The 134939-nt window shown below is 51.5% G+C and overlaps 11 protein-coding genes, 1 non-coding gene and 1 pseudogene across 27 annotated transcripts in view; 6 read left to right on the forward strand and 7 right to left on the reverse strand.

The window, feature by feature from the left end:
* Positions 1-777: 777 nt before the first annotated feature.
* TGM1 (transglutaminase 1) lies at positions 778-14021 on the reverse strand. Its single transcript, XM_006172828.3, has 15 exons — positions 13854-14021; positions 12820-13149; positions 12483-12671; positions 11254-11502; positions 10744-10862; positions 10530-10637; positions 9958-10132; positions 9446-9584; positions 9212-9315; positions 7060-7148; positions 6413-6566; positions 6032-6313; positions 5741-5901; positions 5239-5375; positions 778-1165 (listed from the first exon to the last, which is right to left on the reverse strand). Exons 1-15 carry the CDS (start codon positions 13876-13878, stop codon positions 940-942), a joined length of 2487 nt encoding a protein of 828 aa, XP_006172890.2. The 5' UTR covers positions 13879-14021; the 3' UTR covers positions 778-939.
* A 471-nt stretch (positions 14022-14492) lies between these two features.
* On the reverse strand, positions 14493-22217 carry RABGGTA (Rab geranylgeranyltransferase subunit alpha). Of its 2 annotated transcripts, none has more exons than XM_032481771.1 (17): positions 21983-22217; positions 21613-21667; positions 21327-21437; positions 20859-20983; positions 20485-20672; positions 20027-20230; positions 19636-19719; positions 19465-19547; positions 19274-19375; positions 19065-19170; positions 18918-18969; positions 18655-18743; positions 18425-18513; positions 18225-18341; positions 17499-17612; positions 17328-17397; positions 14493-15023 (listed from the first exon to the last, which is right to left on the reverse strand). In XM_032481771.1, exons 2-17 carry the CDS (start codon positions 21613-21615, stop codon positions 14728-14730), a joined length of 1833 nt encoding a protein of 610 aa, XP_032337662.1. In that variant the 5' UTR covers positions 21616-21667; positions 21983-22217; the 3' UTR covers positions 14493-14727. The 2 variants fall into 2 exon arrangements, with proteins under 2 accessions (XP_032337662.1, XP_032337663.1); XM_032481772.1 differs by lacking the exons at positions 14493-15023; positions 17328-17397 and adding exons at positions 16257-16486; positions 17150-17237 and having other exon boundaries at positions 21983-22198.
* Positions 22218-35055: 12838 nt separating this feature from the next.
* DHRS1 (dehydrogenase/reductase 1) lies at positions 35056-44932 on the reverse strand. Of its 6 annotated transcripts, none has more exons than XR_004320578.1 (10): positions 44688-44932; positions 44114-44287; positions 42811-42954; positions 42577-42656; positions 38389-38521; positions 37918-38064; positions 37313-37382; positions 36898-36978; positions 35371-35511; positions 35056-35261 (listed from the first exon to the last, which is right to left on the reverse strand). XR_004320578.1 is itself a non-coding variant. In XM_032481780.1 (9 exons), exons 2-9 carry the CDS (start codon positions 44261-44263, stop codon positions 36580-36582), a joined length of 942 nt encoding a protein of 313 aa, XP_032337671.1. In that variant the 5' UTR covers positions 44264-44287; positions 44692-44930; the 3' UTR covers positions 36338-36579. The 6 variants fall into 6 exon arrangements, 4 of the variants coding, with proteins under 4 accessions (XP_032337671.1, XP_006172892.1, XP_032337673.1 ...); XR_004320577.1 differs by having other exon boundaries at positions 35056-35264; XM_032481780.1 differs by lacking the exons at positions 35056-35261; positions 35371-35511 and adding an exon at positions 36338-36716 and having other exon boundaries at positions 44692-44930.
* A 20-nt stretch (positions 44933-44952) lies between these two features.
* NOP9 (NOP9 nucleolar protein) lies at positions 44953-50960 on the forward strand. 2 transcript variants are annotated; one of them, XM_006172831.3, is made up of 10 exons: positions 44955-45329; positions 45537-45986; positions 46930-47040; positions 47253-47394; positions 48084-48276; positions 48931-49071; positions 49476-49601; positions 49766-50002; positions 50224-50329; positions 50680-50960. In XM_006172831.3, exons 1-10 carry the CDS (start codon positions 45083-45085, stop codon positions 50835-50837), a joined length of 1911 nt encoding a protein of 636 aa, XP_006172893.1. In that variant the 5' UTR covers positions 44955-45082; the 3' UTR covers positions 50838-50960. The 2 variants fall into 2 exon arrangements, with proteins under 2 accessions (XP_014407672.1, XP_006172893.1); XM_014552186.2 differs by lacking the exon at positions 48931-49071 and having other exon boundaries at positions 44953-45329.
* CIDEB (cell death inducing DFFA like effector b) lies at positions 50926-56171 on the reverse strand. Of its 2 annotated transcripts, none has more exons than XM_014552314.2 (5): positions 56039-56171; positions 53119-53263; positions 52075-52224; positions 51651-51841; positions 50926-51486 (listed from the first exon to the last, which is right to left on the reverse strand). In XM_014552314.2, the coding sequence occupies exons 2-5, from the start codon at positions 53248-53250 to the stop codon at positions 51354-51356; spliced, it is 606 nt and encodes a 201-aa protein (XP_014407800.1). In that variant the 5' UTR covers positions 53251-53263; positions 56039-56171; the 3' UTR covers positions 50926-51353. The 2 variants fall into 2 exon arrangements, with proteins under 2 accessions (XP_014407800.1, XP_006172894.1); XM_006172832.3 differs by lacking the exon at positions 56039-56171 and adding an exon at positions 53536-53704.
* LTB4R2 (leukotriene B4 receptor 2) lies at positions 53130-57373 on the forward strand. 2 transcript variants are annotated; one of them, XM_032481778.1, is made up of 2 exons: positions 53130-53266; positions 56105-57373. In XM_032481778.1, the coding sequence occupies exon 2, from the start codon at positions 56141-56143 to the stop codon at positions 57203-57205; it is 1065 nt and encodes a 354-aa protein (XP_032337669.1). In that variant the 5' UTR covers positions 53130-53266; positions 56105-56140; the 3' UTR covers positions 57206-57373. The 2 variants fall into 2 exon arrangements, with proteins under 2 accessions (XP_032337669.1, XP_032337668.1); XM_032481777.1 differs by lacking the exon at positions 53130-53266 and adding an exon at positions 55557-55748.
* Positions 57374-57799: 426 nt separating this feature from the next.
* LTB4R (leukotriene B4 receptor) lies at positions 57800-63706 on the forward strand. 2 transcript variants are annotated; one of them, XM_032481776.1, is made up of 2 exons: positions 57800-61039; positions 61641-63706. In XM_032481776.1, the coding sequence occupies exon 2, from the start codon at positions 61650-61652 to the stop codon at positions 62718-62720; it is 1071 nt and encodes a 356-aa protein (XP_032337667.1). In that variant the 5' UTR covers positions 57800-61039; positions 61641-61649; the 3' UTR covers positions 62721-63706. The 2 variants fall into 2 exon arrangements, with proteins under 2 accessions (XP_032337667.1, XP_032337666.1); XM_032481775.1 differs by lacking the exon at positions 57800-61039 and having other exon boundaries at positions 61052-63706.
* An 896-nt stretch (positions 63707-64602) lies between these two features.
* On the reverse strand, positions 64603-79732 carry ADCY4 (adenylate cyclase 4). Of its 3 annotated transcripts, XM_014552155.2 has the most exons (26): positions 79588-79732; positions 79083-79271; positions 77603-77800; positions 77330-77491; positions 76552-76701; positions 75971-76119; positions 75783-75894; positions 74925-75052; positions 74610-74768; positions 74224-74356; positions 73856-74029; positions 71376-71419; positions 71154-71240; positions 70884-70953; positions 70478-70575; positions 69708-69792; positions 69463-69600; positions 68716-68826; positions 68279-68463; positions 67973-68057; positions 67370-67528; positions 65983-66129; positions 65582-65689; positions 65351-65465; positions 64906-65030; positions 64603-64822 (listed from the first exon to the last, which is right to left on the reverse strand). In XM_014552155.2, the coding sequence occupies exons 2-26, from the start codon at positions 79242-79244 to the stop codon at positions 64676-64678; spliced, it is 3231 nt and encodes a 1076-aa protein (XP_014407641.2). In that variant the 5' UTR covers positions 79245-79271; positions 79588-79732; the 3' UTR covers positions 64603-64675. The 3 variants fall into 3 exon arrangements, with proteins under 3 accessions (XP_014407641.2, XP_006172896.2, XP_032337660.1); XM_006172834.3 differs by lacking the exon at positions 79588-79732 and having other exon boundaries at positions 79083-79578; XM_032481769.1 differs by lacking the exons at positions 64603-64822; positions 64906-65030 and having other exon boundaries at positions 65037-65465.
* Positions 79733-80646: 914 nt separating this feature from the next.
* On the reverse strand, positions 80647-84723 carry RIPK3 (receptor interacting serine/threonine kinase 3). 2 transcript variants are annotated; one of them, XM_006172835.3, is made up of 10 exons: positions 84564-84723; positions 84139-84279; positions 83713-84022; positions 83101-83246; positions 82928-82974; positions 82530-82697; positions 82334-82419; positions 81750-82109; positions 81546-81606; positions 80647-80998 (listed from the first exon to the last, which is right to left on the reverse strand). In XM_006172835.3, exons 1-10 carry the CDS (start codon positions 84581-84583, stop codon positions 80808-80810), a joined length of 1530 nt encoding a protein of 509 aa, XP_006172897.2. In that variant the 5' UTR covers positions 84584-84723; the 3' UTR covers positions 80647-80807. The 2 variants fall into 2 exon arrangements, with proteins under 2 accessions (XP_006172897.2, XP_032337664.1); XM_032481773.1 differs by lacking the exon at positions 81546-81606.
* On the forward strand, positions 84698-97497 carry LOC102506570 (annotated as a pseudogene).
* A 7509-nt stretch (positions 97498-105006) lies between these two features.
* NFATC4 (nuclear factor of activated T cells 4) lies at positions 105007-114183 on the forward strand. Its single transcript, XM_014552340.2, has 10 exons — positions 105007-105260; positions 106361-107456; positions 108899-109061; positions 109649-109848; positions 110170-110342; positions 110804-110944; positions 111806-111861; positions 112110-112236; positions 112439-113020; positions 113762-114183. Exons 1-10 carry the CDS (start codon positions 105161-105163, stop codon positions 113827-113829), a joined length of 2706 nt encoding a protein of 901 aa, XP_014407826.2. The 5' UTR covers positions 105007-105160; the 3' UTR covers positions 113830-114183.
* Positions 114184-116934: 2751 nt separating this feature from the next.
* Positions 116935-117006, reverse strand: TRNAD-AUC. Its single transcript has one exon. It is a non-coding gene; the product is annotated as a tRNA-Asp (tRNA).
* Positions 117007-130796: 13790 nt separating this feature from the next.
* NYNRIN (NYN domain and retroviral integrase containing) overlaps positions 130797-134939 on the forward strand; it is a 20234-nt gene continuing 16091 nt past the window's right edge. Inside the window, exon 1 of one of the 3 annotated variants that reach the window (XM_006172847.3) lies at positions 130797-132676. In XM_006172847.3, coding sequence (XP_006172909.2) covers positions 132479-132676 — 198 coding nt within the window. In that variant the 5' untranslated portion in view covers positions 130797-132478. The remainder of the gene's footprint in view (positions 132677-134939) is intronic. The other 2 variants (XM_032481784.1, XM_032481785.1) reach the window with 2 other exon arrangements.

A 134939-nucleotide genomic window follows, 5' to 3' on the forward strand; every position in this document is an offset into this window, starting at 1 on the left:
AGCTCACCTGGGCAGCGTATAGCTGGATAAAAGAGCACTTGGGGCGAAGGCCTGAGTCACCCCGACACCCCCAGGTTGAGCAGAGGCAGAGGCACCAGCCCTGGAGACTGAGAAGGGCAGAGATGCAGGAGGACCAGGAGGGCGGCCGGGAAGCCAAGTCTATCATCCAGACTCTAAACATGATGTTTTCAAGGAATGGTCAGTGCTGTAGGAAAATGCTCACCGTGGGTTACATGGGGGAGAAAAGCAGCATGTGAAACACAACGTTAACAGTTACTGTCCGCACCTGGTGGTCATTGAGCATTATTGTTATTCTCATCTTTACAATTTTCTGTATTTTCTTAATTCTCAACACTGAACAGGTATGACTTTTGTAAAAATCCCCAGACAAGGATATTTGAAGATAAATACCAGAAAGTGGCTTTTGCTGCTCAGAGAGAACTCCAGCCTATTTCTACCTCAAACATGTGTCACAGGGGAATTTGGGTCCTTCCCTCCCACAGGGGGTGCCATGGAGGGGGCAGTCTCACTCAACCCCCGGGGACTTCAAAAGGGCTTTGGTCAGTAGAAGCACCCTGGGGTCAGGGAAGACTGGTCTGGTGAGCCCTGGAGGCCATCCTGACACCCCATCTCAAGAGCTGCTGAGCGGTACCATCACTGACCTGCCAGCCACACTTCTCACAACCAGTGGCACCAGAAGTGCCACATGCATCCCCAAGACAGGCCGTGGGGCCACACCCCTTGGCCTGGCATATGACAGACGGACAGAACAGCAGCTTCATTAAAAAAGTTTATTTGCATCTGTGCAAGAGAGGTCAGCTCCCCCTCTAGGTGAGGTCCTCCCTCCTGAGCCCCCGGGGAGCAGCTCTGCTGCGGTCCCCTGTCTTGAGGCAGTGTCCTTGCTCGTCTGACTCCAGTCCCATTGCTCCTGGCCCAGGGCTAAGCCCCACCTCGAGATGCCATAGGGATGGTCTCTCCTGAGTGACTGTCGCCTCCAGCGTCTGAGAAGCCCCCACCTCCAGCGGCCGGAGCCACGTCCACCTGGATGACCCCGTGCACTTGGGAGAGCTGTGGGCTGTCCAAGCTGGCGATGAGCTGACGGGGGCCTGGTCGCACTGGCACGAATGTCTGGCGCAGCGTCACTGTCTCGTGGCCCCCAATGTCCCTGTGGGCAGAGATAGGGTCATGGGCCTGGGGTGACTGGAGGTGGAGTCGGGAGGAAGGACTGATGGGGCAGCCAGGAAGGAAGGAGCAGAAGGTGGAGCCCTTCAGGCATCTCTGGGCTCAGCTGGAATTTCCACACCCACGACCTACCAACCTGGACACAGCCTGAACCCCAAGGCCGCCTCCACAAGGCCAGATCAGTGGCCACCCACCCAGCTGCCGAAGCTGGAAATCTCATTATCCAGGATTCCTCCCTCCTTGCTCTCACAAACATCTGGACAAAGACTGCGTGCGGCACTGCCTCCCCCTCCTCTCCATCGCCAACGCTCCTGCCCCAACCAGGTCATCCCATCCCCTGTAGGACTTCCAAGAACAAGGAAACTTCAAAATGAGACTTTGGGGCTTGACATGGTATTGCCAAATACTTTCAGGTTTGCCAAGAAAGAAAGTGGAAGAAAATTAAGTATCCTCTGCTACAATCATCATCTTTCAGGATGTTATCTCAAGGAAAAAAAAAAAGTAAAGTCCATCCCAAGAACAGGCAATTGGCATCTTTAGATTGATATACATGTGTGTGTGTGGGAGGGGGAGAAGCATACATGTGCTGGTGGACACACACACACGTGTGCGCACACTACAGTGTCTTTATTTTCTTCCTTCCCATGGATCTCTGAAAAGCTAGTCCCAGACCACCCCTCTGGGAACCACAATTTCACCAGCCTTCTAACCGGACTCCTTGCCTCCCATCTCATTTTTCCATTCTATTTTTCAACCACTCAGAGGTGAACTGAACCCTTCAAGGGCTTGGCCTCCTTGGTGCTTATGAGACAGATGAAACTGTAGCTCCCTAACCTGACACACAGGCTCACTCTGACTCACCCTGCCTGCCTGCCTGCCTGCCTGCCTGCCTGCCTGTGCGACCTCATTCCCCCACCACTCCCCTATCCACCAGTCCCACTGAACTCCCTTCCTTCCCTGAACTCACCTCCGTTTTCATGCTTTGCCCCTGGGCTGCCTCCTTAGCAAGGGCTCCCTGGAGTACCTCCTTCCCTCAGGAAAATTAATCTCGCCTTTCTCTGAGCTCCGCCAGCAGTCTGCATGTGCATTTATACCCTGGCTATGATTGCATTCATTTGCACCTGCTCACGCCTGTCAGCATCTGTTCTTTTCAGCCTCTGCCTGAAACCCTTACCTCTGACACCCTGCCCAATGGAGCCTGCACTGGGGACACCCTCAGAAGCCACAGTCTCTTGCAAACACCTCAGTCCTTCAAGGGACTGAGCTAACACCCCAACACTGAGGATGAGCTCTCCTTGGGGCAAAGCACATAGCTTGGAGCCTGCTTCCAAGGGGCATCCCTGGACCACTCTCTACCCCTTTCACCTCGGTTAGCTGTGTGGTTTAGGACAAGTTACTGGTCATCTCTGATCCTCACTTTCTGGTGTAAAGTGGAAGATGGTCTGGACGGTGCCTCCAAGCTCTGTGAAGAAGGGAAGCAGGGGAGGCAGGGAGATAGATAGACGTAGCTTACCGATTAAGTTACAGACTCAATTTCTAAACTTCCTGTCATAATATACTACTTGAAATTAAGTCTAAAACGTAACTGGTAGGCTATACTCTGCCTGCTTACCAATTTGTGTCTTTAATCTGTGTCCACTTTTCCATAGATACAAAGTTGAAGGTTGTTTAGTTTCAGACCAGGCTTCAAAAGTCTATTTAACCTGTACTCTAACTGAGCTGTACTATTTCAGAGCCTAGCCTTTATTTATAAGATTATTTCCAAGAGAAGTTTCTTTCCAGTTTCCAGCTAAGGATGTCAAGATCTCTCCCTACCCTGCTCTTCGTGTCCGGTGAGACCTTTGCCACACCCCAGTTTGGGAGTTTAAGCTGAGCACGTCATTTTCTAAGACTGGAAGCTGCCTGCAACAATGTACAGGTAATAAAACCAGCTCCCTGACAAGGACACCAGAACTCAGATGTCCACATTAGTATTGTACTTCAATTACAGACATGTTCAACCATGTTGAACATTTTTAAAAACCCCTCTCAGATTTTCTTTCAGAGCCATTTAAAACCACACACACATCACGTACACCCAGTCATGTACTCAGGCGGCACACATACTTGTCACCGTCCCTCTTTTACAGCCAAGTTTCATTTCTGACTGGAAAGGGCATTGTCATCCATCTTATTCACTTATCTTATTAATTAATGTTAGTTCTCAACGACCTGAGGCTGTTTCCCCAAAGTCACATCCACCCCCTTAAGGCCACCCTAAGACATTCTAGAGAATGTGACTCAGGCTCCAGGGGAAATTCCCGAGAAGGGTTTGGAGCAGGCTTCCAGCTTCCCCTGCTGATTGTTTGGTAGTGACAACAGCCATCTGGAGGAGTAGGTTCCGGAATGTTTATTAAGTGGCCAGTCACCAGGCGGGGTGGCACACCTTATGCTATAATGCAGTTCCATACCACAGCCTTTGATGTGCAAATGACAGCAAGGGAAACGCCCATCTTGGAATCTAATGTATCCAAACCAGCAGCTCGGGGACCTCCCCTCAGGACTCTCAATTGTCCTGGAGGCCCCTGCCTGGGCTCACAGCAGCTGAGATGCCACAGAACATCCAAGGAGGACATGCCTTGCGAAACCATCATCCAGCCCTCTTACCGGTGGGAAGACTGGGGCCTTACGTGGAGGGAGACTCACACAAGCCCCACAGCTGAAGAGAGGGGCCGGGTCTCCAGCACTCGGTATGGTGGTCCTTTCCTTACTCCCTGGCGGCGGCAAGAATCAAAGACCTGGTGGGGCTGCTGAGTTAGGGGAGTCCAGCTCTGGAGATCCCACAGGACAGGGGCACCTCCCTCTGTCATCTGGGAGACACCAGCAGGCGAGCTGCCTGGGAGTCTCAACCTCCACCCTCAAAGCTGCCAGAGACCCTTGTAGGCTGACATGAGGAGTGCGTTCCTTTGGGACACGTTACATCTTCCAGGGGAACAGGCTGGGACAAAGATCAGGATAGCAACCTTTCCAGCTTTGGCCTACTGGTGCAAGGGGTGGCCCCCAACAGGCAGAGGGTGCTGTGTGTGGGCAGAGGGATGGGCAGGGACCCTCTGCATCCCCCACCCAGCCCTCTACACGTGCCCTTGGGTTCCCTCGGGTGCTCTGTGTCGAACTCTGTCAAACAAAGAAAATGCTGACCCCTGTCCCCAGAGAGCTGATCTCAAAGTCAGCCTCTAGCCTTCTCTGCTCTCCCTCTGTGCTGTGCCCGCATGTGTAGGTCTGTGGGCACTTGCTGGGCACAGAGCCTTGCCTGACTTGGGACCAGGCCCAGGCAGGTTGGGTGAGCGCCCTCCCCTCCAGAGCTGCTGCTCAGCCCTCACGGCACTGCCCCAGCAACAAGCCTGAGAGCCTTTGCCCGGAGCTTACCATGGCGGGAGGGGCAGAGCCTGCCCCTTAGGAGCTGTGAGACCCTGTGAGCTGTGGCCACCAGCTGCCCCATCTGGAAAGGGGGGAACAGCTGCCAACAGAGTTGGCAACAACTGATGCTGTGCTGAGTACCATGCTAAGCACACTATCCTCTGACTCTCACAGTGACCCTCAGAGCCCAGCATTTTTGTTATCCCCACTTTACAGGTGAGAAAACTGAGGCATAGAAATCAGTCACTTGCCCCAGGGCACATGGCCAGTGAGTGGATAGAGCTGGGACTTGAAGCTAATCACATAATGATCTCTAATGTTCTTTAAAGGGTTCTTATGATCTCCAAATGAGCTAATATTCCTGAAAGTGCCTGCTCAACTCCTGAGTGCTGGGCAACACTAGTGACGAGTTGCTAGTGATTCCTATGTGAGGTTTTAGCTACCTAATGAGCCAGTGAGGCAGGGCGGGGACACCACACAGCACTGCCTGCAGCAAGTCTTCCTAAACACCAGCTGGACTGAACTGAGTCAGGAGGTGTTGCCAGCTGGCGCCAGGCTGCTTTGCTTACCACCCTGACCGAGAGAGGAAGCAAAGCTGAGACCCATGTAGCCCGGGAGGCGGGCAAGGGTGGTGGCAAGAACAGGATAGGATGGACTCACCCAACATTGAGGACCTTGGGTCTCTGCAACCCGGAGCCCTCGAGCCGGAAGACAACATTGGTAAGGGTGACAGGCAGGGGGTTCTTGAAGACAATCTGTACCTCGCACTCCTGGCCCACCACGGCTGCTCCCAATAACTGAGAAAAAAAGAAGTCCCCACCCCCACATCAGAGACCCTGGCCAGACTCAGAAGACTGGACACTCCACCAGAGAGGGAGAACTCCTTAGGACCAAGACCTCCCGGACCCCACATTTCTGCCCCTGAGAGAGGGTTCCCCCAAAGCCAGAGAGGAAATTCCAACCCACCCCCCAGCTGAAGCCACCACAGAATCAGGGATAGGAGATCTGAGTTTTACAGATGAGGAAACTGAAGCCCAAGAGCCCAGAGCCAGTCCCTGACCTCCTCCTGCCACTGCTCATCTGGCCAGCCCACTCCCAGCAGACTGCCCCGCCCGGCTCCCCTGGCTCTCTGATTTTCCCCGGCCCCAGCCAGCTGCACTACCGTGAGGGAGAGGTCCGGGGTGCGCAGACGGAAGGTGTGCTGCTTGGCCAGCACCTGCCCGTTCTCCTTGACGTGGCCTGAGACGTTGAGCAGCATGGCCCCCTGGTCCACGAGGTGGGGCCGGTACTCCTTGTAGGCCACGGGCATGGCCACGCGCTCCGCTGGGGAGGAAAGGCATGGCATCGCTGAGGCTGCATCCCCAGACACGGCCTCCCAGGGTTTCCATGTCCCCAGCCCCGAGGTGCCCAGCCACGGTGGGGTGGGGGTTAGGGCTCAAAAAGGAGCACTTACAGGCCCCTGGCGCCAGCACCACTTCCTTCTTGCTCTCCTTGAAGACGGACCCAGTGACGCCGGTGTAGAAGGTAACAGAGAGGTAGAGGTGCAGCTTCACAGTGCGGCGGCTGCTGCTGCGGTTGGTCAGCACCACACTGACCGTCAGGTCCTGGCCCATCACCGCGTCCTGTGCCTCCACCTGCACGGACACATCCTCGGCCGAGTCCCGGGAGGCGTACACATTGGGTTTGCTGCCATGGGCGGCCGCTGTCTCCACTGCCTTCCGCTCTGCATCTGAGCCTGGGGTTGAGGGTCAAGGGTGAGGTTACAGCTGGGTGGGTGAGCACTCAGCAGGAACGCTTGGTGTGGCCTGAGCTGGCCGGGTTGGGGAGACAGTACCTTCTGGGTGCTTATAGATGTGGGTGATGTCTTCCCGCATGTTGGAGCCAATGGCCTTGGTGATGATGAGTATGCCAATGGCCTTCTCCTCCACGTACACAATCTTGAAGCTGCCGTCATCCTGCCGCTGCCAGTAAACCTTGTCACTGTTCACCTGTTGGGGGAGCGTTGGGGGTGAGCCCGGAATGAGTGAGCCAGAGGGTCTGAGTGTGGGCCTGACCCCCAGCTGCCCTCCCCTGATCCTGGGAGCTGCAGGCAGGGCTAGATCCAAAGGTTGGGAGCTGCCTGGCAGAGTCAAAGTGGGAGACTTTCCAAGCTTGAGCCAGACAGGCCAGAGAGCAGGAAAAAGCTGGTCTGGGAGGCTCTGTGCCGTGCATTCTGCATTAATAACAGTAATCCCTTATGCTCATTCACTGACTTTATGACTTATAAAGCAGTTTCACTCCCATTATTTCTTTTGATCCTGAGTACAGGAAGTATGGCAGCCATTATTAACCCCCTTTTACAGATGGGGAAACTAAGTGACTTGCTCAAGGTCACACAGCTAGTCAGTCAGTGATGAAGGTGGGACCCGAGAACCCAGGACTGACACCAGTGCCCTGGTCTCCCCAGGCTGCCCACGAAGGCCCCTGGAGTGCAGCCCTCACCTCGGCAAAAATGAAGGGCGTGTCGTACTTCATGTAGACCAGGCCGTTCTTGATGGACTGCACGGAGCAGGGGCCACAGCAGAAGATGCCTAGGGGAGTGAGGGCATCATGGAGGTGAGAGAGCCAAGGAGACTGAGGGGGACCCTCAGATCCGGGGCCCCCCCAACCAGGCCCCATGCCCACTGCCCAGAGTCAGCCCCTACCCAGTCCAACTCAGGGAAGGCAAACAAAGGACAGCACAGTTCTATGTGGCCTCAGTCACTGGCTGGGATGGCGGGACAGGGACAACCATGGGGACAAGCCTGCCTTGTTAACCCAAATCACTGGCACACTTCCTCCACTGGCTGAAGCTGGATGCTGGCTGTCTGTGGCCCCCAGAGGTCAAGACCACCCCCTCATCCTACATCAAGACAAACCCAGAGTCCACAGTGGCTCTGCTGGCTGGCTGGGAGAGCAATGACCTCATGGTCACTGTTCTAGAAAGATCCAGAACCCCTTAGCTCTGCAGCCCCCTGTGTCCTCTCTGTGGGGAGGTGGGAGAAGGGGCTGGTGGGAAACAGAGTCTGTCCTCCTCGTGCTCAGGAGGGTTTTCTGGAGGAGACAGGCTGACAGGGAGGAGGCTTGGCAGGAGAGGACCCAGAACAGAAAATAAGGGCCATCCAACAAGAAAGAATTTGAGAAAACACCTCACACTACAGTCTCCTTTTACAAATGGGCAACAGGCTTGGCAAGGCAAAGCAGGTGCGAAGACCACACAAGGCAGTCAGATACAGAAAGGGTAGAAAGCGCTAACGTTTGCTGCACAGCTACTTTGTTCCAGCCCTGCTGCCAGTCTAATCTGACTTCTCATCGGAACTTCCCAACCATCCTACATGGAATATCATCTCATATTACAGATAAGGACACCAAAGCTCAAAGGTGCAGAGAATTTGTCTAAGGGGACATGTCTAAGAAGTGATCAGGCTAGACTCCAGCCCGGGTCTGGCTGGCCCAGAAACCCTGCATACTGCCCAGCCCACCACCTCCAAGAGCGGGGACCGGAACTCAGGTCTCCTGGTGCCCTGTGCCAGGCTGCTCCAGCTCTGCAGGCATCGCGGGGTTGCACAACTCAGGGGGTACCGTTCACAGAGATGATTAAGAGGGAGTGGTCTGGCCAGAGACCAGAGGAAGAATGTAGGCTAGGGGAGGGCCAGCTGACCCAGGGAGAGGGGAAGAGGTGGGGGGAGGGCGCAGGAGGGGCATGCCAGGCTGCCCGGGCCCTGAGTGTTAAGGTGGGAAGGGGATGAGGGAACCGTTAGAGAAGAGATGGTACAGGGGGTCTAATTTTTGCAGAAATGTGTATTGCGGAAAGGAGACTCCAAGTTATGTCATCAGTGATTGTTTCTTAGGGCCGCGCTGGGTTATAGAAGCTGTTTTCTCCCTTAAACCTATTTAACCCTGATTGTTTTCTATGCTGTAGCTGTAACTCATGGTGAGCAATGGAACAGACATGAGAGGAACTTGGTGAACGTGAGACTACGTGTCAAAAAGAGAAGGAGTCAGGAGCTGGGTTTGCTCTGCTGCTGACTTAATGCTCTGTGCATGAGAGAAAGTCCCAAACCCAGCTGATCTGCAGCATCACCAGGGGAACTTTCAAAAATACAGATTCCTGGAATCTCTTCCCAGAATGTATGATGTGTCAGGTCTGGGGTAGGATGCAGAAATTTCCTTAAAACAACACAAAACAGAAACCTCCTGAGAGAAAATGGGGAACTTTTATATTTTACGTTATACAATTCTATACAATTAGTCAATTAATTTTTTTTCCTTTTAAGCAGGTCTTCTAATAATGACTTAAAAAAATATATATATGTATCCTTCATTAATTATCTCCAGGACACGCAAATAAAAAAGTAAGCAGGAATAGTGTATTTCTAGAAGGAGGGAAACCTCTCACTGAATTTTCTTGAATCTTTGGATTTTTCAACCATCTAAGTATTGTAACCATTACAAATAAATAAAATTTAGGCAAAGAATTCTGCAGAAAAGTGAAAGTAATTGAAGGGCCACATGGTGATTGCCCCATCCAGGACACTGGGGTTTGTTACGAAGGCTGGGGAGAGGGGGAGGGGCCCCGACTGGGGTCCAGGAGCCAAGCAGGGCCCCGTCTCACCGCTGCTGGTCTCCTGGGGTGTGGCGTCCACAACCTGCCACCCGTCGAAGCCTGAGGGCAGATCTGGCCTCTTCATCCAACAGTCATTCCACACGTGGAAGTTCCTGGATGGGCGTGGATGGAGGGCTCCCTGAGCAGCCCACCCAGGGCCTCCCCAGCCTCCCCCCGGCGTCCAGGTCTCAGGTCATCGGTCCTCAGCAGGAACGGGCAGCTCAGCCCCAGCCCCAGCCTCACCAAACGGAATCATGGTTCAGGTGCTCGAGTGGCTTCATGTTCTCGTCAAAGTAGATGTCCATGGTGAGGGATGTGTCTGTGTCATGTGCGGAGTTGAAGTTGGTGACAGTGCGGGTGGCCAGGCCCAGGCAGCGTAGCACTGTGGGGGAGCCAGGGTTGGGGTTCAGGGCCTGGGACCAGGGCAGGGGTGGGGAGCAGGCGAGGCATCAGGTCAGGAATAATAGGGAGACAAGGGCAACTGGGGTTGCCAAGCTGGGTCAAGGGTCACAAGGGTCAGGAGGAAGCCAGGGTCACCTGCCTGGCCTTGTCCCTGCCTGTCCCTTCTCCCTCCTCTCCTTTAGGCCTCTCTTGGTCGTTAACACTAATTACTGATAATGAAGGCCTGCCTACCATCCACCCCCACCTGCCCCTGCACTGTAGCCACCACTAGGCTGGGCTCCTGAAGGTGGAGCTTGCCTTCCCTCCCTCCTTCTCAGAGGGCCCAGATCATTCCTGTCCCGTCCTCCCACTACCTGTGGTAGTCACACCGGCGAAGACCCAGCACTGGCCATAGGGGACAGAGTAGCCGGTACGTAGGTAGCTGAGTAGGATCTCCACACTGCCCACCCACGCCGATGGATTGGTGCCACGGGAGTAATCGCCAGACCAGTTCCCAATCAGGACCCCATTGTCATCCAAGGAGTTCACCTGCCCAGGACAGGATGGGATGAGGCAGAGTTGGGGGTGAGGCTCAGGACCCCCCCATGTGGGTCCCTGGAACCACCCCTCACTCCTAAATACTTCAGGATCCAGTGACAGCCTGAGCCCCGCCCACTCCTCCCAGAGTCTTCTGCCCCCCCACCCTGGTCTGACACAGGAATGTGAATGATGGGTGTGCCAAATTTTGGGTTTGGCCCTACATTCCACAAGAGCTGGGACAGGAGCCAGGAAGGACAGGGTGAGGGGCAGGCATGGGAGGGAAGAGGAGTGAGACCCCTTCCCACAATACCCTTGGCAAGGGCCGGGACAGGGCTGGGGTCCTGGAAGAATCAGAAAGGGAAGGGGACAGATACACAGTAGGGCTCAGAGATACAAGGGTGCTCACCATGGCAGAGATGACCCGGGAGACACTGACTGGGTCCCCACGGCCTCCATATGGCATGCCCCGCCGGTCCAGGATGTACAGGCAGGCATCCAGCACCCCATGGTCAAACTGGAGGGAGGAAGGGCAGAGGTGACCCCTAGGCCAGCACCCACTCCCCAGCCCCACCCCACCTGCCTCTAGTGCCCCTGGGTGCACAAGGCTTGGCCAGCTGTACCTGTCCGTAGTTCCATGTCCGCTCGCCAATCTGTGCTTCAGTCCCATAGTAAATTCTCCCAGACTCATTAAGCACGTACTCCTGCCGCCAGTCCTCATGGTCCACGTACACGATGTCCTCTGTGCCCCCAAAACATATATGCCTGGTCTCTCCAGACCCCTCCCTGGGTCTCACCTGCCCCTGGGTCAATTCTAAAGGACTCATGATCACTTAGGAAGAGCAGGGACGCCTCTGGCCTGACAGCACTGCTCCCAGGAAGGATGGAGCGAGCGTAACAGAAATGTGGGAGGATGGTGGCTATAACCAAGGCTCTTCACCAGGAAAGGTAAGGCTGTGTGACCTTGAGCTGGTCACCTTTCTACATTGGATCTAGGTCCCCTCACCTGGAAAATGGGAGGCTGGCTTCTCCTCAGGCCAAGTACCCAGGCACATAGCTGGATCCAAGGAAAGGAAACCCTGACCTGCCCTCCCCTCCTGTCCATGCCCTGCTCCTGACTCCATTCGGCTCACCTGGGCACCAGGGATTGAAGAGGATGTAGATTTCATTTCGGGGGTCAAAGGGCAACTGGAACTCGCCAGCCTCTGAGTGTGTGCGGACCGTGAATTGAAACTTGCCGATGATGGCGTTGGGGGAGGTGTGGACCCGTAGGTTCAGATTATTCCCGCTGGACTTCGTCACCTGGGCCTTCCAACCTCCACTGCTCCCCTTGCCCACTGGGATGATCACGTGGGTGCCCTTGCCCACTTCGGGGTTGTTTCCTGGAGCGGGGAAAGCACTGATTAGCTGGTGAGGCCTCTCCGAGGACAGGGAATGGAGACTTGGACTTCTCCCAACCCCACCCAGGATGTGTACGAGCCAGTGCGTGTAGTGTCCCTGAGTTGGGCCATCGCCTGGGCCAATCTCTGAGAGCAGCTGTCCCCACCCGATGCTTGCCCACATGTCAGGGCAGAGCTCCAGCCCAACATCCCAAACCTGTTCCCCTGACACTGAACTCAGAGGTGGGTAGAAGAGACCAGGTCACCGTCACCCTCTGCCTGCCTGTCCCAGCACCTGGGCTGGAGGAGCAGAGCCACCCTGGCTCAGTCCAGTTGCCCCTGGAAAGGGCAGTTCACATCCTGAAAGCCCACCCTGCCTGTTCCCTGGGGCAGTAGCTTCTAGAGCCCTGGGCATCCCTGCTGGAGGTGGTGGGGGTACCTGGGAAATTAGAGGCTGGGTGGGCAAGGCTAGGCCCTAATAAAAGGGTAAGAGGAGTCGCCCGCCCCCGGCAGCAGCATAATCACCAGCCTAGGTAGTCAATGGCCACCGAGCAATGCAGTGAGGGACGCACCTGCCCTGGGCCATGGGGACAGAGAGAGGGAGACAGAGTTGGACAGAGAGTAGAGCCACTCCCTGGGGAAGGAGGGCAGACCCAGAAAGGAGAAAGACACGCAGAGGCAGCAACACCCAAGGAGATGCTGTAGCAAACACCTAAAGAAAAAGTATTTTGAGACAGATGCCCCTGGAGGCTTGAAGAGGGCAAGTTTCGGAAAATGGGGATATCAAGACCCTCCCTGAGGCACCCCTGGGGACACACTTACATGCTCACACCTGCCTTATCTGGCAGAGCACAGAGTAGGGTAAGGGCGGAGCCTAAAGATGGCCCTTTGACCCTAATACCTGGGCTGGGAGCCTTGTTAGCAGTGCCCCCCACCCCACCCTGCTGAGGGCCTTCACCCCTCCCACTGCAGGTCCCACTGACCGATGAGCAGCTCCAGGGTGACACGATCGGAGGACTCATAGGGTCGAGACAGGAGGAGGACCATGTGGAAAACCTGCCCACGGCGGATAATCAGCTCATCGTACTCGAATTCATCCGTGTGGTGCTCTCGGCGGTTCTGGTCCGAACGTGAACTCAGGAGATCCACACCGGTCACCACCAGCATACCCTCTGCCAGGCCAGAGTTCTAGATCAGTGAAACCTCATGAGGAGTCCAGGCCCCCATCATTAGCCTCCCAGGCCCCAGAGATGCCAGAATGAGTCTCAGGCCCCATTAAGGCCTTCTGGCTCTCAGATCATGTGGACAGGCAGGCCTCACCTCGGATGGTGCCATCTCCAGCTGCATTCACAGCACTGCCCCGGGAGCCAGGCTGGCGGGAGTCTGTGCCCCGGGAGTCAGGTCTTCGACCCCCAGAGCTGGATCCTCGACCCCTGGAGCCAGACCCACGGTGCTCAGGCCCCCAGTCATCATCTGCTGCATTCCGGCATGAGCAGCAGGCACAGCAGCGAGCCCAGAAGGAACGGCCCCCTCGGCGTGAACGTCTGTCTGGCTCCGGCTCTGGCTCTGGCTCTGGAGAAGGTGTGATGGGGGGCTGCCAGAGGTTCCCGCCCCAGCGGCCCACATCCGAACGAGGACTGTCCATTGTGCCTGGAAAGCGCAGGGAGGGTCTCATCACCTGTTCAGACCTCCTTTACCTAGGATGCACCAGTCAGCTAACTCAGAAACTCTCCATCCAGAGAGCTGATTCAGTCCCAGCCTGATGACCGCGATGATATGATCTTGACCCTGAGAGTCCCTCAGATCTATCCAGACACCTTTCCCAAAGACTCCTCTCAGACTCACCTGAGAAACTTCCACATTATAGAGAAGAGTCTTCCCCGCTTACCATCACTTCCACCAAACCAGATGCCCAATCAAGAAACCTGTTCAAGGACCCATCCCAGGAAACGAATGGACGCTCGTCACAGCCTCAAGATCTAGTAGCACAGATCATCCCGGGCCTGCTCCCTCCACCTGCTGGCTCCTCCATCTAGAGGTCCAGAGCCAGCCACATCAAGGACCCATTTCTTAGCAGAGATCTCCCAACCAAGGCTCCTTGCAGAAGACAGGTGAGTAACATTGGTGACTTGGAGTCCTGGCATTCCCCACGTCGGGTCAAAGACCCAAGAGGAGCTGAGAGGAGGGGCGGGGTGCGGAGGTGCCAGGAGCCGGGCTTCAGGCCGTGGAGTCTCAGCGTTGGGGGCAGCCTCTCGGGCTGACAGACTAGAGCTGGCCCGCACCCCACCTTGCTGGGGCTGGGCCTCGGCGCGCGCGAGGCCCCCAGACCGCACCGCCCGGGCTCAGCACCTCACCTGATAGAGGTGTTGGCGACGGCATCTCTGAGTCCCGCGGCCGGGGTGGAACAGGTCGGGACTGATGGGAATGGGACAGACACCGCCGCAAGAGTGGAAGGTGTGGGGCGGGCCAGTAACTGGTTTATGAGGGGTAGGGCGGGGCCAAGCTGCTGGTAAGAAGGGGGAAGCGAGGTTGCTCCATCTCCCTCTGAGGGAGGAGGCCCAACCTCTGGGGGCAGTGTCTAGAGGTAGGGGCGGGAAATGAGGCTGGGCTGCACCCCTCTTTCCCCTTTCGAGGAATGAGGAACCGATTGGAGGCGGGGTGGGGCCTGGGCTCCGGAGAGGGCGGGGTCAGGGTCGGGGGTCTGTCACAGCTGAAGCTGGAAGGCCTGAGGGACCCCAAACCATGCTGATCCCTCCCAGACTGGCCTGGGTGGAGAAGCTCCGAGGACAATGGGGCAGGCTGCCCCATCCGCCCACACCCCTATCCAGCAGACCCTCTGTTCCCAAGTTCAGGCTGCTTGCTTCTGTCTCATTGGCCCCGGTTGCCAGGCTCTGGTGCAGCCCAGGCCAGGTTCAGCCCTGTGAAACTGCCCATGGGCCTGGTTCTGGGACTTGTCCTGCCGAGGGAGGTCCTGGGAACCCAAGCTACAGACTGGTGACATCAGCAGCCAGGCCCTCAGACTGGCTCCACCAGCCAGCCCCTGGCCTGCCGGCTCTTCCAGATCCTCCTACCCCACCACCCAGCTGTCCCTCATTCCTCTAGCTACTCCACAGTTCCCTGCATGAGTGAGCTGGCCCCCTGCTTCCTGTATCCCTCCAAGTTTGGGATTGGCCCGGGTGTGTGTGGGCAGGGATCAGAGTAGGAACAATCTCGTTTCCTACCTCCCACCTATGCTCTAATGCTCAGGTGGGAACTAAGACCACCTCCCCAGGCTGTAGAGTACCCGCTTCTCCGAGAGTCAGCTGGACTGCAGAGTTCTCCAACCTGCAATTCTTCCTGGGAATCCTGACCAATTGGCTCAGGGCACCAGCCCCGACTCCACCCTGACACTGGGAGAAACACTGGGGAGGCCATCAAGAGAACCCCAAGGCAGAGGAGGTCAGGCATCTTCAGGAAGGCTGGGACCCTGTTCTTGGTGACTCTTCTCTCCATCCCACTGTTGTCCCAGCTCTGCCCATCAGCCACTGAAGAGAAGACAGTGAAAACAGGGTTGGCAAGAGGACACAAGGAAGCTGACTGGAAGAGAGGCTGAGTTTGGTGATGCATCCAGCAGGAAGGTGCCTTGGGGAGTGGGGACAGAGGCTCCAGGACCTGGTAGGGAGCCCTCCACACCCTTGCTGACCCTTTCCAGTCCAGGTCTAAGCCCCAGACCCTTCCCCTACCTCCAACACACTCAGAAGATGCACTAGCGGAAATCAAAATCCCAGGCAGGTATGAGGCAGGTCAGCCAAAGGGTTTCATCTAGGGACTGTTTGTGTATCACTATGGATACAGGAAGGGGCAGGGCCCTGAGAGTCTGTATGTGTGTGAGCACACGTGGGCCCAGGCAGATTCTGAAGAAAGCAGGAAAATGCCTTGTCACACTCTCTCCCTCTTGTCTCCATCAGTCTTTCAAATTTACCCCTACCCAGCCAGGTTTGACTCAGTGCTCTCACCCCTTCACCCCTGAGCCACTCCCTTTTCCTCCCTCCAGGAGGCTTAAGTGCCTCAGGACTTTCCAAGAAGGACAAGGGGTGTGTGTGTGTGTGTGTGTGTGTGTGTGTGTGTGTGTGTGTCCGTCCCAGAAGCAAGAACGTGAGTCTGGAATCCCAGACTAAGGTGCAGAGACAGCTTTGGCCCCAGCACTCACGTCCAGCAACCTTGGGCGCGTCTCCACAGCCATTTCCTCATCAGTACAATGGATCTAGTCATCTCAGCCCGGAAAGCTTGTGAGGATCAAGTGGGATTAAGTATTTTCAAGGGTTCTTTCACCAGAGGAGGCGATTCACGGGGGACTAATAGTGTTGTTATAAGAGGGCGGAGTCAGGGCGCCCTGGCCCACTCCTCCTGGGAACAGCCTTCTCAGCTGTGGGGAAGGAGAGCCAGGGCAGAGAGGGCATCTGGAAGGGGTAGGGGTCACGGGAGAGACCTTTATGAGCCCTTCCAGTTGGACACGTTTATAGCTGCTCTGTAGCCCAGCTCCAACCAGAACCTGAACCCAACCTGATTCCAGCCTGAAACCTAGACTCAGCCAGCCCCAAACCAGAAGGTAGTCCCAAATCCAGTCCTTGTCCGGATTCTGCCCCAGACACTGAGGCTTTGGTTCTCCATGATAGGGAACAGCAGGATTAAGCATAAAATGAAAGTAGAGGGGGTCCAACACACCCTAACTCTCTCCCTTTCTTTTCCAGGTGGCAGTAGTAACAGTGGTGGCGGGAGCAGCTTAGCAGCCTTTGGGGGCCACTTCGTTGTTTATTCAGTTCCAATAAGTTAAAGGGCAAGGGTAGGGGCAGGGTGTCTTAGGTGAGGATGCTGCTAACTGAAGGCAGCAGCTCGGCCAGCTGCTCCGAGATGCCCGCTGCTTGGCACAGGGGGTTGCCCTGCAGGTTGAGGAGGACCAGCTTGGGGCAGGAGGCAAGAGGCTGGAGCACGGCAGGCTGCGGGAGGCCTTGGGCAGGAGTCAAGGAAAGCTCAGCGGGATCCCCCAGACCTGTCTGCTCCTGTACACCCATCACTGTTTTCCCTCAAGAACGGGGACTGGTGCCCGGCAGCCTGGTTGATGGGCACCTTGTCTGCTTCTCCGGAAGGTGTAAGGCTCTAGTCTGCAAACACTTGCCGCCGGGGCACCAGGCAGGAAGCACAGGAGGCCTGCTGGATGCAGTACCAGAAGGAGTAATGGAGACTCTGGTCAAGGGGGAAGCTAGCCTTGGCTGCAGAGGCACCCATGACTCAACGGCCAAGGGTTGCCAAGTGGAAATTAGACCAAAGGGTGCTTTAACTTTCAGTTTTTAATAAGAATCAGAATTCTAAATTTTTTTAAAATATGAAACTTCCCGATTTAAAAAAACACGATGTGGTACTCAAGAACATCTGCAGGCTGCCGGTTTGTGAACTCTGGTTGAGGAAGTCATTTACTTCCATCCTGCAAAACTCTCCTAGCCCAAGTCAACGCTAGCCCCATATAGCCCCAGGCTCTCCTCTCTCGTCAGTTTAGCCAGCCAGAGCCCCCTCCCCCGCCGAGGAGCACACCCACCCTGCTGGCTGCCTGTCCCTTCCTGGTGTGGCACCTCGCTCTACCTGCTGTCTGAAAGGCCCCCAAAAGGAAGGATACGGTTATTGCACAAAAAGAGCTCCTGCAGCCGGGGCAGGTTAGTGACACCATCCAGGGACTCGATAGCGTTATCATTGGCCTGCAGCACCTGGGGATCAGGAAGGGTAGGGAAGACAGGACAGGGCATGCAGCTTGGAATTGGTACAAGCAACTGGGGAACCCAGCATGATCAGCTTACAGTGCATGGAAGGGCTCCTGGGGTCAGGTGGGATGACAGAGGACAGGAAGGCAGGGGTCATCTGTTGGGGCTGAAAGGACCCAGACATCTCTTTGTAGGGTGAGTAGACTGCTGAGGTGAAGGAAGGGGAAAGGACCCCCCAGGGCACTGACAGAGGAGTGAGTGCGTTACCTCGAGGCAGCGCAGGGCTGCCAGGGCAGGGGGCAGGGCTCGGAGACGATTGTGCGACAGGTCGAGGTGAGTGACCAAGAGCAGCTGTTCCAGATGGCAGAGCATCGTCAGATCCTGAGGAGGCAGGAGGAGATACCCAGTGAGCCCTGGGAGAAAGTCCTCAGGCACTGCTTATCAGGCACTTGCCTGGCGTGCCCCACACAGGCCCTAGGGGACCCCAGCTGAGGAGAGGACGGAGCAGGTGGGAAGCTTACCTGACAACCCATGGCAGTACATGCTCTGAGGGATGTGAGTGCTGGGGCTGGGGTGGCCCGTGGAGTGGAGGGAGTGGGGCAGGTACAGGGGATAAAGGAGGGCGCTGGGATAAACACAGACATGGGCAGGAGTGGGCCTGGTGAATCTGAGGGATCGGTTTGGTAGGAATAAAGGTGGGCAGCAGGGACATGATAAAACTAATGTGTTGGGAAGATTGATTGGGGAAGATTGATTCAAAAATCTCTGGAAAACTATTCAGGCTTTAGATGATGCGGCCAGCTCCAGGGAGAGAAGCAAGGGAATGAGTGGAGGAAGAAATGTTCAGCGGGGCACCTGAGACTGAAGGCAAAGCTGAGGACATGATGCGACCCTCGGCTGAAGCCCAGGGAGCAGATAGAAAGGCCACCCAGATCAAAAGAAAGAGGGAGGGTAAGCCAGTGGGGTGAGGGAAGGTGCATGCGCAGTCCCTACCTTGTGACCCAGGTGCAGCACGCGCACCTCCGCATACTCCATCTTGAGCACACTGTTCTCCAGCAGGAACTTGCTGCGCAGGTCATCCAAGTACGCTGCCCGCATTGGGTCCACAGCCTGGCAGGGATTGGGCAGACAGGGAATGTGTGTCAGCTGCCCTCCGGGCCTCCCCCTTGCTGGCTCCCCCAGACCCTACTTGCCTTGAGGGTCTGGAAGTACTGCAGTGTCTCCTTCTCATACAGCAGGGGGTCCAGCGCCCGCATCAGCAAGATGATGGTGAGCAGGCACCCTGAGGAGAGAGCGAGAAAAGGATGGACTCTCTTGGATCTTTTTCTGCTCCCATCCTCTGGAGACCCTTTCTGATCTCCCCAAGGGGACCTCCTAGGAAGGGGCCTCCTGAGAAAAGCAGGAGCTAGGGGACGGGCCTCACATTTATTCTCAGGCTCCAGCTCCTGCAGCTCCTTACAGGATTCAAGCTCGGACTGTAGCACTGTGGACTTCTCCACCGACAGTTCACACCTGGGGGGGGGGCGGGGTGGGGGAGGGGATGATGCCCACAGTCCTAGGGTACTGGTCATCCCCAGTATCCAGTCTCAGACCACCTGCTCAAGCCCCCAGCCTCCCACCCCAGATGCCTGATGCCCAGAGTCCAGAGTCCCTCCCCCTGTCTGTAGGCTTCCATGTCACTGTCACCTGAAGAGCTGTTCATCTGTGGCCGAGTCCCGGCACCAGCACTCTTGGCGGCCTGAGAGAAAGAGTAGATGGTAGGAGGGGATGCCCATGAGAAGAACAGAGGGATGGGGGGCTGCTGCAAGGGGTGGAGGACGCAGGCTGTGTCACCTTTTAAGAGCACACACTCCTTCTGGGCATTGCCTGCTGTCCAAATGACACGAAATGTGTGTTGGGGCAACTGGTCATTGAGGGAGGCAGCGGGCAGGTCACAGAGCTGGAAGCATACGGTCAAGGAAATACCTGGCCTGCACCACTTTTCTGACTCCCCACCTCAGCCCTGCCCCAGCCCCCACTTTGCCCCACCAATCCTGGGATACCCAGACATGGCTAGGCTGGTTCCTGCCATCTGGGGTCCTCCATTCTACAGCCAGGGGTGACTCATCAACCATGAGCAGCAAGGTGTCTGTCCTGGAGCCCACCTGACAAAAGGGACAAAGGGAGACCCGTCACTCCAACAGCTCTGGGCCCACAGTCCATGATGCTCTCCAGCAAAAGCTGCAGGACTCACTAGGAGGGGCCGAGAGAAGGAGACAGTCAGACAGGCCTCGTCCCGGCTCACGTGCAGGCAGCGCAGGGCATCCTGGGGATCAGCTGGGGGGAGACACAGCCTCAGGTCTCCTTAAACAGTCTTCCATTCCTTCCAAGTCCTAATCACCCAGCCTCTTCCCCCAGTGCTCACCTCGTCCCAGGAGCCAGCGATGGTAGAACCAGGCACTCTGATCATTAGGGTCAGTGAAGAAGGCATTCTGCACCAGCTCCAGCTCTGCAGGGGACAAGGAGGCATGTGGCTGTGGTTAGGACCCTAGTGGGCTCCTGGCTGCCCCAACATCCCACCCTCTCCTCTGAGCACCTCCAGCCTTCAGTTTCACTTATGTACTGGCCTTGCACAGGGGCTGCATGTGTTAGTCTTATCTTCCCCATTGGACACTTGAGCTCTCCGCAGCCAGGGGCTGGATCTTATGCACCCTCAGAGCCAAGTATGTACTTGATAAACCCAAGTAGCAGATTCAGGAACAGGGCTAGGCATCAAGGCTGCAGAGCCCTCCCCAGCACCCCCTGGCCCTGTTTACCTTTGAGCAGCACATCCTCAGGGAGGCGCCCCTGGGGTCCAGAGTCTGGCTGGGGGTGCAGCTGGGGCAAGAGGCAGGAGCGGTAATGCCAGGAGGAGTAGTTGGAGAAGTTTCGGGTGATGAGGCTGTCAGTGAAGGCGAGCTCCTCTGCAGGGGGCACAGCTGCCTGTGCAGCTACAAATCGCCGGTAGTCCCAGCAGTGGACTAGGAGGGTGGGGAACACCACATTTCAGAAGCAGGGCAAGAGCTCCCTAGCTAGTACCCCTGGAGTTCCCTTGGAGATCCCAAGAAACACCTCTGTGCACTCCATGGAGGATGCATTTGGCTCCACCATCCCTTCTGCCATCAGCTCAGTGGGCTGGTCCTAGCCATCCCGCCCCACTCTGGGCCCTACTGACACCCTGTACCAGGGTGTGGGGCAGGTGAGCGTCGTAGGGACAAAATCTGCAGGCACGTACAGTTCCGTTCATCAACCTCGAGGAAGCGGGCACATAGCTCCAGCTCCCGGGTCCAGTTGGGTTCTGGCAGACGGCCCAGCAGCCAGCAGCGGTGGTGCCAAGTGCCGTAAGACTTGGGGTTCACCCTCAGACAGCTCTCCAGGAAGCCCAGTTCTGCCTTCACCAGAGCAGCCAACTCCTCGGGAGACCTGCACCCAGAGGGGAACGGGGGTCAGGGCCCTCCAACACCCAATCTCAGCTCACCCTGACTTTCTGCACCCAGCCCTCCACTATCTTCTGCCTATGCCCCTGGTTGCCTCATTCTTCCTCTACCCCTGGACCGAGGTAGGGCAGGGCCAGGGCCATCTTCCCTGGGCCCCTGAACCCCTACACACTTCTGGGCCTCCAGCCGCTGGAGCACCTCTCGTCGACAGTTCCAGAGGGTAGCAAAGTCAGGGTTGGCTCCCAGAATCTGGCTTGTCAGTTCCAGCACTGACTCATCCAGCTCTCCAGCCTGGCGCTGAGAAGACAGATAGCAGGGTCAAAGACGGTATCATTCTCCCACTACAGGGATAAGTAAATCTGTGAATGCCATATTATAAAATAGATACTATACAAAGCACTTTACAGGTTTACATGTATTCTCACAATAGCCCTATACAGTAAGTGCAATTATTAGTCCCATTTTACAGATGGGCAAACTGAGGCCCAAAGAGATTCAGTAATTTGCCCAAGGACATGCAGCTAGTAAATAATAGAACCCAGATACATATCCATACAGTCTGACTATAGTGCCCAGCTCTTGGCCTCAGTGCTACACTAAGGGGCCCACTGCAGGAAGGGGCTACCTCTGAGGGCCCCACCTTCCGGAAGACAGTCTGGGTGGCTGACTGGTATAGCTTCAGCTTCTGTTCCCGCTCTAGCCTCTTGGCTTCCGCTTGCTCTTCCGATGTCTTCACCTTCAGGCGTCCGTGCTACAGGGATGGGCGGGTTGGAAGAGTGCAGGCTGCTTTGAAGGGGCAGACACACCGAACCCCGACTGAGGAGCCCCAGGTTGACATCGGGCAATGAAGGCAAAGCCACGCGGGGAAAGAGCAAGGACATGAGCATGGGCATGCGGAGGTGAGGGGCTAGGTTCAGGGTTCTCACCATGGTGCTGGCTCAGGTTCAGGGCAGGGGAGGGGTCCAGTGGCGCCCGTGAAACCCGGAGAAAGAAGTGTCAATCATGGGAGCCCCGCCTCTGGTAGCACCGCCCGCAGCTGTTCCCAGGAAGCCGCAAGCGAGCTAGGGCGGAGACCCCTGGGGTGTTAAGGGGTCCTGGGATAGGCACTGCACGTCCAGAAGGCACCCACCCGGACTGGGAACTTGCACCCGTGCAGGCCCGCCCACAGCCCGTTCCGCCGGGGCCAGACCCGAGCCGGGGCACTTAGGTGACGGGGACCACTCGCCGCCCAGGGGCTGCCGCTGCCCTCCCGCCCCGCGGCTCCCAAGCACTGCCGCCCCCCGCGGGCGGACCCACCTGTGCTGGGAGGAGGCGTGCGGGACGCGAAGCTGCAGCGCCCACCACCGAGCCCGGGCGCTGACTAGAGCGGCGTCACGCCCTGGCTCTCCGAGACTCAGCGCCCTCTGCAGGCCTAGGGAAAGGCCCACGGCGGAGCCGGTGGGCTCCGGAGGCGCGTGCGCGGGATCTCTGCGCGCGCCGTCCGGAAACGCCAAGTCCCTGTTAGCTCTCCGGTGCGGTGCGTAAGAGTGCGCACGCGCGACTATGGTGCTCCAGGAAAGCAACGCGGACTGAAATTCCAGTCAGCTACTCAAACTGCGATTCAGTTGAAAAGTTTTCTCCAGCAGCCAGAAACCCACGCCCTCACCGCTACAGTGACCTCACTGTGGCCGCAGTGGCCACCTCTCAGTTGCCAAATGTAACGGATGGAATTTCCTGTCCTTATCTTCATTGACCTCTGCAGCATTTGATGCAGCTGACTTCCCTTGACTTGATACCCTGTCCTGGCTTCTCCTCCCGCACCTTTGCCCCTCTCTTCTTGTCTGTTCACCTTCTCCTCCCCTAAATGTTGGTGATCACCAGCGTCCTTTCCTCACTTTTTCCCACTGCACACATTGCTCCTGGAGAATGTTCACATATCCAGGTGTTCAACTGCTTGGCGTAGGAGCTCCCAGAACTCTGTCCTGGGCTCACCGACCTTCCGGCCCACACTTTCTCTCGGTGACTTCATCCACACTCATGGTTTTAATTGCTGCCTCTAATCTGATGACACTCAAACTTGTATCTCCAGCCCAGATGTCTTGCAGACTTTAATAATGGAAAAAAATGTATACACACACGTTCACAAGCCTAATAGGTATCACCTGGGTGCCCCAGAGACACCTCAGACTCTAAAAGTCAAAAGGTATCATTGTCTTGCCTCCTCCCAGTCTAAGCTTTAGGCTTTTATGCTTCCTATTTGAATGGGTGGCCTCCCCACTTTTCCTTAATAGCTCTTAAATACCCTCTCCATTCCCACTGCACTAAGAATTTCAATTTATTCCCGTGATTGTTGAAAGTCTTTTCAATGTTCCCGTCTCCAACTTGTCTCCTCTTTCATCGGTTCATGTCTCTGCTGCTAAATCAATCTTTCTGAAATGCAGATTTGATGATATATCTCTGCCAAAAACCCTTGCGTAGTTCCCGACAGCTTTTTAGGTAAGACTTTTAATCTTTCAGGTTAGCCCATCAGGACTTTTGGCACATGGGCCCTGCCTACCCCTCTGGCCTCTTGTCCTGCCTGTCCCCATTAAAAACTCTTCATTACAACTGGTACAGCATTCGCAGTTTCCCGAGCATGTTAACCTGTTCTCTCTTCTTTACTCTCCTTCCTCCACACTCTCTCCTTTGCCAGAGTAACTCCTGTTCATCTTTAAAATTTAACTCCAGTGTCACCTCCAGGAAGCTCTCCCAAATGCCTCAGTCTGATTTAAAAGACCTTCGTATGTGCTGTCAATGATAAAACATCTTCCCCTGTGCCTACTGTAAGTCTTGGTTTGTATGCCAGCATCTCCTAGGAGAGTCGAAGTTCCTGGAGGACAGGAACTTTAAAAAATTCTTTTTGGTGCTGCTTCTCCAATACCTGGCCCTGGTTCTTAGTAGTTATTGGGTAGTTATTTAAATGAATGAATAAAACACCACATAGTGAGGGCTGGCTTGGCTGGGCCTAATGGTGAGTGCTGTTGGCATTCAGGGATGGGAGAGATTGTGAGGCTTGGACCAGTTTAGGAAGGTTTCCTGATGGAGCCTTCATGGGTTCAAAGTGGCCACTGAATGTGTATGTGTGAGTGAGTGTCTGCAATGTATTTGTGAGAAGTGTGTGTCCATGTGGCAAGTGTATGTTTAATACACACATCTAGGTAAGAAAAGATGGCTTTAAACTCTTCATATTTCTTCCATAGCTTTATCAGGCTGGAAATATGTGTAAAGTGCCCACTCTGTATTCTATCCTTTCCTAGGCTCTGTAACAAGTTACAGGGAAAAAGAGACTCTTGTCCTGGCCATCGGTACTCGCAGTCCCAGTGAGGAAAGAGCCACACTGGTTGATGGTTATCTTTGTTCCAGGCACTGTGTCAAGAGCTTTGCACACACACAGGATTACGCGTGGGAGTCAGTAAGCAGACTGGTTACAAACATGGACTCTGCGGTCTGACTGCCTGGGTGGCAATCCTGACTTTGCCATTTATTAGCTGTGTGCCCTGGGGCAAAGTACCTAACCTTTGTGTTGAGTTTCTTCTGTATCTCAATTTCTTCAACAATAGCATAGGAAAAATAATGTTACCTACCTGCTATGGTTGAAGTGAAGATTCAGTTTAAAAATCTACATGGGGGGAGGGATATAGCTCAGTGGTAGAGCGCATGCTTAGCATGCATGAGGTCCTGAGTTCAATCCCCAGTACCTCCAATTAAAAAAAAATTAAAACTTTTTTTAAAAGAAAAAAAATCTATGTGAAGTGCTTAGGACACAGCCTGCACTGAATAAGTGCTCAGTAAATAGTAATAGTGGTAATTTTTTAATTTTCATGACAAATATGCCAGGAAATGGAGGCTCAGAAAGGCTAAGTAACTTGGTAAGCACCAACCATGTAGTAAGTGGCCAAAACGGACATGTGTGTGATCTGGTCCAGCCCTCCCCCCACCTCATCAACTGCTTTGTTTTTGGTTACCATCTGCTCTTGCTTCCTGCTCTATAACCACTCACATGAACACCCAGATTCCTGGGAACACAGGTGCCCACAGGTGCAGATTTGCCAGGTACAGTCTTACATCACAATCAACAAGGGTGGAGGAAAGGGGGTGGAGGAAGGCTGAAGTTGGCATGACATATTTTCTAGTGATTAACAATCTTGAAACTGGGAAGTCTGAGTCAAGCAGGTTTAAGAGAGGAAGTGAGTCTCAAGTCTGCTTCCAAGAGGGCGGGGCCTGGTTTTGGAAGGAGGGCAGGAAGGGCATTTCAGATGTGTGCTGTGACAGGAAGGTGGGGGAGAGAAAGCCAAACAGACTTAGCTGGCTGGCAGACAGAAACTGAACCAGGTGCCTTTGGAGATAAGGGCAGTGGAGCCAGTGACAGCCCTCTTGCTTTAAGGCAAAAGGAGCTGTCAGGAGTTATTTTTGGCCTCCTGTGTGGGGTAAGTGGGATCCGTACAGGTGTCTGAGGGCCACAATCTGAATTATGTTTGAGGAAGAGATTTTACTGCCTTATTTTTAGGTTTACTTTTTTTGGGGGGGGGAAGGTAATTCAGGGTTTATTTATTTATTTATTTCTAGAGAAGGTACTGAGGATTGAGCCCAGGACCTTGGGCGTGCTGAGCATGTGCTCTACCACTTAAGCTGTACCCTCCCCTCTTGCTACCTTGTACGTAGAGAAAAGAATAAGCAATAACTGAGGACCAACTGAGGCCCAGACATCTTATCTGATATACTCAGTACCGCTGTGAAGTAAGTATGATTATTTGACAATGAGGAAACAATGACGACAGAGGGTTCACAGAGGTTAAGTGCCTTGCTCAAGGTCACACAGCTGAGAGGGAACACAGCCAGTGAAACCCAGTCCCCCTAAAATCAAATTCCCTCGCCAAGTTTATGATTAATCTCTATCCAAAACTTTATTGCCTTTCTCGTGCCCTCTGACCTCAGTCCTGTGCTAATTGAACACCGATCAACCAGAGTCAGATGACTAAGATTGCTGTTGTCTATGACATTGTTAATGTACTAAAACCGCTATTATAGATGGCATCATTCATGGACAAACTCAGGCTGTTTCTCCAGGGCAAGAAGAGCTAACAGACCCCCCCAAGTCATGGACCTCCTGGCCAGAGAACCAGGAACCAGAGATATTCTGACTCCCAAAACTACAATTAAGAAAGGTCACAAATGTCACAAGATGATGACTAATCCCAGCTTTTTTTGTTCTTCCTCTTTAAAAACCCTCAAATTGAAAGACCAAATTGGAGTTGATCTGAGGCTTTTCTCCCACTCCCTTGCTTGGTGACCTGTGATTAACATTTTGCTGCAAACACCCAATGTCAGAGTTTGGTTTTCTGCGTGATGGGCCCTTCACTCGGTTTCACCAGAATTCAAGCCACACCCTGGGTGTCTCCCCACTGCAGAGGTGGAGTGGCCATTGCCAGAGGCTTGAACTTGAGCTTCCTGATGTCTGGAACTTGGTGTTTCTTAATGCTGACCACCTCTTCCCGGGCCGATCGTTCTCTACTCTCACTCCTCAAACACACACACACACACACACACACGCACACACACGCACACATGCACACATGCACACACACACACTTACAGTGCCTCTAGGACCCTGAGCCAGTCACAGACCAGAGATGGTTCGGAGAGAGGGAAGAGACCACGAGTACTGGGTTAGGGCCCCAGTCAAAGCGTGGCCTGGGATCTGGGGACTGGGAGAGTGAGGCGATACCAGAGCTAGTGCTGGACTTGTGCAGAGTGTGGAAGTACGTGCATTCATTCAATCTTTCGATATTTACTTAGCATCAGAACCAGACCTGAGAGTGTGCTGAATGCCAGGGATATGGTAAGGGACCAGAAAGACTTTGTCTCTGTCTTCCTGGAGCTGAGAGTCTAGTGTAGCCCTATGCTAGACTAGAACGTTGTGCGATGTGGAAATACTCAATATCTGCACCATCCAGTACAGTCACCACTAGCCCCATGTGGCTTCTGAGCGCTTGAAATGCTGGCTAGTGCAATTGAGGAAAAAATTTTTAATGAACTTAAATTTATTTAAATGTAAATAGTCACGGGGTTAGGGGCTGCATTGGCAGGACAGGTCTCGTGGGTGAGACAGACATGTCGCCATGTACACTTGAGTCAGGCAGGGGCCCGTGAGACCCACGGAAGGGGCACCTGACCCAGACTAAGGTCAAGAGGAATTTGTTCTAGAGCTGGTGGTTTGTAATGATTTGCAATTTTTTCCCTTACCCTGATGCTTCCTTTTGTTCTTCCTATAAAACTTGTCAATGCAGGGTAACAGGTATACTAGAAGTATGCAAATCATGAGTTACAGCTTTGAGCTCCTATTTTTAACTCCCAGCCACAGGCATGGAGAACAGGTTCCAGAAATACAGGGATATCCTCAGGGATATTTAGGTAGAACCTGAAATCCAGATCCATGGCCCCACAGCCTTGCTAGGGAAGGGGGTGGGATGAGGAGCTGGGGTGAAAGTAGGGCTATTTCTGAGAAACAATAGACTGGGCTTGGTCACAGGTGGGACTGAGATGCAGGAATAAAAATGACTTTGACGCAGACCAGCAGGTTGTAAAGCTGAGAGACTTGAGAACTTGTGGTGTCCACAGAGGTCTTGGAACATGGGTGGAGGGAGCAGGGTTATATGAGAAGGGAAAGGGCTATTTCTGATGTGTTTGGTTTGATGTGGAGATGTCCCAAAGGCAGCAAGAAATACTTGCCTGGAGAGGGGTTGAGAGGTCAAGGTAGAAGATGTCAGCGTGGGCACAGGATGCCCCGGCAGTAGTTCACCCAGCAGGGAATGGGGACTCCAGGAGGAGGAGATGAGGGACCTAAAACAAGCTTTAGTAGAGCCATGGTGAGGGCAGGACTGAGGATGTGGGGGAAAGAAGCCTCAATGGGAGAGCGAAGGAAGAAACAGACTATGAAGAGAGGTTCTATGACCTTGAAGCCAATATTGATAATGACTAAATGCTTTACAGCCATGATACCAAGAAGCTGAGACTCTTCCCAAAGTCACAGGGCTTGTAAGCAATAGAGCCTGGTCTCCCACCCAGCTGTGGATTCCGGAGGATACTGTTACTCGTTTTCCCTCCACCTGGCTTGACAAATGTGCTCTGCTGCAGCAAATGCCAAGGTTAGGGGACAGAGAGAGGGGTGTGGAAATGCTGCGAGACTTTGGGAAGCTGGAGTGTGTGTGCTGGGGGGCCGTCTGGGGAGGGAGTTGCACTGAGGGGAACTCAGACATGACAGTCTGGATCATCTTGGGGCTGTGGATCCACAGGGTATCGAGTGAGCAGCGATTAGACATCTGGGGGCACCCAGACACTGGAGGGAAAACCAAATGTTGGGAAGTTTGAAGGTCAGTTTCAGTTGTGGAAATGGAGTTGCAAGCGGAAGAGCTGAGCCTGGCACCTGCTCTTCCTGCAGCAGGAAGGGCAGGGTCGAAGCTTCCCCACACATGAGCAGAAGTGCCCACTTCTTAGCTCTTGCAACGTGGACCCTCCTCTTCTCCTGCTTCATGACCCTCTCTCTAACCCTGACCACCTCAGAACAGGACATCAGAGCCAGAGAAGGCTTGACAGATCATCTGGTCCCTGCTCATTTCCCAGAGGCCCAAAGATATGTGGTGACGTGAAATCACATACACATTGGTGGCAGAGCCAGGGCTGGAAACCAGGTTTCCCAGTGATTATCACAGCGCTTTTGCATCTGTCCAGCTCCATCTCAGAATATGTTTAGAGACAAAATGGTTAACTGTGGATGGGATGATAGGATAGTAGATATAGTTGTAACTGGTAGGACATTCATCTCTGAATAATGGTGGTTAATGTGTGTTTGTCAACTTGGAGGGAAGTCCCTAGTGGTGGCACTTTTCAGTGACATGTTGGATGAGCACATAGTCCTAGTCTCATAATTGAAGGTAGCTAACATGTAGCTGGGAGGACTGCTGGATGATGGGAACCTGGATCTAAACGTAATCTGAGGGCCCAGACTTGACCAGATGGCAGTGAACAGGGGCAGAAGTAGAGTCTGAGTTTTTGGTCCCCAAATTATCCTCTGCACAAAAGCACGATGTATGGGAGATGGAATAACACCAATGTGTGCAGACGGAGAGATTCTGGTTGGCACAGGGTTGGTAGGAGTCGACCCCGAGATTTGCTTGCCAGAGGCACTGACATGGCTTTGAACTGCATGAGAGAACTTTAGGACCCAGAATGATGGGGTACATAGGCCCCAGATCTGTGATGGTTAGACCTGTTAGGAGTGTGTGGTCCACTTTAAGAGGGACAAAGACAAACTACGAGGTCCAGAGGGAGAAATCAAGATGGTGAGGAGAGTCTTTGACCAGAGGACATGGAAATGTTGAACTGGGGGAGAGGACTTAAAGGACAGATGATAGTGGTCTTTAAACTCTTATAGGGCTTCTGGTTGGAACAGAAGCTATATTGATTCCATTAATCTCGATCCAAAGAACAAAGACCAGTGAGTGGATGTAGACTGGTTATGAGGGAAGACTTTCCTATACTTAAAGCTGTCTGAAGGTGGAATGGGCCTAAATGAGTGGTGGTCAGCTCACCATCATGGAAGGTAATCAAGCATGTGTTGGCCAACAATTTTGTGAGAATGTGGTAGAGAACATTCCAGGACCAGAATGTTCCCCAAAGTTATAAATGAATCCGACCCCTGGGATAGACCAGGGGCCCAGAATGACTCAAAGCCCAAAAAGATCCTCTACAGTCACCACTTCTGCATGGTCCTAGGGTCCCTGATGCTTGTTCTAAGTGCTTGGACTTTTTTTCCTCCTCCTTGCTTCCTAGTTCCTTCTGCCAGGCTGGGGAAATTCCTTGATGGTCAGCAGTGTCACTACGTACCCATAGCTGGAGAAGAGGAGGGATGAGACTGGCCAGTGAGATGGAAGGGCAGGGCCTTAAGGCTGGGCCCAGAAGACAGAGCCTTAGAGGGAAAGTCCCTGTGATAGCGTATCCAGTCTCTCCCAGGGAGTGGTGTGTGCTGACTCAGGCTGGCATCTCTGGGGGAAGAGATGTAGGATAAGCAATCAGGAAATGGGGCTGAAAAGCTGGAAAAACTTCTTGAGCCAGACTTAGTCTCTTTTACGGGAGCCAGGTACTCCACGGTAGTTGGTGAAGTTGACAATGTTGCCTTAAAATTGCCCAGAGCACTGGTGGGGATGGGAACATGGCCAAGAAGCTTGCTGCCTGGCAGGGCCTAGGTGGTAACCACTGCTGCACAGCTCCAGGGGGCGCCTTGGGTTTGTGGCATATACAATGTGGGTGGTGCCAGGAGGTAGCAGCCCTGAGATTCTATGCCTGCATGAGAAACAGAAGCCTTGAAACAAGGTGAGACTGTGAGTGGCTAGGGAAGGAAGGGATGCTCTGGCTGGTAGATGAGGACAGAGGACAGAGGACAGTCCCAGGAAGGAGGAGTTGCTCGCTTAGGGGAGGACCCAGACCTTACCCCTTTCCTGTCCCATTCGTTCATTCACAGTGACTGAGCGCCCCTGTGGTGGATGCCATGCTAGGCATCAAGGCCAAACACAAACACATGGAGTTGATGGTCCAGAGCGTGGCTGTCCAGTCAAACTTTCTGGATATTGGAAATAGCGTAGCAGTCAAGTAATCCTATAAGCAAATGTGAAATTATAACTCTGCCCTCATGGAGAGGTGTGTGGTGCTGGGTGAGCTCCTCTCGGGGGTGGGCGCAGTTTCCCAGGGAAGTGAGCTTGGAGCTGGGGCTGCAGGGGTGGGGAGGAGCACCGGCTTGGGGCTCAGTCACACATCTCCTGTGTGTCTCCTCAGCAGCAGCTATGGTGGTGCCTGCGTTCAGCTCATCCCGTGGGGATGCAAAGCCCCTGCTTCTACTCCCACCATGAACTACCTAAGGAGGCTGGTTTGACTGCTTGTCCCCTCACCTAGCCCAGTGCCTGCACCATGGCAGTTGCTCAGGAAACATTTCCATCATTCAGCCAGTCAATCACCGAGCAACATTCACTGAGCACCAGTACAGCTTGCCCCACGGCAATGACCTGGACTGTCAAGGTCCCTGCTGTCACAGAACTTATGCTCAAGCTTGGGGACAGACCCTGTAGAAGCAAATACCCACAAAGATGATTCCATCGAGTTCTAAGTGCACTGACAAAAATTAAACAGGGTATCAGGATAGAGTTGTTGTTAGTAGTAGGGGTTCCTGGGAAAGGATGAATGAGTGAATGAATGAATGGTGAGCCATGGCAGTCAGAGCAAGACTCACTGCACCCCACGGGGCAGGGAGTAGGAGCGGGAGCCTGCACTCTGAGATCCCAGAGCCGGGAGCTCAGGGTGAGGTGGGGAGGGGTGGTCAGGGGTGGCTGCACTTCAGGCCTCATGGCAGGGCGAGGTGGGGCGGAAGAGGACAGGGAGTGGTGAGGAACCTCAGAATTTAGCATAAAGGAGAACGCCTGGAATTGCTGACGGGAGCCACACTGTGTCTCTGAGTCCCCTTGGCACCTGACATGACTCAGGCTTGAATTCTGAGGGGGTGGGGTGGGGCAGTGAGGACCTGGAGTTGAGGTTCAGGGAGCTCGCAGGGTTGGCCAGCCTCCCCAGGGCCTGCTTCCACAGAAGCCCCTAGCGCCCCACTGCTGGCAGCCCTGCGGGCAGTCTTCTCTCAGATCCCGGTGCCCTGGGCAGGGGGCGGGGAGCTGAGGTGTAGCTGGTGGGGCTGAGCCCACGCAATGGGAAATGCTCAGGGTGGTGGTTCTGGGAGGGTCAGTCCAGGGGCACAGACACTGCCATTAGCTGGCCCAGCCCACCTGCCTCAGGGAGGGAGGGTGGGGCCCTCTCCAGTGGGTCCCACTAGGCCTGTGAGGTCAGCCACACCCTGGGTGGCTTGGATACTCTGTCTTGTGTGCAGGGTTCAAAGATTCTCTGAATGTGTGTATTGGCAGGGAGGGAAAAGGGGCCAAGACCCAGCCCCTGACCTGGGCCAGGGGTAGGAGGTTGTCAACCTTATCGAGGGGACCAGATGAGGACTTCCATGCCTCTAATACCAGTCAAGAGCCAAGTGAATGTCACAGGTTTCTCAAAAGGCACAAGAGCAATGGCAGAAGAAACCAGAAGTTTCTCAGAGGTTGAGATGGGTCTTGTGGGAGGAATTCTGGCAGGTAGAAATGGGGCTGGGGAGGTAGTGGGGAGTGGGTGGCACGTCAGGGACCAGAACAAGTTAAGCAAAAGTGCAGAGGAATGAAAATGTGGTCAAACTGAGAGAAGGGCAAGTCTGAATTTGGCTAAGGGGATCCTTGGGCTGAGTGAACTTGGCAATGTGTTTACCATTCTGCCCCATCCCTGACCCTCTCTGCCAAAAAGAAAAGCTCCTCCCAAACCAAACACCACTACCCCCCGCCCCCCGGCCATATAAGCAGCAGAGGCAGCCTGATGCAGGGGAAAGAGTTCAAACTCTGGAGTTTTATGTCTTTGGTTGAATCCAAATTTCGCTGTAGAGACTTGCAACTCTGGACAAGGACCTCAGCTTTTCTAAGCCTCAGTTTCCTTCACTGTAAGAGTACTTACTTCACATGGCAGATGAAAAAAGATGATGTCAGACTTAGGCAGAATGTTTAGGTCATTGCTGGCACACACCAAACACGAATTCTCTCCGCCCCTACAGCACGTGTCTCTGGCTGGCTCAGCTGTGTCAGCGTGATAGCGAAAGCCCAGTCACCTTCCCTCCTCTTGCACCAGTCCCTGCTGCAGCAGTATCTATTTGTGGAGTTCCAGCTTTGCCTGTTTCTTCTGGAACCACCTCTCCAGGAAGGAAGGGGAGCCAAGGCCTGACCACTGGGGACAGGAGCATATCTGCTCATACTTCAAACAGAAATGGCACAGAACTGACCCCACTTGCTCCCTCTGCCTCCTTCGTGGATGCCTGGAAGGCTCCTCCATTTTAAGGACTTAAGGAAGGGTCCTTTTCTTTCCCAGATTCCCTCATCAAGTTAAGCACCGACAGCCCTGGTACCCTCCTCTTCTGGCACACAGGTCTGGGCAGGCCCAGTGATCCCTTGACCTTGCTCCCAGCAAGCCTGCACCAGGCCCTGGCTGGAGCTGGCCTGCTCCTGAGCTCCACAGAAGGCAGTGGCATCCATTCAGGGAAGGTCCCTTCTATGGCTGTCCTCAGCCCCTGCTCAGTCCTGCCTCTGCAGCTCAACACGGGCCAGGTCAGCTCGGTCAAATGGGAGGTAACTCTGTGGATGATCCTGAACTGGGGCACCCACGGGGAGGTGTGTGTGTGGGGGGGGGCTGGCTGAGGTGGGCACCTGCATAAGAACCTGGGAAGGGGTGGGGCCTCTGGGCCCAGGGCTACTCCTTGCTTAGAAGTACTGGACACAAGAGCCAGAACAGGACTCAGAGCCTGGAAAATACAACCCCTTAGCTGGAAAGGGTCCAGATTTGCACGCAGTCAAATCTCTTCTCTGAACATGCTTGGCTATTTGCTTGCACAGGCATGGGCTCTCTCTGTGGCTACCCAAGAATGTGGTAGCACTGGCTGCCTCTAAGATGGGGACTGCACATTGGTGGGCAGGGATGGGAAGGGGACTATGCCCTGTCTGCCCTTCTATAATTTTTGGATTCTGAGCCATGTGAATGTGTTAACTTCAGCAATGTAAATTAAAAAGTGCTTGTGAAAATCTCTTCTCCATTCCTCCGAGGGCTCCTTTGGGGGATTAAGCATCTTCTGGGGACTGGCCAAGCCCCTTAATTAGCTGTTGTGGGGGCAGCGGCTGCATCTCAGCCAGCCCGTGTCCCACCAGGGCTGACCTCAGGCAAGTTGGCATCTCTCACAGCTCCAGCTCATCCTTTCTTTCTGTGCCAGCTGCTGCTTTCATGGTCCCCCATGCCAGTGCAGTCCTGCACTAGCCCACCTCCTTTCCTACTTGTCCCGTCTGTTGACTGCCTCCTACAATCTCTCCTCAGCCCACACCTCCATGGGCATCACATCCCGGGATACTGGCCAGCCTCCAGGTGGCTCTTCCGATGCCTGCCTCTCCTCCCTCTGGTCCATCCTCCCCACAGCTCAGCCCCGTTGAGCTTCCTCAAATACAGATCTGTTCTCACTACTCTGCTGTTTAAATCCTCCTGTAGCTGCCGGTGTTAGTTTTATGCCCAGATTCCCTCAGATACCCTTTTCCATTTTTGTGCATGACGCCCCCTTCAGTGGGCTTTCAAGGTTGACACCTGAGGCTCTTTTGGAGGGCTGTCCTTGGCCTCCTAAAGCTGCTTCGGGTTGAAGTGTGACTGATGACTGCTCAGAGGTGGTGGTGGGGAATGAAAGCCTGGCTTCCTTGCCCCAGACCGGGCTACCCTGAGGCCTTACACTCCAAAGTTGTTCCCTGGGCCTCACGGGAAGCCACCCTGCACAGCTGAGCTACAACTCTTGCTTGGCTTCTCCTCTGCCAACTAGTCTCCCCTGGGAGCTCTTCCTTAAGAGTCATTCAGTGTCTAAGATGAATTCCTTCTTGGAAACCTATCACCCACAATTTAAATCTTAATCATTGATCTTTACTCATTTCCTTTCTCCCTAGAAATTTATCCCATATCACATCTACATTTATGCTACACCAACTTCTAGTTGTCTTGCAACACTCTGTGTCTCAGTACCTGCTCTTTTTTGGTAAGTTAAAAAAAAGTGAAACCTTCCCTCTCCCCCTCCCTCCCCATTCTTTAAGACTCTTATCGGTATCACTTCTTTCGAGTCTCTAATAGAGCTAGTGGCTTCTCCTGTGCTCTCAGGGTACTGTGTAAACTCACTACAGCACCCAGCTCACCAAACTGCACTATCTTCCATGCTGCCTAGCATGGTGGTGGGCAGATGTAGGCATCAAATAGATGTTTCTTTGGATGAATATCGATCCCCTAAATGCCCTAAGGCTCTCCGCTACTGGGTTTCTCAGATCGTGAATCTCTTCAACCCCCAGTCAGCACTCTGTCCGTGTTTCATGCCCTCAGAGCTCTACTCAGTTGCTTATGTTTCTAAGATTAACCCAGTCTTGTTGGAGGGAAGCAGGTGGTGACCTGTAAAGAACTCTGCTCCCTCTGGCTTCTTGGGATACCAGGACTGAGGTCGAACTCTGTGTGGTGTGGACTCCCTGGGCCCGTTTGCTGACTTCTTTCAGTAAGTGGAAGGTCTAGCTTCTAAGGTCTTCCAGGGCTGATATGAAAGTCCTCTGTGCACTGGGGCCTGGTCTGTCTTGTTCTCTGCTCTCCCAAAGCCAAGAATGGTGCCTGATGCAGAGTATACTCTTAAATATTTGTCAAGAGAAAGAACTGACAACTTCAGTGGCTACCTATTGCTTGGTGCTTCATATGTGTTACTTCATTTAATTCTCAAAGAGCAGCCAGGATTTGTGTGCAGATTTGTATGTCTTTGAAGCCTGTGTTCGTCCTGTGATACCTGATGGCCTTCAGGGGACAAGGCCGTCATAAAAAGATCTGTTCCAATGATGACTTTTACTGATGACCGCGGGAGGCAGGAGGAGATCCTGAGGCCCTTGTTCTTCTTAAAGCATATACAGCCGCAGGGAATAAGAGGAATTGAGGGTGGTTAGTGGAAGGTGCTGAGAGGGCAGGGAGAAAATCTGATCCCTATGATCTAAATGGGGTACCTGGGCAAATGGTGGAGTTTAGGTGCACAGTTCCAGGCATGTGCTGATAAGCCAGCTCTCTAGATAAAAAAGCTCTGCTTGGTAGCGTCTGTTGATTTCTTCACTGTGGCTGAATTCAAGCAACCAACATGAAGTCACTGCCTGCAGAGTTGGAAGGGATGCACACAACGAGCTCTCACAAGCCAGGAGCCGCCCTGCAGCTGGGGGCTGTCCCCAGAAAGCCACAGGAAGATCACAGCTCCTGTAGACCCTACGGGCAGCTCTGGGAAGCCTCAGCTCTCACCCCACCTTTTTTGAAGATTAGAAAAGGTCTCTGCCATTCTGGTTTACAGCAGCTACCCCGTTACCTTGGTAGCCACCTAGGCTGCTGGCAAGAAGGCTCCCTCAGAGTGGCCTTCAGCTCTTCTTTGGATCATACCCCCTGCTGCCTTGCCTTGGACTGGGACAGATCCCCCCAAGCAGGAAAGGCAGCCCTACAGGATTCTTGCAATCAGCTCATCAGAAAGCAGTTCACGTGGTGCCTTCCCAAGAGGAAGAATGCGAGTATGTGAGTGCCATTAACTACTCCTCCACCTCTCACTTGGATTTGGGTAGTACTTTCCTCCTAATTCCAGGAAATCATAAACACCAAGGAATTTGCCCTCCCTGGACTGGGCCTCAGGCAGAGATGAGGCCCAGATAGAAGTCAGCAGGCATCCCTGAAGAGATGGTGGAGCAAGGGTGGGAAAGCAGTGCGAGGCTGGCGCGTGCCTGCTTCTGGCTGCGAAGGGACACTGCTCCCCAGCTGGGGTATGGGAAATGGGCCTCACAGCCAAAGGGCAGGTGCCCTGAGATGGACAGCTCTACAGGGAAGAGGAAAGAAGCTTTGTCATGGGGATGCAGCTCCTTGAGAACCTGACCTGCGTATCGTTAGGTCTTTCTCTCAAGTACTTAGCACCTTGCTGAGCACAGAATCAGCACTCAAATATGAGCTGAAGGAGAAATGAGACCTTTATTACCCCAGAGCATTTTTCAATCCTAAAGCAAAAAGGAAAATGCAGGGGCAAGGAAAACACAAAGAAGGACCTAGAGAGGCCACCAAGGCTCAGCCAGGACACAGCAGAGGCCTTCTCGTCAAGGGTACGCGGTAGGTAGGTGGAAAAGGACCCTCGTTCCACTGAGATAGGCCAACCACGCAGTCCGAAGAGGAGCAGAGGTGTGCCAGGAGGGTTAGAACTTGCTAGTATAGAGGGTCATAGCCCACTTGGGCACTCGGAGGAAGCTGGGCAAGTAGGAGGCCAGCCAGCCCAGGCTGGAGACACGGGAGAGAATGAAGCTCAAAGACAAATAGTCTTGGATGGGGCGGCCTGCAGATCACAGGAAGGGAAGAGGGTTAGACTCTGGTTTCCCACTCCTCAGACACCCCCACCCTGGCTGAAGAGACTGAGTGGGATGTGAGGGAGGAAGGAACGGGGAGACAGGGTGGGAGAAGTGAGTAGGGAACAGAACGAAGAGAGGTCCAGGCTGGGGCCGGGCCAGAGCTCTTACCATTGACGTCCTGAAGGCCATAGCGCCGAGCGAGGTCACAGGACGGCAGCACCTTCCCACTCAGGCGTAGGATATTGGGGTCTGTGGGCACACAGACAGCTGAGATGGCGTGGGAGTGGCGCAGGGTGACCAGGCTTGGGCCCGATGGCACGGGGCGCCACTGAGACAGGCTTAGGAGCCCAGAATCATTTCTCTCTGTTCTAGGAAGGTTCCTGAGCCTCTTGCTCCTGGCCACACAGGCCTAGTTTCTGAGGCTCCCACTCCTCAAACTGGGCATTGGACCCTCTGGGTCTCCAAAAGGCAGAGGAGGGCGTATTTCTCAACCACATCCTGAGCCAGGACCTAGAAGTACCTGCCACCACCCTGCAGATCTTCTATGCCCTTTCTTGTTACCAGCTGCCCCCAACCTCATTACCTGTTGCCAAAGCCACCACACATTTGCCACTCATTTCTGTAGTCTCCGCAGATGAGAACTGAGATCTGATCTGAAACACAAGGGCAGAGAAGTGAGGGGTTAATTTCCAGGAGAACTGCCCAGTACCTTCCCAGTTTCAGCTTCTGTTCCAGAAGAGAGAGGCCCTCATCACTGCACCTGCAGAACTCAGCATCTTGGGTGGTGCAGGAGTGACTCCTCCCAACATCCAGCGAGCCCTGTAGCCCGACACCAGGACCCACTGCCTTTCTGCCTTTCCTAAGTGTAAAGATGTGGGGATGCCAACTACATCTGGACCTTCTAGATTAGTTCAGGGCAGAGGCTTTGGAGTGGGACAGTCTTCCTACACAGGGCATCCGTGACCTTGAGCAAGCTGCTTAAGCTCCCTGAGTTTCAGTTTCACCAACTGTGAAATGGAGATACCATCTCCCTTACAGGATTAAAGGACATAACAGGTGTCGGTGCTCACGCTGCGCCTGCCACAATAAGCACCTGGGCATTTACCCTTTGTTGTTCCTGCCATGTCGTTGCGGATGGAAAGGCCGATTCCCTGCAATCTCTGCCACCCTTGCCCTCCCTTTGCTAACCTGCTCAACCAGCGGATCAGCGGTGCTGTCTCCCTTCATCGCCTGTTCCTTCATCAGTTCTGTCTGTACAAACCCGGGCCACAGAGAGACGTAGCTGACTCCATGGCGCCGCAGCTCGTGGGCACAGTCAGCAGCCAGCCTGTCGCACTGAGAGGGTCAGAAGGCCAGGTGAGAACCAGGGCACCTGGTCATGTCACCTTCCTCCCCTGCCTTCCCTGTTTCTGTCGAGGATGCCCCAGACCCTTGGTCTTCCCAGAAGCCCGGGAGCCAGGGATCAGCTGTCCACTTTCCCCAGTGCACTGCCTACGCAGGCCAGCCAAGAGGGCCCCAGGCAAAGGAACTGTCCATGCAGGGGCAGAGGCAGAGGTGAGGGCCAGTCAGCCTTACCACTCTCACTGAGGACTGTATCTCCTGAGCTATGGGTACCATCCCTGCCCTATACCTCCCAATCCCTGTGCCATTGGGCCTCACCGCAGCTTTGCCCACACCATAGGGGACGTTGATGAAATAGTGCAGCCCCCCAATGGAGGAGATGACCACGATGAGCCCCCGGCCAGCTGGTACCATCAGCCGTGCGCCATACACCGAGCACAAGTAGTGGCCTCTAGAAGGTGGGGCAAAGGAAGAGAAGAAATGAAACACATTCAGGGCTGTTTAAGGAAGCTTCTTCTGCCCCCTAGTCATTTCTCAGCTGGGAGAACACAGCATAGGGCAGCTGCAAAGCTGGTGAATCAAGGGCTTGAGGCCACACTCTGAGAAAGACGCTGATAAAATCAACCACCAACGGATGAGAAATGGCCATCTTTAGAAGACATCATGGAAGAAACAGCAGTAACAGAACTTAAATAGTTTGGGGGATAAAACATAATAAATAAATGATCTACAAGGGAAAACTATAAAGTTCTATTTAATATAAAAGAACAAGTACAGATATAATTTGTTTAGAAGAATCAGCATATAAAACATCAGTGCTACTTAAATTAATCCATAGATTCAGTCAATTTGAGTTATATCTCAGACTTCTGAAGAAATAGACAAAATAATCTAAGAGAATAAATAGGCAATGAGAATGTGGGAGAATAGCCGGGAAGACTCTGAAAAAGGAAGAATAATATCTTGTGGGTGAGAGGGATATGCTCCCCTCCCCTCGCCACCCTGCACTAAAATATACAATGACGTGACAGTTAAAAGAGTGCAGGACTGTTATAAGAGCACGCAGGTAAGCCAATGAAACAAAACAGTCAATAATTAACCCAAGCGTAAATGCGAATTCAGCAAATTATAAAGGGAACATTTCAAACCAATGAGGGGAGATGTACCATTTAGCAAATGGATTTGGGACAACTGGTCAGTTATTTAGTGGGTGGGACTGGCTCTCTACCTCATTTATTATTTTAAAATGCATTCCAAAAATATTTGAATATTAAAAAAATGAATGTACAAAAGCAGTAAAAGAAAGCATGACAATGTGTTCATAAACCTGAGGTGGGGAAGCCTGTCTCCATATCACACTGAGACGGAAACTTGACTTCTAAACAGTAAGACATATATACATAGATGTACAAACACATACGTGTATATACATTTAGGTATGCATAGATAGCTGTGGAAGGCACGCGTGCAAACAATGAGTAATAAATTGGGGGAAATATTTGTAAAATACACATCAAAGGAATCTATTCTACAAAAATCTCTTATAAATTGATGTGAAAACACTAATTAAATAACACAAAGAACAACTCACAAAAGAATAAGGAGCCAATAATAAAAGAAAAAAAAGCTCAACTTTTCAAATACTAAAGAAATGTGAATTAAAAAAACACCTTCAGAGATCTTACCATTAGAGTAGCAGAACTTGCCTGATCTCCTGGCCTGATATGTCTCGTATGACCGAGGACACAGGGAAACAGATGTTCTCCTTCACTGTCCAGAGCTTATAAATTGGTGGGGTCTTTTTGGAGTTTGATAATATTTATTACATCTTTAAGACGTACCTAAGAATTCCACTACTGCAACAGATAAAGGGTTTGATCAATGAATTATGGTATCTCCTCCCAGTGGAAAATTTAAAAGAATGGCAGAATATATACTAGGCTATTAACAGTATACCATGCTTCAGGCAAGGGAGGAAGGGGTGGCGAGGAGGAGAATGAGATTATACTGGTCTTCACAGTATATTTTAAAAAAAATACATGAGAAAATCCTTTTTTTGTGTGTGGGAAACAGGACCCTCCAAATGAAAACAAGTAGAGAAAGTTATGGAATCAAAAGGAAGCTCAGCCTAAGGTAAAGCAGAGGAGAGGCACAGTGAATGTGTGTGTGGGAGGTGAGAGGAGGTGCCGCTGAGTTTCCAAGAGGCTCACAGAGTGAACTTCACCTTGGAGAATTCATCAGGGCTCAGGGGCCGGGGTCTGGGCCTTTGCCTTGTAGGCTCAAGACCCTGACCGGCAAGAGATGAGAGTGTGCAAAATGGCTTAAAGACTTAAATATAAAATATGACACCATAAAACTCCTAGAAGAGAAAGTAGGCAAAACACCCTCTGACATAAATCATAGCAATGTTTCTGTAGGTCAGTCCCCCAGGGCAATAGAAATAAAAGCAAAAATAAATAAATGGGACCTAATCAAACTTAAAAGTTTTTACACAGCAAAGGAAACTATAAAACAAAAAGACAACCTACCGACTGGGAGAAAATATTTGCAAACTATGCAACCCACAAAGGCTTAATTTCTAAAATATACAAACAGCTCATACAACTCAGTATCAAAAAAACAAACAACCCAGTCACAAAATGGGCAGAAGACCTAAACAGACATTTCTCCAAAAAAGACATACAGATGGCCAACAGGCACATGAAAAGATGCTCAACATCGCTAAGTATTAGAGATAAGCAAGTCAAAACTACAGTGAGGTATCACCTCACACCAGTCACAATGGCCATCATCAAAAAGTCTACAAATACTAACTGCTGGAGAGGGTGTGGAGAAAAGGGAACCCCCCTACACTGTTGGTGGGAATGTAAGTTAGTGCAGCCACTATGGAGGATAGCATGGAGGTTCCTTAAAAAACTAAAAATGAGTTGTCATATGATATAGCAATCCCACTCCTGGGCATATATCCAGAGGGAACTCTAATTTGAAAAGATACATGCATCCCAATGTTCACAGCACTATTTACAATAGCCAAGACATGGAAACAACTTAAATGTGAACTGAATAAAGAAGCTGTGGTATATTTATACAATGGAATAGTACTCAGCCATAAAAAATAAAAAATAATGCCATGTGCAGCAACATGAATGGACCTGGAGATGGTCATTCTAAGTGAAGTAAGCCAGAAAGAGGAAGAAAAATACCATATGATACCACTCACATGTGGAATCTAAAAAGAAAGAAAGAAAGAAAGAAAAAGGACACTATAAACTCATCTACAAAACAGAAACAGACTCGCAGACATAGAAAACAAACTCATGGTAATGGGGGGAAAGGGGTTGGGAAGGGATAACTTGCGAGTTCAAGATTTGCAGATACCAACTACTATATATAAAATAGATAAATAACAAGTTTCTACTGTATAGCACAGGGAACTATAGTCAATATCTTGTAGTAACCTACAATGAAAAAGAACATGAAAAGGAATCTATGTATGTATATATATGACTGAAACATTATGCTGAACACCAGAAATTGACACTATATTGTAAACTGACTATACTTCAATACTTTAAAAAAAAAAAGTGGAGAAAAAAGAGAGATGAAAGTGTGGAAGGCCCCTCTCTTTGGAGGGCTAAGGATATACTCATTGCCAATTTCCAGCTCTTGGGTTTTCTTTTCTTGACTCTTAGCTGACCATCCCTCTCTGTCCTCATAACCTTAATTCCACTTTGGAAATCACAATTGGATTCTAATCCTGCTGCCCTGGGATTGCCACTAGAAGCCTTGGGTGTTCTTAAACGCTTTAGACAAGAAATTTGCATATAATGGATGGGTGACCCACACAGGTGGCTGATCACATCCATGCAGTGTAGTTTCTGAGAGGGTACTACAGTTCCAACAATAAACACAGACATAACTGGTGTATATCATGCTAGGTGAACTCTAAATGCTGCGTTTCATCTCACTCCTGTGCCCGATGTATGTGTAACCCCATGACACCCCTCCCTCCCAGCCTGGACCTAGGAGTGCCTCTCCTGTGGGTCTGGAGTGAGGGGGTGGAGGCTAAGATGGTGAGCACTCACTTTCTTACTGACCTTGTCCTGATGTAAAACAAAACAGTTTCTTCCTCTAATCATCTAGAAATGTTGACTACAGATGGTATGCTCTATTGAGGGAAAGAGGCTCCCTTCTGGGTCATGCGTTTGGATGGGCAGTGAGGCAGGAGAGAGGGCAAGGGCAAGTTCAGATGAGAATTACTGACAGAAACAAGGCAAAAGTTAACTTTCATGGCTACATATTCACCTAGATGAAACTTCTTCAGAGGTTAGTGGACAAATGGGACAGAAGGGAGAAGAAAGAGACAAGGAAGCACAAGGAGACAAGGAGACAAGGAGACAAGAGGGAAAGGAGAGGACACCTGGGGAAAGGTCTGGGCCCTCAGCTTGGCTGAGTGAGTGAGGGGAGCCCAGGCCCTTGGGGTGGGGCGGGGAGGGGAACACCCACCTAAGCCCAACATTGTTGATATCATCCCAGATGGAGGCGGGGCTTTCCCAGAATGCCTTCTTAGTGTTGTTGAGGATCACCTGGAAGGCACAGGGAGCGTGATGACTAGGACAATCTGAAGGCCGGAAGGTATGGGGGGCTGGACAATGGAAGGGACAATGAATGGGGATGAGGACTCAGAGGTCACAGGGGAAAGGCAGGTGTGTGGAGCTGAAGTCAAAGTTCACAGAGCACCTGGACCCCAGCATAGGCGTTGTTGACCAGCACATCCAGACGCCCATGCTGTTCTTGAGCCACCTGTTCAAACAGGCTTCGCACTTCACTCTCCTGACTTGAATCGCATACCACAGGCATACATCGGCCCCCTCGAGATTGCGCCTGGAGAGGGACAGAGGGGATATGAGCTCAGTTGCACACGAGTGTGAGACCTACACAGCTCCCCTCAACTTCCAGCTTGGGTGTTGAGAAGACAATAAGGAATCACAGCCAGCAGCTGAAGGAACATGGTGGGCAATACTGCCCTCTGGTGTCTTTTTGAGGAGTTTCAGGAATGCTAGGTCCTCTCATCGTAGAGCAAGGTGGATGGGCATCTCAGGTTTAAAATCTACAGACATTTACTGAGGCCCACCATGTGCAAGGCACTGTATTCTGCATGTGGAGGGTGAGGGACAAATAAGGCTTGGAGGCTGCTCTTGAGAAACAAGTATCTTTTTCCTTGTTCTTACGGGCCCTTAGCTTCCACCCTTCACCACTCATGTGGAATCCCTAGTCAATCCCAGCCCTCTCAACCTTACTCCACCAATATTCCTGCCTGTTAAGTGAGAGATCAAAGTTCTCAGACACAAACTACTACTTCCTGACCTGCCTCACCCTCTACAAATGTGCTCCCATCCTCTAACTTCAGAGAAAGTAGAGTACCTTATTCAAGAACAATCCTCATATTCTCCAGATCCATGCTCTGGGTCCCACTCTCTGGCCTCCATGCCTAACTGCTCACCCACACTTCCAGACAATTCTGTGCACAGTTCTTACTTACCATATTCACATTAATTACTCATCTCTTATCACTTACTTTACTCACATCCCATTGAAATGATTCATTTCTGCCTTAGACTTCTTGCTGGACTCTATCTTTTAAGAGCAGAAGTTATGTCTTACTAATCTTGGTAATCCCAGTGCTTCACCTGGTGCTTAGCAAATCAAATGCACCTCGATATTTATTTAATTGAAATCCAGTAGAAAAATCAAGTGAAAATGTACAATTCAACAAAGTCTTATCAAAAATAGAGGAAAAAACACAGGTCCACAACTTTTCAGATGCCACTCTAAACTTCCTGAAGCTTTTAAAATAAAAAATTCCCTCCGTAGCAAAATATGACCTAATCTGAAGATATTTATGAGTTTTATTTATCCTGCTTTGAATAAATAAATATTCACATTTATTTAGGAATATTATGGTGTCAGGTAAGAGGAGTGGTTAATGGGAAGGGCTCCCTCAGGTGGTTTCCGCCCCTGGGGTCCCAGAGGAAGCACTCACTTCCTGAGCAGTGGCCTGCAGCGTGTCCAGATGGCGGCCAGTGATGTAAACTGTGGCACCTGCTTGGCAGAGCTGTAAAGCGATGCCGCGGCCAATACCCCTGGAAGCACCAGTCACCACACACACTTGGCCCTTCATGGGAGCTGCCATGACTCACAAGCAAAAGGGTTAAATCTGCGGAAGCAAAGACTTGCTCTGAGAAAAGCCTGCAGATTGTGTACGTGGAAGGGGGATCCTGACAATGGTAGGAGGTGGAACCAAGGTTGAGATCCTTTGACGGGAGATAAGTTTCAGAAGGGGATAACTAGGGCAGGCCCCAGGACAAGGCTGGATGTTCCTTCTGAGAGGTAAAGGACTGAAGAAAGAGGCTGCGGGGGGGTGCTGTCCAGGCCGGCCACCTACTGGAACTCTGGGTGGTGGACTGTGGCCCGGCAGTCAGTCCCGGCGCGTCCATGCAGAGTCCTGGGCTATCTGGGGCTATGACCGCAGGCTCGGAGGCGCGGCTTCCGTGTCGGGAGTGGGCTCGAGTCCCCGGGACCCTGAGTCCGAAGTGTAAGGAGCTCATGCCTCTTACCTACCACCTTATGCTGCCGCTAGAGTCCTCGGGCCGCCTCTCTCGCAAAGTTCTCGGAGTCAAGGACTTTAATTCTGGCCGAGGGGGAGGGACGAGGTGACAACGACGGGGTCAGAGTACGAGGCTGGGGTCGAAGTCCGTGTCTGGAGCGGTTTCACCTGGCGACACGGACAGGAAAGTCAAACAGCTCCCTGCGCGTCGGATTCGGGGCCGGGGCGATTCGGCGACAACCACGCCCACCCTAGGTGGGCCGTCGCCGGCTTATGACGTATAACACTGCGCCCTGAGCGCGCCGGCGTGTCTAAACTCGGCCAGGCCCCGTCCTGTACCGGGCTGTGTGAGGTTTCCCCTGCGACCAAGGAATCTTTCGCCCACGAAGAGGACCCAAAGCACCCATGGGGCTGGGTCCGCGCTCCCCCCACCAGGCAGGGCGCCGGTTCCCAGCTGGAGGCAAACGAGGGCGCGGGGCCAAGGGGTCGGGGCGTCCCCCAGCAGGCCGCCAGCGACCACCCTGCCCGCCTCCGGACGGGCGCTCGGAGCCGGCTCCAGATGCATACCCTCACCTGAGCCCGGAAGCTCTGGGGTATTTCCGCCGGGCACTATCGGCGCTGAAAGAGGCCCCCGAGACGGGAGAAGAACGAGGTAGGGAGCAACTTCGGGGTGGGTCAAGGGATGGATTAGTTGGTCATATAATCCAGGACAGGCAAGGAAATGTTCGTGGGTCCTCAGGGTGTGGGGACCTAGTTTCATCTCCTGTATCCTCTTCTTGACTCGTCGCCCCTTGGTTAAGTAATGGGACATAATCTTATCCTCCTCGCATTCTCTTTGATATATTCCTTGTTTTTCCAGAGCTGATGGTGCACAACATTTTGAAAGAAGTGGAGGCTCAGGCCCTAGCCTTGGCCACAAACAGGACCGGTAGTGAGATGCTGCAGGAACTGTTGGGGTTCAGTCCCCTGAAATCGTTGTGTCGAGTATGGGCTGCTCTGCGCTCCGACTTGCGTTTTGTGGCCTGTCATCGATGCGGGGTCCATGTATTGCAAAGTGCTTTGCTGCAGCTGCCTCGATTGCTAGGGAGCCCTGCAGAGGAAGAAGAGGAGGAGGAGGAGGAAGGGAAGGATGGTCCTTTGGAGACCCTAGAGGAGCTGGTCCTGGGACTAGCAGCAGAGGTGTGTGGTGATTTTCTTTTCTACTGTGGAGACACCCATGGCAGCTTCGTGGTCAGAACTTTGCTGCAGGTATTGGGCGGGACTCTTCTGGAGTCTGACAGAGCCAGGCACCGTGGCTCCCAGTCACCTGGTGAGTATTTCAAGAGAGGGATGTGGACCTAGTGGGAAGGAGAAAATAAGCAGAAGAATATTTCTTCAGGACCTTGAAGAATTGGCAGAGAAAGAAGGACAGGGATACCAAGCCAAAGATTAGTGTGCATAGAGGCCCAGGGGTGAGGATGCATAGGCGTGTTTAGAGAATAGCTGTTAGAAGAATGGGGCCAAGGAAAAGAGGTAATTCATTCCAGCATTGGACTTCAGCCACAACTTACAGTAAGAAAAAAAGTTTTTTTAAACGTGACTCAACATACATATGTGTATATATACAAATATATTGCATGAGGTTTTTTTTTTTTCTTTATATATACACACATATTGGAGTCAAGCAGAAGTTCAGGAAACAGTCCCCTTACTACATGCAACCCACTCTGATATTTTCTTTACTTTTATTCTATTCTGTTGTGTTCCATTAAAAAATGCTTGTTGAGACCCACTAAATTGATTTCATGATACACTCATAAGCAGCAACCTATATTTTGAAAAATGTTGGGAAATAACGTAGTGAGTTTAGGTGAGGCCTGATTTTGGAACACTTTGAATTCCTGGCTGAGGAGTTTGGACTATCACCTATGGGCCTGGTTGAAGTTTCTTAGAAAAATTAAAACAGAAACGTAGTCTCTCAGTTCAATCATCCAGATGAGAAGAGACATTCAGTTGTACTGTATGTGTTCTGCATCTCCAAGCTGAATCCTTGTTCAGTTATGAAATTCTCCCTCCTGGATGGCAGTTTGTGATCTCACCACTGCATACGTTCTTTTTATCTATTTATTTATTTTTGTTGAAGTGTAGTTGGTTTACAATGTTGTGTTAATTTCTGGTGTACTGAATAGTGATTCAGTCATACACATATGTATATATCGCACACATTCTTTTTTTTGTTCTTTTTATTGTGCACGTTCTTGATCTGCCTTCAGAAGCACAAAGGGCTCCAACTCGGGAATGTAAGCCAACTGATTTCGAGGTTCCTGAAACCTTCTTGAATTGCCTTCAGGACGTGAGCTCCTGCTTTCTGAAGGACATTGCTGGTAAGGAGGGAAATAGGAGGGTCTAGGGTCTACTTTTCTGGTGGTGATTGTCATCAGACAAGCCTCTTATTTTGAGCTGTTTTATTTGTCTTTTTTTTTTTTTTTCTGTATAGACCACTTATGTCCAAAGTCCATTGTACCTTGTTGTTTGAGGTTGTACAGGTTGTCTGGATTTTGAGAAAGCTGCTTTTATTTCTGCCCTCTCCTCACAGTGTTTATCACTGACAAGATCTCCAGCTTCTGCCTTCAAGTGGCCTTACAGATCTTACACCGCAAACGGCCCCAGTGTTGTGCCCACCTCTGCAATGCTGTGATTGGCTACCTGAGTAGCCGCAATTCCTCAGCAGATGGCAGGTATGGGCAGGGCCTCAGGATTTACCAAGGTTGATGGGCTGTGTGAAATGAATGACATGATGTGGGTATTTTATTTGTTTGTTTTAAAAGACAAAGGTTTTCATTTTGTTTAATTTTTTTGTCATTTTATTTTATTTTGTCCCGTTTTATTGAGATATGCTTGACATATGGCACTATATAAGTTTAATGTACATTATGTACAGCATAATTATTTGAGTTACCTCATGAAATGATTACCACAGTAAGTTTAGTGAGCATTCATTGTCTCATATAGTTACAAAATTAAAGAAATAGAAAAAGAATTGTTTTCCTTGTGATGAGAACTCTTAGGATTTACTCTTAAAAGCTTTTATATAAACATGCAGTAGTGTTAGTTACATTTGCCATGTTGTACATCACACCCCTAGTATTTATTTATAACTAAAAGTTTGTACCTTTTGACTGTCTTCATCCAGTTCCCCCTCTCCCATACCCTCCATCCCTCTGGTAACCACAAATCAGATGTTTTTTCCTCTGAGTTGGTTTTTTTGTTTGGTTGGTTTTGAAGTATGATTGGCCTACAACACCATGTTAGTTCCCATCATATAACATAATGATTTGATATTCCAATACACTTCAAAACGCTCACCATGATAAGTCCAGTGATGTGGGTATTTTGGATGAAGTGATCACCTCCTCCTTGTTCCCAGCCCCCTACTGTTATTTCTGCGTGATCAGACGAGCTCCAGACTCCTGGAGCAGGTGCTGCTGGTGTCAGAGCCCCCAAGGCTCCAGAGCCTCTTTGAGGATCACTTCCGAGGACAGCTGCAGACGCTGGCTGCACATCCTATTGCCAACTTCCCTTTGCAGCGTTTACTGGATGCTATCACCACCCCTGAGCTGGTGAGTTGGGAACTTGGCTGAGTCTGTTTCTGTACTCTGTTGTTGCTGTTAGTTCTTATTCATTGAGATTTGTTTTATTGTGTGCCTGCCTCTGTATGTCTGACCGTGTGCTGGCCATTCCCCTTGAGAATTTATTCTTGGGGGTTTCCCAGAGCTTAGGGTGAAGGTGCCTTCTTCCCAGAGAGGATCTGCTGTGGCTTCTCTCAGGTGTCAGTGCCAGCAGGAGACTGGCTTAATCCCACTTCGCAGCATAAGCATCCATGGCTCGCTCAGTCTCTGGGTACTTGGCTGCAAATCCATATGAGCACTGGAGCTGTTGTTGTAGCTTCTCTTTTCCGTTGCTGCTTAGCGCCAAGGCATGCTTCCCTGGGGTCTCCTGGGATGAGAGTTAGAGTGGAGGGGCAGGTTTAATCCTCATCCTCCCTTCTCTCCAGAGTATGGCCATTTACAGTCCCCTCCCCACATGAGGCAGCAGCTCTCAGACTGCCCCTTTGTTCTGGAACTTCCTTATCCAGCCAAACCAAAGTCCTGGTATTGGCAGTGCTTTTATGTTTGATCTAGCATTTTTAGTTGTTTTTGACAGGAAGATTTCTCTGAATAAATTAGCCCACTGTTATCAAAACGCCAGATTCTTTATCCTGTTTCTCCTCTCAGCTGTCCCCCGTGTTTGAGGAGCTAAGCCCTGCCCTGGAAGCTGTGCTGGCCCAGGGTCACTCAGGGGTGGTCATTGCCCTAGTGGGGGCCTGCCGTAGAGTTGGGACCCACCAATCCCAGGTCCTGCAGCTGTTGTTGGAGGTGAGTGGGGGTTACCTGCAACCCATTTATGCCCTCGGTTCAAATTCTACCTGCTGGAACTTATCTAATCTCTAGTTGTTGTATCTCTGAACCCAAGAGGTCTCATGTGCAGGGAATTCAGAGATACAGGGGAAGATGAGTCTAAACCATCTCATGGCCCTGGAATAAAAATTGTCTCCCAGAACAAAGAGAGGAGTTTTTTTAAGGAATAAATGTTTATGCAGCCTTTGTTACATTTATAGAGGTTGGGGATACAGCAAGGCAGATGAGATCCTATCCACATGCAGTTTGCATTCTTGTGGAGTTAGGTGTTCTCATTTCTCCTGAATGCTTTCTTCTGACTGGGAAGTTGGGGTTAGGGATGAAGTAGTTTCAGTTTCATCGTGTTCTGTCTTCCCTGCTAGGCATTCCACTGTGCAGAGCCCTCTTCCCGGCAAGTGGCCTGTGTGCCTCTCTTTGCTGCTTTGATGGCGTATGAGGTGTACTATGGCCTGGCGGAGGAGGAGGGGGCGGTGCCTGCAGAGCACCAGGTGAGGTAGGGGAGAGGCCAAACCTGTGAATAATTGGGGACCAGGCTTCCCAGGGTTTAGGAAGCCCCTCATCACTGAGATGGGGATGGTGAGATCTCTAGCTTCATCCAAGTTAGGGAGCAGTTTGGTGGCTGCCTCCTAATTCCCTGTCTCTGTCCTTCTAGGTGGAAATGGCCACAGCCAGGGACCTGGGGGAAGTGACAGTCCTTGGGTCTCTACTGCTCCAGCATTTGCTGCATTTCTCCAGTCCTGGTCTTATACTTCGAAGTCTGGGTGCCTTGACAGGACCACAGCTTCTGGCTCTGGCGCAGAGCCCTGCTGGTTCCCATGTGGTTGATGCTGTCCTGACCAGCCCCTCCGTGACGCGCAAGCAGCGCCGCCATGCGCTCAAGACCCTAAAGGTTAGAGTTCTGGCCGCTGCTCGGATTCCTCTTCCATTTAGATTCCTCTGCCTCCTACATTTAGAGAATGTGAGCTTCCCTCAGGACTGTCCTTCAGAGTCAAAGAGACCATACGTAGTCCCTAGACTGCTTCAGTCAACCTCTAAACTTCACCCCCCACCCCCGCCCCAACACACTTGTGAACTGCCCTAGAGGGACTTACCTTGCTTGTCTCAATGCAGGGACAGTATGTGGCTCTGGCGTGTAGTCGCCATGGCAGCCGTGTGCTAGATGCCATCTGGAGTGGAGCAGCCTTGGGGGCCCGGAAGGAAATTGCTGCTGAGCTGGGTGAGTACCAGCACCAATCTGTGACCTTTCCATAAGTTCCCTTTTCTCACTCCAAAGAGCTGAGTGGCTGGGGAGTGGACCTAAATTCAGCAGAGACTTCAGTTCCAAAGTGTAGTCTTAGCCACGGGTTCTTGGCAGGCTGCTCTCCGCTACCCCTCTGCTGAGTGTACAGCCCCATGTGCCCACCCCTCCTCCTGACTTCTGTTCTCTGGGCAGTTTGGTGTTAACTCTAGCCTGAAGTAGGCCCAGGGTCCCAGGAAAATGGAGAGACCTTCACCCCAAGTAGAGTCTCTTCAAGCTTGGGTGTGTGACTACATGGTGACACTGAACATGAATGTTTCCCTTTGCAGGGGAGCGGAACCAGGAGCTGATAAGAGATACTTTTGGCCACCATGTGGCTCGAAATGTGGCCCTGACTACCTTCCTGAAGCGGCGAGAGGCTTGGGAACAGCAGCAGGGTGCGGTGGCCAAGCGGAGACGGGCCTTGAACTCAGTACTTGAAGACTGAGACCCTGGATCAGACTGGGTGTTGAGGGAGGGGGAAAGGAAGTATCTATATCATGACCTATTACTAGTTTAAATTGGAGTCAAAAGTCTTACTGATAAAACATTTTTGTATTTTTATTGGAAACACTTTTGTTTTATTTGCGGGGAGGGATACAAAGAAATAGAGATGTTGAGATAAAGTTAGAGAGGGCTGTTTTCAGGGCATGGAGAACTTAGGGACAGGAGGAGTTGTAAGGATCTCTACATGTAGCAGCAATCAGGGTGGGATCCAGATGCCTGGGGACAGGCTGTGGCCTTAAGAGTAAGTGGGAGGCTGGAAAGATGGCTAGGAAGAGAGCGTTCTTCAGGAATGGGCATAGGCCAGCGGTGTAGGGCATTATGCGGATGGGGCCTTTCATGATGGGGTCAGAGGACAGTGGGGAAATCAGGTGAGTTATCGGGTCTGCACTGTCTGCAGGCCCCCAAACCTGATGCTGTTTCTTGGAATGAGTCTAGGGCAGAAGCTCAGAGCTCCTTCTCAGTAGGGATGGAGGCGACCTTGCCGCTGCCACTGCTCAGCCCCTTCCACTGCATGGCGAAGGGTGGAGGAGAGTCCCAGCAGCACGTGGCCCAGGCCTTGCAGCAGTGCAGAGGCCCATCGGAGAAGCTCCCTGAAGGGCAGAGACAAGAAGTCGGATGGGTGGGGGCACCTGGGAGGAGGCCAGAGGTGGGCTGAGTTTTCCACAAGGGAGAGCGAACAGGGTAGGGGCGTGCAGAAGGAATTACGGAAACTGCAGCTGTAGGGGTGGGGAAGTGTGACGTGTTTGTCTCTGACCTGAGTATTTTCTTTGGGCCGAGTCCTTGGATGTCACAACTCATGGAGTAGAGCCCATAGAATGTGGCTTTGATGTTGAGGCTGCCAAAGAGGTCTCGAGGGTTTTGCTTGTACACGTCGAAGGTGATGCGCGCGATGTCCTTGCTGTGCCTGGGCTTCTCCCGGCCCAGGCCGTACAACTGCATCCCACTCTGTAGGGCGCCCCCATCAGTGCAGTGGACTCTCACGTGCTGACATCCACCACTAATCCCCATCAGCACTGGGACAGACCCACCCTTCCCCGGACTGTCCACGATACAGAATCCTCGACAATTCCTCACCTCTCCCATTGCCTCTGCCCCCAAGATCAGGGTTAGGCAAGAGAAGAGGCTTGGGAAAGATACAAAGGATCCATGGCCTATAGCAGTCCCAGTGTGGGTCTCACCCTGCTGGGGCTCCAGTTCTGTCCCAACTCCAGCACCATCAGGCATGTGTCATCCTCCAGCAGCTGGAAGAAGTCCTCGCTCTCCACGGCTGTGCCATCCTCCTCTAGCACCAGTGTCAGCACTCCACTCAGCAGCAGAGCCTCCAAGGCCTGCCCAGTGGCAAGAAGCAGGAGGGAAGGGGCAAAGCTTACCTCACGGCTTGTCCCTATGCAGCTGCCCAGCACCCAACCGTTGGCCCTCGACGCTGGTTGATCTCCCAACTCTACTTCCTGGTGCTTTGTCATCTCTTCAAATGGCTCCAGCTCACAACATTCTTTAGTTGTTGGGGCTAGGGGCTGTCCTTTTCCTGCTTTGCTCCGACCATATCACTGTCATCTCTCCCAGCCTCCTTCCAAGCCATGCCTGCTGGCTGGGAATTGAAAAGCCAGCCAGGTTCTCTTGAATGGATGTAGACACTATGTTGATGGGGGCCTGTCGATAGGGTCTTATCTCCAATGTCCTACCTCACTCTCTCCCGCCCTCTCAGCATTCTCCAGAGCTGTTTTCAGTAATAATTAATGACTTGTAACCTTTTTTGAGTCTTTACTCGAGTCAAGTATCTTTGTAGCACTTTACATACATTATCCATGTTTATCCCTTCCAACAGCCCTAGGAGGTAGCTGTCTTATTGTTCTCTTTTTCCCGGTGAAGAAACTGAAGTATTAATAGGCTGAATAACTTTCCAAGTTTTGACACTAGGAAGCAGCAGAATCAGGACTTGAATTTGATCTGTCATACAAATTGCTATTCCATACTGAGTTCTGAATTCTATGCTTTCAACCCTATCTACTCCTTCCCCACCCCTGGAGAAAAGCCTGCTCTTTGAAAAAAAAGTGAATTGACCCAAATGCAGCGGAAGTCATGGGGCTCACCCCGCTGCTCTCAGTCCTGAGGAAGTGGCAGCCCTGTAAACTCTGCCCTTTCTGGTCACCATTCTGAGGTCTCACTCTTCACTAGCTCCTTGGCTGCCCCTCAGTTGGAACCCAGGGACTTGGCTCACTCGCCTTGTCTAGCAGTTCCTGGCGGGTGGCGGCTGTCAGGCCTTTCCGGGTGCTCCTCTTGTGATCACAGACGCGGAAAGGTCGCTGGGGTGGTGAAGCTGAGGTCCAGACCTTACGGCCAAAATCTGAGCTCATATTGGATACCGACCTGGTAGGTGGGAAGAAAGATCAAGGAGTGAGGGTCTTGGTGAATGCAATGGGGATGATGGGGGTGGCGTGGCTGGAGAATTAGGGAGGTTGGGAGGGAGGGATCTAGGTTTGCAGATCAGAGTAGCCTAGGGATAGAGGGAGAGACCATGGAGTAGGGATGGGGTGGTGGTTTAGGAGCTGGACAAGCCCAGTGTGGAAAGTGGGGACGGGGAGGGTGTGCCTTGCCCACATCCCCAGAGTTGGAGTGTGGACAGAAGGGTTAGAAATCACCTGAGCAGGCTGCTGGGGTTCAGGGCAGAGAGGTAGTCCATGGTGGAGGGAAGGAGTAGGAGAGTTGCCTCTCCCGGGAGTTCTGGGCTGGGTGGTTCTCTGTTGTGTTGGAGCTGAAGTGGTGGTGTTTTCTGTTACAGAGCTGAGATCTCAGCCCCAGTGAGGTGGGGGATGAGTCAAGCCTGGACTCTGGCCCCCCTGCCTGGCCAGTAAGAAGGGCAAAGTCCAAGGGGAGGGAGGAAGGGAGGGGCCTAGACAGGGTCACCAAAGAAGGATCAAGGCCCAGAGGTGCCTGGCAAAAGCCATGGAAGTTTGTGTGTGTGCGTGTCTCTGGTGGTGGCGTGTGATGTGAGGGTAAATGATCTATGTAAGAGGATGGAATGTGGTCGCTGGTGTTTTTCTTTATATGGAGGGAATTTCTAGGGCCGGTTTCTGGCTCCCAATCTGGAAGATGCAGCATTATGTGTGATTTGCTCTTTATGTGCTGCCACCTATTGAAAAAGCCATGAACTGCAGCTTTATGGAAAGGCAGGCGTTGCTGAGGATGGGCAGGGCTTGAAGAAAATAGGAGGTGGGGTGGTGTGCCTGGGTGGGGTGCGAGGGGAGGATGGGTCCTGATCCATGCATATGGGGTCACCAAGATCCTGTCTGGGACCCTGGCCTTCTGCTTTTCTGCTCTTCCCTCTGTGGTCTACGGGAGGGGCTGGCTCAACATTTCTCTGCTTTCATTCTCTAGAACTGCCTGCTTCAGCCACACTGGATTAGTCACTCTCTCACATTTCTCCTTTGGCCACTTAATAGGCATGAAGGAGATGTGAAAGGGGAAGTGGGGGGTGCATCCCTTGATGGCATCAGGACTTTTGCTTTTGGGGCCCCGTGTCCTATCTCTGACTTCAGCCACAGTTGTGATGTACAGTTGTGTGGAAGCTCAGACTCTCATTGACAGTGAAGCCCTCACATGAGCACAAGTCTTTGTGCTTTCCTGCCTAGGAGTCTGATCTGAAGCTGTGGCAGCCCACTCAGCCCCCTGACAAGTACAAGCTGCAGGTGTGTATAAGGGCATTCATGCCTCTAGGACAACTCCAACAATGGGGAATGTGAGCTGGGTGTAAGCGCCCCGGTCTTCTGTCTTTCTGGAAGGTATTCTCTGCACTCAGAGGTTCCTGAGGCCCATGGAAGAAGTTCAGCAACACACTTTTATTGGCTTTCTTCTTCCCTCTCTTCCCCTGCTTCCTGAGCTGACCTCCCCAATACAGGATTACCTGTACCCACACTCTCAACTCAGGTTCTGCTTTGGAGGAAATCCAACAATAATGGAGACAATAATGGTGTCCTGGCTCCCAAGGAGCCCCCTTCTGACTGTTGACAGGGCAGGAGCCTTTTTCCCCCTCCCTCAATTTTATCCATCTACCAAATTTCTTTATTTTCAAGCTTTGCCAGACCTCTACACCCAGAGAAGGCTGCTTTTCAGCCTGTCTCTACACTGCACCCTCTCTTTTGTCCTTGCCTTCCTGCCGCAGCCCAGGAGTGAGGCCCCTTCATGATTGTGTGTTGGGACTACTCAACCAGGTTATAAACCCCCGACACCTTTTTACACTCCGCCCCCATCCCCATCAGAACCTAGCACCATGCTGCACACTAAAAGCTGTCATGAGTATAAAATGACTGGGGCAGGGCCCAAGGCAAGAGGTGAGATGGATAGGTAGGAAGTTGAGGAAAAAGGGGGCTCAGCAGGGTCAAGAGTCTGAAAACAGGCTCTGATAGAGCAGTTGGGGGGAGTGAGCAGTTGGGTCACCTTCTCTGCTAAGTGCAGGCCAAGCAGCCAGAGAGCATGAGGGCTATAGGGTGGGAGGAGTAGGACCAGAGTGGGAGCAGGAATGAGTGCAGAAACAGGACCCAGGGGCAGCATCCAGCAGTGTCCCTTCTCACCCACATGACCAGGGAAACTTACCTGCACCCCTTCAGCTAATTCTGTTTCCTGGGGAGGCAGGCTTTCACACGCCTGAACATGTTAATGATGGGAAGGAGCTGGGTGAGGGAGGCGCCCCAGGAAAGGCCCGAGAGGAGCCCCACCTTGTTCCTCCCCATTCTCGCCTCACTTGCTGCCAACCTCATAGGCACAGGACAGGAACAAGCACCTTGCCCACGGCCGCTTTGCCTTTCAGCTTCCCCGGGCTCCTCGGGGGCCCCCAACCCTGCTAGCTCCCAGCTGGGTAAGTAGATCTGCCCATGAGACTTTATTCCCCTCCACTCACTTTTGCCCTGAGGTATAAAGAACGGGGCTGGACAAAGAGGGAGAGGCCCGGCTAGAAGGGTGGAGGTGGAAGTAGTGACAGCCTGGGAGTCAAGACTAGGGAAGTCGGCTGACTGAGAGCAGGGGATTTGGGTTCCAAGAAGAAGTAGTGTTTGAGTTGATGCTGGGGTCCTCCAGGAAGAGACAGAAGCTCCTGGACAGGAGAGAGGCAGGCTGCAGAGAAGTGGGGGAGGCACAGTGCCTTCTCACCTGGCATCAGAAGTCAAGAGGGCTTTTTTGCTCCACCACCTGAATGCGCTCTATGGCCCTTTTCAGCCATCCCCCGTCCCCGCCCCCCGGAGGCGCAGAAGGATGTCGCTCTGCTACCGTCCCCCAGGGAATGAGACGCTGCTGAGCTCGAAGACTTCGAGGGCCACAGGCGCTGCCTTCCTGCTGCTGGCGGCGCTTCTGGGGCTGCCGGGCAATGGCTTCGTCGTGTGGAGCTTGGCGGGCTGGCGGCCGGCCGGGGGGCGACCGCTGGCGGCCACGCTCGTGCTGCATCTGGCGCTGGCCGACGGCTTGGTGCTGCTGCTCACGCCGCTCTTCGTGGCCTTCCTGACCGGGAAGGCCTGGCCGCTGGGCCAGGCGGGCTGCAAGGCGGTGTACTACGTGTGCACACTCAGCATGTACGCCAGCGTGCTGCTCACCAGCCTGCTCAGCCTGCAGCGCTGCCTCGCCGTCACCCGCCCCTTCCTGGCACCCCGGCTGCGCAGCCCCGCCCTGGCCCGCCGCCTGCTGCTGGCCGTCTGGCTGGCAGCTCTGGTGCTCGCCAGCCCGGTCGCTGTCTACCGCCACCTCTGGGCGGACCGTGTGTGCCAGCTGTGCCACCCATCGCGCGCCCACGCCGCCGCCCACCTGAGCCTGGAGACCCTGACCGCCTTCGTGTTTCCCTTTGGGCTGGTGCTCGGCTGCTACGGCGTGACGCTGGCGCGGCTGCGGGGCGCCCGCTGGGGCGCCAGGCGGCACAGGACGCAGGTGGGCCGGCTGGTGGGCGCCATCGTGCTGGCCTTCGGCTTGCTCTGGGCCCCCTACCACGCCGTCAACGTCCTGCAGGTGCTCGCCGCTCTGGCTCCGCCCGAAGGGGCCTTGGCGAGGCTCGGCGGGGCGGGCCAGGCGGCGCGAGCTGGAACTACGGCTTTGGCCTTCTTCAGCTCCAGCGTCAACCCAGTGCTCTACGTCTTCACCGCCCGCGATTTGCTGCCCCGCGCGGGTCCCCGCTTCCTCATGCGGCTCTTTGAGGGCTCTGGAGAGGCCCGAGGGGGCGGCCTCTCTAGAGAGGGGACCATGGAGCTGCGAGCTACCACTCGGCTCAAAGTGGCGGGTCAGGGCCGCGGCAATGGAGACCCCGGGGGCGGGGCGAAGGACAGTCAGGGATGAGACCCTTGACATCAAACCCTGCAACCGGGCATGCTCTTCCCTATCCCCTTCCATCGCCCCCCAGAACTCAGGGAACCCCTCTGGAGGGTTTGGGGATCCTTCTCTGACCAGTTTGGCTCTGGCTGGGCAGAATTATTATATATCTGGGGCAGGCCCAAGTTCCTCCAGACTGAGGGATTGTGATGGTCTGGTCCGTGTTAAAGAATATCATGTACTTGCAAGTTGGTATGTGCCCAGGTGCCAAAGCTGTTTATTTGTTGCCAATAGCTATTGTGAAATACACTGGGCAGCCAATACATGATGGCTGAAGGATGCTCCCCCTAGTGGCTCACCACACCTGAGTTGTACTGAGGCCATCTGTTTCCCTGCTGGGCCAGGCCAAGGCTGGGCAATGCCAGCTTTCAGTGGCATTTTGACCTGTCCTCTGCAGCCCAGGTGGCCTGGTTCCCCCAAGCTAACCCACAGAAACACTCTGGAAATAACGAGGGAAAGAGGAAGGAAAGGTATGGGTGCTTGGATGAGGTGTGGTGATAGGGTCCATTCTCTAGGGACTGTAAAAGCCGAGTCGGGGGAACTGGCTCTGGAAGGAGAAAGCCAACTGTGGGGTTTGAAAGGAAAGTTTTCCTGTCTGCCTAGTGGTTGGTACTGGGTGGGGAGTGGGGAGGGACCCTGGGAGTCTGAGACATAGCCTCTGAATCCAACTCTCCTCCCAAATGTCGCCTGACTCAAAAAGGAGCCCAGGAGCAGGCACTCACTTACCCAGGGGGCATCTGGAGTTGGAGATGAGGAGGATGGGGGATGGTGTGGATATCTGGAGGACAGGCAGGATTTTTCAGGGAGAGGACATCTCTCCTTCCTCCCCCTCTTCTCTCAGCCAATTCTTGACTCCTCCCAAGACTGCTAACTGTTCTTCACTTCCTCCAATACTGCTCAGCCCCCATCTTTTGGAATCTCTCTGTTTCTAAGTCTTGAGACTGTTCTGGATCCTGACATTCTTGTGTTTGGGGATGTAGGATGGGGTCCTTTTTCAGGGCATGTCCATGGGCACACACATGTGGTCACTAGGGTGACCAATTCATCCCCATTTGTGTCAGACTTTCCCTGTTTTAGCAATGCAAGTTTCCTGTCCCAGCCCCCTCAGTCCCAGGCAAACTTAGACGGTTGGCCATCACCCCAGGTTCTGGGGTGGAGCTCTGGACTTCGGGGGCAGAAAGTATGCTTAGAATGTCTAGTCTGAGGTGGAGGAGGAAAGGCCACTGAGAGGGATGGAGGTGGGGAGCAGCCTGGGAGAGGAGGCAGAGACAACCCAGTTCCTATTAGAAGGGGCCTCTGGTTGACCCTGGGGCTCTAAGCCCGTAGCTTTGATTCCCAAACACTGACTCAGGAGCCACTTCCTATCCTCACGCACCGGGGCAGAGGCTCCATGACTTCTATTACGTAGTCCCCATCTCACACACCCTCTGCGGTCAGAAAGCCCTTCCTCATCTCTGCCTTCAGTTCTTACTGCGGTTTCAGCCCTTTTTGTTTGTTTGGTTTTTGTTATATCCTTTGCCTGAGAGCTGCTGGGTCAACTCTGCTCTGCCTTTTTTCAAAGCAGGGAAAGTGGAGTTACTGCAAAGGGTAAGGGACCTCAATGACCACGATTACACTCTGTGTCTTTGCTGCGAAGTGGCATTGTTGGAAGGGAAGCAAGAAGGCAAATGGTCACAGTGAAGGAAAGACTTTTCAGTTCTTAGCTTCTATAGGAAAGTTCAAGAAGAGGAGACTGCCCTCCTTCCAGGGAGAGGGGAGAGTGAGACTTCTGGAGGCTGTTTCCCTTTCCACATTCCTGGTTTCCCTCTTGGAAGGGCAGGCATAAGGTATCACTGCCCCCTCTCCCTCACACCTGCTCCCTCTGCTCAGCCTCTGCTTTCTCTGTGTGTCTAAGGTGGGACTGAACTGTGGGAAGGTAGGAAAGAGGTGGTGATGACCTCTGGACCCGATGCCCAGATTTTACATCCAAATTAACATGGCAGGGTAGCCACATGTGCAAGTGCAAGGCAAGTGGTTGGGGAAGGAGACGAAATTGTCTTTTCTTTTTTTTCAGTGGAGGTACTAGGGATTGAAACCAGGACCTTGTGCATGCTGAGCACGCACTCTACCACTAAGCTATACTCTGTCCCCCGAGATTGTCATTCTGTGTGATAACAGAGAGACCCTTTGGGCTTTGGCATCTGCCAAGTAGAAGGGAGATGGACCTAGAATGGAACCAGTCTTTTTTTTTTTTTTTTTTTTTTTGAGTAAAGGTAGATTTATTTAGAGAGATACATACTACATAGAGTGTAGGCTGTTTCAAAAGCCAAGAGAAAGGCCATGAGGTGAGGGGGTTGGGTGCTCAGGTTAAAGTAAAAGTAGACACATACTCCATAAACAGAGTGAGGGCCATCTCTGAAAACAAAGAAGCGAGAGAGGCTGCGGGGCACAGCAGTGTTGCCAGTTTTTAATGGGCTCGATAGCTTCACATGCCAACAAGTGGGAGGACCATTCCTACTACCCTGGGAAAGGGGCTGGGATTCCCAGGAACTGGGCCACCACTCATTCTTTGACCTTTTATGGGCAGCCTGGAAGCTGTCATGGCGCCCGTGGGAGTGTCGTTTACCATTGCTAATATTACAATGAGCATATAATGAAGCTCAAGGTCTACTGGAAGTCAAATCTCCCACCATCTTGATCCTCAAGACCTACTGGGAGTTGAGTCTTCCACCATTTTGGTGTTAACTGCTGTGTCATTCCTTGAATGGCTGTGCCCTGACCCCTTCCCTCCTGTCTCATTTTCCCCTCAGAGATTTTACTCCTATAATCTTACGGGTGTGCAGAGGGGTGACAGTCTGTCTTCCAAAACTACTTCCGGGCTGAGTAGGGGCATTGACCTTGCCTGGAAGGGAGTAAAAATCTCTTAATGCCTAATCTAGGGGCCCCAGGGGCAGGACAGCCTTTTGTTTTTGCCTCAGATGGTGGTATGGCCTGGAACCCTCGCATAACCATCATGTGGGGCTGTTGTAACCCACTGTTTCTATAGCAATGAATCTTCTTAAAGATGAAGCACCTTTGTAACAGCAGGTCAACTGTCTATGATGACAAAAGAATTAAAAGGCATGGAACCAGTCCTTTTAAGTGAGGGAAAGGATGGGGGGGTTCTGGAAGAGGGCCCTCCCCATGAAACCCCAGTCATGGCCTGAATCCAAGCCAAAAACAGACTGCTGTCCTCTATAAATCATGATGCCACCTAACCCAAACCCAGAACCTAGCTACAGTGTCAATCCGCACTTCTATTAATCAAAAGTCTGCATTGTTCACAGAAGACAGAGAGATAGCCGACATTCTGGCCTCTTAATCTGAGCCCATTTCCCCCCTCCCAGCTTCCTTCCCCGCTTCTTCTGTATGACACAATTTATTCTTCTGTTCAATTCTCCAGTCTAGACCTGCATCTGAGGCCACAACCCAGCCTACTCACTCCCCTCACCCATCTCTCCTCTCTTACTGCCCCTTCCTGGGCTCTCCTCTTCTCATCCCACCCCTGAGGAGCCCTCCTCCCCACTGGGCTCTCCTGGGACACAAAGACTATCCCCTCCTCCTAATGAAGGGAGGTGGGTAGGAGTTTCAGCCCCACCCTCAGGAAGACGTGTCTTCTCCCTCCGGTACTCTGTGGTACTTCCTCTCTGGCTGACTTAGCTGACAGTACCCAGATCCCAGGCCAGGCCCCTGGCTCCGACAGATCTGAGGATAGGCTACACCGCTGTACCTTCACCCTGGGATTGGCACCTACTTTGAACCAGTGTCCCGAAAAGCCTGTATGTAAGTATCCTGGGAGTAGAGGAGGTGGGGGTGGGGTGGGCAGGGTGCAGCCATAAGAGAAGGTCCAAAGGAATTTCCAAAGAAAGGCTGACTAGTGGTAAAAGGACTTGGGAGGATTTATTCTTGTCTCCTAGCCATGAAATCCTCCCCCATCCCTCTTATTCTTGGTGGACCCTGGACATCTCTGGGGCGAGTGGGTAGGTGATTGGAGGAAGTCAGTGGGACTGAGGGGGCTAAGGGCCTGGCAGGAGAGAAAAGGAGCTAACCTTTTGAGGGATGCAGCATTGGTAAGGAAAGCCCCTCATTTGGTTCCTAAGGGAAGGAGGCTGAAAGGATCTAGAAATACTGCTTCCTCTGTTGCTGTTTATTTTGTAACTGAGTCTGTGGGCAGGAAGGGGCCCTGTGGCCCAGTTAGGAAATTAATCTTTCTACTCAGATCCCCTTGAGACAGGTCAGTTGGCAGTGAGGAGGGCAGTAAACTGCAGAAGTGCATCTGATGCTGCTGATCTTGGAGAAAGACTAAACAGGCTAGGGGGTGTCCAGGCTGTCAGGAAACCCTTGATCCCTTACCCTCATGTACATGTCCACCCTCACTCTCCAGGTCTTTGCAATGGCCACAAACATTACATCTTCTGCAGCACCCTCCTCGCCAGGTGTCATGTTCATCTCTCTACTGGCTATCATCTTACTGTCGGTGGCCCTGGCTGTGGGGCTTCCTGGCAACAGCTTTGTGGTGTGGAGCATCCTGGTAAAGATGCGAAAACGCTCTGTCACTGCCCTGCTGGTGCTGAACCTGGCTCTGGCCGATTTGGCCGTATTGCTTACTGGCCCCTTTTTCCTCCATTTCCTGACCCAAGGCACCTGGACTTTTGGACAGGCTGGCTGCCGCCTGCTCCACTATGTCTGCGGAGTCAGCATGTATGCCAGCGTCCTGCTTATAACGGCCATGAGTCTGGACCGCTCACTGGCGGTGGCCCTCCCCTTTGTGTCCCAGAAGCTTCGCACCAAGGCGGTTGCCTGGAGGGTGCTGGTAGGCATCTGGGTGGTATCTGTTCTGCTGGCCACGCCCGTCATCGCGTACCGCCAGGTGAACCTGGGACCCAACAATAGGAGCCTTATATGCTTTCCGAAGTACCCCAGCGAAAGACACAGGGCCTTCCATCTGTTCTTCGAGGTCTTCACGGGCTTCCTGTTGCCCTTCCTGGCCATAGTGGCCAGCTACTCCGACATCGGGCGGCGGCTGCAGGCCCGGCGCTTCCGCCGCAGCCGCCGCACCGGCCGCCTGGTGGTGCTCATCATCCTGGCCTTCGCCGCCTTCTGGCTGCCCTACCACGTGGTGAACCTGGCCCAGGCGGTCCGCGCGGTGGCGGGCAAGGTCGTGGAGGACGGGCCCGTGGGGCGGCGGCTGCACCTGGCCCGCCAAGTGCTCATCACGCTGGCTTTCCTGAGCAGCAGCGTGAACCCCGTGCTGTACGCGTGCGCCGGCGGCGGCCTGCTGCGCTCGGCCGGCGTGGGCTTCGTCGCCAAGCTGTTGGAGGGCACCGGCTCCGAGATGTCCAGCACCCGCCGCGGGGCCACACTGGTCCAGACGGTGAAGGGCGCCCCCACCCGTCCCGAGCCAGGCTCCGTGGAGAGCCTCACTGTCTCCACCAACCCTCTGGAGGGAAGCGAACCCAACTAGACCTGCAGGGTGGGGTGGGGGGTGGGGTGGGAGTGGGGTGGCGGTGGAAGGATGCTTGCTTTCCTCCTGGGGGAATGCCCCCACGCTGGCCTGACTCAATTCTGCACTCCCCCTTCCCCCAGGAGGAGAACGCCTGTCAGGGATGGAGCGGAAGAAAGGGAGGGGAGGGGCAAGTCAGGGCAGAGTGAGAGCCTGGCCCCTTTAGGCAGCTTTACAATTAAAATTCGGTTCTGAAATGGGGTCAGCCCTGTGTGTGGGACTTGTGTATTATCTGATCCTGTTGTTGATCCTGGCTGCCCTTAAGGGGATCCTTCTCAATAGTTGAGGCATATCTTTTAGTTTCCCATGATTTTCAGTTTGGAAGGGACACAAAGACAGACCTAGAAATCAGACCTCCTTCCCTCCCCTGCTGAGGCAGGTGGTCTGCACATCATACTTAGAACAACACAGGTCTGCAGACAGCTGAAGGAGCTGGCCAAGGAAGACCACCCATGTGGGCTCCTCAGTCCAGATTCCCTGACTCAGCGGACCTTCTGAGAAAACAGCACTGCTGTGAGGTGTCTACCCTGAAGGCTGTGATAGGTATCCTTGTTAGCAGGACTCCAACTTTCTGCCAGTAATCTTTGTCTTTTCAGTGAGAGTGTCCTAGGGGATAGGGATTGCCTTCCTTCCCTCCATCTCCCAAGAGGCCTCACTTGAGAACCAAGTAATCAGATCTTATCCCCTAGAATTCTGCACATCAGCATTCTGCCAGCCCCTAAAAACAGACTATGGTGTAAGCTGGAGCTGAGGGCTCTCTGTGATGTGGTTACCCTTAGGAAACGCAGATTTGCAAGAGTGAGAAGGATGTCAGTCTTTCCTAGGGATGACTGCTGTCTTAGAAGGCCTTGGGCTGGCTGTGTTCTGGCAGCATTTTAGGAAGTAGCAGCAGTGTACTTTTGAATCTCTCCCATTAAAAAAAAAAAAAAAAAAAAAAAAAAAAAGAACCACTACGAGAAAAGCCAAAAATCCATGTGCAACATCTGCAACAAATCTGGGGTGTCAAGATATTCCCCATGGACCCCGAAATATGAACAGGTGGCAATGAACCATGGATGCATCAAGACCCGTGTAATATCAGCATCTGTGCAGAAGGATGCAGAAGAAGACAAGGGGGCATCTGAGGGACCTGAGAACAGGAGACCCCCCAAGCTGTCTACAGGCCCTTGCTGGAAACATGGTGGATCAATCTGAGAACAGCAGCTGAAATGGGAAAGGACCTAACAGATTATTTCCCAGGCCTCCTGCCCATGTTACGTAGTAAGTACATAATAGGTACTTATTTAGTGTTTGTTGAATAAGTAAAGATCAAATGGGTGGGTAAGAATATAGCTCAGTGGTAGAATGTGTGCTTAGCATGCATGTGGTCCTGGGTTCCATCCCCAGTACCTACATTAAAAACAAACAAATAAATAAAGCTAATTACCTACACCACCCTTCTGCAAAAATAAATAAATAAATAAATAAATAAATAAATAAATAAATAAATAAGTAAATAAATATAAAAGAGAGAGAGAGAGAGAGCAATCAAATGACATTTTCCTGGAGATTCTTTCCAATATTTGTGGGTGGGGAACAGGAAAGGACAAATCTTTGTTTTGAGTCATGTGACTAAAATTGTTTATACTTCCAAGGGCACAAAACACTGGAATCAGGTTGACAGCCAGGTAGGGAGGCCAAGGCAGTCCTCTTCCTGAGCTTGTGAAAAAGAATCACTCTTTTCTAACACACTCATGCTCATACTTGTACACACATGAACACTCAGCTGGCCTGGGAAGAAGCCATCCTGCTGAGAGGTGAGGAGAAGATGATCCCCAGCTACACTAGCAGCTTCTGACATCAATTCTAACCCAGCCATACAGGAGTGTCTTTATTAAGGATCTTACAGGTGGAGAGGAGGGGGTGGGGTTCTCAGCCTAGAGTGACGAGGGAGGTCCAGCTCGAGTCAAATCTGTGTTCAGGAAGTAGGTGCAGAGCTGCCCTTTGCCTTTGACCTTGATGATGCCCCGGCTGTAGCAGGTATAGCCTAAGGACTGCAGGGCCCCAGCTGTCTCTTCAGTCACCTGCAATTGGAGAGGTGTGAGGGCGTGTGGCCGTGGCCCCATCTTATCGCCCGACCCCTATGCCCCCCATGTGACTTCCTTACTTGGATCTTTCCCAGTACGCCTGTACTCTCCATGCGGCTGGCCACGTTCACTGTGTTGCCCCAGATGTCATATTGTGGCTTCTGGGCCCCAATCACTCCGGCTACCACAGGTCCATGGTTTAACCCTGACAAGAGGTGTGGTAAAGAGGGGCCCTGAGGGGGAGGAATTTGAGAAAGGAGAGGGGAAGAGGAAGATCAAGAAACTAAGGTGAAGAGCTTAAGGGGTTTAGAGGGAAGGAGGAGGAGCCAGAGGAGTGCGGCTTAGGGAAGGAAGTGGGTGGGCATCGCAGCTCGGGCCCAGCAGCTTCATGCTCTGTCCCAAGGGGTGAGTCGGGAGGGGGCCCCCCGGGGTGAGCGTGGGAGCCACTAACAGAGGACTTGGAGGAGGGAAGGTTTGGGAAGGTGAGGAGGAGGTCCCAGACTGCCCCAGCAAGGGAGACCTCACCCACACGCAAGCGGAAGTTGTTGAATGAGTGCTTGTTGATGACGTCCAGCTTAGATCCAAGGGCCACGGCAAACTCCACCATGGTGCCAAGGTGGCTGCAGCTCCGCTCAGAATCCTGGCAATGGGCCGGCCCACCAGGGTGGGTCAGTGAGGGCACAGGAGTAAGGCCCACTTACGGGCCCACCAAGGAGAGCCAGGCGAGAGTTGGGAGGTAAGGAAGGGATGCTGTACCTGCTGTGAGTCCTGTCCAGAGGTGGCATTTAAGCCTGTAGCTGCCATGTAGGTGCTGCCGATGGTTTTGATTTTCTCTACTCCACTGAACTTGGGCTTGGAGAGCAGCTGTATAGAAAGTAGGTTGTGTCCCCAGTCTCTATTCCCCTTTTCCCCCCTTTTCCCAGAAGCCCAGCCCCAGGCTTTTGGAGGCTGAAGGACCAATTGTGGGGTCAGGGGTGGTGGCAGGAGGAGAGTGGGCAGCGTTGCTGGGGAGGGCAGAGCTGGGTGTCAGGGGAGAAGCAGGAGGGCTGGGGAGAGGAGGACAGGCCTCATGGCCAGGAGAGCAAAGTGAAAGGACGGACTGGTGGGACTTGCTAGAATCCAGGACATAGGGCCTGGGGGACCCTTGGAGTTATCACCTCATCAAAATCAGCAATTATCTCATTGAGCAGCCGCAGACACTCTAGCCCCTCATGGTTGATGTTGGATTCAGAGTAAAACTCCTTAAAGTCTGGGACTGAGGCGAAGAGGACGCAAACACACTCGTAGGACTGGTGGTAGAGGTCCTGGGAGGGCGGAAGGCGGGGGTGAGGGGCTATGTTCTTCCCCCTTTGGGGTCTACACGGGCTTTCCTCCCTGTGTCTACACTCCTCCCCCTCAGTTTAAGAAGGATTGGGAAGGAGGGAGAAGGGTAGAGCTAGGTTACCCCAGGGATGTGACTCAGGAGTTAAAGACTGGGTCCATTGAGATTCCAGGAGAGACAGAGATTCTGGGTCAGGATCACCAAACAGCAACGTGAAGGGCGTCTTTTTTGGAACTTGGATCATGTCAATGGGAATTACCTTTACATCCTATCTCATTGCTGAAATGTGTTGTTACTTAAATCAGCTTACAAAGATAGTTACAATTTGGAAGATAAAGCAATAGTAGGGAAAAGGGACAGAGGGAAATAAGGAAAAGATGATAAAGACAGAGTCAAGTCTAGGTTGGTTCACACAATCCCTTGTTAGTCCTGGATTCTGGCTCTGAGCTTTCTGGTAGCCAATGTGAAGACAGAAACGGGATCAATTACCAGGTAAGTTACCAGTTACCAGTTACCAAATAAGATGGTGCAGATATGTGAGTGACCTTCTGTTGGTTTGACTATAGCAAGATACTTGAGGATCTAAATTAGCATCATCCGATAGAAGTTTGTGTGGTGAAGGAAATGTTCTATCATATGTGCTATCCAATATGGTGGCCACTAGCCACAAGCAGCTGTTGAACACTTGAAATATGGCCAGTGTGACCAAGGAACAGAATTTTCTATTTTAATTGGTTTAAATTTATTTATTTATGCTTTTTTGGGGGGGTAATTACGTTTATTATTTATTTTTAGAGAAGGTGCTGGGGATTGAACCCAGGACCTCACGCATGCCAAGCATGCACTCTACCACTTGAACTTTACCCTCCCCGCTTAAATTTAAATTTAAATGGCCACACAAGGCTAATGGCTACCTTACTGGATAATGCAGGGCTAGAGAGATGGATGGACTGTCCTTCACATAGTCCCCATTGACACTCTGAAGGCTCTACAGTGGCCATGAATTGGAGTGCTCTTTCCAAGTGAGAAATTGCAAAGCAGGGATTCTGTGTTCACTAAAGACAGACCCTAAGATCTTGTGAAAATGGGGGTATCCGCCAGGCTTGGGTGGCCCCCCCGACCCACTGTGTGGGAGTCCAGAGAGAATGGGCTAAGGGCCAAGGCTTTTATCCAGAATTAGTCCCTATGGCATCTGGGGCTCAGAGCTGAAAGTGGGGAGTCACCTCATTGCGCCGATTCTGGCCAATGAACTGGGGGGCCACGTGCGCAGGGAGTACATTCTCCAAGAGCAGCCGAGTCAGGTTCTCCATCGTCTCTGTCTCCTCCCGCTCCTGCCTCAGCTTCTTCTTCCACAGGAAGTCCAGGCGGCAGTAATACTCATTCTGGGGAGGGTCACCAGGGGGCCATGGGGAGACACGGTGCAGGGGAAGCCTCAGCTCCTGAGTGTTCACCCCCAACTCCATGGTGCTTAGAACCACATCACCACCACCCCCAGTTCAGAGATAAGGCTAAAGGTACAACGATCCCAGGGGAGATATGTTGCAACAAGATTCAAACTAGAGTGGACAAACTGGCAGCAGATCTTTTCTTAAGCATGTTTTCCTAGATTGGGAGTGGGAGGGAGAAGGGGAGGGGAGAACTTGAGGGCACTCCCTTTGGGGAGTGAAGGGGAAAGAAAGGTTCACTTAGAAGCTTTCAGTGGACACACCATTTGGACTCAACCCTGGAGATGTGAGATTAAGGGAAAGGAGACCAAGTCACATATGTGGGGATTCTTGCCTCACCCTTCACAGGGAGGCCCTGGAGGGCTGAGCTGGGTGACTTACCTGCCGAGCCAGGACGAGGAGGGTGAAGAAGAAGATAAAGAAACAGATCGCTCCCATCAGTTTGGGCTCCTTCAGCACCCCTGGCCTGAGGAGGCCACAGATCAGGGCGGCCCCTTGTGCTACCACTTCCCCATGGCCTCCCCCTGCCCCCGCCCACCTTGGGCACCAGTGCCCATGTAGCCCTCGGCCTCCTTCTTCCTTCACCCTGTTGGTGGTTCAGGTGGTGAGGTGAGGACAGTTCAGCTCTGTCCTGTCCCAGCCCCATCCCGGAGGGCCTGGGCCCCTCCGTGCAGCTGCTGTGCGCACCTGGAGTCCAAGGGGCCCGGATAGAGGCGGGCGACGAGGCAGTCGGACAGCCACGCGTGGGAGTGCAGGAAGACGGAGCAGGAGGCCACCAGCCACAGCAGGAGCAACAGCAGCTTCAGTTCGAAGCTCATGTGCAGGAAGAGGGAGCAGGAGAGGAGCCCCAGCACGCAGCAGTGCATGGAGTACTGGGGGACCAGGCAGGGTAGTCAGGAGGTGGGGCATGTTCCAGCGGCAGGGGCAGGGGACACCCCAGGGCTCCTGTCCTGCCCCTCCCAGGGCCCCGTCCTATTAGGGGGGCCGGGGGTGTCACCACACATATACCAAGTGTGAGTTATGTCCATCCCAGGCCACAGGATGGAGTGTTCAACTAAGGAGGTGGGGGAGGGGGCCAAGAAAGGCTCTGAAGAAGGAGATTCAGGGCAGTGAAGGACACTCACTGGGACACTGATGAGAGGCAGGGACCCAGGGAGCTCCCAGGAGAAGTTGAAAGCCACGGAGGACACATTGGGAGCCCGGAAAGGGCAGTTCGATGCTGCCGGTAGGAAGACCTGCCGAACGAGATGGGGTGCTGCAGCAGGCAGGCAGCTCCTTGGGCACAATGGTGGCTGGTGCTGAGTTTCAGCTGACCCAGGGATGAGTCGGGGCCAGACTCCCCCAGAGGGGCAGATTCTGCTATTTCTGGTTGGTGAGGGGGCCTCAGCACTGGGGTCTTTGTTGGGGGACAGGGATTAGAGGAGTAGGTGTCATGAGCATTAGTCTGTCACGGATCCACTGTGTGATCTTTTGCCAGCCACTTAACCTCTCTGGGCCTCAGCTTCCTCTTCTGTAACTTGGCTGGAGGATGATTCCTAAGATGCCTTTCAGGGGTAGAATTCTAGGAATGGTTCTAAGGTCTGAAAAATCAGCCAAACTCAGCTTACAAAATCAGAGTAAGTAAACTAAGGGATGAAGATCTGTGCACATAGGGAAAAAATAGGAAAGATTTCCACCAAAGTGTTTTTAACAAGGAGCATCTACCGGGTGGTAGACTGTCAGTGGCTGTGATTTTTTTTTTATACTTGTCCAACATTGCCAGCATCCCCTGGTCTTAGTCTAGTTATCCTCCCAAACCCAGGGGTCCCCTTTCAGCCTCTGGCAGGTCCAGCACGCCCTAACAGGGATCCACAGGGCCCCCTCTCCCTCACCAGGCTGGTAATGGCCATAGCAAAGACGAGCAGGATTGTGGCAGTGCCCAGGGCGACTCGCAGTCCGGGCTGTGTGGCCACCAGGACAGAGAGCGTGGGCAGCCAGTGCAGCATCTTGGGGCCTTTCAAGACACACTTCTGTGGAAGGAGCATGAGAGTTGTAGCCGTGGGACTGGGGCACCCACTGCAGGCCAGGTTGTGGTTAGGGCCCCAGCTCGCCACTCTGCCCCCAAAGCCCACCTCACCGTCAGGTGCTCTGAGAAGCAGACGAAGAGGAGGAGGAAGAAGAGGAGGAAGGTGATGCTATAGGTGATGGCCAGAGCTGGGGGCCTAAAGGGAGACAAGAGTGAGGCCTTGAGGAGCTAGAATAGGCTTCCTGTGTGCTGGGAGGGTGCCGTGCAATCTGGTCGAGAAACATGGAGAGAAGTGATCCTGGGGATTTGAACCTGCTGCTGATGGGGTCTGGGCTGATGAAAGACATTACGTGCTGATGATCTGGGGAAGCGGAGAGGCCTAGGGCAGAGTTGGGATGAGGGAGGGACAATAGTGGGAGTGGGCAGGGGGCTCACAGGAGTGGCCGAGGCTGCATCGGACTGGTCTCTGAGCCTGCGGGCCGAAGCTCTTTCATGTGGCTGAGTTCTGAGCAAGACTACCCACCCCTCCACCGCCTCCTAGCAGTGGACTGGAAGCGAGGACCTACTTTCTAAGCTCATTTGCTGTGAGATTTGGGCTTCTCAATTGGAACAAAATCTCCTTTGTGGGAATGCTGTTAGAATCGAGAGACAGGCATGTGAAAATATTTGGTTTATGTAGAAATCCTACAGGATGTAAGACAGTAAGACATGAGGGTTATGATTACCGGTTCCCCAAAACACGTATTTCCATTTCCTCTGTGGCTCAGTGCCCTAAGCCAAGGGGAAGTGGTCAGAGAAAGAAAGTGTCAGTCAGGGTTCTGGAAGAGCCATGGGGGTCTGTTTTGAAGAATCAGGGCTTCCCTTGCCTAAGACTCTCTCACCTGTTTGTTACCAGCATCTGGATGATGAAGTTGGAGAGAAAAACCAGGAAGGTGCAAGCTGCATAGTACTTGAAGGCGGGGAGTGCAGAGAGCCGATACTGGAAGGGAGAGGGTTGGATGGAGACGGGGCACTGGTGCTGCCTGTCACCTTGAGGGTGTCAATTCCAGGCAAGGAGTGGGTCCCCCAGCCTCACTGTCCCACCCTCCAGTTCCTTCCTAGGTGGCTCCTACCAGTTCTCCAAGGAGCTGCCCTCCTTCCTCCCATCACCACCCTGTAATTCAATTGATAGGGTGACTTTCCTTTTGGAGAGAGGCACCAGCCCTTTATTCACACCAGGATCACAAACTGAGCAGACCTGGGGAGGGGAGGTGGGACCCCCAGGGCCTGCCGCCAGCTCCAGCCTACCTCTTTCTCCATCTCCTTCTCTCTGAAGTACAGTGTCAGAGGGTTGAAGTCCTTTGACTGTTTCCACTGTCTGGTGGGAGGTGGGAGCAGGAAGCCCCAAAGAGGAAAGGGCAGGGAGGAGGGCATGATCAGGTGAGTCTTTCAGTGAGCTGGAGCTGGGAAGACCCTCCCTTCCCTACAGGTTCTCAGGGGAGCACCTCCCTCCTCTACCACCTGAGTCCAGGCCCTCCAGCCCTCCCAGCCCTCTCAGCCCTCTTCTGTTTGCCATACTTCTGAGAGTTGAGCTGTTCGATGACCTGGAAGAACTTGGCATCCCCAGTGTCCAGTTCATCATCCAGTCCCCGGGGGGTACGGCTCCTGCGCAGTGAGAGCCCAGCCTGTCACTGAGAAGACCCTCAAAAGCATATGGGCAAAGCAGGAGCATCCCCCCAGGAAGGACGGAGGTAGATCACCCGGACAGCCCCACTGTCAGAGTTGCTCAGGCCTCCTTACCGGTCCAGGCTCCACTGGGGGCTGAAGGAAGACAGGGCCCTCTCCTGCAGGGAGAACACAGGGACAGGGGAAGATGGGGAGATGGTGAGCATCCTCCACTGTAGTGTATCCTCTCTGCCGTGAGGCATTCCTATACATGGCCTTGATTTGAGCATTTGACCTGGCTAATATCTCTCTCCATCTCTTTCTCTCTCACTTTATCAGCATGTCTATCTCCATCTCCATTTCCATCTCTATCTCTTCCAAATCCCACCTGCCTATAAGGGAAGGTAAATCCACATTTATTCCTTGAAATTTCCTCCTGACTCTTCAGACTCCCAGAGTCTCATGCTCTCTGATTTCCTCATGGCTTTTATCACTTAGGAGGCAACCTTGCATCCTCTATATGCTTGAGTGGCTGTTGATTCCTTGGACTTCCCTAAGGACTTCTTCTTCCCTAAGGACTGCACAGAATCCAAAGGCATGGACTTGCCCATCACTCCATGTCAAAAAAAAAAAAAATCCCTCTTGGTTGAAACTGGAATAGCAATGCAAAGCACTCTGAATCCCCTCTGCCCTTTCATGGTGGTCAAGCTGAGCTGGGAGGTAGTGGGTTCAGGGCACAAAAATGGAGAAGGAAAAGAGGAGGAGAAACAAGCTTGGTTATAGCCACTCTCTTCTGCACCGAAAAGCATACTTATTGTGTGCAGAGACGTGAGAATGAGCACACGAGCGGGGGAGGACCAGCACCAGGGAAGGGAGCATGGCCACTGCCCAGGGCAAGATGGATGGTGACCCTTTTTCCCTGCTTCCCTGGTTCATGGGAAGGAAGCAGGGTCACAGGGGGCCACATCATCCCCCAAACCAAAACCTTGTGTATGTGAGATGAGAGGGAGAGGGAGAGTTAGAGAGCAATTAAGAGGTAAGTTCTAGGCATCCATGCCTGGTACTAATTTTTATCGGACTACCTACCTGCCCCCACCCCATGCCTGTAAGTTATCTGAAGGCAGGGAAAACATCTTATTCATTTCCGTCTTCTCAAGAGCTAACCTAGGGCCTGCTGCATACTAGGTGCTCAAAGACCGTAGGAAGAAGGGATGGATGGATGGGAACCACCACACAAACACTGCCCCGCCACCCTGAAGTTGCGCTCTGTCTAATAGTAAGCCAAGTGTGATTCTCAAGGCTTCTAACATTTGACTAAGGCCCTAGAACTTCAGGGGCTGAGAAACAAGTTTCTGGGCTGGTGAGGTCCTGCCTCAGGAGATACCTTAGAACAAGGTGTTCCCACTCTGCCCTGACACCTAATAGCCTGCACACCGGTCGGGGGTTAGGGAGGTCTGGCCTGGGTTCTGGGGGGCATCCAAAACACTGTCTCACAGTCCCTAGGCTCCCAGCAAATCCCCCTCTAACCTACCCTACCTGGAAGCCTCAGCCTGCAATACTAGCTGGGCCTTGGGTTCTTCCTTCCTCTCCCTCCTGCCAGTTTAGCCCTTTGACCTCTCCCCTTGCCCGTTTTGAGGCTTGAAGTTAAGCACTCAGCCACTGAACTGCTGTGGCCAAGGTTCCCTCACCTCCAGTGTTCACTGACCTCTGGCCCACTTTCCTGTTGGATAGGAGAGGAGAGGGGAAGGAACATAGAAAGGGTACTCTGGAGTTATCCTAGAAGTCCAGGTAGGTCTACCCAGTAGAGAAGATTCTGGAAAGATCTGCAGATCAGTGGCTGGGAATGCTGAACAGGTCTGGGGAAGATTAGAGAAAATGGAAGAGAACAGGCTGAGGAAACTAACCACAGGGCAAGCCTTTAGGGACATGGCCTGAGTCCCTGCATGAGGGGGTTCTGGCTGCTTGTCATCAAGTGGGGGGAGATCCAGGCTCCTCCAGCAGCTGATGGGTCACCGATTGCCTGAAGGTGCCCTGCACATATCAGCCAGTAACTGGCCCTGCCCTAGCTTACCCCAGACAAGGGATAAGCCCACTCCACTTCCTTCCTCCTCCACCCCTGCCTGCTCATGGTGACTTCCTTCTTCAAGGCCCTGGGAGGTTTTCACTGTCACCTCTTTTTATCTGTATACAAGTCCTGGAGAGGAGGGGCAATGAGTGATCTGTCTTAGTGGGGACTGAAGAAGAGAGCATGCAGTCACAAGACTGAGCTAAACAGAGACATTTCCTGATGGGAATGGATGTGCAGTACTGGCTTCTGACGTAGGAGGCAGTATGGCACCAAGGGAAGGGGCTTCCTGAGTGGGCTGGGGAGCAAAGGACATGGTATCTTTGAGGTCTTGAATCTTCTCTGAGTTGAGCTCAGAGGGCAGTTATCTTTGTTCTTTCTCTGGAAACAAGGGCAGAAAAGGTCCTGAACCAGTAACTGGGGTGACCAGAAAGTTCAGGACCTGGGGATGTCATCAAGTGACTCACAGGTGGTGGAGATGGGAGGGGCTAGGAGTGGGCAATGGGGGTGGGTTTATGTAAGTGCTGGGCTCATGATGGAGTGCCCATACCGGGAGAGGGGTGGAGGTGGACACAGGGCTCTCTACGTGGCTCAGATGGGCAAATGGCTTGGCTGCACCCCAGGACTCCAGGTAGCGGGTCATCAGCAGTGATGGACGCATCTTGGGGCCCTCGAGAGAGGACAGCAACCCTCCAGCAGTGCCCTTCTCATCCTCCTCCTCGGCCTGGGGCAAATGAAGGCTGAGAGTCAAGATCACAGACCCTTCCCCATTCTCCCACAGCCCTTAAAAGTTGGTGTCCCTCCCCTACGGTACACACTAGGACCCAGGAACTGAGTCTCTGGCATAGAAGAGATCAGGCCCATTGGCTGTGGGTGGTTAGGGTGGGCCAGCCCATGGGGTCTAGGCTGGGCTCTTACCCGGGGATCAATGACCAGGTAGGTAGGCTCCCCTAGCTCCCGAAGGTATGGGTCCCGGTGTTCCATGGCTGCATCCTCCACAGCATAAGCCCCTGCCAGCAGGGCCAGTGTAGCCCCTGTGATATGTACTCGTCTGGAAGGAGAGGGCAGCGGGAGTCAGCAGGGAAGAACTTCAAATCTCTCATTTCTTTCGAGGATCATTCGTGGAGGTCTGACTTCAGGCAAGGCCCTGTGCTACAGGAGGTGTCTCCCAGCTCCCCTCCCTGCATCCCAGGATCTCCCTGAGTGCCACGTGGGAATGTGCTCATTTTAAAGAACGATGAATACCAGGCATGTGAAGGCCCGACTGGCCTCTGGCCATAGCCCCCTGGAGCCCCAGCTCTCACCCTGGCACTCCACTCGCCTCCATGTGGTTGGCCAGTGTAACGTCATGGGACCAGACATCATATTGCCATTTCTGCAGTCCGATGACACCACAGAGCACGCTGCCCGAGTGTACACCCACACGCATGTTGATATCCACGCCGGTGGCTGCCCGAAGTTTCCTGAACAGGGTGTGTGGGGAACAATCTGGGTTCTGCCTTCAGCCTTACCCATGCCACACCCCTCCCTCTCTCCAGGAGGACTTCCACTACCCTGCTAGCTCCTCTCCCACATCCATCCATCGCTACTCCCACTCGTCCTTGTCCATCTCAGCTGACCTGATGGCCCGGCACATATCCAGCCCCATGCGCACACAATTGATTGCGTGGTCTGGCAGGGAGAGCGGCAGCCCAGAGACACAGTAGTAACAGTCTCCCAGGATCTTGATCCTCATGCATTCATGGTCCTGGAGGGAGGGTACGCAGTGGGAAGAGGGGAACCTGGTTAGAGGCCAGAGGGAACAGGAGGGAGTTGGGGAAAGTGGGAACAAGTGTGTTATTTGTGAAGAGCTTCTGAGATTGGGAATGTCTAGGTCAGATCTAGGGACTCCCTTAGCCTGATACAGGACTGGCTGAGGTCTCCCATGCCAGTGCCTTTCTCAGAAGGGTTTCCCTAGTGTTGGGATGTCTGCAGCTCTCTCCAGATTTGGCATGTGTAGGGTGTATCCAAATCTGAGCATACGAAAGCCGCTTCAGGATTGAGGTTTCTGGGGAAGACCCAAGATTTGGTTGCTCGGGGGCATCCCTGGGGTCTGAGCAGGTAGCTGGGCTGAGGATGCTGAGGGCAGAGATTTCCCTTGGAAGGGCCTTCCAAGGTTAGAGCATTGGAAAATCTACCTAGATTTGGTTGTAGGATCCATAGTGTCCAGAGACACCTATGTTGGAGCTCAGAGCATATTTGGGGATGTTATGGTTGGGACATCTGTGAGGATGTTGAGAAGTCCCTCCAGGTTTGAGGTGTACAATGAGCAGCTCCAAAAGTGGGGATACTTGAGGGAGATTCCTACCTCCAGTGAAGGGTCTGGGAGCCCATGTGGGCTTGGCACTGGGACTGGGATCTTATACGGCAGGAATTTCCCTCACAAGAGGCTCTCCAGGGTAGGGAGTTGGAAGGTGGGAGATGAAGCCCCCTCTGACCTTGGCGATCTGGTCGAACTTGCCAAAGAGCTCGTTGAGCATGAGCACCAATTCCTTAGGGGAGCACTCACTGGCCAGCCGTGTGAAGCCCACGATGTCAGCATACAGCACACTGGGCAGGGCAGACCGCATCAGTAGGGCCAGGATCTCAGCCCATGCCCCTCCCCTCCAGCCATCCTTCCTCATACCTGACTCCCTGGTGCCTCTTGACATAGAGGCTGTGGAAGTTGTTGGTGCTCTCTGGCCGTGACCCCTGTCCAGCCTGCAGCCGTGCCATGATCTCTGCCTTCATCTCTCGTGCCAGGTAGGCAGGAAGGATGGACAAGAGAAGGTGTTCCTGGGGGAGGACACTATGAGCACCAACATCCCTGCCCTCTAAAGTCAGAAGTTCCCATCCCCCAAACCCATAAAAGCCTACAGACTTCTCAGCCCCACGAAATGTTCCCCAGGGCACTAGCCCAGGTCCTCCCCACCACATACAGCCGGGCTCCAGCCCTATCCTGCACTGATCACATTTAGGGACTGAACTGCCAAGCAGCAATATGGGAATTAGAACCCTTCGTTTAGGATCGTGACGTTCTAAAGTGCTTTCACAAGCTTCAGTTAGTTTGCACCTTCCAAGGTGGGCAATAGCCATATTTTACAAAGGAGGGAACAGAAGATCAAGCGACCCGCCCAAAGTCATTCAGCTTCCAGAGCCCGGTTGTGTGACCTAAACAACTCCTCTCTCCGAGCCCCGGCCCCTCTCGGCCTCCCGGACCCGGCGGACCTGGTGCTTCTTCTCGGTGTCCAGCCGCCAACGTGAGTGCAGAGAACTAAGCGCCTCCCGGAACGTGGCGCGCAGTGCGCGCTCCATCAGAGCCTTGTGGTACGCTCCCGCCACGTTCCCGCACAGGAACAGCACCGCGTTTGCTGCCAGCTGTGGGGGAGGGTCAGCCTCAGAGGGCGCGGACCCGGGTCGGGGTAGGGGTGGCTATTGTGTGCAGATGGATTGGCTTCCAAGAGGGCTGGGGAGGATTCTACGGTTAAGAGACCGAAGTATTTCGAGGCAATTGGTTCCACAGTGTGGAATCCGTAGGGGGCGCTTCTCCTCCCCCATCCCCCTGCTCTAGACTCTTGGGTGCCGCACCAACACGGCGTCTTAGGTCTAGAAAACGTTTGCACGTACGTTTCCTCTGCCTGGAATGCACTCCACCATCCCCACCCCACCCCCACCTCCCGCGACAGCACAAATCTACTCAAGCTCCAATTTTTACATTCTCTCTGAAGGTTCCGTCTTCCACATTTGTCCCCACCACCCTGGTCCCCAGGCGAACTCCCTTCCCCTGAGCCCAAGAGCCCTCTTCCGGCATCTGCAGGCATCGCGCTGCACTATGTACCAGCTGCACGAGCGCACGTACAGTCGAGGTCCGTGTTTGTAACCTGCACCCAGCGTCGCGCCCTGCCTCGGAGTCATAGCTCAGCAAACGGTTGATGAATGTCCAGCGGAGCAAGGTGCGCCCAGAGGAGCCGGCCCTGGACGCAGCCTCAGCTCCATGCGTGCTCACCTGCGGCAGCAGCGCGGGCCGTGAGTCCGGCTGAGGCCCAAGACACAGCCCGAGGGCCAGCAGATGTGAGAGTGAGGAGGCGAGGCCCGCGGCGGCGGCTTCCCGCATGTCCAAGGGCAACATGGCATACACCGTGAAGATGACAAAAAGGAAAAAGGACACCTAGGGGAGAGGGGCGCCGGAGGCTGAGAGCTTACGCTGCTGCGCTGCTCTTGGCCTGGGGGCTGAGTTCGAGGCCTGGGAGTCCCCTCCCCACTGCTTCTCTTGCCTCACCTGGTCCCAGGCGCTCACCACGCCCCCGGTGAACAGGAGGCCGTGACCTAGCGCGAGCAGCGCTGCCCACACAAGGCCGGACAGGGGACGCGTCCAGCGCTGCAGTCGCTGCTCACAGGAAGCCAGGCCCAGCAGTAGCGAGAAGCCACCCAGCGCGCACAGCACAGTGGTCAGGAAGCCAGGGTCGGAGGCCAGCTCCTGGAGGGGAGGGGGCATGTGAAGCAAGCCTGGGGTTTGGAGTTTGGGGAGCTTGTCCAAGAAGAGGAGGAACAGGCAGTCCCTCAGACCAAACCTGAAAAGAGTCTCAAACCCAAGTAAGAAAATCAGGCAGGCCACCTCCACTTGCCATTCATATGAGGTTGAACCGCATGAAATGCTGATAATCTGTTTTTAATCTACAGAGCTAACAGTCTCATAGGATTCAACTTAACATCTCACTTGCATGCTGCAGGGCCTTGGGCCACCTACACAGAAGACCTGGCTCCGACCTCATTCTGGCCATTTATGAATCCATGACCTTTCTGAGCCTAAGTTTCCTCACTTGTCAAATAGAAATAATAGCACTACCCAACCCCACCCCACTCCACACCTAGGATCCTAAAGCGAGTGAAAAATCCTAGCTCACAGATGGCACTTAGGAATGAGTGTATCCAAATCTAGGTAATTTGCTTGGGAGATTCCCTGCTTGAGGCACGAGACTTGGTGTTTTAAGCCCCACTCGCCACCAAGCATTGGTGCTTGGGCAGCAGGGGGCGCCCAGAATCTCCCTTGCCAGGAGCTGAGATCTCCCTACTGCCTCAGCACAGAGGATTTCCCCCTACTCCCCTGTCTCCACCTCTTCCTGGACTTCTTCCAGGAGGACGGGCAAAGATTGTTCACATCCAATGGTTTTCCCAACTTGCCTCCAGAGAGTGAAAAGAAAACTTGGGGCAGGATATTTCCAGAAGTGGAATTGAAGATTCTCTTTCTTCCCTCCCCAAAAACCTGGAAATGGGCTTAATTAAGGACTAACATGAGAGCAGAATGGTGGGTGCCTTCTGGGAATCTGTCAGTACAACTACCCCATAGCTGCTAAGAGAGAAAGAAAACCAGGAAGCAGATTCCCACAGGGCCCAGGGTAATTTCCCCCTGGAAAATCAGAAAATCCGGTGTTGGAATTTTTCTAGAATCATTAGCTCACAGAAGCTCCTTAAGGTCTATCAGGACCCAGAGAGAAATGAGAAGCATCCAGGGCTCAGCTACCTCCTTGTGTGGACCCAGAGACTGTGGCCCAGAGAGGCAGAGTGATTTATGTGGGGTCACTGCAGTTCCCAGCAAGGTCCAGAGCTTCTTTCCCGGGTCCCAGCAAAGAAAGCACATTGAAAAGAAGACCCCCACAAGTCCCAACCCTGAAAATGCCCCCTAGGCAGTGGCCCTGCCACTACCTTCAAGGAGGCACCCTGCACCAGAGGCCCCCCTCCTCCCCTCCTCCCCTGCTCACCCTGCCGCTGGCACTGGCGACAGCCAGTAGAGCCAGGAGCCCGCAGATCACGATCACCAGCAGCAGTAGCAGCAGTGGGTACTGCTGGCTCAGGATGTAGTAGGTCTCAGCGAAGAAGAGGTCTTCGCTGGGGGACGGCCGGGGACTGAAGAGGCGGGCCATCGTCTCCCCTGCCCAGCGCTGCACTGCCTGGGGGTGGGCCCCCGGGTTGAAGAGGGCCAGTGTGGGTTACTGTCTGAGGCCCCAGCCAGCGCCAGCTGTGCCCCTCTCACTTGGTCCACGCCACTTCCATCTGAATCTCCCAACCTCACGGCAATGCCGTCTCCTTCCACTCCCTGTTTTTCCCCAGTCCGCAGTGAGTGGACTGTCCAATCCTTTGCTCCTCCCCAACTCCATCCCCCCAAACCACACTGCAGAAGTGTCCTAGCAAAAGCCACAGTGCCAGGAGCACAGGATTTGGGGTTGAAGCAAAGGAGCCCCGGGTTCCCCCTCTTCCACAACTCACTGCCTGCGATGCTGCTACAGCCGAACAGGCTAAGCCCTGGGGCAGGTTTCCGAGTCACGCTGGCTGCTAGGCTAGTTGTTCTGAGCCCTGGGCAACAGGCGCTTCCCTCCTGGCGCCGCAGCCCCCTCCCACTTCCCCGATGGGACAGCCCAGCCCTTCCTGTGCCCTAGCCAGACTCAGCAGGCCTCCTCCCCCACTCTGATTGTCTCTTCTAACACCACAGCCTCCTCACTTCAGCCCCTTCAAGGAAAGGGAATGTGGATCACAGGAGAGATGCAAGCAGTGAGGTGGGCCAGGCCGAGTGACAAGCTTCAAGATGAGTGTGGAACCTTGGATGTAGGGAGACTGAGGGAGGGCTGGGGCGAAGGCTGGAAAGGATGTAGGGAAGAATGTGGTGCAGTATGGGGGTTAGGTCAGCAAGAGAGGGATGCTCATTCCCTGCTCCTCCAACTTGGATGGCAGCTCTATGGCCACATCTGAATCGTCCAAGCTCCAGTGGTGTCCAGCTCTGTGGGAGGGGCACATCTGTGTGTAGCTTTGTGGAGCCATCACTTTCCACTCCCAGACTTCAGCTGAGAATCAAAGGGTTCTGATGCCTACACGGAAGCAACGGAAGCAACGTGTGCATGGGTGTATGTGGCAGAGGGAGGTGGTATGAGACTGACCTATGAGAGACTAGGTGCATCGTGCAGGACAAAGATGTACTGGGGTCTGTGAATTCCCATGGAGAGCCTCCTCATCAGGGCCCCACTGCCAAGTCTCCACAGCCCAGTAGAAAAGGGGGGGAGTGGGACCACAGCCTCAATCCTCAGGGTTTGGTTTATGGTGGGGTCTCAGCCTGCCTGCAGGAAATGCTCTGCCTAGAGATTAGAGCGGCCCCAGGAGCCAAGCCCTCAGGATTCCTTCCTGCCGCCAGCTGGAACCTGACCTCGTGTGCCACATTGCCCACCCCCAGGCCTCAGCATTTCGCTTCTGGCCTCCCATTCCCTTATCAGCTCCCTGGTCTCTCATCCATGCCCCTTCCCACCCCTGCTGAAGCCTTAGCCTCTTGCACGGTGCTTTGGTCAAAATTCCACCATCTTTATTGACCTTTAGAGACACAAAGACAGTTCAGGTACAGGCCTGATGTCCCTCAGAGAAAGTCTCGGCTAGCTGCCTCAAGTCCAGGAGGCAGTTTAGAAGCTGATTCAATTCCCGCTGTTATGATTCCAGCTCTGTGGCTAACTCCAGGCTTCAGGTTCTTGTGGCCCTTCTTTTGAACCTGCTGTTTGGGGGCCATGCTGGGGGCCCCTATCTGTGCCCCGAAGTGCCAGGCCCTGCATGAACGAGGTAGGTCTTCCTTGTATAGTCATGTAGTTGTTGTATCCAATCTGTACTCCTTGGCTGTCAAGTATGGTAAAAGACCATGGCCCTTTAAGAGAAATAGTGATGGTGGTGGGAGGGTTAAGTGGTCAGAGACAGATGCAAAGTAGGAAGAGCAGCAGCGTGGAGGGGCAGCGGCACCTCGTGTTCACCTGGGGGAAATGCAAGTATGGGGTCTCGGCCTGCCAGTGACAGCGTCAAGGTGTGCCTCTGGCCTTCCCCTCCAGGTTGCACCTTCAGAATTGAGTTTGCAGAAGTTCAAGAGGAGTGGCAACCAACATCTGAGACTCTGACATTTGGGTCTTTTCTATGTGGAGGCCCTCTGGACCGACATAGCAACTATGGAATTTAGGGGTTCACAGAGGTGGTGTTGGGGAAAGTCAGAAGGCTCAGGGGCAAATCTTGGCTTTGCTGTGTGATCTCAGGGGGACCCAATCCTAGTGGACATCCATTTCTTCATTTATAAAATAAGAAGATTGGGGTAGATGGCCTCTAGCCATTTCTCATCCCCCCTCCCCAAGTACCCTGGATATGCGGTCTTGAGGAAGAAGCTGGTAGAAGAATTGAGCAGGAGAAAAGGAGTAGAGAGTGGGTACCTGGTATCAGATCTGGCCCTGGAGCTCTGGGAAGCCAGTTGGTGCCAGGACTCTCAGCCCCCTACAAACAACACACTGCTCTCAGGCTTCCTGTCCTGGGGCCTGTTTCCCTACTGCAGATCCCCTTAGCCCCCAGTTTTCCCTGGCAAGGGGACAGAATTCACAGGAGCCCTAGTGCATCCCCCAGTCCTGCCCATGTCTCACCTGATTCCCTTGGGGTCCAGGACCTGGGGTCCAACCTGAACTGGGGCTGGGCTTCTGGTTTCTGAAAGATGAGGTCTCTGGAGTTTGAGGAGTTCGGGCTGTTGAATCTGAAGACATCTCTGCAGTCCAGGCATGCTGAACCGGCTCTCTCTGGGTACTGCTTCTCTCAGGAAGGTTTGTATATTTTTCAGGAACAGAGCTGGGGTGACCCTCCAGATTCAGGCTGTTCATCATTTCAGAGACCAGGGAATCACGGCTTCCTGTGGTTCCCCCAGGGCCATCCATTTCTGTACTTTCCAGGCCTGGTTTGCAGGCAGACAACCTGTTGCTGCCCCTGTGCTCAGACAGGAACTTCTTCACCTGCAAAGACAGGGAGCTGGCTGGCCTTGGAGGTGGGAGAGTTAGAGTAAACCTGAGGGAGGAGTCTCTTGGCCCATTGCCTGGGAATGAAAGGTTGGGGTGGGGAGAGTGAAGACGAGGGTCAAGGCTCAGAGAAGAGTGGGGAGTCACTGGGTGGTCAAGGGAGCCATGTTGTGCCACCCCTACCCAGGTCCTGGGTTGGGGAAGTGGTGTTGGGCGCTCACCGTGGAGACTGCGGCAATCATCTTTGTACCAGATACATCTCCCTTCTTTACCAGGTCGAGGGCTTTCTGGGTGTTCTGTCTGCATTCTGGAGAGAAGGCAGAGTGGGTGGCAGGTGAGCAAAAGCTCTTTTCCGGGGAAAAGTCCCTGCCCACAGATCCAAGCCTACCCCAGCTGCCAGCTAAGTGGCCAGTGCACCTTGGAAGGAGGGCCTGTTCCTGGGCGTATGGCTCCAGCAGTGCTGCATTAAATCCTTCAGTCCTTCCAAGCCAGGAGTCTCAGGGCTGGACTGGGGCAGCTCAGTCAGTGGGGGCCGGATCTGCCTCTCACACACTGCTTCCCGCACCAGTGATGTCTGATCCACTACTGAGGTGGGGGTAGGGGATGTGAAGAGAAGGCATTCAGAGTAGGAGGGCCACCTGCTCCATCATGGAAAGGGGCAGGGAGTGTAGTCCAGGGAGAGGTGAGGAGGGAGTTGGGCAGTCTGAGCAGGTAAACAGGAAGAGGAGGGCTTGGGGGCTGGGAGAAGGGAGTTGGTGGCTTGGGGGAGGGGGGCACCTGAAGTTAAGGATCCCAGAGTCTGCCTAGAGTCTTACTCTCAGCTTCTCTTCCGGCCAGCACTGCCCACATTAGGATCCCAAAGCTGCAGGAGACACAAAGCTGAGACTTGACTCAGCTGCTGGCAAGAGTCTTTTCCCATATACCATCCTTTAGAAGGGCCCAGAGAGGTGTAGAAACTGGGGGTGTGTGTTTGGAGTGGATACCTTACCTGTAGACATCACTGGCCATGGAGGCCTTCTGGTTTATATCAGCCAACAGTTCTGGGGCCAAGTAGGCTGGGGTGCACCCTGACTCCCCAGATCCTGCCCTTGACTGTGAGCCTCCCTGAAATGTGGACAGGCCAAAATCTGCCAGCTGCAAAGGGAGAGAAGGAAGAGATAGAGGATGGATGGGGCCAGGAAGCTTCCAAAATCCTTGCCTCCCATGCAGAAGGTGCAGTCCCGGCCTTGTAAAGGTGGTGTGGAGGGTTAGGGGAATGATAGGATCAGTGGGGCTCCTGGTTGGAGGTCTAGGTCCCCTCTCCATGGGACTGGGTCAAGGCCTGAGTTTCCCGGGCTAGGCCAGCCATAGGTCTTTAGAGGGCCTGGTAGGGTGGACCTGTGGAACTGACCATGTTGGTCAAAGCCTCTGTCACCTGGTATGGTAGGGGTTAAAGCTCCTGGGTCAGCCCTGACACTTGGGCAGCACTGTGTCCAGAGGGAGTTACTGAGGGTATTCAGAAGGCAGGGCTGCAGCGGGTCCTGTGTCCAGTGGGTGGAGCTGGAGCAGCTCTGGTGCAGGACCCTGTGCAGAGGTTGGGCTGGGTTATGGATGGGCTGACCTTGGCGTGCAGCTCGGAGTCCAACAGGACGTTGGAGGGCTTGAGGTCCCGGTGTAGAAGCACGGGATTCTGGCTGTGTAGGTAGCACATTCCGAGGACCAACTCCTGCAGCACACGGCAGAGGAACGGCCAGGGCCGAGGGCACCGGGTCCGGAGTAACTCCTCCAGGGAACCATTCTCCATGAATTGAGTTACCAGAGCCGGCCCAGACATGTAGTCCCACTCCAGCTTCTCTGTGACGCCCAGGAGGAGCAGCACATGCTCGTTATGCAGACTTGCCATGGCCTTCACTTCCCTGGATATCGCCTTCCTGCCCTCAGAAGAGAGTTGAGGTCGCACTCTGCTCCTGGAAAGATCTTTCCCTTCCCCACTCAGGCCCCGCCTCCTTGGCACCCGCCCACCGGCCAGGCAGCTCGGGTCACTCACGAGTTCACGATCTTGACCGCCACATCTAAACCCCAAGTCTTGTGTTGTGCCCGGAAGACGGCACCGAATCCGCCTCTGCCAACGAATTTCGGGTTCTCCAGTTCCTCGATGGGCACCAGGGGGGCTGAGGTACCGCTGGGCCTGAAAGAGGGGGCCTCGTCAGCAGCTGGCCACGGCCCCAAGCCCGCGCTGCTCCCGGCACCGCCCCCCTCCTCGCGACCCCTGTGACTCGGCACGTTCAGTTCAATCCCCAGCCTTCCCCGTGAGACCCACTGCGCCCCAACCCTTTGCGCCCTTGGCACCGGCAGAAAGGCTCTCCCAGAGCGAGTCGGCGGGGTGCTGTGTGTGTGTGTGTGTGTGTGTGTGTGTGTGTGTGTGTGTGTGTGTGTGTGTGTCTGCGGATCCGTACCTCACGCTCCACTCACCATAACTTAACGCAGGACATCAGGCTGGAAGGTGCGAGAGGCTTCTAAAAGTTGCGAGCCCACGGGGATGGCAGAGGGGGTGAATCTCCAGGCCACTTACAGATTCCGCTTCCCGAATCCTCTACACTGGCAGAATGACTTCCTTCTTTGACGGTCGCCTCTACAGTCCCGCCCCGGGGGCGGAGGTAAGGGAGCGCTTGCGAGGGTGCAAACGGAAGCCAGTTTTCTTAACTTGCCATGGCCAGGTGAGTTGTCACTGGGTATTTAGGGTGCCGCAGTAGGAACCCACAATCGACCGCCCCCTACAGTTGGTGTCTCTGCCTTCTCCCACAGGACTCCCACTCCCACCCACTGCCAAGCCTGGGGTGTTGGGGGAGCGGATGGTGCCAAGGAGGATATTGTGGTCCTAGACCTCAGCTCTCCCACAGCTGCCCTAAGATCAGAGTTAACACTTCTCTAAAGCTCACCATGGGTCAGGTACATATATTAGCTTATTTAATTCTCAGATCAACTCTAACGGGATAGGAGCTGCTTTTATCCCTTCTTGTGGGTGAGGAAATGAAAACACTGACAGGTTAAGTATCTGGCCCATGCCAGTATGGGACTGACATCAGAGCCTGTCCCTAAACCATCAAGCTTTGCTATTTTCACACAGGCTTCAGCTGGTCGTGAAGGTGACAGAGGAAGGTGTGAAGCGTCCAACAGTGTAGTGAGGGTCCCTGTCTGTATTCCTGTCATTGGTAGTGATTTGTCCACTGGCAAGACCAAGACCCTCTCCCAGGGCCCTGTGGTCAGCTAGATGAATTGGCCCAGCCAGAGTGTTATGGTGTACCCTGCGGTGGAACTGCCTTAGAGCCTCTCTACCCTCTCCCTACAATGGCAACTCCTCTGTGCAAATTGTCTGGTTAATAAATGTTCCCAATAAGCATATGCTCTGGACAAGGGCCTTGGAGAACTAAGGAGCTTGGGTGGGGGTGGGCTTGAGGATTTAGGGTAGACAAAAGGTGTCCATATTTTACCTGCCCAAGGCATGACCATGGCTGGAGGTTATGGAGCTAGATACAGCCAGTCCTGGGCACTCAGCCCTACGTGGGGAGACCCAACCCTGCGGGTCATGGGCCAGCTCTCACTGGAAGGTGCTCATCTTTGTATGAACTTTCCATTCTGCCCAGTAGTCCATGAGCTCTGCTAGTTGGAGCAAAAGTGACCAGCAGTTAACTGTGGTTTCTAGAGCAACTGGAACTCCAGGATCCACATCATGAATTTTAGTGAAGTCAGTCCATGCTATTTTCGAGCTATTTAGGGAATTCTTAGATTATTGTCTCTTTAAAAGCCAGTACATAGTAGGTACCCAATAAATACTTGTTGAATTAAATTAATAAATGAACAACCTAAACTTTTGGGGCTTCCTTAAGATGCAGGTCACCCAGCTGGTGCTCCATACTCATTGGGAGGAGAAAGGAGGTTGGGCTTCTCTATCATTTGGGATCTCTTACCTGTACCTGCACAGTTGACAGAATCCATCTGAAGTAGACTTTATTATAGTGATTTGGTGGTATCTCACAGAATATAAAGGCAAGTGCAGCAGGTCCTCACAAAAGTCTAGTTCAGGAACTAAGAGTCATCAGAGAGGATGGCCATTCCTTTTATGATTCTGAGAGAAGACCCTGGGCTCAACACCCAGGCTCCTTTTGAAGGTTGTGGGTGCAGGGGAGCAGTTAGAAAGAAGTTGGAAGTGTGTTTATAAACTTTTCATGGTTGGATTTCTTCTGTTTTGTTTGTTTGTTTTGTTTTCCTTTGGGGGAGAGGTAATTAGGCTTATTTATCTATATTAATGGAGGTACTGGGGGTTGAACCCAGGATCTCATGCATGCTAGGCATGTACTCTACTACTACGCTAGACCCTCCCCACTCAGTTGGATTTCTTTAGATTGATACAAGACCCTGAGACCTGGGGGAAGTCACTGTAAAGCATAGGGTTGGATATAGTGTCAGAGCTTATAATACATTTTGACTCAAAATAAACCAGGCCCTTTTAAGAGAGGGAGGAGCAGGGAGAGGAGCCTGGAGTCAGTGACTGAGAGGACCATCTGCTTCTGGCAGGAGGGGACAGGCAAGGCAGAGCTGATTCCTGAATTTTGGAGCTGAGACCTGGCACCTCTGACCCCCGTTGCCCCAAGCTTTTGGAGTCTATTTGGAAGTCTCTCATCCCTTCAGTTCGCTATTTCTGATTGTCTTTGGTTACCTTCAGCCCATCCCTAGTACCTGCTCCAATTCCATATTCCCAGTTGTTGGGGTGGGAGTGGGGAGGCAGAGGGTGTGGTCCCTCGCATATTCTAGCCCTAATTCTCATCTGTTGTTTGATTAAGAGATCCCAGTTATAGACCAAACAGTATTAATTGAAGTTATAGTGAAAAAGGATTATGGAGAATTTTTATTCTCCTTAGTATTTGAATAACTTATATTAACACATATTCCTTTTATAAACAGTTAAAAGAGGGAAGAAGATCATGATGTATGCAAAGATTTAGCTGTAAGGATATTCACTGAAGTGTTGTTTAAAATAGTGAAAAAATAGAACCCTAAATATCCAATAATAGGAAAAAGATTGAATATATTATGCAATGAAAGACTATGTACTCATTAAAATGGTGCTCTAGACCTGTATTTAATACAACAGGTGTTTATCATACATCAACAGGGAAAAAAAGCAAGTTATAAAACATATGTACTGTATAATCACATTTTTGTTTGTTTTAAAAATTCTCTTCCAGTAGTATGACAGAGTTCTCAAAAATCTCCCAATGCAGAATACCTAAATATAAAGCCCAAAAACATATTTTAAAAATAACTTAGGGTGCTCCTGAGAAAATACAGGTAATTTCCCGAGTGCATCCCTGAAACCATCAAAATACAACAATACAAAACAAAAAGTAAATAGTAAGTAAACAGATCAACTAACTAAAAACTTAAGAGCTTTGGGAACTGGGTAGGGGCTAAGGGAGGTTGGGGGAGGACCAGAGAGTAAGCCCTAGAGCCTAGGAAGATGGAAGAGCTAAATGTGAGACAACCCTATTGCCCCCAAAGCTGGGACCCTCAAAGGGGCTATATTTTTTAGTGGAAAGGAAAAATTCCACCTGCTTGCAGAGAGAAGCTACAAGCTTATCCAGGCTGTAGCACTAGATATTAACATTAATAAAAATGCTAGTTTGCCATGTGAGATCTGCTCCCACATGGATCTGTGCTTGGAATTTTAACTTTCCCTTTGCTTAAGTAAACCATAAGCTTAAGATTAAGTGGCCCCATATTATTAATGCCCCCTGAAGACCAACAGAAGCAAATTGGATTCTCCTTAGAGTAAAGCATCCTCAATTGAGCTTCTGGATTAAATTCAGCCAAATGTAAACTCACAAAAAGTTCCTAAATATATAAGGGTTCAAGTAACACAAAGGAGAATCAGGAGGGACAATAATTAACAGGTGTAAATCTTTAAGAGCTTCAGAATTTGGAACAATCTGATGAAGAATCTAAAGAAGCTATTGTGAAATGTTTAAAGAAATAAAAGATAGACTAGAAAGAATAAGCAAGAAATAACAGATTATAAAAAAATACCCCAATAGATTTAGGGGGAAAAATAATATCAAGAAATCAAAAACAATATGTAACCAGTAAAATTAAAATGGCAATGCAGAAGATACAGCTGAAGAAAGTGTACTAAAAAATGAACCTGAAAAAAATTCACCGGAATGCACCAAATGAGACAAGCAGATACAAAAATTAAGAGACAAAGAATGAGGAGATCTAACAACCATCAAATTGGTCTCCCCATGAGAAGAGGAAAAAATGAGGACAAGGCAATGGGAGAAAATGGCTGAAAAATTTCAAAAATTGATGAAAGATAGGAATTCATAAATATAGGAAGCACAATCTATACCAAGAACGATAAATATAAAGAAATCCACATTTAGATACATTTCAGTGAAACTGCAAAACAATGAAGATAAACAATCTAAAAGCTAGAGAGGAAACATAGATCATTTACAAAGAACACAGCTAAACCAATGGCATACTTCCTGACAGCCACAGTGGAAACCAGAAGACACAGGAATGATTCCAAAGTCCTAAAAGAAAGGGGGAAAAAAAACTGTAAACATTCAATTGTGTAACCAGCAAAATTATTTTTTGAGACTGTTTTAAAAAAAGACATTTTCAAATAGATGAAAACTGAGTTTAACACCAACAGACTCTTCCCTAAAGAAATTTTTAATGGAGGTGCGTCAAGAAGATGAAGAAAACTTACCCTAGACCGAATTGTGAAATGCAAGGAGGAATAATGGTTTTCCCATAACTTCAACCACAAAACCATTTAGCATCATATTAGACTCATAGAAACCAGAGAGGGTGGCTGGCTGATTTAAAAAAGGATCTGCTACCAGCAATTCCACTTCTGAGTATTTACCCAAAGGAATTGAAAGCAGGGATTGAAATAGATATTTGTACACCAACGTTTATAGTGGCATTATTTACAGTGGTCAAAAGGGGGAAACAATGCAAATGTCCATAAATGGATGAATGGACATACAAAACACAGTATATACATGCAACAGAATATTATTCAGCCTTAGAAAGGAATAAAATTCTGGCACATGCTACAACATGGATGAACATTGAAGCTATTACGCTATGTGAAATAAGCCAGTCACAGACAAATATTGTACAATTCCACTTATCTGAGGTACCTGGAATAATCAATTCTTAGAGACAGAAAGAAGAATGGTGGTTGCCAGGGGCTAGGGGGAGAAGACAATGGGGATTTACTGTTAAATGGGTATAGTGTTTTAGTTTGGGAAGATGAAAAGTTCTGGAGATGGATGGTGGTGATGGTTATGCAACAATGTAAATGTATTTAATTCCACTGAAATGTATTCTCAAAAGTGATCAGAATGGTAGATTTTATGTTATGTATATTTTACCACAAAAAGCCTGCTAAAATATGATTCCGTGCATTAGGGAGATGGCTATATTAATAGCCATTTAGTAACTTGATTTGAACATTAAATTTTATTTAAAAAAGGAAATTTGTTTATATATCTATATCTATATATATATGCTTAGAAAAATATCTAGATGGGCAAATAGAAAAATGTTTAAAGTAATGGCTGGTGGGTTTATAGGTGACTTTATTTTCTTGTATTTTATATTCGTATTTTTATCTGTATTTTCTTACTTTCCTAAAGTGAATTCATGAAAGTTCTATAGTAATTCCACCTTTCAGCCTCCTCCTTTCCCCCAGGACATGGACCAGAAATGCAGCAGCTTCCCTCCCCGACCTGTCACCAGCCTAACCAGAAATCTACTCAGCTGCTTCCTCTCGATTTCTTGCAGTTATAAATCTGGTGACATCACATTTAAGACCTGACTGAAGTTAGCCCTTGGCATTCCAATGAGGAATAGAGTTTTCACAGACATAAACCTGGGAGTGTGATTCCAGTCAGAGAGGATGTAATGAGCAAAGGTGCAAACTTCACAGTGTGACCTTCGGAAAAGGCAAGGAGTCCAGACTGGCTGAGTCACCTTCCCCAACCCCTGCTCCCAACCCATGCGTCATTATTATCATCAACAATGATAACAGGCTAGTCTGTTTTACACTTGATGGTTCAAAAAGCGCTTTCACAGAAAGTCATCACAATTCTGTGAGGGGAGACCTATTATCAAATTTTGCAGGTGAAGAAATAAAAAGTCGTCTTCTTTTTAAAATTGGTCTGGATGTGAAGCACAAACATAAAAGAGGAACTTTTTTTACTGTGGCAGTGCAGGTCCTTCCCACTGGTGTAAGGCAGCTGGCGCTCATCAGGGGAACCCTTTTCTCTACTTCCAGCTGCTGAAAAACAAACCTTCCCCAGAGGAGGAAAAGGGTGCAACTATGGGCAAATTAACTGTCACCTTTGAAGACTGGGCTGCACTCAACTTAGAAAAGCCACAAAACAAACCCCCGGATTTGAGCAGAGTAGAGTTACGGAGAAAAGGTTTCACTTGGAAAGGGATCTATGATACTGAGCTCTTAAAACACTTGGAATTTCCCATGTCAAGAGCAGAGAAGGTGTCTTTTGCTATGTTAATGAAGTGACTTTTAGAAAGCCCTTAGATAATTTAGGGATGGGGGCTGGTTGCCAAGGGAACCAACCTTGCAATAAGAGCATTGAAACATTCAGTATCCACCACCCTACCCCACTACTCTGGGGAGGGGAGAGCGGGCTGGAGGTTGAATCTACCACCATTGGCAATGAGTTAATCAGTCACGCCTGTGTAACGAAGCCTCCATAAAACCTCAACAGGACGGGTTCAGAGAGCTTCTGGGTTAGTGAACACAAGGGTATTTGGAGAGAGCAGTGTTTAGAGAGGGCACGGAAGCTCTGCACCCCTTCCCACACACCTCGCCCTATGCATCTCTTCCATCTGGCTGTTTCTGAATTCTATCCTTTTATAATAAACCGGTCATCAAGTAGGTGAAATGTTTCCCTGACTTCTGTGAGTCACTCTAGCAAATTAATCGAACCCAGGGCACGGTTTGTTGGAATTTCCAATCTCTAGCCTGTTGGCTAGAAATCCAGGTAAGTTACAATCCTGGAGCTGTGTCTGAAGTTGGCAGGGCTGGGAGCAGTCTTGTGGGATGGAGTCCTTAACCACCTGTGGGATCTGGTGCTATCTCTAGGTGGATAGGATCAGAATTAAGTTGAATTGTAGGACACCCTTCTGGTGTCTGAGAATTTGCTTGGTGGTGTGGAATCACTGCCTCCTCACCCACCACACGCATTGGAATTGGGTCCAGAACCTTTAGGAGCCTACCTGCTGTGGCTCCTACTTCTCTCTGCTCTTGGATTCTTTTGGGGGAGCCCCTTCCAGTGCCCAGGGCATACTCTTCTCCTTCCTTTATTCCAAGCAGGTCAAAAGTCCCTTTTAACTTATTTTTCCTTAGCAAAGTGGAGAGACTGATGCTTTCACAAAAACCCACGCTGCCTAGGACCACCTGCCCCAGCAAAATGAATCTCTATTCATCATCTTTTTCTTCACGGAGCCAATTTCCAAGTAGTGTCCCAGTGGCAGAACTTAAGTTTCCTGTCTGCAGGTTAAAGGCAAAGGAGGCTGGGAAGAGTAACTTCTTTTTATTTTACCTTATAAGACTAACCATCATAAGACTAAAAAGACTTTGAGCAGCCATCAATGACAAGTGTTCACACATATACAACAACCATAATACAACTTCTATCACTGTGGAGTCCTCTCTCTTTGCTATGTCTAGTTAATGTTGATGATCTAATTTCTGTGCTCTTCCAGCCCCTCTCATCCCAGTGGGGCAGGTCACTGCCTCAAACTGCTTCCCCAGCTGGATGTTCTACTTTCTCTCTCTCTCTCTTTTTTAATGGAGATACTGGGGATGGAACCCAGGACCTCATGCATGCTAGGCATGCACTCTACCACTGAGCTATACCCTCCCCTCCCCCTCTTTTTTTCATAAGGAAATGAGTATAGCCTAATGGTCAAAGGTCCAGGTCTGAGGTCAAGCTACCTGGGATTGAATTCTAGCTCTACAAGTTACTAGCTGTTTGGCATTTAGCAAGTTACTCAACCTCTCTGTGCTTCAGTTAATTATAGTACCTACTGGATTGAGTTGCTGTGAGGATGAAATGAAATAAAAGAACACAGCACATTTCCAGGCACATAGTACGTGCTTAATACGTGCTTAAGGGACATGAATACAATCAACATTATTACGTTTCCAATCTGAGGAACAGTTCTAATTCACAATTTATTTGGAGAGCAGAGAAAAATGATTTCACTGCTGCTCAGTCAAACAGCTAGCGCTTCCTTCTGGTAAATTCCCGGCCCCACCCTTTCCTCCCGGGGCTCCCGTAGTGACTCACCCCTCAGGTATTCTCTCTGCTCTCTCCCAGAGGAGCATCCTGAGGGAGCAACTGAGGAAGTCAGTTGTGCCCCTGTGGTCTAGAGGAGAGAGGGCTTCAATCCTGGGTCTCTAGCTTCTCAGCTGTAAGGCTGTCTGAGGTTGAGAAGGTCACGCGGTTGACCCAAGGATGGGCTTTGGGTCTGAGGCAGCTGCTTTTGGTGCCCCAAGCCGCACATCCTCAGGCCCTCTTTGATTTGAGCAGAAGCTGCAGTGGATGGCCCCACGACTCCACCCGTGCCCCATGTAAGAGGCCTGTGTCTGTTTTTCTCCCTCTGTTGACAGAATTGCAGCAAGAGGAGAGGAGAATTAATACTCTGAGGGCAACCATCACCGTGGAGGACATACGCCAGCGCCCCAGCCGCTTGTCTTTCAAAGGGGCAATTCTGAGGTGTGTTCTATACAGTTCAGGGGACTTCTGGCTGGACTGAGCTCCACATCGATAGCTAAATTAATAGGTACCTTTTGGGGATGTTTTCTCCTTCCCTGACTCACATTTTCTACTCCCTCCGTCCTTATCTCTGGGACCACCCTCCAGGAAGTCTCAAGTTCTGGTCTCAGGCACTGTTTTCAGGGGAACACAATCCAAGCCCTCTGCCCCGTTTCCTCCCCATTGTTTACCCTCTGAATGTCTTTGTGAGGAGGATCCCTCCCTGCCTGGCAGGAAAGAGGAAAGGAGGGGGAAAGGAAGGGGACAGAAATGAACCTGACTACCTCAGTGAAGGGGCCCCATGCACCTGGGCACCGCTGTCAGCTCTCTCATCTGTTAGTTCACTCAAGTTTTAGCAACAAGACTGTGAGGGAGATTATTAGTCCCATTTTATGGATGAAGAAACTGGGAGGCTGTGAGAGGTTAAGTAATCAGTACAAGGTCATACAACAACTTGGGCTGCAGGATTTTAAAACCAGATTTATGATCCTTCAGCAGCCTCCTTTTATGGGTGAGGGAGGTCCTTTGAAAGAAACTGGAAGCAGGACTTTGAATCAGTCAAGACTCTCAGTTTTTTCAAGTCAAATATCTTTAACAGCATCGTCAAAGTAGAGTAGACATTCAATAAACTGCACGTGTTTAAGGTGTACAGTGTAATGAGTTTTGGCACGTATGTACCAGGGAAGCCATCACCACAATTAAGGTAGTGAACAGATTTATCACACCTGAAAGTTTCCTCGTGCCCCTTTTCAGTCCTTCCCTCTGCCCTTCTCTGCTCTGCCTCTTTTCCTGGAAACCACTAATCTGCTTCCTGTCACTTTCGATTGGTTTGCATTATCTGTTTTATATAAATGGAATCACATAGTATGTATTCTTTTTTGTCTGACCTTTTTCACTTAATGTGATTATTTTGAGATTCACCTATATTGTTGTGTGAATCCTTGGAATGGAGGAGGGCTTCAAGATGGTGGAGTAGAAGGACTTGCAGCTCACCCCCTCCCACAAATACATCAAAAACTACATCTACATATGGACAGTTCCCACAGAACACCTACTGTACATTGGCAGACTATCTCTTCCAATTGAAAATACAAGGAAAATCCTCACAAAACAAGAAAAAAGTTCCTTCTGCATAGCACAGGGAAATACATTCAATATCTTGTAGTAACCTACCATGAAAAAAATATGAAAAGGAATATATGTATGTATATGTAGGACTGAAACATTATGCTGTACACCAGAAATTGACACAACATTATAAACTGACTATACTTCAATGAAAAATATTTCATTCCTTTTCTTTTTTTGTCTCACACAATTTCTTTTATTTCTTTCGTTCCATTTTATTGCTGAGTAGTATTCCATTGTACCACAATTTCTTCATCCGTTCACCTGTTCATGGACAAAAATTTTTGGCTATAACAAATGTACGTGTCATGTACAAGTCTTTGTATGGACATATGTTTTCAATTCTCCTGGGTAAATGTCTAGGGGTGGCATGCTTAATCATATGATAGGTATACAGTGTATATATTTACCTTTTGAAGAAACTGCTGAACATTTTTCCAGAGTGGTTGTACCATTTTGCATTCCCACCACCAATGTATATTCTTCTATATCACACCTGGTATGTTTAAGTCTTTTTAATATTAGCTATTCTGATAGGTATCTCGTGGTTTTAATTCCCATTTCCCTAATAACAAATGCTATGGAGCTTCTTTTCATGAGTTTACTTTCCACCCATATATCTTCTCAGATGAAGTGTCTGTTCAAATTTTTTGTTCTTAGTTTGTTGGATTGTTTGTTTTCTTATTATTGAGTTTTGAAATTTCCATATATGTCCTGGATATAAGGTCCTTTTCAGGAGTATCATTAATTTTTTTTCCTCTCACTCTATCCCTTCCACAGGCACTGAAGATCCTGGTGTCGCCAGGGGCCACTGCTCCACCTGGTATACCAGTATTGTAAGAACAAGCCATACCCAAAGTCTTGCTTCTGCTGAGGTGTCTCTGATGCCAAGGATCTGCATCTTTGACTTGGGGCAGAAGAAGGCAAAGTGAATGAATTCCCATTCTGTGGTCACGTGGTGTCAGCTGAGTATGAGCAGCTCTCTTCCAAAGCCCTGGAGGCCGCCAGTATTTGTGCCAACAAGTACACCATGAAAAGCAGTGACCCAGAGGGCTTTCACATCCAAGTGTGGTTCCACCCTTTGCCCCTCGTCTGCATCAACAAGATGCCATCCTGTGCTGAGGCTGACAGGCTCCAGACAGTGCGCAAGGTGACTTTGAAAAGCTCCAGGGCACAGTGGTTGGAGCCTACATTGGCTAAGTCATCGTGTCCATCCACACCAAGCTGCAGAACAAGGAACGTATGACTGAAGCCTTATAAACAGCCAAGTTCATGTTCCCTGGCAGCCAGAAGAAGATCCACATCTCCAAGAAGTGGGGATTTACTAAGTTTAATGCAGATGAAGTTGAAGACATGGTGACAGACATGCGGCTTATTCCAGATGGCTGTGGGGTCATACACATCCCTAATCATGGCCCCTGGGCAAATGGCTGGTGCTGCAGTTGTGAGAGCCTTGGCTCTCTCCGGTCCTTGCTAATACTCACCATTAAATCTGACGTTCCTGTCAAAAAAATTTTTTTCCCCTTTCTCTGGCCATAACTTGTTTTTTTCACTTTCTTAATAGTGTCTTTCAAAGAGCAAACATTTTTCTTTTGATAAAATCCAACTCATCAATTCTCTCTTTAGTATATAGTGCTTTTGGTGTCATCTATAAGAAACCTTGTCTAATTCAAGATCACAGTGATTTTTCTCTTATTTTCTTCTAAACCTTTTAGAGTTTAGGTTTTGCATTTATATCTATTTGTTTTGTTTTATTTTGTTTTAAAGTAGATCCATTCATTTTTAAAGATTAGATGCCTCTGTGTGTGTGTGTGTGTGTGTGTGTGTGTATGTGTGTGTGTGTGTGTTTCTTGGATTTTCTTTGAACTTTTCCCTCTGGTTTTAAGGAAATTCATTTGGAAAGTGTTAGATTGACTCTCCCTTGATAAGGGAGCTACAGACAGGGAATCTGGGTAGCTTAGGCTAGGTTTTGGGTGGAAGAGGGCGCCCTTCACACCTGCAGCTTTGGTGTGGAGGTGGAGAAGTACCCAAATAAGCATCAGGGATGCTTAAACAACCAATGTCCTCACCTGAAGACGTGCCTTCCCAAATTCTTCTCTGCCAAAAGTTTAAAGGGTTTTGCTTTGTTTTAAACTTGAAAGCAGTGGAAAGATTTGTCTGTGTTGCTGCATGATCTGTGATTTAGGAGGACCAAACCAGCAGCTGCAATTGTGGTGGCAAGATCTGGAGACAGAGAAGACAGGAGACCACAATTAGAGCAACTCAAGAGATGAGGCCCTGAATGGAGTTAATGCCAGCAAGGATGGGGATGAGGGAACCCATTCTGGAGATATTTCTGATATTGATAGTAGGATCCGAGGGATGGGAGAGAGGGAAGTTTTGAAGTTTCTATTCTGGGACATTGACAGAATGGTAATGCTGTGAACTGAGACATGGAACATAGAAGGGACACTAACCATGTGGGCATGGATTATGTTTGGATGTGGGCACGTTTGTGTGAGAGCCTAGAGCTGCAGCCTCAAGGGATCCCCAGCTGGCTGGAGAAAACATGAGACTGGAGCAGGGATAGAGGCAAGTGTTAGGCTGGAATGAACGGCAGCAAGCAGGAGAGTCTGGGGCGGGAGAAGGGAAGAGAGCAGAAGACAGAACATTCTGCATTGTCACGGTCAGGCCAGCAGAAGGAACACCAGTGAGAGAAACAGAAGTCAGAGAGGCAGGAACAGAATCAGGGTAGCCAAGGGAGGAGGGAGCCATCAGAATCAGCTGCTACTGAGAAGGCAGCTAAGTTCCCCCAAAGAAGAGCTTGGCCATGCATTTAGGTGCAGGGAGTTTTTTGAGGGAAGGGATCCCAGTAAGCAGGAGTGAGAAAATAGAGAGTGAGACAGAAAAGGAGGAAAAGCCAATAGAAGGGTGTTTTATTGAGAGTGCAGTTATAGGCAATGGAAGCTTCATTCCAGTAGAACCTCCACATTTAGAGACTGCCTCCCAGAATTGTCCCCATGAAAGATGGGAGGCTGGAATATTCATCTGCCAAAGTCTGTCCCCGTTGATTGAGGATTGCACCTAGGGACACTAACTGTCCTGCATTTCCTAGCTGTGTTTGCATCAGAGCCGGCAAGGAGAGAGTGGTGAGCAAGCTCCCATTGTGTGGGAGAAGGCCTTGCAATGGTGAACTTTATATATAATGTGTGTGGGCCTCGCCCAATCAGCTGGAGGAATTATCCAGTAGACGGCCTCCAGACTTAATCTGTCCCGTCAGCTCTCCTGGGTCTCCAGACTGCAACTGGGACCTCAGCTCTACTGGGTCGTTGCCTGCTGGCCTTTGAACTAGCCCTGCATCATCGACTTTTCCTGGGTCTTGAGCCTGTAGGCCTACACTGCAGATTCTGAACTTGGCAGCCTTCGTAATTGGGTGAGCCAACTTCTTACGATAAACTACTCTTTATATCTATATATCTATATCTATATCTATATCTATCCTATTGGTGCTGTTTCTCTGGAGAACTGTGACTAAAGCAGACCTAAAGCAGAATGTGAAAGTCAAGGTATAGACTTGAGATAGGATGCTGGGAGTGCAAGGTGAGTCTGAGCTCACACAGAACCGTCCATCACAGCTGTGGGTGAACTCAAGAGATGTGACGTGTAGACCAGAGGTATCCTGTAGAGATGGTAAGCAGGGTGAGGACTCACAGAGCCTGTAAGGTTTGGCAGTAAAGAGGACTTTGGTGACCAAAAGGAATTTTATGATTCCTTTAGAGTCAGTTAATGTGTGTGTGGAATCTGAGGAAGTAGAAGCAGAGAGCAGAGATTACCGTTAAGAAGTTTGGTAGTGAAGGGAATGGATGCTACATTAAACAAGAAGAAGGATCAAGGGTTTTAATTTTAAATTTTTTAATTTTAAAATTTAAAATTTTAAAAATTTAATTAATGAAAAAATTAAAACAATTTTCTTTTTGGAGTGGGGAAGGATTAGGTTTATTTATTTTAATTTTTTTAATGGTGGTACCGGGGATTGAACCCAGGGCCTTGTGCATGCCAAACTTGCACTCTACCACTGAGCTAAAACTCACTCTACCACTGAGCTATATCCTCCCCCCTTTAATTTTTTTTTTTTTTTATGTTTAAAGAAGGGTGACTTTAGTCTGTGGAGGAGAGGGAGTGGCAGGAGAGGGGGAAGGATCACAGGCTTGAAAGAGGGAGTCAGGACCCAGAGGAGTGGGTAAGGATGGATTTCAGGGGCAGGATGAGCCTTGCATAGAGGTGAGAATTTTTTTTGTGAAAAGAAAAGAACAAATAAGAAATAGATGAAGATACAAAGTTATGTTGAAGAGACAGGAAGGAGAGTAGTTTCTGTTTGCTCACAAGAAGGAGAGAGGTAGTGAGTACCGTGAGAAGAACACAGGTTTGGAGACAGATTAATAGATCTGGGCTGGGATTTAGGCTTCACTATTTCAGAGTCATCTTTGGGAAAACTCAATCTTTGTGTCAATTTCCTTATGTATAAAATGGGGGGACTAGTATCTACTTAAGGTCAACGGTGGATGGACATATATAATGCCTATATTACAGTGCCTGACACATACTAGACACTCAAAAGATATTAAATAAAGCGATTTTCTGAATGGGAAAAATGAAATGGGACTTGGGCATGGATCAGCTCCTCTGAGAGTGAGAAACAGAGACAATATCGTTTATTAGGGAATTTTATGTGATCATGAAATTTAACGTATGTGATCATGAATTTAATTGGATTATGAATTCATCCAAAAAGAACATAATTTTAGATTGAACCAAATTATTGCAATAATGGTCTACAACATGTATTGCAAATACTTAGCCCATGAAAACCTTGGTATTTGCCATTTTCAATGACTCTATGGTTTTGCCCTTTGCCTGATGATTCAGGAGAAGGAAAGTTGTTGCTGAAACCTGAGAAAAAAGTGTCCCTGGGTACAGAGTGAGGACTCCAAATAGTTGCTGTAGACAACATCATGGTCAGCATCCCTAAAACAGGATAACCATGGATTTCATAAAGCCACTTCTTCTTAACTATGAAAAGAACTTGATTCGTTCTGTGTTATATATAATGAGAATAATTACGTGGCAAGTCAAGAATATCTTATATTAGAGGAAATATGAGTAATTGAATTTTATAGATAATCATCAAATCTCATTTTTCTAGTTTGCAGAAGTTCCTAATTGACCCCAATAGTCTTTCTCCCCATCTGCCTTAGTAATAGAACAAACATTTTTAGCTAGACATATGTTGTCCACTTGGAATACATCTCCCGGCCTCTCTTATAACTATATGTGGCCATATGACTAAATTCTGGCCAACCGGAAGTAAACATAAATGGTGTGGGGAGGGAGAGGGTGTGCATTCTTCTGCTCTCCTTTTCTTGTTGGTTTAAATATGTATGTGATGGCTGGACCTTGAGCAGCCATCTTCCATGAAGTGAAATACTAAGGATGGCAGAGCAGCAAGATAAAAGGAGTTGGGAGTCAAATATCTGTCATACTAGACCTTGAATTCCTACCTGCAGGGCTTTTCTATGAGAGAGAGAAATAAACTTCTATGACATTTAAGCCATTGATATTTCAGGTTTTGTGTCATACACAGCCCAATCTAATTCTAACAGATGCACCTAGTTATTTAAACACCATCTCTTACCAAGTCGCCATTTGGTCAACAACTATCTTCTATCAATCTTTGTGTCCTAGAGTTTAGCACAGAGTATGGCACATAATAGATGTCCAATAAACATGAAGGATTGAATATACAAATGGACAATGGCTAGATCACGTATAAAAATAGAATTCTGACCTACAATATGCAACAATTAGCCAGTCCTTTATCCACAGTAGCCTATAAGTCAGACTTGTAGGAAATCAGACCACTCTCTCTAGCAACCAGCCTAGGAAGCCAAACAATAAGTCCTGTAACAGTCTTCCCCAAACAGCCAAAGCTTGATTAATAAGTGACAGCTTCCCTACGTTTTATCCCTGCTTCCAACTGAGGACCAATCAGAGAAAGCCAAATAATGTACCTTTAACCAATCACATAGGATGCCCTACCAATAGCTTCCAATCAGGATTTACCTGAAGCCTTCCCTCTTTTCCCACAATAAAGCTTCCCGTTCACTCCTTTACCTGACTGAGTCTCTGCCAAAATGCAAGTGATGGTGGCTGACTCCCTCTCTAGAGCAAACTAAATAAATGGCTTTTGCCTGTTCTTATTTGATTGGTCTTCATTTATTTCCACTAGGGTTTGTTAAACATACGAAATGTGGAAAAATAAGAGACTTTGGTAGATAAATAAGACAGAGAAGTTTCCTCTCAGAGAATTTACACTCTAGTGGGTTACACAGACACTAAACAAGTATTTACACAATTATTACATTTGGGATATGTCTTATGAATGCTATTAGAATGCTATGAGATTATAGCTGAGATCTAAAGATGAATAGAAGTTAGGCAAAGAAGGTTGTGTGTTAAGAGAGATCCAGGCAGGAGGAACAGCATCTGTGAAGTCCTGAAAGTAGCAAGGACTGGGTACACACCAGCAACTGAAAATGTCCAGCACCATGAAGAGACTGTGCTTCAGGTCCTCATGACTAGTTTCCCAGAGCCATTGGTCCTCATCCTTCCTGAAGCCTGTTTCTCCTTTTCTTTTAGTTCTGTGATCTCTGTTTTCAGTATATTCCTCCTTTGCTTAAATTATATGGAGTCAGTTTCTATTACTTCCAATCAATCTTGTCTTATTGATAGAATTGCTTTGTTCAGCTCCTGAATTATTGGTTACTGTTAAACTCTCTTATTAGTATGTAACTTTTCATGTTAACACCCTGTCTCCCAATTAGATAATAGCTACCTGGAAGGAACCAATAAGTCTTGGGATGGTTTGTTACACAGCATTTGCTCAGGCTTGAGGCCTAGGATCTAGGTGATGAGATCCAGGCCCTTGTGCCTGCGCTTGGTGCCATGATGGGATGAGACTTGGGGTCTTATAGGGAGGGGATGAATGTGGGAAGGATGTGGCTTGTTATGAACAGACTGGGAGAGATTTTATTTTCTAAAGATGCATATGTGTATGTGTTTATTAAATTCTACCTGCTCTTCTTACAGTGTAACTGATACTCCGTCTACCCAGAGGTGGGGGTCTATGTTCTCACCCCTTGATTCTCGCCAGGGGCTTGTGACTGCCTTGACCAATAGCATAAAATGACTTCCAAGACTAGGTTGTAAGAAGGATGGAGCTTCTGCTTGGAGATCTCTCAATGTTGCCATGTTGTAAGGAAGCCCAGGCCACACAGAGCAGTCACGTGTATGTGGTACAGCCAATGCCCTAGCTAAAGTCTCAGCCAATGGTCAACATTAACTGCTAGACATGTGACAATTCTCGTATTGACAATTCTCACCAGACTTTGTGAAGCAGATAAGAGCCTTTCTCACTGCACCCTGTCTAAACTTCTTACTCACGGAAACCATGAAAGATAATAGATGATCATTATGGTTTGAAGCCACAAAGTTTGGAAGTGATTCGTTATGCAGTAATATAAACTACATTATGTAAAAACTTGAAGTGTTTGTGTTTAAATTTTTTCAATGAAGGAGATACCTGAAAACTGTTAGTTTCAACCCTGGAGAAACAAAGACATACTGCAATTTTTACTCCAGCTATTGCTTTGGCAACCAACTGCTTGGCCGTGTCACCTGACAGTCCCTGCCCACAGCTTTTGCCTCTTGCCCAGGGGCTTCTTTGCTGCAGCCTTGTGGGACACCTACCATTTTCTGACACTCATGTAAAGCTGGAAGAGTGAGGCAATCAACACTCAAAGGGCAACTTTTGACCACTGGGCAAGAGGGTGAGTGAATAAATATCCCTTGTCTCTTGAATCGCCTTCTGTATGGCTCCACAGAGTGCCCAGTGGGACACTGTTTCAGTTGCTCAGAGTGGCAACCAGCTCCATATCTACCTTTGGATGGCTTTCCCTCTTTCCCAGTTTCATTCTTCCCAGTCCCCAACTCTTGTCCCTGTGATCGCTCTAAACTACCTGCATCTCGTTCTTTTCCCAGGCCCTGATTTTTGTGGGGAGCCCACTCTAAGACAGATTCCTATGTAAAACGTGGGATAGTTGAAATTGCGCTGCACAAGGACCCAGGAAGCTGGGCTCCAGACCTAGCTCTGTCATTAACCTCAAATGAAGAGATGGGAGCTTCTATCACCATTTTCAGATGCACACGTACTGACAGGAAAAGATATCCAAGCCATTTGCTAACTGAGAAAAAAAAAGCACGTCAAGAAAAACTCTTGTTAACATGGTCTGATGTACATAAAAAGAGCAGACGTGTATACATATATATTAATAAATGTACACAAAATGGGGGGATATACAGTTTACTATATATTTTTGTATGGCTTGAATAGTTCACAAGAACGTATTTTGTGTAATAATAATAAAAAAAAAACAAGTCCACGTCCAAGGCCTTTGAACTATGCTTGTGTTAAGTGCAGAGCAGAAATCAAAGCGCTCCACTCACACAGTGAGAAAGCGGAGCTGTGCTCAGGTGTGCGCGCTAGGGGGCAGCAGAGTGAGGACAAATGCCCCGCTGGAGACAAACCCGACCTGAGGGAGGGAGGGCGTCTGGGTCTTTGTCGTCGCCAGGGGGCAGAAGTGTAGGGCAACCTAAACCTAACTACCCTCTCTTCCCCAGGCAGGACATTGCAGAAGTCATAAATTCCATCCCTCCTCTGCAGCCCAGAGAGTTCCGAGGGTTTTCACAGAGTCGAGGGGTTGCCCCCCTGCTCTCCCCGCGAGGGAAGATTGGCACTGTAAGCAGTCTGCAGGCTCTTGCGTACCACAGTTACGTTCAACAACTCTTTCCTCTGCCCGCACCCACCCCCCGGCCTCCACCCGCAGAGGGGAAATTGAGTCACTGGAGGGCGAGGCCAGAGTCACCAGGGGAATGAGCGCCAACGCCAGCCCTCAGGGCCTTCCAGATGCTGGGAGGAGGGGGAGGGACCTCCAGGAAAATACACAAAGTGTGGTGAGAAGGGGAGGCGGCTGGCTGGGCAGGAGCTGAGCCAGACACATGGAGAAACGCTGCCCAGGATCAAAGGAAATATGACATTTGAAAAGAATGTGCACGTCTGCCTGTGCTGCGGGGGGCGGGGAGTGGGGGGAGCGCTGGGGATCGGTGCCGGGGACGGGTCGAGGTCTCTACCTCTTCCCACTTCCCCCTACCCCTCTTTTAGGTGGAGGCTGGCCGTCCATCTCAGGGTGTTCCTTGCTCTCCCTTCTTGTGGGTCTCTCCTTCCTTTATTTCCGAGCTGAAGCTGGAAGGGAAATGTAACCTGAGGAGACCAACCAAAGCGGGGAAAAAAAGAAAGAAAAATCAAACCAGGCCGCCTCCCCGCTCGGCCTCGGAAAATTCTTCTCTCCCCGCTTGCCTGGCTTCGTCTCCCCGCCCCTCCGGCGTCGCGGCCCAGGGCTCGCAGCCGGGGCAGCTCCGCACGTCACTGGGGTCCCCCGGGGCTGGGGGGGGGGTCCCCAGGGCGGGCCAGAGAGAGGACAGGAGGGAAGGGAGGGAAGGGAGGGGAGCCGCCTCGGCCGCGGCGGAGCTCGGGCCCAGCGGGCAGCCCTCCCCTCTTCCTCGGCCCCCGCCGAGCCTGTTTCTCATTAGAGTAACGGGCGTGGTCCCCGCCCGGCTCCTGAGTGTTTGTAAACGTCTGACCCGACGGCCGACGCTTAACCCTTTAGGTGTAGGGCTGGGGCGTCCCTTGGGGAGCGGCTCTGAGCGGCAGGGATTTAAAGATCGCTGCGGCCTGTTAGAGAGGTTTAAAGTACACGGTTTGCGCAGGGGGAAAGGGTAACACCTCCCACCTCCCCAATCCGGCGCCGGAGTAACTCATCTCGGATCTAACTCCCTCTTGTACAGCAGGGCCACACCATGCCTGCCTTTCCTCGAAACTCCAGTCCAAGTCTTCCTTCCTCCTCCCGCCCAGGTGACAGGTGTCCAACCCTGGGGCCCATCAGGTTGTTGGACTCCGGGGCTCTGGTAAACCTGGCCAGGATTATCGGGAGAGCTGGAGCGGGATGCCATCGGAGCTGAGATTCATTCCAGACTACGGTTCTAGGGAGGAGGGAGCAGACTTCCCGCGGAGGCAAATTAATGGCCCCTCAGGGTGGCTGGGACTAGGGCAGCAGTAAAGCCCGGCCTGGATCATCGCCCATTAGGGGCCTTGGACCTTTGAACAGTGCCCAAGACTGCTAAATGTTCTTCACTTTGGGGTAATGGGAAGAGATGACCGGTGGAGAGGCTGATTCGGCAGAACAAAGGTTTTCAGAAGGCCTCCGCTGGGCGACCTCAGGCTAGGGGCTCCAAAGGAATGGCCTTCTCCTCTTCAGAGCAACCTGGAGCCATTCTGAACCCCATAGCCTGCCTGGCCTTGGGCTTGGAGGGAAAGGGGAGGAGAGGTGATCCTTCCTTGCTAGCGGTTGGCTAAACAGTTCTTCAGAACTTAAGAAAATATCTTCCATGGGCCCTCTACACTGAGGCCCAGAATGTGGCCCCTTTAAGGCGTTGGGACCCGGAGCCCCTGAACTTAAACTAGGCTGGGGATTGTGGTGGTAGTGCTCCCTAAGGGAAATGATTGTCACAACTGCGGGCCAATAGGCATCATTATGGTCCAGCCACGCTTGAGGGACCGTTTTCCAATTCAGTTTTGCTTTTTTTTTTTTTTTTTTTTGAGAGGGAGGGACTGGAGAGAGGACACAGGGAAGGAGGGTGGGGGAGGACGAGGGGCGCGTGGTTTTCCCATCTCATCCCTGGAGGAGGGGCTGGAGCATCCCGGGCAGCCAATCAGGGACAGGCTGGGGGGGAGCACTTTGAAGAAGTTTGGGGAAAAAAGTTTGGAAAAGTTTCTATAATAACGAGGGGGCGTCCGGAGGGAGGCGGCAGCGGCAGAGGAGGGGGCGTCTCAGAGCAGGGAGGGAGGGAGCCACGGGTCAAGATACTGAAGCCTCCTGAGATCACCCCTCCCACCCAGACCAGGACCTGGGGGGTCTGGCCGGACCGATGGGGGCAGCGAGCTGCGAGGATGAGGAGCTGGAATTTAAGCTGGTGTTCGGGGAGGAAAAGGAGGCCCCCCCGCTGGGCGCGGGGGGGTCCGGGGAAGGTTAGTGCGGGGCTGGGAAGGGGTCTTGGGATCCGTGAGGGAAGGGCGCAGGGATCCTGAGTCTGGGGACTTTAGGGCAGCGAGCCTGGGGTGAGAGATGAGGGGATCAGAGGTTGAGGGGAGTCGCGGGGCTCGGGGGTCTGCGGAGGTGAGGCTGGGGGCCGGGCACCACTTTCTCCTTTTTAGGTCGTGACTAGGGTGGGGGTGGGGGTGCCGTTGGCAGCGCGCCGCCTCTCGGCTGGGCCGACTGTCACTGGGATGGGGGGCGGGCGGGAACTGCGGTCCCGTGAGCCCCGGGCGCCGCCAGGGGAAGGGGAGGTTGGGCTCTGGAGTTTGCCCCTTGGGGGTCGAGCCCTGGGCCCGCAGACTGGACGCCGGGGGCTGGGGGCGCTCTCAGGGCCCGCCAGGGCGCCCCTCCCCCTTCCCCCGTCTGGCCGCAATGAGAGGCAGATGGCGGGGATTGAGCCGGGGGCGGCGGCCGCCGCTCGCACGGAATCCGCGCAGCCGGCACCCGCCCCCCGCCCTCGCCCCGCCGGCTTGCAGCACCCCCTCGGCTGCACCCCCGCCCCCAGATTGGGGGGAGCGAGGGAGGAGCCACCTCCCCTCGTCATCACAGCCCTGGAGCCCCCCTTCCCCTGACCACCGTTGCGATGGCAACTGGGGCTCCTGCCAGCGCCGTTTGGGGGTTTGGGAACCGCTGCTAATTGGGTTCATGTGTGAGTCGCCCCCAGCCCAGCCCACTGCTTCCCTAAACACGCCTCCAGGCCCAGTTCCAGCCCCTCTCGACCAGCCTCCCTCACCTAAAGACCCGCCCTGTCTGGTACCCCAGGTCCCAGGACCAGGAGCTCAGAGAGTGAGGTTCTCTGAGTGGGAAAAGGCCTGGCACGTCTGGTCCTATCTCCTCCACCTTCCCAAGTCTAACTCTGCTTTTGTCTTTGTGGTTCTGAAGGCCATCTCAGAGAACCCTCTTTGCGAGGAGGGGGTGGCATACAGGACCTGGGAGGCTGCCCACTCAAAGAACCCGTATGTCTCACCTGCTTCTCTCTCCCCATCTTCTGTGTCATCCCTGTCTCTGTCTCCCTCCTTTCCCATTTTGACAGAACTGGACTCAGAGGACGCCCCACCATGCTGCCGTCTGGCCCTGGGGGAGCCCCCTCCCTATGGCGCTGCCCCCATCGGCATTCCCCGGCCACCACCCCCTCGGCCTGGCATGCACTCCCCACCACCTCGCCCAGCCCCCTCACCTGGCACTTGGGAGAGCCAGCCAGCCCGGTCAGTGAGGCTGGCAGGGCCTGGAGGGGGAGCTGGGGGTGCTGGGGGAGGCCGTGTTCTTGAGTGCCCCAGCATCCGCATCACCTCTATCTCTCCCACTCCCGACCCGCCAGCCACACTGGAGGACAACCCTGATGCCTGGGGGGACGGCTCCCCCAGGGATTACCCCCCACCAGAAGGCTTTGGAGGCTATCGAGAGGCAGGGGGCCAGGGCGGGGGCCCCTTCTTCAGCCCGAGCCCTGGCAGCAGCAGCCTGTCCTCCTGGAGCTTCTTCTCAGACGCCTCCGATGAGGCAGCCTTGTATGCAGCCTGCGACGAGGTGGAGTCTGAGCTAAATGAGGCAGCCTCCCGCTTTGGCCTGGGCTCTCCGCTGCCCTCACCCCGGGCCTCCCCTAGGCCGTGGACCCCTGATGACCCCTGGAGCCTGTATGGTCCAAGCCCTGGAGGCCGGGGGCCAGAGGATAGCTGGCTACTCCTCAGTGCACCTGGGCCCACCCCAGCCTCCCCAAGACCTGCCTCTCCATGTGGCAAGCGGCGCTATTCCAGCTCCGGAACCCCATCTTCGGCCTCCCCAGCTCTGTCCCGCAGAGGCAGCCTAGGAGAGGAGGGGCCTGAGCCACCTCCACCACCCCCATTACCTCTGGCCCGGGACCCTGGCTCTCCTGGCCCCTTTGACTACGTGGGGGCCCCACCGGCTGAGAGTATCCCCCAGAAGACCCGGAGGACTTCCAGTGAGCAGGCAGTGGCCTTGCCTCGGTCTGAGGAGCCTGCCCCATGCAATGGGAAGCTGCCTTCGGGAGTAGAGGAGACCGGGCCCCCCGCTGGGGGTCCTCGGAAGGAGGTGGCCGGCATGGACTACCTGGCAGTACCCTCCCCACTGGCTTGGTCCAAGGCCCGGATTGGGGGACACAGCCCTATCTTCAGGTGAGAGTTGTGCCTGGCCTTGCCGCCATCTCCAGCCATCTCACCCAGAGAGCAGGAGGGTCAAGGGATGGGTTTCAAAAAAGGTCCTAGTTCTATGCCCTTGAAATTTCAAAAGAGAATCTGCTACCAGCTTGGTTGCTGCCATCTACTCAGTTTTAGGGAGAATTAAAAAAAAAAAAAAGCACCCTCTTTGGACAGATGATTTGCAAAAGGACAGTCAGTCCCTGTGGACCAATTAGAATAAGTCCCTCCAAATCCAAGAAGGACCACATAGGTAAAGGAGGAATTCCCCTAGGGTGCCCTCTGCCCCTAGCTCTGTGCTGGAACATGGGCTGGATTTCAGCCCTACAATGGGCAGCAGGAAGTCCCCCTTCACTATTAATTTCTAGGGCCTGCTTTGTGGCTTAAAAGTATACCTGCTCAATTTGAATAAAATAGCATGTATTTGCAAGTCAAAGAGTTCATATTAAAACAAGCAGTTCTTGCTGTTCTTCTACCTCTTTCATTCTCAAAGAACCCTGTCTATTTCAGTAATCTTAAACTTTGGATGTCAAATCGAGCTGGCTCCATCCACAAAAGTTTCCTGGGGGGAAGAAACTGTAGTACCTGTTCCTCTGGGTTCCTGTAGGGCAGAGTTTCTCAACTTCACCCCTACTGATATTTTAAGATTCCTTTGGATCCTTCTTTGTTGTGTGTGGCTGTTCTGGGCATGGTAGAATGTTTAGCAGCATCCTGGCCTCTGTCCACTAGATGTTAGTAGCTAGCACCTCTTGCCCTGCTCGTGACAACTGAAAATGTCTCCAGAAATTGCCAAGTATCACCCCAGGGGCAATTACCAGCTGGGAGCCCCTGGCCTAGGGTAACTGGGTGCTCACTATAGGAGAGTTGTGTATCTGTAACCCCAGCTCTCTGGAACTCACCTGTCCAGCCCCAGCTAGCAAAATCGGCGCTGGCCTGGGAAGGGATTGCTCAGTCCCGGCTGTCAGTTGCTGGCTTGCTCAGCCACTACATTCTACTCTCTGGGCCTCAGTTTCTTTATTTGGATCACAAAGAGGTTAATCTCTGAGACCTTTTCTGGTCTGAAGTAGTGCTTTGCTACGCAACCCTTCCCAGGCAGGCCTAGGGGTTAGAATGTGCTTGGGGTTCTTTTGTTTCCAGGGGAACCCTTGCCAACTCAGATCCTGTGCTCAGAGCTGTGAAGAAGGGACTATGAGTCTGGTGCCATCTTCCTCATTCTCCTCATCCTCAAGGGGCTCTGAGGGGCCAGTCCCCTGTCTCCCCTGCATCTGGGGTTTTGGACTGTTTTATTTCTGCTTTGACTTCCTTCCTCCCACACCCACCCTGCTTCCTCCCTCACATCCCAGGGAGCTGGGACCCAGGGCTTCCCTGACCGGGGTCTGAGGCTGCAGGTAATCAGTGCTCTTCTGTCGGTGTCTACCCAGGACCTCTGCCCTCCCACCGCTGGACTGGCCTCTACCCAGCCAGTATGAGCAGCTGGAGCTGAGAATTGAGGTGCAGCCTAGAGCCCACCACCGGGCCCACTACGAGACAGAGGGCAGCCGGGGAGCTGTCAAAGCTGCCCCTGGTGGTCACCCTGTCGTCAAGGTAAGGGGCAGAGGCCAGGCCTGATTGATAGCCTCTCTCCTCTCCAATCCCAGATCCCTGCAGATGGGCCCCAGCTGTGCAGACCCATGGCACTGCCCTTTCCCACACTCCCTCTCAGCAATGACCCTGTAGGCGGCCTGGAGGAGGGACTGGTGTTGGGGGAGGAAGGGTGCACTTCAAGGACCCGGATATACTTTCTATTCTTCTGTCCCTCCACCCCCACTCCTCTTATCCCATGGGACACCAGCCTCCTGTCTACTCCGGAAAATGGTGGCCTGCCAGATGTGGGGGAAGGGTTAGGCTGAGGGCAAAGTTCACTGGAAGTTAGGTTGTCTCTGTTGAGTTGGGCCAGTCTCCCTTGGAAGATTTTCCCCTTTGCCCAGCCCAGTTTGGCCCTTATTCCAAGAATAACACTGAACTCCAGGCCATGTTTTCTCCATCACTGGTACCCAATTCCCCCTGGGAATCCCTTCCAGGATATCCTTTATCTTTCACTCCTCACCCCCTGGTGGACTGAAAACTTAGGGATGGATGAAGGATGAGACAGTGGGGATTTCAATTGGTTGGCCTCTGTCTCCCTCTGCCAGCTCCTAGGCTACAGTGAGAAGCCACTGACCCTACAGATGTTCATCGGCACTGCAGATGAGAGGAACCTGCGGCCTCACGCCTTCTATCAGGTGCACCGTATCACGGGCAAGATGGTGGCCACAGCCAGCTATGAAGCTGTAGTCAGTGGTACCAAGGTGTTGGAGATGACCCTGCTTCCTGAGAACAACATGGCAGCCAAGTAGGTTCCCACCCCTCTTCCCTTTAGTCCTCAGGCTTTAGGACTAGCCTTTCTCAAGGGGCCTAAGCTAGGCCCACTCTTCCTCTTCCCAAAAGAGTTAGACTTTTTCTCTAGGAGCCGGTGTCAGGCCTTCTCACCGTCTAGAGAACCTCGCAGCTGGGGAGCACTCTGGAAAGGCCATCTCTGGGTTAAAGTAGGCCCCTCTAATCTCCCAGAGAAGGTCATTCAGGGCTTTGGATGGAGGGTGGGGGCTTACCTCTTGGGGGACATCACCGTTCTGGTGTCAGCTAGGAGGGCTTGCCTTCCATTCTTTGCCTTCAGCATTGACTGTGCTGGGATCCTGAAGCTTCGGAATTCAGACATTGAGCTGAGGAAGGGTGAGACGGACATTGGGCGCAAGAACACACGTGTGCGGCTGGTATTCCGGGTACACGTGCCCCAGGGCAGCGGGAAGGTCGTCTCGGTGCAGACAGCATCGGTTCCCATCGAGTGCTGTGAGCAAAGAGGCCCTGTGCCATCTCTCTGTCTCTGGTCTGTCTCCCCATCCCCTCTGCATGGTGTGCTGTGCCCCGCTGGTCCTGGGTAGCTTTGTAAAGGACCCAGCCCTTATTTCTATCATGAATGGGGTGTGGGAAGTGTTCTACTGACCCTGCTGCAGATTCTGTCTCTGGGCTGGACCAGAGGGACCTGGTCCTCCATCTGGCCCTGGGTGGCCCTTTGCACTTGCTTGCATAACTCCCTGGCCTGCCCTGTTCATCTCTCTCTCTCTCTGCCCAGGAGTGGTTCCTAACACAGTCTGTGTGAGCCCAGGGAGATGGTTGTTTTTCTTGTGTGTCTGTCACTGAGGAGGGCTCCCCCAGGGCCCTGGGACAGCTATTCCCGGGAGGATGGTGGTGCAGGAGGCTGTCTTCTTGCCTAGCCAGCCCAGCCAGGCCTTTCCTGCCCTGCTCTGCAGCCCAGCGCTCGGCCCAGGAGCTGCCCCAGGTGGAGGCCTATAGCCCCAGCGCCTGCTCCGTGAGAGGAGGGGAGGAACTAGTGCTGACTGGCTCCAACTTCCTGCCAGACTCCAAGGTGGTGTTCATCGAGAGGGGCCCTGGTGAGTATGCAGGGCTGGGGGAGGGCAGGCAGGAGGAGCTTAGAAGGGGCTTTGTCTCCTTATCTGTAAAACAAGACAGATAGACTGCCCTTCCTATCCATAGTGTATGCTTCCCATGTGTATAAGAGCCATCTGAAATGCTCAGGATGGAGAATACATGTAAGAAATCCACATTCTTTTTATTAAAGAGGAGACAGCTTTGAGCTGATTTACACCTGTGTGGATAGGGAAGATGAGGAGAAGGGAAGAGGTGATTTACATCCTCACAGCCCCACTCTGAGCCCCTCCTAGGTTACAGGACTGGGGGCACAGCTATGATTATTAGAACCTGTAAGGTGCCTCAGGATGGAGCTGCAAGGAAGATTGAGGGGTACCGGGCACACCCACCAACCTGAGGCATCTGCCCCCCCAACCCTGCACACCAGGAGCCTCAGCCCCTACGTTCAAATTTAGCACCCTGGGGCCACGTCAGAGCAGAGTCAGGGGTCATGGAACTTGGGGTCTCATTGCCTCCCTTCAAGTTGGGACACTTTCCTACCTTGGAATTTCCTTCTAGCTCTATCATGGGAGGGGAGATTGGACTTGGGTGGGAGGGTCAAGAGTTGCTTCTGGTCCCTGGAATGGCCCTGCCATTTCTCTTGGCATCAGTTTTCAGCTCTAGATCTTAGAGACAATTTTAAACCCTGCCTGTTCCATTCGATCAGGTAAACATGCAGTGGGCTCCTCTGTGAGCCAGGTCTTGTAGGGACATTCTGAGTCTGGCCTTGGCTCCAGCAGGAGGGGAAGGGGCAGAGGCCTGGGCAGGGGGCCGGGGGCAGGGGCCATGGAGCTGACCTGGAGCTCCCTGTTCTTCCGGCACAGATGGAAAGCTGCAGTGGGAGGAGGAGGCCGCAGTGAACAGACTGCAGAGCAATGAGGTACCAGCCTCCCCACCCTGGGTGAGGGGATGGGAGAAGTCAGGAAATGCTCAGCCAGCTCTCCAGAAGCTACCTGTTCTTTTCTGGAGGAGCAACCTGGCCACTCTGGAAGCAGGGACGTCTCTAGGGGATGAACTTTGCTCCTTTGTGAATGGAAAAGTCCAAGAGGTGGAGTTTGGGCACTGAGAAGGGCTGGGCTGAGCCTCGATACCTGAGGGCTCCCTGCCTCTCCCTCTCCTCTTCCCCAGGTAACGCTGACCCTGACCATCCCCGAGTACAGCAACAAGAGGGTGTCCCGGCCAGTCCAGGTCTACTTTTATGTCTCCAATGGGCGGAGGAAGCGCAGTCCTACCCAGAGTTTTAAATTCCTGCCTGGTGCGCTCTGGGACAGCCATGGTGGGGGTGTCGGGATATGGGGGCTGAGGCAGGGCTGAGGGATGCAGTGCCTTCCCTTCCCCCATCATGAGGGGCCAAGGGCTGGATGAAACCCAGAAGATGGAAAGATGGTGGGAGGATGTGCAGTGGGGAGACTGCCAGCCCTCTCACCAGCATGTCCTCCTGCTTCCCATCCACCCAGTGATCTTCAAGGAGGAGCCTCTACCAGATGCGTCTCTCCGGGGCTTCCCTTCAACATCGGGCCCCCCCTTTGGCTCTGACATGGACTTCTCACCACCCAGGCCCCCCTACCCCTCCTATTCCCATGAAGACCCTGCTTACGAAACTCCTTACCTGTCAGAAGGCTTCAGCTATGGGACGCCCCCTCTGTACCCCCAGACGGGGCCCCCACCATCCTACAGACCCGGCCTGCGGATGTTCCCTGAGACTGGGGGTACCACAGGTTGTGCCCGCCCACCTCCAGTCTCCTTCCTTCCCCGGCCCTTCCCTAGTGACCCTTATGGAGGACGGGGCTCCCCTTTCCCCCTGGGGCTGCCCTTCCCTCCCCCAGCCCCCTTCCGGCCTCCACTGCCTTCATCCCCACCACTTGAAGGCCCCTTCCCTCCCCAGAGTGGTGTTCATCCCCCACCTGCTGAGGGATACAATGAGGTAGGGCCAAGCTATGGCCCTGGGGAGGGGGCTCCGGAGCAGGAGAAATCCAGGGGTGGCTACGGCAGCGGCTTCCGAGACAGTGTCCCTATCCAGGGTATCACGCTGGAGGAAGGTGGGTGTGGGACCGGGGGCTGCGAGTGTGCGTGTGTGCAAGAGGTTGCGCTGCGTGCTTGCTGAGGGCTGGAGCTTGACTTCCCAGAGCTTGGGCATCCGTGGTCCTCGGGGCCAGTTGGAGGGCCTCTGGGGGAAAGTGCTTGGTGCGTGTGGCCACCTGAATCCAGTTAACTGAATTCTGAAGGGTCCGTGGAATAGCTGCCCGGCCCTTCTCCTGCCTCTGCCCTCTGCCCCAGATCACAGAAATCTTAGGGCTAGAAGGACCTTCATGATCGTTCAACCTGACTCCCTCAATTTGCAGATTCAGGCCCTGAGTTTCAGAGAGGGGCCATGGCTTGCTGAGGTCCCAGGCAAGCGTGTTTTCTCAGGGCCCCCCTAATGTGGTGACTGTGGTCTGGATTGGTTAGGAGGAGCCTCCCTGTTTCCCCTCTCCTTCCTCGCACTGGCTCCACCCACCTCTGGTCCTGCTGATGGCAATTGCCCTGGTGTTGCAGGCTGAGAGCGAGTAGGATGGGGCTGGCATGGGGCCTGGGAGCCCCCAGGGATGGAGTTGAGCAAGATTTAATTGAGAGCAGGTGTCAGGACACTTTGGGGAAACTGAGGCCCAGTGGAAGGGAGGCCAGTGCAGGAAGAGCCTGGTGGCATCCTAGACAGAGGCCTGTCTGGAGTGGATTGGGGGTCTCTGGAAAAGGAGGCGGCCTGCCCCCAGCCCAGTCTCTCAACTGCCCCTCCTTTACAGTGAGTGAGATCATTGGCCGAGACCTGAGTGGCTTCCCTGCGCCTCCTGGAGAAGAGCCTCCTGCCTGAACCATCGCCTGGCACCCCAGCCCCTCTCCCCTCTCCCTGCCCACTTTCCCGGCATCCTGGGGTGGTGGCTCCAGAAGCTTGCGGGCCAGTCTGGTTCTCCTTTACCGGGAAGCTCTTGCCTCCTCTTCCCTGCCCTCCCCTACCCCAGCTGAGGTGTGGCCCCCAGGCCTGGTGCTGCCTTGGAGGGCTGGGGGAGGGAGATTGTGGAGGACTGGGCTGGGGGTGGACCCTGGGTGGGGGCTGGGTGTGAAGACTGGAGGACTGGAGTGCGGGTCGTGTCTAAACTGTGTACAGGCCACGGTACTGGGAGGCTGGAGACAGGCTGGTGGATAATAAACCACTCACTGACTAGTGCTTCAGGCTCTGGATCTCTTTGGAGAGAGAGAGATGGGCAGCTTACTCTAGAGCCCTGGCCGCAGGAGGCTTAGCACCTGGGAAGAGATGGGATGTGGCTGGAAACACTGCGTCCCCATAAGTCTCAGTGCAGGGGACCGGGGAGTGTCTGAAGGGCCCCAGAGGTTCCCTGACTGGGCAAGTTTGGGGGCCAGGGCTATAGGTCTCTCCTCCCTGGGGATTCAGGTTTCTTTAGGAGCTTTGGGGAAATCTGTGTATTTTCAAGTTCCTCTCTTTTGCCACCATCAAGATGATTCTGATTCATAGCCAAGTTCAGGAAACATCAGTCTAGTCCCTCTCCCTCATTTACAAAGGAGGCCTCTAAGTCTCAGAAGCAGAAAGGGGGCTGCTCAACAGCACACAGCTACCAGCAGCAGGTTGAATGCTTCACTCCTGGGTTCTGGTCCCCAGCTCCCCCTCAGGCACCCTAACTCCCGAGGCTCAGGCCCCTGAGGCTTAGCTCCCTGGAGCAGGGTAGGGGTTGAGGGAGGGCTGACATGTGTCTATCCACACTCTGGATTCTCCCATTTGGGGGGACTGTGAAGACATTCTGGAAAGATCTGTGCTTCAGAGGTAGACTACAGAAGGCCAGGCAGATTCCCAGAAGCTCTGACTGCCACCTGCCCTGGGGTTCAGGGCACTGCCTGAGGTCCATCCTATCTTGCATTCTCATATGTCACCACTGACAGGCCCCGCCTGGAAACCTGATTTGTGCCCCATCTTAACAGCTGAGGGGACCAAGTCCCTGGTGGGTTGGGGAGAGTCAGACCTTGTCTGTCCTGCTCATGGAGAGCCTTGCACACAGGAGGCCCTGAGTACCGCCAGTCCAGCTGCAGAGGGCCGTACCTCCAAGATATTCAGGGCATTAGTACTTGGGAAGCTTGCCTCACCTCCAGGCTGGTGAGGCTTCTCTATGTCCAGCGTGTGTGACAGAACTGGCAAGTACCCCTGTGTTCAGGGTTGGGTGTAACAGAAGCTGGCTCTGGAATGGAAGACAGGAGAACCAGGATGATCCCTGGTCTGGTCATTGCTGCTTTGCAATGAATTTCCTTTATCTCCCTGAACACAAACTGCTGCGAACCATCAAGTGATCGGCTTGCTGGGCCTTGGCTGCTTTTTAAAGGTACACTGCAGCGGGGCCAGTGTCATCACCCTATGCTCTCCACAGCAGGAGGGACCTGGCGCATGTGGCCGTGGCTGAGCCAGCACTCCTCAGCTCCCACTCCGAGATCTCTGACAAGGGGCCTGTCAGCCTCTGTGAAGGCTGTAGTGATGGGGAGTCGCTGCCTCCTAAGGCAGATCGTTTCCCATTCTGCCAGGGCACTGCCATTTGGTCGTTGCCAGGCATTTATTGAGCAGCTGCCGAATACCAGCCAGCGAGTCCTGGAGGACCTTGTAGCCTCAGGGACGACAGTAAGATAACAGCTTATTATAACTCAACAATTCAACTTAGTAACTATTTCTTGTACAGAGAGTATGTCAGGTCTTGGGCAGGGGGAGTAAACAATTTTGATGGGGGGTCCAGAAGGAGCAGAGAGCAGGGGCACTCCATCCAGCTGTGGGGGTCAAAGGGAACTTCAGGGGGTTACTTCCAGACTGGGACCTGAAGCAGGACTGGAAATTGATTGGGCCAAGGGTAAGGGAAGGGCAGGCCAGGAAGAGCCACTGGGCAGGCCCTGTCCTGGAGAAGAGAGGCAAACAAACATGGCTTGGCATGCTTTCAGAACCGGTTAAGTTCTGGAAGTCGGGGGCTGTGAGTGGGGACCAGAGAGGGAAGCAGGGGCTGGGTTCTGAGGGGCCTTGTAGGATGGCAGGAAATGTACTTATCCAAGGGCAACAGGAGCTTTCCCACCGGACGGTGGGTGTTAATCTGGGAGGATACAGTAGATCTGCCCCAGAACTTTTCTCGGTTAGAGCCTGCATCTGCTCCCCTGCGACAGCTCTCCCGGGGCCTTGTTCTGCTCTCTGGGCCCACGCTTTGCAGGCCTAACCCCTCTTCCCATTGGAATCCTGGTGTGTGTCAGCCTCCCAGGGTCGCTGTCTCTTCCCAGGTCCCTATAGACATCTAGCTCCCGGAGGCTGGAGTTGGGAGAGGGAGGGGAAGAAGGCTGGCCCTTCAGTATTTGCCAGAAAAGACTTTCTTGGCCAACATTTCTCAAAGTGTGGTCTGAGACTATTTGCATTTGAGTCATTAGGGAGGGTTTGGGGGTTTATTTATTTAAAATTTTTTGTTTTTAATACAGATTCCTAGGCAACCCATGAGCTATTCAGTTATATTCTCTGGGGGCAGGCCTAGGTCTCTGCATTTTACACGGCACCCTGGGTGATTCTTCGGCACAGGAAAGTTTGAGAGCTAGAGTCATCTTCAATTCAGTGTCACTCCTTCCCACTCCAGACTCTAAAACAGCTCCCTGCCCTCTTCTCACAGGTCTTGTCTGGGCTGCTCTGGGTGGAAGGTCACCTGGAAAAGTGTACTTAGGGGAGGGGAAGGGCACATACATTCCTGACATTGCAGCTCACCTTTCCCCTTGCCTGGCTCTGTCTTGCTCCATGGACAAGCTGAGATGGTCTAGGGGCAGCCTGGAGCTCCGTGCAGGAGCAGCTGCCCCAGAACTTTCAACTAATGTCTTTCTTTTTCTTTTGTCTGTTTTTTGGTGGGGGGGGGGTGGTGGTGGTGGTGGTGGTAATTAGGTTTATTTATTTGTTTTTTAGTAGAGGTACTGGGGATTGAACCCAGGACCTCAAGCATGATAAGCACACACTCTACCACTGAGCTATACCCTCCCTCTTGCCCCAGAGTCTCCTTCTCTGGCTGGATCTCTGGGCTGCTAATACACCTGGGGAGAGCATATTGGGTAGCCTTCCAGATGGGTGTGGCCTCTGCCTGGAGCAGTTCTGTGATGCGGTGGAGCCTGCTGCCAGACTTTGTGAGCATCCTGAAGAAGGCTGCAGAGGAACGGCATCTCATGCACCTCCTGGAAACTCCAGATGTGGGAAGTGTGCAGGGGTTTGGGGCTTTTTGGGGAGCTGGTTTTTGTGGCCTCAGCGTCTGGTTGCTTCCACAAAACATCTCAGGAAAAGAAAAGGAAAGATGAAAAAGGAGATGGAGAAGGAACTTACAGACTATTAGCAACTTAAGAGACATATTAACGGTTTGGCCATTCCTTATAATACTAAGCATAGGCTTGCCATGTGACACCACCAGAAATCTCTCCCCTACATATTGACCCTGGTGAATAAAAAATTATGTCCACAAGAAAAACCTGTTCCCAAATGTTTATAGCAGTTTTATTCATAATCAACCCCAAATGGAAAAAAAAGATGGTCTTCAGTAGGTGAGTAAACTGTAGTGCATCTATACAGTGGAATACTACTCAGCAATAAAAATTAATCAACTATTGACTCATGCAACAATATAGACATATATATATATATATATTTAATTTCAGGGGAGAGGTAATTAGGCTTGTTTGTTTTTAATGGAGGTACTGGGGATTGGACCCAGGACCTCGTGCATGCTAAGCGTGCACTCTACCATTGAGCTATAACTTCCAACAATATAGACAAATATTAAATGCACTTTGTTAAGTGAAAGAACTCAAATGCCAGACTCAAAAATGCCTATATTTTGTGTGATTCTATTTCTACGATATTCTGGGAAAGGCAAAATGATAGCGACAGAAAACAGATCAGTGGTTGCAGAGGGAATGCTGAGAGACAAGGAGTAGCTGATTGCAGAGGGACAGCACATGAGGATTTTCGGGGTGATGGAACTCTTCTGTGTGATATCACAATGGTGAATACATGACTCTATGCCATTGTCAAAATCCATAGAACTCTACAAAGACAGAACTTGACTATATAAAAAAAGTTAAAGTCATTCAATCCTAAGATAGAATGCATAGTGTAACATATGAATCTAACTGTATTAGAAATATACATGGAAAATGTGGTGGTGAGGTGGGAAAAGGATCTAAAATTAGTAATTTTGGAAAACAATGTTTTGACTGGATACTGTAAGGCTAAATACAAAAGGAACCATATGTAAAGAGTATAGTTGGTAAATTTGTTACAGGTTAAAAATTCTGGAACTACTTAACTGTGAACTAGTGTTGAACAAATAAGTAAATACATTGTAGCTAGTGGGAGGTAGATTTCTTACTGTCAGAGAAAGAGGAGGGTGGTTGGCATGCTATGGGGGCAAAGGGTGGAAGGTTAGAATAAACCCTGTGTTGCTGGATTCAAATTGGAGATATCATTATGAACTCATACTCATTCTGTATATGTCTTTGTCTATGTCTATATATCTATATAATACTACAGAATTTATGTAATAGAGCTATGTAAATATCTCTACATATAGATCTATAATCCATAAATATCTATGATACACACACAAATAGATTCAGAGATAAATATAGGTATAGTGTGTGTGTATGTATATATATATATATATATATATATATATATATATATATATATGGGTTAACATACATACATATTTTTGTTAGCTTTGTCTGCAAAGAGAACCTAAAAGGAGTGGCACCCCATTAGCAATGAGGACACCTAGTACCCAGATGTTGGCTTCTAAATACCATTCTCCAACAAAAGAACCCAGGGTTCCATGGAAAACGACTGATTCTAGGGCTGGGGCAGGGAAAATACAAGGTAATCCTGGAGGAACTTGCATTACCAGAAATTAAGTGCAAAAAGGCAAGGGCATGTAAAAAAGATACAAGAGACAGCCTGAAAGATGTTATGATTGCCAAAGCCAAAAAATTCGAACAATGTAATAAATAATGACATTAGATTATAACTCAAAGAATAAAATAGACCTGTATAAGTCCATACTGATAAATAAATGATCGAATAAATAACTAATGGAAGAGAAGAGACAAATCTCTTTTACAGAATTCCTGTTAATAAATGTAGAAGGAATGAGGGAAATAGAAAAATCATCATTAGACCATCACGGTAATAATTCCTACAGGCGAGATCCATTGATGAATGCTAAAATCAGTAGGTAAAGCTTTAAGGAAGAACGGGATATTTGCAATCAAAATATCTGCTCCAAAATTACTAATTACTGTGAGGGCTTTAACATACTACCCCAAATTATTTGATACCACTTGTTCTAGGAGATGGAGCTTAATTCCTCTTTCCTTGTATGTGGTCTGGACTTAGTTCCTTGCTTCTAATAGAGTATGGAACTGGGAAAATAGCAACTTTATAGTAGAGAAACCAGGAAAACACCACCTTAAACAAGTGATCAAGGTTAACATCACCAGCAATAAGTCATTTGATATCAGATGTTCTCTAATATGATGCATTAAGAACCACACTTCACCTTTGTGATATTCTTCCCTCAAACCCATAACCTCAGTCTATTCATAAGAAAGCACCAAACAAACCCAAGTTGGCAGGCATTCTACAAGATATATAACCACAAAATATTGAAAAGGGTTGAGATGTTTATTTTTGTTATGAGGGAAAACACAGGCATATTTATTTATTGATGCCAACAAGGGAGTGAAGCTGCAGCTCTAGTAGGGAGAGGCGCAATCCAACTTAAAGCTGGTGATTTTATAACTTTTGGAGACATAGCCCCCTTATCTTAGGACCTCAGGCCCTGCATCCATTTGGATGTGTCACAGGCACTTTGGATGCATTTTCCATCGGACAATAAATTCCTGATTTCTTCCCTTCCCTCCATCCAGGCAGTTGCTGTGTGTGTCCTTGTCTAGGCTGGGGAATCTGAAGAAGAGACAACCCCTTCCTTCCCAGTGGGACCTGGCTGAGCTTTAAGTCCTGCTTGGCTGTGCCCTGGGATAGGTTATGGCCCCTCCCTCCAGAGTGCTCCAGGGATGAACAGCACCTGGTTAGCATCATCCAGGAGTGCTAAGAAGGTGGCAGACACCAGGGGGCAGCAGTAACAAGATGGAGGTTGGGGTGGACAGGTGGGAGGAGGAGGGTTGGAAAAAGCAAGACCCTGTTCCTGTTTCTGCAAACTTCATATCCCATATCCTCCTCTGTAATCTCTCAGACCACCCCTCGAAGACCAGTTCCCCCTTCTCAGGATTATCAGTCATGGGGCTCTTAGTAATCATAGATCTGCCTGTTAATTGTAGTTTAAGGGAGTTTCCCTTGACGCCTCTACTAGATTGTAAGGTCCTAAAGAATGGAGTCAATGATTATAACTCTTTGTGTCTCCTTGTGCAGTGAATTATAAAAGCTGCTACTTCTGTAATGCGTGTTAGAGATGTGCTTTTCTTGTTTTAACTCCAAAATTTGCTGCAATCCCAAGCCAAGGCTCAGACACATTTATTAAGAACAGCAGCAACAGAAGCAGATAACACTTGGGGCATGCTCACCCTGCTCCAAGCATCTCATCAAGCCCTTTACAAGCACATCTCATTTAATCCTGGGAAGTTTTTCCTATTACTATTTCCCATTTCATAGGTGAGAAAACCGAGGCACGGAGGGCTTAAATAATATCAAGACTCACACAGCCCCCAGGGACAGAGCTAGGATTCAAAGGCTATCTCCTAACTCCAGGTCCAGCAATATTTTCTGAGATATTGCAGTCAATTCCTTACCACGTGCGTGAAATCAGATGAAAAGTAAACATGCAGGGTTGCCTTCAAATGAAACAGCCAGATGGTCCAGAGATTGAACCTCAGACTTTTAATTAAAGGCCCTGGGATTCATGCTTCTATTTGGATATTGCTCACTTCTTAGGTAGTAAAATGCAGGAGCTGGGCTGGTCCAATTCTAATACGCCAGGGGTCTGTGTCACAAATGGCAGTGTACAGAGGAGCCTGCAGAAGGTGACCTTTCTACTCAGGGTTGCTAGATAAAATGCCAGATGTCCAAGCCCCGCCCCCAACCTCCTAGTTCCCCACCCCTGGTGGGGGCGGGTAGAGGGAAAATGGTATACGAGCTGGGTGTCTGTAGAGACGAGGGGCAGAACTAGTTGTGAGCCCCCACGGAGCCCCTTTCCCCTCCAATCTTAGGTCCTTTAAGGATGTTGCTCAGCCTCAAAGAGGTCTTCTTTGTCCCTTGTCTCCCACGGTGGCAATGGGCAGAGGAAGAAAGCAGTACATGCCCTGGTACCTGGCCAACCCCCCCACCCACCGGGTTGTGCAGACAAAGCCATCATATTTAGATTCAACCAGATGCTGAAACACTTTATTACCCCGATGTGACTGAAGATACAGAGCATGAAAGGTTTTTCCAAGGCAAAGGAGACTAAGTTTCAATTCCATTTGGGGCTGTTTCTGTATTATTTTCTCCATCCTAAAAATTTTAGCACTTCCTAACTTAGCACCTCGCTGGCTACAGACCGCAGTCTTGTCTCGTTTTAGAGTTTTTCAGTTTGGAGTGGATCTGGCTACACTCCATTTCCTGCTTCCATCAAGACTCCCCAATGTTTCTCTGACGTTATAGTTGATCAGGGGAACCTCTTGTTCTCCCAAATGGAACACTGACACCAAGATTTGCTCTGGCTTCCTTGTTCATCAGCCATCCCAAATTCCATTCTATTATGCAGTTTGCACTACTAGTTCATTATTTAACAGTCATTCTTTTTATATGGACCATAGAACTGCAAGGAAAAGTGTCCATCAGTCCCTGCTGGGAATAAAAAGGCATGTACAGCAAAGACCTGGCCTCAGGGATGCTGCAGCTGTGCAGGATTTTGTCATGTAGCCATACTTACTGTTAATAAGGCAATGACTAAATAGTAAGTATCACGCAATGGTGGACACTGAGGATCCTAAGATCAATAAGATATGATTCCTGTCCCCAAGGGGTTCATAGTTAAGAGATTGCTAACTGGTGGATGAGTGTTTTGTTGGCACAATGCTTAAATAATTTCTGCCTGTTATCTATTCTTGTGTAACAAACCACCCAGCTTAGTGGCCTAAAACAAGGATGCTTTACTTTTCCTTGCAATTCTGTGGTTTACCCTGGTGGTTCTTCTGCTGGTCTCACCTGGGCGCGCTTAGGCGGCGGCATTCAGTAGGTGGTTCAGCTGGTTAGTTGATCCTAGATGGCCTCATTTGCACATCTGAGGCCTCAGCTGGGCTGCCTAGTGTCGCCGGGGTGACTTTGCTTCTCCCTGACCACACGTGGGCTCCCGTGGTCCTTCAGGCGATCCTGAGCTCTTTTACGTGCTGACAGAACAATCTAAGGAGGTGAAAACCAGTCTCAACACCACTTGAGGTCTTGGCTCATGTTGCAAAGGTCATGCTTACTGCATCCTATTGGTCACAAGACACCAGGCTGGGCCAGAATCAAGGTGGAGGTGGAAGAATAGACTCCATCTCTGATGGGAGGAGCAGCAAGGTCCCATTGCAAAGGGGGTGCTTATAGGGGTGAGAGGAATTTGTGGCCGTGTTTTGCAGTCTACCACAGTTGCCAACATGAAGACAAAATTCTATTTCATGTGAAGACCAGGTTTGCTATTTTTTCTTGACTAATGGGGAGCTTTGACAGGAAGCTGTTAGAGTGAATACCTACTGGTGCATTTAGACGAGACAGTCTATCTCCAGCTCCTCAGTTCCTCCATCACTGTCTTATCCCAGGCTCTGCTCACCCAGTAGGTCTCCTGCTTGACCACTGTTTGTGACTGCTGTCTTCTAGAATTCTAGGCCATAATCCTGGAAGATGGTATGTGATGAGGTCAAATGCATCCTACAGATCATTCGACCACTTGCCGCGGTGGGCTGACCTGAGGCATTATAAAGTGGCACACAAATTATTTTTTTACCTAAAATAGTTTAAATGTTGAAGCTAAAGTTAAAAGTGGAATTCATTTCCCATGGCTACCTTACGAAATTATCACAAACCGGTGGATTAAAACAACAGAAATGTATTCTCTCATAGTTCTGGAGGCCAGAAGTCCAGTATCGGGTGTCGGCAAGGTCACGCTCCTCTGAAGGCTCTAGGGAAGATTCTCTCGGCTGCTGGTGGCTCCCAGTGATCTTTGGCTGGTTCCTCACCCACATGAGCCCAGTCTCTCTCTGTCTCCTTCTTCAGATGGCCTTCTTCTCCTCTGTGTGTCTCCTTTGCATCTCTGTGTGTCTTCTCCTCTTCTTATAAGGTCACCAGTCATTGGATTCAGAGCACACTCTGGTATGACCTCATCTTTATAGATTACATTTACAAAGACTATTTCCAAATAATGGTACATTCTGAGGTTCTAGGTGGACATGACTTTTGGGGGGGGAGGGGACACTATTCAATCTACTACACTAATGAATGATTCTTCTTGGTGAAACAGAGCATCTTTACATTTGTGTCTATAATAACTGCCACTCATACTCATTTGCATTCTAATATACCTTATTGGGTGAGAAATCAGTAGCATTGTAACTAGGAATTTTGCACAACTGTGGTCATACTCAGAGAGTGTATCTGGCATGTGAATTGCCCAGGGCTGGAGGAGGAAGAACAAAAAGGGAAAGGCTGGGGACAGCTGGTAAGGATAGTGAGTGCTACTTGGTCAAAGAAGAGGTTGTAATGGCCAAGAGAGGCTTCAGAAGGAAGTGGGGAGTAGTATTGGATTGAGACCTCACACTGCAGAGATGGTTTAGATGGGCAGAAAGGAAGTGAAAGAATAGCATGGACAAAAGTTCAGAGAGTCCGTGACATATTTGTGCAAAGTAAATGATCAGTATGGTATGAATGTTGTAAAGGTGAACAGTGGATTTGGTGGGGAGGAGGGCATCAGACTGGACTGAGAGGTTAGGCGTAGTCCTGTAAGCTGGTAGAACCACGGTGTTCAAATCATATCCACTGATTTTTATACCTCATATTTTAGACTTCCTTTATGGTTTCCTATGAGTAGTAACAACAGCAAAGGCAACATAAGAGTTAATGATTCTGGAATGTTTATTTTGTACTCTAGTAAGGACTTGATGTGCTTTATCTCATTTAATGCCCCCTCCCCAACCTCTCATCTCTTTGACTAGTTAGTATTATCATCCTTTCTTTAAAGATGAGGAAGTTGGGATTCTCAGACCCAAGATAGTCTCTAGGCTACAGATATCGGGGCCTATGCTTTCAATCACTATACTCCACTACCATCGCCAGGTGGGTTCCATGGATAATAGTACTGGAAAATCATTGGTAGAGAGCTACTGAAAATGTCTGAGCAAACTCATGCCGCAGAGAAAGTGGTGTTCTCAGCTATCTGGGGATCTGGATCCCGAGTCAAAACAGGGGTAGGGGTCGAGGGCTGGTCTGGTGGCCAGTAGACTGGTTTAAAGTTCATTTCAGCAGCCTGGGCAAGTGATGTCTGTGGCGTCTGAACCAAATAAATCTCAGAAGATAACACATTCATGGGTCAGACAAGGAGAAGCAGTGAATGAATTGTTTGTGTAGAACACTAATCTGAGCCTGCCACTTCCCTCTTAGAAATCTCACCTAGCTTCCCTGCAGCTGTGAGTCTCAGTGACACTACATTGTTGTTGTTGTTGTTGTTTTTAAGGGCCTAGTGTAAACTATGGGGTTTGGTTGGCAATAATGTGTCAATGTTGGTTCATCTATTGTTACAAAGGTACCACACTGATGTGAGATGTTGACAGCGGGAGGCGGTGCGTATGTAGAGGGAGGAGACACGGGAACTCCATACTTTCCTCTCAACTTTGCTAAGAATCTAAAACTACTCTTAAAATAAACCTATAAGTACAAAATAAGGGGGACGTTAGTTTCTGAGGTAAGTTTAGAAAACACAGGCAAATAAAGTTAATTAAAAAAAAAAACTGCCGGACTTATAGCACATCTTTCCCTTCGTAACACTTAATACAATGATAATGAAATCATGATGCCATTAATTTTTTCAGCCCTAGGATGGGCTCCATGAGCGCAGGGACCATGATCACTGATGTACCTCCAGCACATAAAACAGTAGAACAGAATTTGGCACACGGTGAGCACTCAATTCTTACCGGCTGAAGGAAAGAGAAATAAATCAATCTACAAGTCTTGATGACTGATTGGATGGGAGAGGTGAGGGAGGTGGGCAGAGTTTTGGATTGGCTTTAATTTGTCAGAGCCTTTTTAGCAACCTGGCCTCTGTGCTCCCCATTGCCTACCCAGCATTGCTTGACTTGTGATGGCCTCTGATTTCTGGAGCCCCACTTGACCAGCATTGCCCCCTACTCTCCCCTCAGTGGCTTCTAGGCATTTGTCCCAGCGTGCAGGGTGCCCACATTTCCCCCACCAGGCCTCCAGCCTCTCCAGAGCTGCTGACCCTGGAAGTCCTTCCACCCAGCCTCAAAGCTGCAGCCCAACACCCAGAGAGCTCTGAAACATTGTTGCTCTTGGTGTTTTGCAACAATTACCCAAAGTGCACCAGCCTCTTGTGGCCATAAATATGGGAAAACCGTGGGAGCCACCAGGGTCCTCTAGTGTCCCTGGGAAGCCAGGGAGCCGATCCTCATGAGCACCCCCCACCCCCACCCCAGGCTTGTTCTAGGAAAGGCTGGAAACACGCCAGGACTGAGGCAGGCAGAAATCACTGTATCTGGTATGATGTCGGGGACAGAGACTCTCTTTGTCAGCTCCAGCCAAGATAAACAGTAATCCTAAAGTCCTAGGGATGGTCTGTGTCCCAGAAATGGTTGGGGAGAGAGGTGTCAGTTAGAATATTCTTTATAACAGAGAGTCGAATCTCCTTCTTAGGTTTTGATATGTTTGTACAACAGCAGGTATACCTTCCCCCTGTTAATATTTAAAAAGTTATAAAGGCAGTACCTGCTTATTTAAAAAAAATCTTTAAAAATTAAACAAATATAATTTGGAAGTTTCCTCCCTCACTCCCTACCCACTCCTTCCACCTTCATTTTAAAACCATGCTATGTGTCTTGTTTTGCAGCCTGTGCCCTGCTCCCCCACACTAAGGAATCGGTCAATCATCTACCTCATTATTTGTATTGGCCACACAAACTTCCATGGTATGAGTGCACCATAATGCTGGAGAACCACCGAGCATGCACAGACTTCAGTGCAGCAATTCTGTGTCTAGGAATCTGTCCTACAGAAAAGCCAGTGCCAGCGGAAAGGCTGTATTACCTGGATGTTCGCCAACAGTGAAACGTGGCGGACCGTCTGTTAATTTGTAATATAATTGAGGAGACACTGGGAGCAAATGCTGTAGGTATAAGAAACTTGGCTTTGGGGACTCTGTAGGGGAGACAAAGGGTCATTATCAAATAGAGGACACGTGTTTCCTAGTAATGAAGGATTCCTTTTAGGAGTACAAACAGGTGGAATCAGGCTACCTGGACTCCTGAGGTCTAAGCCATTAGGGTGGACACTCCTGACAGTAGACTCCCCACCCCCCACCCCCCGCTAAAGATAGAGGTTAGAAAGGGATTCAGCATTTTGCTTTTAATTTTGGGTATAAAACATAGAAAAATCAAACTAAATTACACATCTTAAAAAACATAAATACCACCAACACTCTGACATCCAGAAAAATATCACGGTGTTTTAAAATGAATACTAACTGCTTGATGTGCAGTTTGTGTGACCTGTACCTTGGTGTGACCATCCATCCCAGATGAGGTGGCACGGTGGGTGATAGAACTATTTCTGGAAGCCGTGTTGACACAGGAACAGCAAGCAACAACTTGACTGGGTGGGGAAGTAACTGCAAGCCACGTAAATCTATCCCATCAACCTGCAATTAGTGTGTCTCCAACCCACTTTCCCCTTAGCCCAGTCCCCAAAATGCCCTTGGCTGCTTCACTGCCACCTGTCACAGAGCGAAGGGTGACAGAGGAAGTCTGAAAGACACAGTGGTCTTACCAGTTGGGGTTAAAATATCTTTGACAGATTTTACAAAAAACACAGGAGTGTGTGAGGACACGGCTGGGGCCCCTCCCCGGGCCTTGACAGGAGCCTGTGCGAGGGAAAAGCCCAGAAGCCTCGGCTTCCTTAGGGCCATGATAAACGTACCTCTGGGTGTGGGTACTGGCTGGTGGACTGGGGCAGCTGGAAGCTCATGGTTCTCTCCAGCAACTCCTCCCCCTGTGCTTGGCTTTACAAAGTTCGCCTTTAAATGTCTTCAACATAGTTCCATATTAGGACAAATAGCAGAGCCTAATTCTACCGCCTACTTTTTTGGAATGATAGTATTCCATCGTATGAACATCCACATTTAAATTATTTCCAATCTGACACAACAAACAATGCTGCAAAGAATATCCTTGCTCATATATAAGTGTTAAGCCAATGTGAGCATGTATTTGTAAAATACACTCTCAGAGTGTGACGGCTGGGTCATGGAGTATATCCAGTTGAAATATTGATGGATATGACCAATTGCTGTCCTTGGTGGTTGTGAGGACATGCCAGCAGGGTATGAGAGTGACTAACACTCTGTTAGCAAACGTTGCTAATTCTCGCCACTCTGTAGGTGAAAAATGCTGTCTTGCTGTAATTTTAATTTGCATTTTTCTTATTAAGAGTGAAGGGGACCCCCTTGGGACCAATAACAAGCATTTATTATCATTATTTTAAAAAAAAGTTTATTGCAATGTAGTTGATTTACAGTGTTAGTTTCAGGTGTACAGCAAAGTTACTCAGTTACATATATACATACATACATATTTTCTTTTCAGATTCTTTTTCATTATATGTTATTAAAAGAAGTTGAATATAAAAAAAAAGAGTGAAGGGGAGCATCTTTTCATATGTTTTAGAACAATTTGCATTTCTTCTTTTGCAGACTGCTTATATCATTTGTCCATTTTTCTACTGAGTTAGTCTTTTATTGATTCATAAGAGCTGTTTAAACATTAAGGAAATTAGCCCCTGGTCTGTGATATAATTGGCAAAATTTTCCCCCCAGTTTTTCATTTGTCTGTTGACTCTGTTTATGTAGTTTATTCTCCCATGGAAAAAAATTCTATACTTATGTAACTGAATGTGTTAAATGCATTTTTAATGACTTCTGTTATGGTATCATTCTTGGATAGGTCTGCCTCTCCCAAACACAATAATAATAAAAAGATTTTCTCCCATGGTTTGTTGTAGTAGTTTCATGATGTCATTTTTAATATTTAAATGTTTGATTTTTCAGGAATTTGTTTTGCTGTACAGGATGAAGTGTGGGTACTTTATTTTATCTCAGAAGGTTATCCCATTGCCTCAAGATTATTTATTGAAAAATATATCATATCTCCACTGACTGAGAGGCTATCTTTGTGAGATGCTAAATTTCAGCGTAACTGCTCCTTTTCTAGGTGTCTAGTTTGTCTATTTATGAACCAGTTGCTTATAGCAACTTGATGTTTGATTTGGGACTTCTAGCTTCCAGAACTTTCCAGAAAATACATTTCTGTTGTTTTAAGCCCCCCCAATTGTGGGAACTTGTAATGGCAGTCCTAGGAAGCTGACACGGTAACAGAGCTGGGATCTGAACTCAAGTCTTTGTGAGTCCTGTGCTCTGAATGAGAGAGGGGTGTTTGTGAGGGGAAGAGCAGGGGAGATTAGTGAAATTCTGATTTCCTTGGGCCTCATCAGCCTGTGGGTGTTAAGGGACGAAGGGGCATGCTGGCCATTCTGTGTCCTTTCTGTCTCCCCTCTTCACTCTTCTCCACCCTACCCTGTGTCCTGGAGGCTGACCTCTGTGGCTGGCCTCAACCTCACTGCTGTTTGGCTTCTAATGGGGATTGGCCAGTGCTAGGCACTGGCCAGAAGTTTGAAGGCAGCTCCCTCCACTCTGGCCCAGCTTGTCAGTGGTGGTGCATCTTCCCCTAAGGCCACAGCTCGTGCCTTGTGACCTTCTACAGCTCCGGCTCTGACCCCTTCGTAGGCTCCATAACTACTTCCCCCCTTTTCTCTTTCATGTTTACAGATGTTAACAGCTTCCCTCATGCGAGCCCTAGAGTACTGCACCATTCTCTTATTGATTTCCCTTAATCCTGCCCACATCCCCATAAAAGATCTACCCCTATGTGAAGACCATGTTTTTCCCATACAGATTCTGACCAACGTGGGGAGTCTCCCCGCCTTAACTTCAGTTTCCTTGCATCTTGCCTCCACCTACTCACCTGGAACCACCTTGAGTCCTGACCATTCCACGTGCCTTTGGGGAGCCATTTCTGCTGATGGGAGCTCTCCAGGAATGCAGTCTGCTCAGGGATTCTGGCAAAGTGAGGGAGAAGTCTGTCTCCACTCTGGGTCACTCCCACACAAAAGTTGGCTAGATCCCAGGTCTCTGCAGGCTGGCTAGGTCCCAGGTCTCCGCACCTGCCTTACCCAGGAACTGGGCTAGGTGTTGATCTGGGCTAGGAGGGGAGGGATTTGAGTGACAAAACCGCCTCTCCCGCTGGAGCCTTGGAGGGATGAGAATCCATTACTCTGTCAGGCTGCCAGGCTCACAGGGAAGGCCCCTCCTTTAACCAAGACAAGCATTCTCCTTGGAGGCTTCTCATTCCTCAGGCAAACAGGCAGGTAGGGGTGCTATCCTGCCGTCAGACACGCCTAGGCATATCTAAGTCTGCCTAGACTTGAGCTAGGATCTTTCCACCAAGGTTGAGAAGGTTGGTTTGGGTTTGGGTGAGGAAGGCCTCCAACACAAGCAAACAAATTTTAACCTACTATTCTAGTCAAGGAATCACTAAATGCATCTGAGCTGCGGAGAGATTTTGCTCAAAAATCATAAAGAGCTTAGTGAGTTGCGATCTCAGTGCCCGTGTTCTTGCTCTCTCTCGAGCTGAAATCTCACCTTGGCAGAGAGGCCCCTCAGAGGACTCTCCGTCACCACACCTTGTTTTATTTCCAACAGAGCATTTCTCAGTCCCCGAAATCAGAGCTGTTTTCTTCTTCCTTTACCCTTTCCATGAGGGCAAGGAGATAACTTTCTTAGTCAATGCTGTTTTCTTAGGGGCTGGCTCATAATAGACACTTAATAAATATGTGTTGAATTTGTTGAATAAATGAACGAATTTGGCCCCATGAATGAACTTAGATGAGGAATCTTAGAGATGTCAAGGGACTTAGCGACCTGCTTAAGGGCACACAACTCACCACGGGCAAAGCTGGGACTAGAACCAGGCAATCTAACTAAATCTGCTCCATCCAGGGGGAGAGGCAGGAGTTGGGGCATGTGTTAGCAAGATGGGTAAGGAGAGCCTGATCTAGGAGCTGGGCTGGTGGCAGTCAGACGTAAAAGGATGGGAAGGAGGAGATCTCTGGCCAGATCTGAGGTAGGGAAGAAGAGACAAGATCAAGGAAGGGGAAATCAAAATGTATTGGGTGCCTGTTCTGTGCCAGGTGTGGTACCCATGTGGTCTGATTTGCAGTTTGTATTACAGGCATAATTATCTTCATTTTTTTTAATAAGCTTAGGAAATGGAGGCACAAGAGTTTAAATAAATTACCCTATTTTGCTCGTTTATCAAGTACCTGACTCCTAAGCTTGACCTCTTCTCACCCTCCACAAGGCTTCTTTGAATACAGGATTAAACCTGAGAGTTTTCCTTTACGATCTCTCCATGTTTGGAGTCCATAGTCAGTTGGAAGAGGGCAACAAGAAATACGTATTTATTCAAGGAAGGAGTGGGGAGCAGGGGTACAAGGCTCTCATCTGCTTCAGAGGAGAAACGGAAGCACAATAAGGTAGGAGCTTCTTCTGAGCAGATAGAGGTGGGAAGGGTGGAGAGAGATGGAAGCTCACACGGAGGGTCTTCTGCTTCAAGGCACTGTGGAGGGGCAGCACGGGGGACAGGGCAGGGCAGAAGGCCTTGGAGCCTGAGGTGACAGAGCATCTTTACCTTTTGGTTCCAGCGTAAGGAGAAGGGGCAGGAGTGGAGGTAGGGTGGCATGGGAGGGGCTGAGTCCAGAGCAGACTAGGACTCAGTGTGAGCGCACTCCTTCTCCACTGGGCCCCTTTCTTGCAGTGAGGTGCTCCTGGCTCTTTGCCTGCACCCGCACACAAACCTACCACAGCCCCTGCAGCCCTGACATTCCAGACAGGCCTAATTTAAAGTCCGCTGCCCTTTGTCCCCATAGTACTCTTGTGCCTGTCAGACTGCGGCTCTGGGATTGGCTTTGGAAAATAAAGGTCACTGAAGCCCAGGATACAGACTCTGTTCTCCACAGAGCCAGATTCTGTTCAGGTCACAGGGCTGCAGAAGGTGTTCTTTGTGCTGGGGGTGCCTCCAGGGCGGGGTGTTGGAGGAGGCCCCCCAGTCCTGGGCTGGTCCCTGTGCACTGATGCCAAGCCGCCAGCTGGCTGTGGGTCAAGGGTTGACAGAACCCTGGGAGGTTGTCACTAACCAGACCCTCCCTGCCATCCTAAAGCCTCCCCTCCTGGCCTAGTTCAAACTTGCTAAAAAGGGCTTTCATAAACAACACAAGTCTGAAAACTCTTGAAAACCAGGGCGCTCTCCCCGCCCTTCCAGCTCTGGGGGCTTCAGGAGGGTCTGGGCTGCCTGCCAGCCCCGGGCTCTCCCCAGACTCGGGGGTGGGGGTGGGGGGTGGGGAGGCGGTGCTGTTACTCCTTCCTGCTCGGTCTCCAGCCCGGAGTTTCCTCAGGCCCCAGCCTCCCAGCCTCTCCACCCCGCTCTCCCTTAACCCTTTCCTCCGAGGGAAGGAGGATCGCTGGTCTCGATTCTCCAGGGAGGCTTGGGAGGCGGCAGGGTGGGCAGGAGGAATAGAGAGAAAGGGCCGGTCCCCGAAACCAACCTCCCTCTCCCCCACCCAAGTGCCCCTCCTCCCCCTTCCTCTTCCTCCCACTGGGGAAAGGGGACGGTGGAAGGAAATTAACTTTGACCCCGGGATTCTGGCTCTGGGCCCAAACCTTGGGTGGAAGGCAGAGGTTTCCAGCAGCCTCCCCCCCGCCCCTTCCCTGCCCCGCCGCCTCCCCCCGCCGCCTCCCCCCGCCTCCCGCGCCCCTTTAAGCTACCCAGCAGCCGCCGCCAGAGTTCATCCTGGAGGGGCTGGCGGAGTGGTGGAGGGGGAAGGCTGGGGGCGGAGGGAAGGGCGGCGGGAGCCCGACCGGTCCCACCCCCGGCTGCAGCCCCTGGCAGGAAGAGATTGTCGCGGGAGCAGCCGCCGAAACGGACGGAGCTCAGGAAAGCGGGCGCCCGAGCCGCGGCGGGTGGGTCCGCGCGCCGGGAGGACCCAGGCAGAGGCGGGGGCGCGCCGCCGGGAGGAGGGGGCGTGGCCCAGGCGCCTCGGACCCGGGGACCCCGGTGACACTGTCGGCTCCCTCGTTCCCGGGGCCGGCAGGGCAGCCATGCTCCTGTCCGGGGGCGACCCTCCGGCGCAGGAATGGTTCATGGTGCAGACCAAGTCGAAGCCCCGGGTGCAGCGGCAGCGGCTGCAAGTGCAGCGCATCTTCAGGGTCAAGCTGAACGCCTTCCAGAGCCGCCCGGACACCCCCTACTTCTGGCTGCAGCTCGAGGGGCCCAGGGAGAATACGGGCAAAGCCAAGGTAAACAGCTTCTCCCCACCTATCCCTTCCAGCCAGACCCCTCTCCCGCTCCTCTGTCCCCCCGGGGAGACAGGGGTCCCCAGAGGTCCCCCGACCTGGATTTGTCAGTATGGCGGGCAGGTACTGGGCCATCCTCCGGCCTTTCCAGATCTGCAGCCTTGGGTCCTTCCCTCTGGTTCCTTCTTTCTTTCCTGCCCCACCCCTCTCTTGCGTGTCACTTCTGTCCCTCAAGTGCGCTGAGAGAGGCTTGGCGTCCAGTGTCTCCCCCTCCTCCCTTCCTGAACCTTCCCTGGCCAGAGCCCCGTCTCCACAGCCTGCTCCTCCATCTGGGGAGCAATTGAAGGTCCTGCATTTCTGTAGCCTGTGCAACACACTTCTTTGTTCTCTACCAAGACTCTGGAAGGCCCAGGTCTTTCTGTCTCCTTTTAAGTCTCCTTAAATCCTGGGCTGCCCCTTGGAGCCTCTCAGAGTGCTGGGACTGGAAGGGCCCTTAGAGATGCTTCTAGAGCAACGCTGGCATTTTACAGATGAGGTATTGGGGACCGGAGAGGGTAAGGGGCCTCCCTGTGGCCAGGTAGGTGGCCGGTGGGAGGGTGGTGGCAGGGGCTGGGACCAGAACCCAGGGCTCTGGGCTTCCTGCCACACCCTCTTGATGCCCTAGGAAACCTCCTGCAGGAGCTCAGAGGTAGGGGTGCAGTGGCTCTGGAAGGCAGCAGCCCTTGGGGATGGGTGGGAATCTGGGAGGAGTGCTGTGGGCTTTCAGATGAAAGGGCCTGCTGTGTGGAGCTGGACGCTGGACAGGCCGGGTCACAGTGTGCCTCTCTTGCATTTTCTCTGGCTTCTCCCACAAGCTTCTCCTCCACTTGGGCCTCTCAGGTTCCCTCTGACCCCCAATCATGGCCAAGGTCTCCCTCTTCCCCCAGATTTCCTTATCTTATCTTTTCCTGGTAGGAATGCTACAGCCCCCTTCAGCCCCAGACCACCCGCTCCCCCGACACACATCCTTGCCCAGCTGGGTCTATCTCAATATCCTAATTGGTCAAGGCCATGGGTGGGGGAGGCCCAGAACATGCTGGCCAGTGGGCAGTCAGGCTGGAAAGTTCCTCCCTCAGCCCCTGGGTTGAGCAGCTTCGTCAGCAGTTTTTCCAGTTCTGACAGAGGTGCTGGGGGAGGGGAGGGGTGCCTGCCTGGGGAACAGATGTGCAGGAGCCCCTGAGATGAAGACTTTCCCCCCACCCCAACCCCCCAGCTGGGATATGGTGGGTTAATGAGAGGAGTCTTTGGGTTGTTTTGGGTTCTTAATCTTCTTGTTCATTTGAAATACAGCTGCTCACCCTTTTGGGGACTGGCTTTTTAAGGTGTCCCTTGCTTAAATCCTCAGTCAGCTTCTCCAGGCTTGTCTATTCCTGCTCCCACTGCTGCCTCAGGGCTCCCGACTCTCCCTCACATCCCAGGTCCTGCTAATGTAACCAGTGACTTTCTCCATTCCCTCCATCCCGTACCTCATTCCCCTTTATTTTCCCCTGGGGAAAGCCACTGTTTAAGGTGGAAACAATGAAAGAGGGTCTGGGTAACTCCCCCCCTTACTGCACAGAATGAACAGAAGAGATGGTTGGAGGTTTGGAGCGAGAGGGCAGGGAAGGTGGGTAAGGATAAGGTTTTGCTCCAGGAGTTAGGAGATCTGGGCTCAATTTGCTGTCACCAAGTTACTGCTGGGACAGAGGCGTATGGTGGAGAGAGTTTGAGATTGAGGTTTGCTACCTTCTGACTGGCTGGCCTGGGTCAAATCAGTTACCTTCTCTTGAGCCTATTTCCTCATCTATAAAACAATTTAATAATACCCACTTCATGGAGGAGTTGTGAGAGTCAATTAAAATAATGCATGCTTATGTAATTTTGCAAATATAGAGAGCTATAGTGTAGAGATGTCAGTTATTACTTTTGTGAACCAGCTGTGTGACTTTGAATGAGTCCTTTTCCCTCTCTGAGTCTCTGTCTCTTTGTTTGTAAAATAAGAGGCTTGGATTGAATGCTCTCTCTAAGGTCCAGCGATCTGATACAGGAAAATTTCCCACGTCTAAGGGTGTCTCGTGGTTTCTGTGTGGAGGTGCTGTGGCTGACCCCAAGTCCCAGCTATAGGGACACAGAATCATGCACTTTGACAATGGCTTTCTCTACGCAGGCTAAGTGGCAGAGATGGCTCAGTGAGATGGACGGTTGCAGGATGGGGAAGGGGAGGATGGCGGTGGCTTGGTTTGTGAGG

This window comes from Camelus ferus, chromosome 6 (assembly GCF_009834535.1).
Source record: "Camelus ferus isolate YT-003-E chromosome 6, BCGSAC_Cfer_1.0, whole genome shotgun sequence".
NCBI classification, from domain to species: domain Eukaryota; kingdom Metazoa; phylum Chordata; class Mammalia; order Artiodactyla; family Camelidae; genus Camelus; species Camelus ferus.

Coding starts and splice junctions, on each gene's coding strand:
- LTB4R2 (XM_032481778.1), top strand. CDS start 56,141: ATGTCGCTCTGCTACCGTCCCCCAGGGAATGAGACGCTGCTGAGCTCG.
- RIPK3 (XM_006172835.3), bottom strand. CDS start 84,583: ATGTCCTGCGTTAAGTTATG. Junction 82,975..83,100: donor ATGGCCAGTGATGTCTACAG/GTAAGGTATCCA, acceptor TGTCTCCTGCAG/CTTTGGGATCCTAATGTGGG. Junction 82,110..82,333: donor TGATTGCCGCAGTCTCCACG/GTGAGCGCCCAA, acceptor CTGTCTTTGCAG/GTGAAGAAGTTCCTGTCTGA.
- LTB4R (XM_032481775.1), top strand. CDS start 61,614: ATGTACATGTCCACCCTCACTCTCCAGGTCTTTGCAATGGCCACAAAC.
- NFATC4 (XM_014552340.2), top strand. CDS start 105,161: ATGGGGGCAGCGAGCTGCGAGGATGAGGAGCTGGAATTTAAGCTGGTG. Junction 111,862..112,109: donor ACAGACTGCAGAGCAATGAG/GTACCAGCCTCC, acceptor CCTCTTCCCCAG/GTAACGCTGACCCTGACCAT. Junction 112,237..112,438: donor GAGTTTTAAATTCCTGCCTG/GTGCGCTCTGGG, acceptor CCATCCACCCAG/TGATCTTCAAGGAGGAGCCT.
- TGM1 (XM_006172828.3), bottom strand. CDS start 13,878: ATGCCGTCGCCAACACCTCTATCAG. Junction 10,133..10,529: donor CCCGGGTCATCTCTGCCATG/GTGAGCACCCTT, acceptor TGTCCTGGGCAG/GTGAACTCCTTGGATGACAA. Junction 9,585..9,957: donor CGCCGGTGTGACTACCACAG/GTAGTGGGAGGA, acceptor GCTCCCCCACAG/TGCTACGCTGCCTGGGCCTG.
- NOP9 (XM_006172831.3), top strand. CDS start 45,083: ATGGGGCTGGGTCCGCGCTCCCCCCACCAGGCAGGGCGCCGGTTCCCA. Junction 47,041..47,252: donor CTTTCTGAAGGACATTGCTG/GTAAGGAGGGAA, acceptor CTCTCCTCACAG/TGTTTATCACTGACAAGATC. Junction 50,003..50,223: donor ATGCGCTCAAGACCCTAAAG/GTTAGAGTTCTG, acceptor GTCTCAATGCAG/GGACAGTATGTGGCTCTGGC.
- ADCY4 (XM_014552155.2), bottom strand. CDS start 79,244: ATGGCCCGCCTCTTCAGTCCCCGGCCGTCCCCCAGCGAAGACCTCTTC. Junction 77,801..79,082: donor TCGCCAGTGCCAGCGGCAGG/GTGAGCAGGGGA, acceptor CCTCCCCTCCAG/GAGCTGGCCTCCGACCCTGG. Junction 75,053..75,782: donor AGTTCGACCAGATCGCCAAG/GTCAGAGGGGGC, acceptor CCCTCCCTCCAG/GACCATGAATGCATGAGGAT.
- RABGGTA (XM_032481771.1), bottom strand. Junction 20,984..21,326: donor CCCAGACTGTCTTCCGGAAG/GTGGGGCCCTCA, acceptor CTGTCTTCTCAG/CGCCAGGCTGGAGAGCTGGA. Junction 17,613..18,224: donor TGCTGCACCTGGGTCACAAG/GTAGGGACTGCG, acceptor CTGCCTCCTCAG/GATCTGACGATGCTCTGCCA.
- CIDEB (XM_006172832.3), bottom strand. CDS start 53,576: ATGGACTACCTCTCTGCCCTGAACCCCAGCAGCCTGCTCAG. Junction 53,264..53,535: donor AACCCCAGCAGCCTGCTCAG/GTGATTTCTAAC, acceptor CCCACCTACCAG/GTCGGTATCCAATATGAGCT. Junction 52,225..53,118: donor GCCAGGAACTGCTAGACAAG/GCGAGTGAGCCA, acceptor GCCACTGGGCAG/GCCTTGGAGGCTCTGCTGCT.
- DHRS1 (XM_032481780.1), bottom strand. CDS start 44,263: ATGGCAGCTCCCATGAAGGGCCAAGTGTGTGTGGTGACTGGTGCTTCC. Junction 37,383..37,917: donor CTGATCCGCTGGTTGAGCAG/GTTAGCAAAGGG, acceptor CTTGTGTTTCAG/ATCAGATCTCAGTTCTCATC. Junction 36,979..37,312: donor TGTGGTGGCTTTGGCAACAG/GTAATGAGGTTG, acceptor GTGTGCCCACAG/ACCCCAATATCCTACGCCTG.